The following is a 118,533-nucleotide window of genomic DNA, read 5'->3' as shown; positions in this document are numbered from 1 at the left end:
AGTATTTGTTATATTCGATCTCGAATTATTTCAAAATCATGATACGCTATATATATATATATATATGCAAATATATACTCATCCAATTGAAACACATTCGAGCTAGCCCTTTTTTTTATTTATTTATTTTGTTATGAATCAATATTTATACAATATATGTCTATGTCTATATAAATATACAAACGCTTATATGTACAGTAGAACCTCTATTTAAGAATACTCTATTCAAGAATAACCTCTAATTTGTTATAAAAAAATCAAGTCCCGATTTGGGTCAGTTATAAATAAGAATAACATCTAAATTGTAATTAATTATACATTTTCTTAGTCCCGTATTAACAAAGTATACCTCTATATAAGAATAATTATATCTTAATAAAATATATACATGTATTTTGTAAATTTATTTATGTAAAATTAATAATTTTATTCTAAATTAAAATACATGTATGAAATTATATTTACTCTAAAATATTTCTATTATGATATAGTATTAATGATTATTTATTGTTATTATTGTTACATTAATACTTTTTTGGTTTATTAATTTTTTTTTTCTAGTGTAAATCTATTTGGTTATAACCTCCCAATTAGAATATAATTTACTTAGTCCCAAGTGTATTCTTGGATAGAGGTTGTAATACTAGGTTATTGATGGAAACAAATTAATTTTTTAATTTTTTTTTTTAAAAAAAAATATTTAAAATTTTAAAAATTTGAAGAAAATAAATAGAAAGTTTAAGAATATCAAAATTAAACATACTTCTCAATATTATAAAAATAATAATGTTATAAATAATATATTAATATTTTGAGCAATTTGCGGTTAAACCCCCTTATTTTTAATTTTTATACACTTAACCCCTTTTATCTTTTTTTTGTGGTGAAACCTACTTATGTTTTAATTTTTATACATTTAACCCTCTTATCTTTTTTTTTTGTGCCCAAACCCCCTTATGTTTTAATTTTTATACACTTAACCCCCTTATATATTTTTTTAGTGGCAAAACCCCCTTATATTTATTTTTCTTTGCAAATTTGACACGCCGGTTAAACATTACCGTTAAATATCAACTGGATGACCACTGTATATGTAACAGTAAAACCTCGAAGTTGATACAGTAGTAATCCAATTAGTATTTAACGGTAATATCTAACTAAAACTTTAAAATTACAAAGAAAAGTAAACTTCAGGAGGTTTTATACCAAAATAAAAGATAAAGAGGTTAAGTGTATAAATTAAAACATAAGGGGGTTTTTCCACCGAAAATAAAAAAGATAAGGGGGTTAAGTGTATAAAACCTAAAAATAAGGGGGTTTTGCCACCAAAAAAAAGATAAGGGGGCGAAGTGTATAAACATTAAAACATAAGGGAGTTTCACTACAAATTACTCTAATATTTTATATAATTTAAATTAATTTAAAATTGGTATAAGTTCAATTAATCTAAAATAAATAAAATTAATATTCATATATATTTAAATCAATCTAAAATAAATAATATCAATATTTATATAAATTTATAAAACTAAACCTACTAGCACTGTTAAATTTAACGGAATATTCTTATATTTTTAAAAGATTCTGTTAAACCAACAAAAACCGTTGAATAGTCACATTTTATATATAAAGATATATGTGTGTTGATTTATTTATCAGATTATATATTGTTTAATTTTATTTTCTTATTCTATATTTTAGTATTTTACTTTTTATGTGTTATATTTTTTTATACTTTTATTTTTTTTCTAAAGCTTATATATATGTCTAATAATTTACACTTTATATTAATATAGTTTTCTTCATGGCAAACCTTGCAAAACTCGACTTTGTGGTACTTGATATTTCTGAAAGAAATTATTTATCGTAGATTCTTGATGTTGAAATCTATTTAGATGCTATGGGTCTTGGAGATACCATCAAAGATCAAAATACTGAAACAAAACAAAATAAGGTCAAAGCTATGATTTTCCTTTGCCATCATCTTCATGACCGGGTAAAATCTGAATATTTAATCTTAAAAGATCATCTTGTGTTTCGAAAAAATTTGAAGAAAGATATGACCATCAGAAAACTGTCATATTGCCAAAGACCAAGAATGATTTGTTGCACATGAGGTTGCAAGATATTAAATCAGTAAGTGATTATAACTCTGCAAAAGTTATATCACTTCTAAATATTAGAAAAACAACATACACTACTTTTGTGTATAATATCACTTCTAAATTACTACTGTGTGGAGAAAAAGTTACTGGCTATGAAATATTAGAAAAAAAAAATATACACTACTTTTCATGCCTCTAATGTGCTCCTAAAGCAGCAATATAGAGAACGAAATTTTAAAGAATATTCAAAATTGATTTCATGTCTTCTAGTAGCTGAACAAAATAATAAACTTTTAATAAAAAAATCATGAATCTTGTCCAACTGGGTATGTCCCAGTCCCTGAAGTGAATGCTAAAATTTCTGACAATCATGATCATGGTCGTGGTCATTATCATAATCAAAGTAATAGACGTGGTCGTGACTATAATCAAAGTCGCGATCGTGGTCGCAATCGAAACAATAGTTGGCATCGTAATGGCCAGAATAAAAATTTGTATACTCCAATGAAAAGCACTGTTGGAATTTATTTTACCAGGATCTTAGATCTACTCACAAGTATGTTGATTAACACCCTAAATATGAACTTTCTAAAACGATGAAATAAACACATATAAAGTTTTGAAAACCTTACATTGGGTGCAGCGGAATAATATGACTCCTTCCGTTCAGATATCTAGCCCTTGATTCCTTTCTGTAGCAGAGCATTATCAATATCTGAACCTGGATCTCTTTCTTTGAATCTTTGATGCTGAAACTCCTTCTTGCTGAAAGTCTTTCTTCACGATCTTCCTCACTATGGTTGAGGTATCACTTGTTGTGTGTGGGCACTACTCTTACACTAAGAATTTCAAAATTTAAGGAAGAAGAAAGAGAGAGGGAGCTTTGGCCAAAGATAGGGAGAGAGAAGGCTCAGGTTTTTCTGATTCAGAAAGTGTCAGAAGAAAAGTGTAATTTTCCTGAAGCCTTCTCTATCTATTTATAACATTCCACTAGGGTTAGGTTTGAATTATTTGGCATTAAAATAATGAAAATATCAAAGGGAAAAACCCTACAAAAGTGGCCGGCCCTATACAAGTGGATTTGGGCCTCACTTTTTGCAATTTTGCAGTTTTACCTTTTCTGCATCTGATTTTCTCAAAAACGCCAATTTTCTAATTCAACCATTTAAATGCCAATTCTAACTATTTAATAACTATAAATAATTATTAAATAATATTGTCATTTATCATATTTATTAATTGAACCATACAAAGTATCATAATTAACAAATATGCCCCTAAAACTCTTTCTTTACAATTTCGTCCTTACTTAGTGAAAATTTCACAAATAGACATAGTCTAAATTGAGAATTATAATTGATTAATCAAAACCAATTATATGAGTCTTACAAGCAATATTATCTCAACTAGTGCGGGGACCATGGGTCTATATAACCGAGCTTCCAATAAGTAGATCAAGAATTTATCGCTAAAATTCACTAACTTATTAATTCTTCGTTGAATCCACGCATAGAACTTAGAATTGCACTCTCAGTATATAGAATGCTCTATATGTTCCACCATATAGACACATCATTAGTTATCCATTGTTATAATCCTAATTTGATCAATGATCCTCTATATGAATGATCTACACTGTAAAGGGATTAGATTACCGTAACACCCTACAATGTATTTATTCCTTAAAACACTTGACCCCGTATAAATGATATTTCAGCTTATGTGAAATGAGTACTCCACCATTTATGTTCGTTTGGTCAAGCTCGAAGGAGATCATCCTTTGCTTACTATTCGCCAGATAGAAGCTATAGATTCCATGTTTATGCTAGCGCTCCCACTCAATTGCACTACCGTGTTCCCAAAATGTACGTATCACCCTGACCTAAAAGTATGCTTAACTAACAAATCAAAGAACACGAATAGCCTCTCGAGATTGAGCCTAATCATATCAGGATTAAGATCATTTGATCTAGGATCAACTAGGCGATATTGACTTGAATAGATATTACGGTAAGTTTAATAAATCTAAGTCAAAGTTCAATATCGGTCCCTTCCGATGCATACTCCATGCATCCAACCTGAGCTTTACTTTAACCAATGTTCTGGAAAGAACATAGTATTTCTCCAAATACAAGTAAACTCTTGTTGTAGATTATCATATCAGTAAAACCCTATGTCTGATAAATCTAGGAAACTTTATTCACATAGTCATGTTTACTTTCCAATGTGTTGACGACACAATAAACAGGATCAAGTATGTGAAAAGGGTTTCAGACGAATTCACACATTATGTACATATAATCATGAAATAAATCATGTGAACCATGCAACATTAAATGTTATTTCTGATCTATATTAATAAGTAAATCTGATTATATTGAAATGAGTTTTATTTAGGGCATAAAACCCAACAAGCACAACTACTGAGAACAAGGAAAAAGGTCCTCAAAATAATCATCGTAAAAATTCTGAAAGTTATGTTTCAAATGTCGAATGAAAGGACACTGGTCAAGTACATGTCGTATGGCAAAATACCACGTTGATCTTTATCAAGTATTTGTGAAAGGGAATGAGAAGATAGAAGCAAATTTTACCTATCAAGATGATGGTCTTTTCAAAGAGCCCTTTAATATTATGCACTTGGATGTTACATATTTTTTTAATGAAGATCCCATTAATATCAACATGAATATCGATAATGGAGATAAAATGTCCACAATTAATCACTTTTCTTTGTTATGTTTTTCTTATTTTTATATTATTATTTATTTACTTTAAGGTATTTATTTTATTTGCGATGTTTATGTAATGAAATTGTATTGTTTAAGTATTTATATTTTAAACTTATTATGTTTTTTTTGTTGGTTAATTAAGTAATGGACATTTGTCATCTTATACATGATTCCACAAATAATGGTGAGGATATATGTTTGACGGATAGCACAACTATTCATACAATACTTAGAAGTGATAAATTTTTAAATTTATCAAAAATGAAGGCAAATATTAATACAATATCAGGCACTACAAGTTTAATTGAAGGCTCCGAAAGAGCATTATATTGATGCCTAGAGGAACAAAAATTATTATAGATGATGCCTTATTATTCACCAAATTAAAAAGGAATCTGTTAAGTTTCAAAGATACACGTCGTAATGGATATCATATTGAGAAAATATATGATCAAAATAATATTGAGTATGTTTGCATTACATCTATTGTTTCAAGAAAAAAGTGCATATTAAAAAAATTACTTAGTTTGTCTTCAAGTTTATATGTTACACGTATAAGTACAATAACAACTCATATTATTATGAATGAGAAGTTCATAAACTAAAAAAAATCATTTATTGTTTAACATGAACGATTAGGCTATCTCGGTTCAATCATGATGCGTAGAATAATAGAGAACTCACATGATTATCCATTAAAAAACTAGAAGATTCTATTATCCAATGAGTATGTGTTGCTTGTTCTCAAAGAAAGTTAACCATTAAGCCATCACTAATAAAAATTAGAATTGAATCCCTTAGACTTCTTGAATGAATTTAGGGCGACATATGTGGGCCTATTTACCCACCATGTGAACCGTTCAGATATTTTATAGTATTATTAGATGCATCAACTAGATAGTCATATATTTGCTTATTACCTACTCGTAGTGTAATATTTGCAAGATTTCTTGCTCAAATAATTCGATTATGAGCACAATTTCCAAACTATGCAATCAAGAAAATATGTCTTGATAATGTTGGTAAATCTATATCACGGGCTTTTAATGATTATTGTATGTCAATATGGATAAAAGTAAAATATCTTGTTGCTCATGTACATACACAAAATGGTCTGGCGGAATCATTCATTAAACGCCTCCAATTAATTGCAAGACCATTACTTATGAGAATAAAATGTTGAATTAAAATCCTATTGTGGGCACATATGTATAATGTATATGCTATTATAAAGTGTGATATAAAATTAAATGACCAATTATATTATGGGTATCAAAGTATTAAATTGTCATGGAAAAAATGTGTAGATACCATAAATTAATTTATAATTTGTTGAGGGACCAAATTATAGATACCCAAAACTCATTCTAAGATGAGTCTATAAATAAATAGTGGGTTCCCAAGAAACACTAGGATTTCTGTATTCTCTCCTTTCCTATCAGAGAAAATACTTTAGGAAGATAGTGCATTCTTGGAAGATCATAACCTTTACTGCAATCTCCAACAATGACTTTAGGTTAGTGTTTCCGCTCATCTATTATCATCTTCTTCTTTAATTTAGTAATATTCTAATGATTTATGATTTGGGGTTTTCTATATTAAAGTACTTTTAGGAATATGTTTAGATCTGTGATATATATATATATATATTTTGAGTATTTTATAAATTCTAACGAGTGGTATCAGCACCACATTTTGCTAAATTAATTGATGATCTAATGATTCTGTTAATTATAAAATTTGGAGATTTCGCAATTAGATTTTGATTTATATTGTATATATTTTTTTGCGGCATATATATATGATAATATTGATTGATGTATATTTGAATTTTAATATTTTTGTTTTGGATTGATTTATATTGCTTCAGTCTTGTTTTAATACTTAATCTGTTATGTATATCTTTTTCTAGTTGTATTTGTATATATATCTATATGTTTTGATCACATCGACATGGCTTCAGTAGGTATGTGTTTTATGGCTTCAGAGTGTATATATTCACATATTTTTCATTTGTCTTATTTGTTGATGTGAGCTGGCTTCAGAGTATCTATATTCATATATTTTTCATTTGTCTTATTTGTTGATGTGAGCGTGGATGAAGGATTTTATATATATATATATACAGTATATCATTGGATGAATGGTTTATAAATCATCTGCTTATGATGTCATTCTACTTTCTCTTATGAAATTAAATGACACAGATGACTATATTTCTGATATTTTATCCCGAAATAATATAAATCCACGATCTTAAAATCTCCTACTTGTATATGCTTACTTTAGGCAACTTAGACTTAGAGTTAGATTAGTAGTGGTGGTCCAAGCTAGAATAATTACTAATGTATATTTGGTATAAATTTAAGTCTTTTGACTTTAAGTTTTAGATTCCAAAAAGAAATTTAAATTTCAGTTTCCTAGAATACATTGGAAAATACAGTATGACTTTCACAAGTTTTTAATATCTATTTTCTGTCAATGGATTCAAACTGTATGTTTATGTATGGAATATAAGTTTTGTATTCTGTGACCAGGATCCACTTGGACTATTCTAAGAACTCTTTAGAGTAACTAGACCTAAGTCATCAAAAGACCATAACCACAATCATATATCTATGGCATTTACACCTTGTTCATAGTGGTTTTGACTAGATGATTCTCTGTAAAGAGTAAATATGTCTATATCCATTTGAAAATAATTTCATCTATATTCAAATATGGATGTATATTCAATGGTGGGTATGAGTTATCGTTATATTATTAATACGATCATTCAAGATTTTACCTTATGCAAAGAAATTTGAAATGTTTGAGAAATTTCATGGATTTGTAGCAATGTTGAAAAATATTAAGGTAAGTGGTTAAAGATCTTGCGAACTGATAGGGGTGGAGAAATATTTGGTGGATATGCAGTTTAAAGATCATTAAATTGAATTTTTGAATTGTATCCAAACTTACCACCCTAGTGTTAGCCCAAGATATGTTTTCAAGAGGGGGGGTGAATTGGAAATTTAAACTAATTTCGGAAAATTAAAACTTTTAACACAAAATTATGCAATTAGTCAATTAATCAAGTAAAAGCAAGTAGTATGGCAAGCAATATATTAAGACAAATAATTAAACTTGTAAAGTAAAGAGTTTAAGGATTAGAAAATGCAAACTCTCGATTTATACAAGGTTCGGTAGAACTATGCCACCTACGTCCTTGGTCTTCAAAGCTATGGACCTAGCTTTGAGTTCCAATATCGAGCCAAGTTAGCGGGCTTGACTAACCCTTACAGCCGGGAAATTTTCACCAAGGTATTTCCAAACCTCTTACAATAGTTTCGCACTCCCGAGGACTATTAACCTCTTTCTCGGATTGTTGAAGTGCCAATCTCACTATTACCGGGTTGTTTACAAAATCGGTGCCAACCTCACCTCAATCACAATATGGAAATGTGTTTGATATACAAGCTAAAATCACTCTAGAAATATGATGATACAATGGAAACCTAGAGTGAAAAGCAAGCACACTTAAGATGAATAAAATCAAATTTTGGCTCAAAGTGTGTGAAAAGTGTTGGTTTGGATTTCAAACTTAGAAGCTCCTTAATCTCACTTAGATAGGTTAGATATATGTAATAAATGCTCAACCAACTTGATTTTTTGAGTGAAAAACAAGTTTATATAGTGTAGGAACAAAAACTAGCCGTTTATAGCCGTTAGCACATTTTTCAAAAAGAATCCTGGGAAAAACGGACTACCTATTTTAAAACGGACTACCTTTCTGCGAAAAACGAACTACCGATTTTAAATAGGTAGGCCGAAAATCAGGCAGGTTCAAAACTTGCATTTTTTGGCACTAAAACGTGCATAACTCTTTACTCGATTATCCGATTTCAAAAATTCCAATTTTGTTCTCTTAGTTAAACAAAATGTGATTTAGAAATTCAATCAAAAAAATTTTGGACTATCATGTGAGAAAACTTGTTGCACAAGTTAGTGAATGGGCCAAAATTTAAATTTATAAAACTTTGTGTGCTCGATTATCCGATTTCAAAAATTCCAATTTTGTTCTCTTAGTTAAACAAAATGTGATTTAGAAATTCAATCAAAAAAATTTTGGACTATCATGTGAGAAAACTTGTTGCACAAGTTAGTGAATGGGCCAAAATTTAAATTTATAAAACTTTGTGTGCTATGCAAATCACTTTAACAAGACTAAAGTAAATTTATACCATTTGATTTTGAGTAGTCTTGATGTAGATGAGCCTCCTAGCTTGATTTGCATGTTTTTGATCCCATGTTGACTTTTCCCGAGAGTTGACTCTTGACTTTGACTTTGACTTTGACTTTCGGGTTGACTTTTGACTTTGGCCTTTTGAAGACCTCTTTTGAATAGGGTCTTGAGTTGTTGATCTCTTGATGAATCTTTTGCTCTTGATATGCTTGTTGAATCCATTTAGGGTTGCTTTAAAAAGTTTGGTAAAAATACCAATTTATTTATTTTCTCTTTTAATTTTGCTACAAAATCAACAAATTATTAATAACAAATAATAATCAAATATTTGTTAATCATCAAAACAAGGAGATATAAAAGTTTGAGTTAACAATCTCCCCCTTTTTGATGATATCAAATATTTGATTATTTTGAAAGGGAAAGAAAAATTTAAATAATGTATATTGGATTAGTTCCCCCTTAATGTGTGCAAGAAAAAAAATACCTTTTAATTTTACCTTGCATGTATTTGTAAACTCCCCCTCAATTTTTACTTATGATTAAAAGATTAGATACAAAAAAAAAATTGAGGTTATGCCAAAAAAAATAATCAATAGATATTTTCTCCCCCTTTTGATTCATCAAAAAGGGTGGTAAGGAATTCACAAAATATAGAAAAAAAAATAAAAACAAAGCAACATTACCCATGCATTAAAAACAAAGTCATATCATCCAAAATAACATTCAACACACAAAAAAAAACATAAAAAAAATACCAAATAACACAAAGTCAAGAGGCATGAAGCCTTTGCACACAACCAAAAACAAAATAAAAAAAATATGCAAGAAACTAGTTTGGTGGAGGGCCAAAACGATCCATGTAAGCCCTCCATTGTGCCATCTCATCTTGAACATTTTCAAATCCTTGGACCATGTCACTCCTCATGGTGTTGATATCATTCCTTAAAGTTTGAAATTGAGTGTCAAGAGATGTGTGAAGTTGAGCAAAAGCCTCTTCAATATTGAATTGAGGCATGGGAGGCGCTTGAGGATTGTCTTCTTCTTCATCTTCCTCTTCTTCTTCTTCTTCACTAGCACTAGGAATTGCTTGGCCCCCTCCTTGAGCTTGGGAATCTTGCTTGGTGTAAATCTATCTTTCTTCATCGGTATCGAATTTGTAGGACATACCCTTGATAGTGATTTCCCCTAAAATATCGGAATCCTTAAATTCTAGCACTTCGGTTTCATCATTGGTAGGAATGCCTAGAAGAGGAAATAGGTAACTAAGAAGGGCACCAAAGGGTAAGGCCTTTTTTTGTCTAGGCTTAAACACTTCATTGATGGTTCGAATTATAAGATAGCCTAAGTTTATACTCTTACTTTGGACAATGATATTGAAAAGGAGAATTTGGTCAAGAGCACTAACGCTATCTTTATGGCCCTTCCTAGGTACTATATTGTTGCAAATAAAGGAGTGGATGAGTTTTCCTTGAAGAGTAAGGTTATGGCGTTTTGGTTTGTCAAGGACATCTTCTCCTACACAAACTATACTAGTAAATGAGGCATGGTTATAGTAGGCATCATTCTTAAGTCTAGGCCTAGGATCAAGTAAAAGACCTTCATTAGGGGCATTTAGGAGTTCATTTAAGGAATCAACGGTGATAGTAAATCTAACTCCTTTAAGAGTTCCCTTAATGCAATAAGGATCACTAGCAATTTCAATGCAAGCAAAGAAAGCCCTCACTAGCCTAGGATAGATATAAGTGTTAATTCCTATCAAAGTTTCCCAACCCATTTCTTCAAAAAGAGTGCTAAAATTAATAAATTTAAGGGCATCCAAATCACATTTCTTACCAATGAGTATGTCCCTCTTTGAGAAATCCTCTTGAAATTTTCTTGCCCATTTTCCATGGGAGAAGAGTTCATGCCTAGCCTTGCTCCTTAGCTCTTCTTGTTGCATGGAAGTTCTTGTCCTCTTTCCTTGTCTTGATGATGAAGCCATGGAAGATAATTGATTTTGGAGAGAGGTAGGATTTTGAAAAGAGAAAAGAGGGATTAGGTTTTGGTAAGAGAAATGTTGATAGAAGAGGGTAGGAGGCTGTCAAATAGGGTTAGGAAATCAGAAATGGGGTTAGAAAAAGGTTTGGAATGGTTTTATGGAGAGAAAACTGAGTTTGGAAAGACCAAAAGGGCCATGCCCACGGTTCCTGTAGAAAACGGTAGTCCGTTTTCTCTGGTACTGGGAAATATGGACTGCCGTTTTCTCAGCACAGTGGGCCAAAAAGGGGGCCTAACTTGGGTTTTAAAAATCCGTTTGACCTCAAATATTTTCTAATAGCTCAAATATGATAAAATAAAAATGCTCAAACAAGAAAAACTAAAAAATGATGAAAAATGACGATTTACGGTAAGCTTTTCGAAAATTGCCAAGAAAACTAGAACCTTACCGAAAATGAGTTTTATGCAACGAAATTGAAAAATTCTTTTTCCAGCAGTTTTATGAAGTGAAATGTGAGGTGTACAAACTTACAGAATCGAAAAATGTTGAAAAATGAGAAAGTTTGGCGAAAAACACTCTTTTAGGCCTAAAAATCTATAAATTCAACAAGTGAGGTACCAAAAATTTGTTCCATGCAAATTTCAGTCAAGACAAACCTATAGGCACACTAAATACATTCAATTTCACATATTCAAGCATATAGACACATAAGAAAATCGAATATGCAAAAATTCACATGTTCACTTGTTTAAAGACAAGTCCAAAGTTCACCAAAAATCCACATTATGACCTATAATCTTGAGTTTTCAACAAGTATGGTCCATATAGGTCAAGTATCAATAAATTTTCTCATATATGCATATAAATCTCATTAATATCATATTTGGAACAATTATGCATAAATAAGTAAGTAAAGAGATATAAAATTTTTCATAGCTAACAAACCTTATATTTCATTTAAGTTGGTCATGCCTAGCTCTCTTCTAATGAAACTAAATCTCTCATCACTAAGAGGCTTGGTGAATATATCCGCTAATTGGAATTCAGTGCTTACAAAGTCTAGCAAAATATCACCTCTTTGGATATGATCTCTAAGGAAGTGGTGCCTTATGTCAATATGCTTGGCTCTAGAATGCAATATTGGATTCTTAGAGAGGTTAATGGCACTAGTGTTATCACACTTTATGGGTGTACATTCAAAATCAATATCAAAATCCTTAAGAGTTTGTTTCATCCAAAGTATTTGTGCACAACAACTACCCGCGTTTATATATTCGGCTTCGGTTGTGGATAGAGCTACCGAGTTTTGTTTCTTGCTAAACCATGACACTAAGGAATTTCCTAGAAAGTGACAAGTTCCACTAGTACTTTTTCTATCCGTCTTACAACCGGCAAAGCCGGCATCCGAGTAGCTAACTATTTCAAAGTTTGAGTTCTTGGGGTACCAAAGTCCTAGATTCATTGTGCCTATCAAGTATCTAAATATTCTCTTAACGGCACTTAAGTGGGATTCTTTAGGACAAGATTGGTACCTAGCACAAAGACCAACACTAAACAAAATATCCGGTCTACTAGCGGATAAATATAATAAAGAGCCAATCATACCTCGATACTTGGTGATGTCCACATTCTTACCGCTTTCATCTTTGTCCATCTTTATGGATGTGCTCATGGGTGTATTCATGGACTTTGCATTTGCCAAGTCAAACTTTTGAAGAAGATCCTTGATGTACTTAGTTTGACCTATGAATATGCCATCCTTTTGTTGCTTGATTTGAAGTCCAAGAAAAAAGTTGAGTTCTCCCATCATGCTCATCTCAAACTCACTATGCATACACTTAGAAAATTCTTCACAAAGAGCATCATTAGTAGCACCAAAGATAATATCATCAACATAAATTTGTACGATAATAATGTCTTTCGATTTTCTTTTTATAAAAAGTGTATTATCCGCTTTACCCATTGAAAAACTATTTGAAATAAGAAAAGTGCTTAATCTTTCATACCAAGCTCTAGGAGCTTGCTTTAAACCATATAAAGCCTTTTTCAATTCGTAAACATGGTTAGGGTATTTATGATTTTGAAAACCGGGTGGTTGAGAGACATAAACCTCTTCCATAATGTACCCATTTAAGAATGCGCTTTTTACATCCATTTGGTACAAGATAAAATTCTTGTGGCATGCAAAAGCTAACAACATTCTAATGGACTCAAGTCTTGCTACCGGGGCATAGGTTTCCTCATAATCAATTCCTTCTTCTTGATTGTAACCTTGGGCCACTAATCTAGCCTTGTTACGCACAATGACCCCATGCTCATCTACCTTATTTCTATAGACCCATTTTGTTCCAATCACCGATTGATGTGACGGTCTTGGAACTAACTCCCAAACATTATTTCTTATAAATTGATTTATTTCTTCTTGCATAGCTAGAAGCCAAAATTCATCAACTTCGGCCTCTTTAAAATTCTTTGGTTCAATTTGAGAAATAAAAGCAATGAAATTACACAAGTTTCTAAGGGAGTTTCTAGTAGTGACACCTTGAGAAGGATCACCTAGAATTTGGTCTATAGGATGAGCACTTTTGAATTTCCACTCATGTGGAAGGTTAGAGTTCATACCTTGGCTTTCATTTACCTTTTCCACGGGTGGTTCCTCTTTGGGAGTTTGTGAAGGAGCATTGGAAGTCTCTCCAATTTCGAGATTTTGAACCTCATCTCCCAAACCTACAACATCATCATCTAAACTTTTGCTTGTAGGCGGATTAGTCTCATCAAAAGCAACATGAATAGATTCTTCAACAACATTAGTTCTTTTGTTATAAATTCTATAAGCTTTACTATGTGTTGAATACCCTATAAAAATTCCAACATCGGATTTCGCATCAAATTTTCCAAGGTTGTCCTTGGTGTTTAAAATGTAACATTTGCATCCAAAAACTTTAAAATAGACAATGTTGGGTTTTCTTCCTTTCCAAAGCTCATAAGGGGTTTTATTCATGTTGGGCCTAATGAAAACACGATTCAAAATATAACAAGAGGTATTGACGGCCTCGGCCCAAAAATATTTTGGTAATGAAATTTCATTTAGCATTGACCTAGCCATTTCTTGAATTGTTCTATTCTTCCTTTCGACAACTCCATTTTGTTGTGACGTTCTTGGTGCCGAAAAGTTATGGTTAAAACCATGTTCATCACAAAACAATTCTAAGGCATCATTGTCAAACTCACCACCATGGTCACTCCTAACGGAGGTAATAGAATATCCTTTTTCATTTTGCACACTTTTACAAAATTTGACAAAGTTTTCCAAAACATCACTTTTAAGAGTCAAGAAAATAACCCAAGTAAATCTTGAAAAATCATCAACAATTACAAATGCATAGTATTTACCACCAAGACTAGCAATTCTAGAAGGACCAAATAAATCAATATGAAGCAATTGCAAAGGTCTAGTGGTTGAAATCTCTTTCTTGGAATGAAAAGATGTTTTAATTTATTTTCCAAATTGGCATGCATCACAAAGTTTATCTTTAACAAACGAAATAGATGGCAAACCAATAACAAGATCTTTTCTAACCAATTTTGAAATAGAATCCATACTAGCATGTCCTAATCTTCTATGCCACAACCAAGAATTATCATTCATAACGGTTAAACATTTATTTTTACTATCAAAAGAATCAACATCAATAACATACACATTATCCTTCCTTACTCCAAGGAAAATAACTTCATTGGTTGAAACACTTTCAATGGAGCATTTTGAGGATTCAAAAACAACACGAAAACCTATATCACATAATTGACTAATACTAAGCAAGTTATGTTTAAAATTATCAACAAGAAGCACATTTTTAATACATGGAGAGTATATGTTCTGGAAATATCACCAATGCCCAAGATTTTTCCTTTTGAATTATCTCCAAAAGTGACAAAGCCACTTTCCTTGCTTTTAAAGCTTGAAAATCTTGATGGATCACCGGTCATATGCTTTGAACATCCACTATCCAAGAACCATAAGCTTTGGCTCTTTCTTGTTGATTCCCCATCATCAAGTGTCATCATGCACATGTTTGCCACTTCATTCTTTCCTTCTTCTTCGGAGTCCTCTTCGTCACTATTGAGCCAATCCGCCAACATTGCCCTTCCTTTGTATTTGTTCTTCTTTCTCATTGGACAATCCATCTTCATATGTCCGGGCTTCTTGCACTCAAAGCAAATTGGTGGATCATCTTTGCTTTTTCTTTCTTTTGAGTCACTCCCTCTTTGTGGCTTCTTCCCAAAGTTCTTTTTGAATTTCATGAACTTTTTGTATTTCTTAGAGAAGAGTGCCAAGTCCTCCATGTCACTACATAAGCTTTCCTAATCTTCTTCACTAATGGCATGGGAGGAGGAAGACTTGAATGCAATAGTCTTCTTTTTCTTCTCAACTTCCTCTTCTTCTTGAGCACTCATGAAAATTTCATGGTTCATGAGTGAGCCAATTAGTTCTTCCAAGGGAAGTGTTGAGAGATCCTTGGCTTCTTGAATGGAAACCACCTTTCCTTGATAGGCTTTGGTGAGACTTCTCAAAATCTTGGTCACCATATCCTTTTGAGTAAGTACCTTGCCAAGAGAGTTCAAACCATTAGTAATTGTAGTGAAGCGAGTATACATATTAGCAATGGTTTCATCGGCTTTCATCTTAAAGTTCTCATATTGAGTGGAATAAATTTGAATTTTAGTTTCCTTCATAGCACTAGTTCCTTGATGAGTAACTTCAAGCATTTTCCACATATCATAAGCGGTAGAGGCTTGTTCAATATTTTTAAATTATCTCTATCCAAACCACATATAAGAGCATATTTAGCTTTAGCATTTTTAGAAAGCATTTTCTTATCATTTTCATCATATGCTTCATAAGTCTTAATTACTTCAACACCATTTATGACATGTTTAGCAACATAAGGACCACTAGACACAATATGCCACAAATCATAGTCAATAGATTGAAGGTAAGTTTCCATTCTAATTTTCCAATAAGGAAAATCTACTCCATTGAAGTATGGTGCTCTATTTGTGCTAAAACCTTCTAACATGTTATTTTGTGAATTACTTGGAAACGCCATGCTCTAGATTGTGAAATCTAATCAAATAATTTGAGCCCTTGCTCTGATACCAATTGTTAGCCCAAGATATGTTTTCAAGAGGGGGGGGGGTGAATTGGAAATTTAAACTAATTTCGGAAAATTAAAACTTTTAACACAAAATTATGCAATTAGTCAATTAATCAAGTAAAAGCAAGTAGTATGGCAAGCAATATATTAAGACAAATAATTAAACTTGTAAAGTAAAGAGTTTAAGGATTAGAAAATGCAAACTCTCGATTTTTACAAGGTTCGGTAGAACTATGCCACCTACGTCCTTGGTCTTCAAAGCTATGGACCTAGCTTTGAGTTCCAATATCGAGCCAAGTTAACGGGCTTGACTAACCCTTACAATGAAATTTTCACCAAGGTATTTCCAAACCTCTTACAATAGTTTCGCACCCCCGAGGACTATTAACCTCTTTCTCGGATTGTTGAAGTGCCAATCTCACTATTACCGGGTTGTTTACAAAACCGGTGCCAACCTCACCTCAATCACAATATGGAAATGTGTTTGATATACAAGCTAAAATCACTCTAGAAATATGATGATACAATGGAAACCTAGAGTGAAAAGCAAGCACACTTAAGATGAATAAAATCAAATTTTGGCTCAAAGTGTGTGAAAAGTGTTGGTTTGGATTTCAAACTTAGAAGCTCCTTAATCTCACTTAGATAGGTTAGATATATATAATAAATGCTCAACCAACTTGATTTTTTGAGTGAAAAACAAGTTTATATAGTGTAGGAACAAAAACTAGCCGTTTATAGCCGTTAGCACATTTTTCAAAAAGAATCCTGGGAAAAACGGACTACCTATTTTAAAACGGACTACCTTTCTGCGAAAAACGGACTACCTATTTTAAATAGGTAGGCCGAAAATCAGGCAGGTTCAAAACTTGCATTTTTTGGCACTAAAACGTGCATAACTCTTTACTCGATTATCCGATTTCAAAAATTCCAATTTTGTTCTCTTAGTTAAACAAAATGTGATTTAGAAATTCAATCAAAAAATTTTTGGACTATCATGTGAGAAAACTTGTTGCACAAGTTAGTGAATGGGCCAAAATTTAAATTTATAAAACTTTGTGTGCTATGCAAATCACTTTAACAAGACTAAAGTAAATTTATACCATTTGATTTTGAGTAGTCTTGATGAAGATGAGCCTCCTAGCTTGATTTGCATGTTTTTGATCCCATGTTGACTTTTCCCGAGAGTTGACTCTTGACTTTGACTTTGACTTTGACTTTCGACTTTGGCCTTTTGAAGACCTCTTTTGAATAGGGTCTTGAGTTGTTGATCTCTTGATGAATCTTTTGCTCTTGATATGCTTGTTGAATCCATTTAGGGTTGCTTTAAAAAGTTTGGTAAAAATACCAATTTATTTATTTTCTCTTTTAATTTTGCTACAAAATAAACAAATCATTAATAATAAATAATAATCAAATATTTGTTAATCATCAAAACAAGGAGATATAAAAGTTTGAGTTAACACCTAGAAATTCGGTTTGCATATTGATGAAAGTATAAGGTTTATGATTAGTTACTAGCAGTTGCCTAAGTCCTTCTAGGGATATACCCTAGTGATAGGAAAATTTTAGAATGATGGAATAGTTGTGTACTTAGTACAAACCATTACTAGATTCATGGATGTCCCAATCGTAACCTTAAGAAAAGCTAGAACTGTTAACTAAGGTTTGCATGTTTGATAGGTATTCTAAGTGATTAGGGTGGACCATCCTATGGTCGTTAAGATAAGAAAATGTTTGTTTTAACAAATACTACTTCTTTAAGAAAATGACTAAGTCTGAAAACAAAGTAGCAAAGTAGAGGAGATATTTTTTTGATTCCAAAGTGTTCAATTATCTTATTATATATAAGATGGTCCCACTTCCTCTGTTGTCTTAACACAATCGATGAGGACAATACCATTTAGTATTCTTAGACAGAAAGTCACGGTACCTTGTTGTAGTGGGAGGGTTTTAAGGAACTCACCCTGTTATGACTTGGAAGACACTTGTGATCAAACCCATTGTTAATTTAAATAAGTAATGAAAAGTCTGAATAAGGAACTAAAAAGTAAAGCCAAGAGAACTATGTTTAAAACCATTAATATGGAGTAGCACAAAGTTTTCTATTACAAGGACAAGAAAGGAAATTTTGAAAATAAGTCTATTCAATGGACTTAACAAAACTTCATGGCCCTAGTATTAAAGGTTTGAGTTTATCTAAACCTATGACTTGTGGTATGTCTGGTAATTTTACTTACTCCAGTGCAAGCAACTTACTTTAATAAGATGCTGGAGCATTTTTCTAATGGCAATCTATAGAAGCTTCTTGACTTCTAGACATAGATTTTATTTATCTAAGGAAAAGTTTCAACTATTCCAGAAAAGATAAAGGCCAATGAAAGAATTCCTTAGGATCAACAGTGAGAGGTCTCAGATATGCTTTTGTATGCATTAGACCAGACACCAGCTATTGAGTAGGAGTAATGAGTATGTATCAGATTAATCCAGGAAAGGAACATTGGAAGACAATCAAATAAATCTTAAGATCAAGAAGAGGAACTATACGTTAGTCGATAAGGGTAGTATTTTAATACTCTTAGACTACACCAAATCAGGTATCTAGACTTGTGTTGATGCTAGAAAGTCTACTAATGAGATGGTGATTACTTTGGGGGTGGAGCAGTGATTTTGGAGAAGTGTAAAAACTGATCTAAAGTCTCTAGCTCTACCAGTGAGACTGAATGTTAAAGTTGTAGGAAAGATACTTATTCAGTCTATAGAAAGTTCTATACATTTTTTGGCATTGTACCAACAATTTATTAACTACTAGTGTTACTTCCTGACTAACACAAAAGTAGTTGCCAAAAACTAAAGAATCCAGTATCCCTAGAGAAGTAGACATATAAAGAGAAATTTCACAATATCAAGGATTTTGTGATTAAGGAAATGTAATGGTGGATGAAAGTTTATATTGAATACAACCTGTTAGATCCTATTACGGAGAGAATACTACATACTACACTTGATCTGGATATCAAGGTGATGAGATTATTTGAAATGCACTTTTTATTTTATATTAGTGCAAGTAGGAGTTTGTGCCCTAAATAAAACCTATTTCAATATAATCAGATTTACTAATTAATAAAGATCAGAAATCATTCTTTTATGTTGCATGGTTCACATGATTTATTTCATAATTATACTTAATGTATAAATTCTATTAAGTCTAGAACATATGTAAATATGTATATATTTATTCATGATTATAGTGTCGTCAGCATAGTGGAATATAATCATGATTATATGTTCAAAAGTTTAATTCCCATGATCTGTCAATTCATTGGATTTAGATTGACATGATAATCAGCGATAAGGTATAGTTACACCTTGGATAAGTGTTATGTCATTTCCAGGCAAAGTTTACCAGTATCAGATGTATGGAGTATACATTAGAAGGGATTCATATTGAACTTGGATAGTATGGATCTTAGGTGTATGGATCTTAATCCTGATAGGGTTAGGTTCAATCTTAGTTGTATTATTTATGTTCTTAAATTTGTTCATTAAAGTCGACCAATTAGATCTTCTCGTGACATACAGATTAAGGACATGCTAGTTTAATTGAGTGGCAGCACTGATCATAGATATGAAATTTATAGCTTCTATAAGTATTTAGAAGTGAAACGATGATTTCCTTCGAGCTTGGCTAAATAGAGATAAATGATTGAGGCCTCACTTCAGTAATTATATTAGTTTACTGAAGTATCATTTATAGGTAGCTAAGTGTTTTAATGATAAAATACATTGAAGGGTAGACCGGTAAATTTGTCCCTATTCAGTGTAAATCATCTATAGATGATCTTTGACTATTAGGATTGTAACAATGGATAATCATAACGTATCTACATCGTGGTACATATAGAGCGTTCTATATAGTTGAGAGTGCTATTCAATTCCAAATCTATAATGGCGCAAGGCGGAATTAATAAGTTAGAGAATTTACTTAGTGAATTCTAGACCTACTTATTGAAAGCTCGATTATATAGTCCTGTAGTCCCCTCACTAGTTGAGATAATACTGCTTACAGACTCAGTTAATTGATTTTAATTAATCAATTATAATTCTAAAATTAGACTAAGTCTTATTTAAGAATTTTCACTGAGCAAGGGCTTAATTGTGAAGAAAAGAGATTTTGGGGTCAATTTATTAATTAAGAGACTTTGCATGGTCTAATTAATAAATTACATAAATAATAATTTATTTAGTAATTAATTATAATTATTAAATAAATAGTTTTGACACTTATAGGATTGAATTGGAAAATATGGTATTATTGAAAAGAAGAATAAGTGGTTGAAATAAAGTGGCAAAAATCTAACTAGAGAATGATCTGCGTACGGCCATAAGTGGATTTTTGCTCAATATTTTATTCTTTTTTAATCCATATAATTCAGCCCTAAGCCCCAGTTGAAACACTATAAAAGGAACATGATACCCTCACTCATCCAACTAATGTCAACTTAACTATTCAACCAACCTAGATGAGAGAGTTCCTTCCTCAGTGATTTCACCTCCTTCATTGTTCTTCATATTCGAAACTTTGAGTGAAAGAGTGTCATGCCCACACATAGCAAGTCAAGTACTCAATTATAGTGAATAAGACAGTGGTAACCAAACCCAAAGGAGAGAAAGAGATCCAGGTTCAAATCTTGATAATGCTCTACTACAAAAAGAAATTAAGGGCTACAAATCTTGAACGGAATGAGTCATTATATTCCGCTGCAATCAATGTAAGATTTTCTTAAACCCTTATGTGTTTATTTCATTGTTTTAGAGATATTCATATTTAGAATGTTAATTCAACATGCATACTTATTAGTAAATCTAGATCCTAGTAAAATATTCCCAACCGCCAAACACCCTACAAAATTAAAACATAGTATTCATAGAGATGCACATAAAGAACATATGTTCTATCAAAAAGAAAAACGCAAATGTTATAATATATGCACTTAAAATGGAAATTGAATATTTCTTTTGACTTGTTAAATTAATTTACACTACATTTCTGACAGATTAAACTAAATAAAGCATTTTGTCCAAAAATAAATAAATAAATAAATATAACATTATTAAAATATTCCTCATCATCTTGAATACTATATTTGTCAGAAATAGCGTTACATCTCAACTAAATACAAAAATATCACCTGAAGTAATACTAAAAACCCAGACACATTTATGCCATCCATAAATTAGTATCACAAAATTTTCCTCCAAAAAATAGAGCAGAAAGAAGCAACAGCCAAGTCAGCAAGAAGCAATGAGTACATTCTTTTAGTTAATACAAGCTTAAACCCACCCAATCTTCAACCAGAAGAAAAGCCTGGATAAAAACTATCACTTTCTTCCAAACAAAGCTGCTGTGCAAACAATATTTGATCATAGAAACTCAGAAAACCATTTTGTTGAAGCTTGCAATATTAATCGCATCGGGGTTAAGAAAATAATGTATGATTCTGATGCAATTCCTTCTTATCAAAAATTATACCAGATGATCCTACAAATACAAGGAAGCTGCAAACACTATATCCCTCTTGATCATAGAAACAGCTTCCTCAAACTTTGACTCCAGCTCAGTTTCTCCAATGGATTTAGCTGCTTCTATAAGCTGTTGAAGGACCTCCTCCAATCTCCTAATCGCACGGATCAAGCTACCCTCGAAAACTGGAGTAACTGACATGATCTCATAAAATTTAGATCCTTTAGCCCAAGCATATACAGCCTCCATTATATCAGGCCGAAATGAGGTCACAAAGCTTTCCACATCAATTTGGACCTGGGATAGACAGAAAACAAAATTGAGAAATACGAACATACATGCAATGCAACTTTCATTGGTAACTAGCATAGCTTGCCCAATAATCATTTTTCAAAAGCAATAGTCAAACTCCACTTATCATCACAAAACATTGTATTTGATCTCCATATCAGGGAAAACTTCAGTTGAAAGTCGACTATATAAAGGAAGTTCTGTGAGTACCTTGCATTCAAGCTGAACATTAGCAACTTTTCGAGCTATATCTTGTAATTGTACAAAAAGCATGTCAAGTCCTTCCCTAGGTTTCGTTGCATCTTGAAGTTTTTCCTGCCACACAAAACAAGAGAGAAGAGATACCATCTCTTCCACTTTAATGTCTTTAAACACACCATTAAGCATCAGCTCTGTAAGAGTCAGCTCCTCTGCACTACTAATTTCAGAAGCAACCTTCCCCTTCAACTCCAAAACATCATCACTTGTAACATACCTGCATGAGTCATTCATTCATTCACACACGTTACATTGGCAAACAATAATTGTATTTACATTATTAGTTAAAACACAATACCAAGCATGATACCAAGTGAAATAATTATACCGATTGAAGAGATCAAAAGACTATGAGAAGCATAAATAATATTATCTGTGTTCATTATGAATTAGTGGCATGAATTCATTTTGGCATTGCTGCACTTGACGGAACAATAACTCTATCATAGCTTTTGAAAGAATATAGTATTTAAATATAAGCAATTTCAAGTAAACCAATAAACATGGCATAGGCCTTACAACAAAAAAAAAAACATGGTATAGGACTAGAATAAAGGGATCTTTGGTTCAACTCTTCCTAAGCCAACTTACAAGGCTCAATCGGAACTTCTAATGAGAATCTATGAAATTATATATGCCCCTTGCCTTGGCATGATTTTATTAATGCATATAGATAAATATATACATATATATAAATATTTGTAGGACACGTGCCAAGGGGAGTTTTCAAACAATTTTATTTAAGGGTAAATACTATTTTGGACCCTGTGTTTTGCAAAAGTTACCAATTCGACCATTTGTTTTATTAAATGACAGAATAGACCCTGCATTTTCTAAAATTGTACAAATAGGACATGAACTCAATTTTTAACAATTTTATTTTTTAATATAACTAACTTTAAGACAATTTCTAACACAAACAGATACAGAAAATATCAAAATACAGGATCTAAAATAGTATTTACCCTTTATAATTTAGTACAATGGAAAACTTAAAGAAACAATGGCACAAGGTCAATCGAAAATGTATCATATTTTATATTTTCTTTGTGCATAAGAAAGCAACATCAAAATTTTCATTGAATTATCATTAACACATGCAGCTCAATGAATTTTCTTATTTAAATGGAAGGTATCTGTAAGTATCATCATCCATATCATTAACAAAAATTAAAACACTAAAAATATGTTGATCAACAAATAATAATACTATTAGATGTTTACCATAAGTTACGTGATATCATATCCAAGTTATTTAAAAGTAGTTTATAGCACCATGGTATGTTAATTTGACAAAAACTAAGTAGAGCACCCCACAAGTAGGACATCAAACTAAGCTATAAGTATAGATAAATGGCATTTTAAAGAGATACCTAATTTACTCAAATTTGAGAGATTATGTTTAGCAAACATTGTCTACGACATATAATATATATTGAATATATATATATACCATTTTAGGTTTTAACATAAAAGCTGTCAAAAATTTAAACAAAAATGTATCCTGTAAAGAGCAAGTAAAACTGAAGAGTGGAAGTTATATTTACCCTAGCCTCCGAAGAACTCGTTTTCTTGCCTTTAGTTCATCTTTAAAAGCCAATGCAGTAGAAGAGCGCATTGTTTTTTTAATTGACTTTATTTGTGCTGTTAGTTCTTGCTTCCCATGAAATGCTTTGAGCTTTTGTTCAATGAGAGGAGATTTTGCTACTTCATGCTTGTCAAACAGGCTTTCTAATGCTTCTATCCTTCGAGCTGCCTTTTTGTATGAGCTACTTTTAATCTGCAAAGTAATAAGACCTTAGTAGGATATAAGCCAAGGAGGGAAGGAAAGGAAACAAGAACATAATTACATAAGAAGGAACTGGAATAAAATATATACATTCATTTCATCTTCTGGATCTAGGAGGGGAATCCCTTTCTCACTGAATCTTGAAATAATTTCTGAAATCTTTTTAACTGTGTTTTCTCGAGCTTCTAATGGCAAGAGGTCATTGGGTATGTGCACACGAAGACTACTTAAACTTTGAATCTGTTTCGAAAGTGAATGCATAATTTAGAAATAAGTCAAAGAGAGAGAAATAACTCATATGAAAAACAATTACCATAGAAACAAAGAGAAACATCACAATGAAACTTCCAATAGGGGAGAACGGGCAAGAAGAAAAGTACGATACAAGATACCTGAGAAATGGAAACAGAAACAACAACAGGTTCTCCTGGCTCTTTCAAGGGAATGATCTTAATGGTTTTCTTTCCTACTCCATCTCTATTCACCGCACATCTTGTAAGAATATCCACCATGTAGTTTGAATCTTCTGGTTTTCTACTTGAATCATCTGCTCAATATATGGACTGGACTATTCAACACCATAAAAAAGAAAACCAACAACAACAACTCTAGAGAAGAAGACACTACTGAACCAAAAGAAACTGAGAGTTCTCACCTTCAGAAGCATTCTTCACCTTTTGAAAATTGATTATCACTCCCCATGTGACCTGATTCTTAGTGGAGAATAATGGGTAAATTTCATTACTCCTTGTGCACTGGATAGAAACCAGCCTACCAGATTGCAAAAACGGTAAGCAGTACCTTGGAGAAAGCAAAATATCACGAATATCCTTCTTCAAACTATTGTATTGCTGTAACAAATTGTAATAATTCTTCAAACTATCCTCTTCTTCTATTATAATTGAATCCCTTTCTAGCTCCAAGCCCTTTACTTGTTTCTGGCAAAATAACATTTACAAAGAATGCTTTCATCACCTTTTTCCTCATCAAATATAAACAAATATTATTTAAACAGATTCTAGAAGATTCGTCTTGTCTGAAGCCTAATTTAGAAATTAAAATTGACTGTTAAACCATCGGCCATACTTTCATATGCTGTTTACTTGAGAAAAATAAAAAAAAATCAAATGCAATAAAAAATGCACATTTTTCCTTCGTTAATACCAACCTCGAGATCAGGAAGGGCACGATCTGCTTGAAATTGATAAAAAGAATTTCGAAGCAAATTCTCTGGGTCACCATCTTCACAGCGCAATTGATTCAAAAGCATGTTGTAGCTTAAATGGAAGGCACTGGAATGAGATGGAGAAAGAAGTAAATAACAGGCAATTCCAAATAATGAAAAATAGGAATAATAAGAAAATACAGATCACACACGGGCACATTATAGAAACTAAAAAAGAGGGTAGGTACTGCTTACAAACTGATTTTCTAAGGTATTTAGTGCCCTGACTTATTCTGTCATAATCCCTTAAAAATCATTTTGGGACAAAGAAAAAAGGTCACGGTATAGCTACTTAGAAAGCAACATAGAAGGTCATAAAATTTGTCTACTGCAAGTGCAACTTCATTTAAGAAAAGTGTGGATCTCTGCGATGTATAAAACTTGCCTAATAATGAAATTGCAGCTATAAATTTCCAAGCAAACACAAACTACACGCCTAAGGAGGGGTGGGAGAACCAATTCTATTTAAATATTTGTAAAGAGTAAAAATTTATTTTATTATTAAAATGTATCAAATTTACTGACAAAGTTCACCACAATACAACTACAAGTACCTATTTAAGCAATCAGCACTTCCTTTCAGCATCATCTTAGCAGTAGATGGCTCAAGCTTCTCATCCACCATAAGAATGCATATCCCACGCTTATCAATGCCACGACGACCAGCACGACCACTCATTTGTATATATTCTCCACTGGATAACCATCTGAATTTATCTCCATCAAATTTACGGACATTGGTAAACACAACAGTCTTAGCGGGCATGTTCAAACCAATGCTAAATGTCTCTGTGGCAAACAAACACTGAATATACACATACATAAAACTTAAATGTGAACAAGAAGAGGTTTCATCAAATTCAAATGAAAATGGATGAATTTATCACATTATTAAATTAACAATATAAATAAATGTCTGGTTTATTCTGTTAAAAAAATGGTAAGAAGAGACAATCTGATGGTTGTAGTGGCAAATTAAAATCAGGTATTTTTGCTCAAATCTTCCCACGCACAAGTCCCAATTTTCTATTCTGCTTTCATCCAACTACTGATTCAGTATATAAATTGAAAAGTAGATTGCTAAATAATAGCATTAAACAATTTAACCAGCCTGATAATGATAATCTGATCTGATTTGTAAAACATTGGAAATCAACATTTAGAGGGGAAGCACGCACTAGACATAACCCAAAAAAACTAAACTATAGAAACAAAAACAATACTGCCAGAAATATCAAATCTAGAACCAACCTTAATCAATCCTTCTTGAAATAGTATCTCAATAACTTCTTTTAAAATAGGAAGCAAGCCAGAATGATGCACTCCTATTCCACGTTTCAAGAGAGGTAACATATGTGAAACCTGTATGGAAACAATATATTGACAGGCAAGAAAATGAATAACATAAACCAACAAGAATCAATATATTCAGCATAAATAAAAACTAAACTAAAATCAGTATTTTTTTGTTCCTCTTTTTCATGGAAAAAAATAAGGGAATATACTATTTCAGTACCTCAATGTTTGTCTTGGAACTAACTTAGTGCCCTATTGTTATATTAAATACCATTTATAATAGATGAGTTCAAAATTGTACCCTTGATCAATTTTGCTATACACTTATATATATACATAGTATATAATATATGAAGCTTGTTAGGTGGGGGCATCATTTTTGCTCCTACTATGGGGGCGTTTCCTATTTTTCGTACTTTAAGAAATTATATCCCATTTTTTTTATATGAGATTGTATATTTAGTTATAATAGGCATCCTGTCTATTTTAGTTTTACTTTGGAGTTTAGCTGGAAGCACAGTTTGCAGGGCATTGCTGTTTTTCTTTTTTGGTTATTGTTTATAAAATGGGATATGATTACGGATACTTTAAAATTCCTTCACCATTAAAATCCAAAGTAAAACTAACAATCGTATTTTCTCCCACAAAAATTATATATCCTACTCCTTATCTACAAATAATAATATTTACTTCCAGCAATATAGCCCAAAAATCAACCAACACCACAGTTCCACATTACACCCTCCTTTGCTCAAGCAAAAAGGCTTCAAACACTAACAGCACTCATCAAAATCAAGTAAACCGAACACTCCAACAGTGTGAATGCTAAATGATCAAATGTCATTGAGCCAAAGTTCCATTACACCCTTGCATCAAATTGATTTCAGAAGGTGCACCTCTTATGATTTTTGATTCATAAAGTTATCAAACTATCTACCAAAATATCTAAGACTGCAAAAGCTAAATTGTCACAGTTTCATGTTGCTGTTGTCTTCAATAAAGCAGAAAAATATATTTGGCAATTCTGAGCAAATTCCAGAAAAGAAAAGAAGCTTGCCTGAGGTAACTTCTTATCATCGTCAGACAGCATATCCATGGCACTCCAAAATATGGTTTCTATGTTCACTTTCTCATCATCCCCGTTTAGATCCATTTTTGCCATCTATAACAAACCAAAGTAAAATCACAATAAGGACAAACATATTCATATTTTCAAATGAGAAATCCAGCAATGATATTTATTATAGAAGAGGTAGAGTATTATATCGTACTTGTTTTTTTTTTTTTTCTTTTTTGGGAAATAGAGACAAAGGTCAATTGCCTCACTACATAATTATAACACACTGATAAACAAGCAGCCATTTTTGAAAGGATAAATACACAGGTCTTAATCCTACTTCCTTTTAATGTAGAACTAAGTGGCTCAACCTATGAAATATCCTGGACATGAAAATAGCATGGCCCAGAAGACTACATCGGAATAAATTTTCACCAGTAATATATATAAAAATAAATAAAACTAGACCCAAATATTTATAATTTTTATACTCAATTTTCCTATGTTATTACCAGCCACAGGGGCATATTAACACACAACTTTCTGTCAAATATACATTGTGCACACACACAAAAATATACATATGTTCGTATAAATGCATGTATGTCATCAGAATGTAAAATTAAGCAGGAGACCTACAGTTTATCATGAAATGAATATCCTACCTGCATTGCAAGAGTTTCACATTCCTTTTTGCTAAAACTAAAAAGTATGACAGGATCATATTGACGCTGGATGATCATTTTCACCATCTTAAAGATGTCAGTTTCTTCACCAATCTTGCCCATAACCAAACCTTTCTTCCATTTTCCATTCTCCTTTTTTTTGTCACCCTCACTAACAGGAACAAGCGCATTTAATGACTTCTGAAAGCTATCTTCACGGAATTTTCCCTTTTCATCCACTACCAAGTATAGACCATCGCCTCCAGAAGGGAAAACATAATGCTGAAGAGGTGTTGGCCTATAATCAGTATAAACGATGTGACATGGTTGTTTGTGAATCTGCAGTCCACCACATATGGGAAACCAAGTCATATACAGAAAGCAAAGCTTCAAATTATAATCGGTTCCTTATATGCTTGAAGAAACTCCATGGTATAAAAATGAAATAGAAGCATTAATTTTCATGTAAATACGATGACAGAGTGCTATACTACAGAATTACAGTATTAGTCCCTCTTGCAGATGCTACATCTATCATTCATTTGCAAACACTCGCAGATACAATGTCATGTACAAAATGGTTATTAAGTTAAGCTTAGAAAGATGAATTACCTTAGCAACCCAATCAGCAAATTCCTTTGCGTTAGGCACTGTTGCAGAGAGGAATACAAATCGAGAATTCTTCGGGGCCATAACAATGCTCTCTTCCCATACAACACCCCTTTCTCTATCACGCATATAATGTACCTCATCAAAGATGACCCAAGCCACCTCACGTGTTATTTCTGATCCTTTGTATTGCATACTACGCCAAATTTCTGTTGTCATAACCTAAATTAAATGCACACTAATGATCCATGAGATATAATATAGTGCATATTGAGAAAAACATACTACATTTGGGCATAAAAAACCTACCAAACATGAAGCATTTGGATCAATCGTTACATCCCCAGTCATCAATCCAACATCTGAGAACTCCTCCTTGAACTCCCTATACTTTTGATTGCTCAAGGCCTTGATTGGTGAGGTATATATGACCCTTTGTTTATTTTTCAAAGACATAGCAATAGCATATAGAGCAACAACAGTTTTTCCAGCAGATGTATGGGCAGACACCTAGGAAGTCAAAACAAACACTCAGTGACTATAGAAATAAAAGGAAAAGGACAACACTAGATATGTTCACAGATTCGTCCTTTATTATTACTATGAGACGACACATTAACAAAGACTATAAGTACCCCAGGCAATTCTTAAACATTTTTTCCCAACCACTTGAGTTAGCCTTAAAAGACCAATATCTTCTACACTTGTGATTTATTCAACTCATTCATAAAGCTCAGCAAGCCATTCCTTCTCACAATCAATCACTAACTTGTTCATTGTCATAGTGATACTACTTTCTCAGTTACATATCAAACTTAAAACCACATATTTTTCAACTAAACCTCGACTCCAGTTAATACTGCTGGTAACAATGGCTGTGACTGGACGTTGAGCAGCCAGATATTATACATCGACCATTTGCTTTCGTTTGTAAATAGATAGTGTTACTCAACTCACATTAGAAAGTGGAAGTGTAAACCTAAATAATTACAAAACCATTCCACGACCACTCACAGTCACTCGCATTCCAACAACTCAAAGAAGAGCCTCAAGTAGAAAAATATCAATTTTATTAATTACTCCAAATATATATATATATACATATATATATATCAGGAAAAAGAAAAACTTACCATCACGGACTCACCATCTTCAAGGCACTTGATGGCTTCAGACTGAAAAGGGTCAAGAGTGAAAGGGAATACTTTGGCAGGCTCCAAAGTGATTGGAGTCGAAGAAAGTCGGGCAGAAGGAACATAACCCTCTGGATAGGATACATCATGTAAGCAGGCAATGGGTTCATCATTAAGCTTTTCCTCCAAACCATTATCCCTAGGCTGTTTCTGGGGTGTTTCGCCAGGTGGGTTTTCATCCAACTTCCTCTTTATCGACCCCATGAATGCTCTAACAAAGATAACTACCCGATACTGGTGATACGACAGAGAAAGGAACGAGTAGAAGCAAATTAGGAAGAAAATTATCAGGGAAAATTCTCGGTTCAGGCGGCTATGTTGCTTCCAAGAGAAACAGAGAAATAGGTTTTTTCTCTTTTTGTTTCAACGATTTTTTTTTCTTTTAAATAAATAAAAAGGTTTCACTATCTTTCAAAAAAAAAAAAAGGTTTCACTATAAAAAGTATGGTGGCAATCATCTAAGATATATGAAAGTTCGATGAACATGATTTGGTATATATCAAAATTAGTAAACATCTCACGCTTCGCGGCGGATATATAAAATATTTTAAATTATATATAAAAATAAATTATGTATTTTAATTAATAATAATTACTTAATAAAATTATATTAAAATTTTAATTTTACTATTAAAAAATTTGTGACATAAATACTTAAAATTTTAAATTTGTTACTAATAAATATTGAAATTCGAAAAATAGTAACATAAATCCTCATTTATAGTTTAATTTTTATTCTGATGTGTGTGTTAAGTTCAGGTTCCAATTTATTGTGTGTGTTTTTAATGTTTGAGTTTTAGTGTTTTACTGGGGTTCTAATGTTTGAGTTTGTGTTTATGAGATCTATTTTATTTATTTAATTATTTATTTATTTTTATAGATTTTGAGAACTTAAAATTTGATGTTGTTTCTATTGATTATTGAGATTGAAAGTTTGATTTTTCATACGGTAATTAAAGTTTACATTTTCATTTCATTGATTTAAAAATATTAGTAGAAAGTTTATGGAATGAGAATTTTGAATATATGAAAATAGAATTAAAAAATAGCATTTGAATTGAGAATCAAAATTGTAATAGAAGTTTCTATGTAAAATTCCGTAAAAATAAAAAAAAAATAATAAAAAAAAAACTATTTTGAAGTGTAAAAATAAAATAACCCTATTATTTATTATTTTTTTCATTCTGTCAAATAAAATAGGATATAGAGTTTTAAATTTAAAAAATTAATTTATGCAATCACTCTTAACTAATTTTTTTTATGTGTATATATAAATTATTTTTAAGTGACCATATAATTTTGGTTCACATTTTTATTATATAGATTTTTATTGTAGCTTCTTTCGAGAAAAAGATATAAAAGATATTTTTTATAAGTTAGTTGCAAAATTAGATTTTTTAATTCGTTCTAAATTAAATATAGATTTTTTTAATTAGTTACTTATTTTTAGAAAACTAATATGTATCAATATATATAAGCAATAAAATCGTATAACATTATCATTTAACTAAAAATTTAATTTGAATTATCAAATAGAATTAGTTGACTACATCAATATAGAGATTATAATTAGTTATTATTATAATGTTTTAAATGTTGGTAATTAAAGAAAAAAGAGATAGATAGATAGTGATGTTTTTTCTTTTGAAGACTGTAGTCAATTTGGAACAATTTATGTGAGAAGGTATGATTATTTTAATTTTATGTTTTTTTTTAAAAAATGTACAAATTTACAACACAAACTAAGAAAGACTATACATCATTAAGGCTTTCTTTTGAAAGGTAATAATTGTAGTATGAACAATCTAAATAAAAAATTCAACACAAGGAAATCAAACAACATTTTATCACTAAAAAAACAGAAAAAGAAAAAAAAATCAGCATGTATTGAAAATTATAAAATGTTTCATCACTATATAAATTTTCTATACTAATAAATGATATAAGAAGATTTGGGATTGGCTTTAATGTTTTTATGTTGTCAAAGTTAAACCCATGATTGATGAATATGTTTATCTGATAGCTTTGTTGATTTTCTCTTTCTCAGCAATCATGTTCAGACATATATCATATAATAATAATATAAATGACAACAAATTATTCTAATTATATTGTTTATTTTGACTGAAAATAATAATATGTGAAGAAAGAAGATTTACAACTTGAGTTGATACATAAACATTTGTAACACAAAATTTCTTAAAAATAAATGTAAATTAATCTCTAAATAAAAATAACATAATTACAAAATATTTAAAAACAACACTATTTAAAAGAAAAACTTTAAAGCTACACACAATGTACATAAAATTAACATAGAGAAATAATATAACTAAATAGAAATAACAATTTTTTTTTTTTGAGAAAAAGCATTTATATTATAAATTCCAATAAGTTTAGACCTCATGGTCGTTACAAAATATATTGTCAGGTAAAGAGGACATCGCGATAGTCCCAAACACTTGATGAGCAAACGCCCATCTAGCCACGTTATGAGCGGCAAAATTACAAGTTCTACGAACATAAGAAAAATTACAACTAATAAAAGAGGGAGAAGACTTAGTACAAAATGAAACATAGTTTTCAAGACTCCAACGAGAATCTATCCCATTGAGAGCATTGATAACCACCCTCGAGTCATTCTCCACAATCACAAACTTGGAACCGATATCTAAAGCGACAGAGACAGCTAAGCAACAGGCAGTCGCTTCTCCGCAAAGAACCTCCGAGAAATCTTCCCCAGCCGTCTGAACTCTAATAACTCTGCCAAAATAATTCCTTGCAACAACAGCAATGCACATACTATTGAATCCCACCTTGACATCACAATTAAGCTTAATCCAATCCGGAGGAGGAGGGGACCAAGCTTCCTTTAGATTCAAGTATTATAGTTATATCATTTAAACAAACATCATATTATTGAAATGAAAATATAAGTAATACTTGAAACACACATATATATATATATGGGTATACTCTTAATGGGTATTACCTATGTATGGGTATTTTATTCTTGACCATTGGATCAAATATCTAATGGTTGATATTTATAATCATTAATTAAATATTAAAAAATTAATATTTCCTATTTTGTTATTCTATATTCCTAAAATAGATAAAACTATTAATAGAAATAAAAAATTTATAAATGAAATTGTTATTTAAAAAATAAAACACACTAAAAAAATTAACAAACTATTTTTTTTAATAAAAATCATTTTAAAGATTAAAAAGAAAAAAAAAGTGTATATTTATCTTTTTATAAAATTTCTTCATACTAGAATTCTAAATTGCATTATTGAAAATAAAAAAAAAATAATAATTTTAAGCTTTAAACTGTAATACACATAAAATGTATAAGATTTTTTTTAAACCTAAAATCTTTAATTTTATAATAATTAACAATTATTTATATATTTTTATTTTTTATTTTTTAAAATACTTGAGCTTACCAAATCTATAAGAACAAAACCAATGAAGAAAATTTTAACAAAAAAAAATGAAGGAATAAAAAAGTGTCATAAACATTATTGAATAATGGCAATTGCCAACATAAGAATTTCAGCACAAAAAATTATATTTGACCCCTAGATAAGATTATAATCTTCCAATCCTAAAAATATAAATAATGAACAACACATCATTAGTTATTCTAGGAGAATGATTCATGGTAATATCAAAAAGGGATATTTGCGGCAAAAGTCCCCAAATAGTTCACGTTGATGCAGATTAATCCCCAAGCTCCAATAATAGCGGCAATAGTACCTAAGCTGGACTCTCGTGTTTGTCCGTTCATACCACATCCGTTAGTATGAGTAACGGTACACGTGTACGCATAGGATTTAATGGCTGTATTTTTATTTATTCTTTTCAAAATTGAAAAAATAAAATGTTTTTCCAAATTAAAAATTTTAATAATTTAATTTTTTTAACTAAATTACAAAATAAATTTAAAAACTGAGACTAAAAAATTAAAACGGTAAAAAAGTGAACATTAAAAAACCAAAAACTCCAACCCCAGAAATCTATTGAACACCAGAAATCGTTAATCCCCCCTGAATCGTTAATCCCTAATCTCCAGCCTAATCGAAACCCAAAGATCCAACCCCAGAAATCGAGTCGTTTGTATATCACGTTGTTAAATCGTGACCTAAAACCAGTTGGTTCAAGTCGACTGCAGTGGAGGTCCCCAGAAATCGATAGGACGATGGACGACGACGATGGAGGAGGTAAAATCTCATTTCTACGTTTATTTGATGTTGTAATTGTTTTTTGTTGTCATAAAGCTTTTTTGGTATCCTCACTGTTCATCTGGAATGAAAATGGTATTATTGTTAGATTGTGTTGGTGTGAATGATATTGTGTTAGGTGTACACATTTATTTGATGTGTTCAGATTCTTAGTGAATGGTAGTGGTAGTATTTAAGGCATTGCATTTTGGTAGATGGTATGTGGGTTGAATAAGTCAAGTTGCACTTGGTTTTAGTGTGGGGCTATTTTATGTGGGGTAAAGTGTTTTGACTGGCATTTGGGAATATTTGCACATGGTGGTAAAGCATATGACAGACACTTTTATTGGAAAGCTTCTATTATTTTACTGTTAAATTTTGTTGTTTTGTTCTTTTCTTGTTGGCAGGTATGTACTTTAGTGTAAATATGCACCATGGAGGTAAATGGTTCATTGACAATGGTTTGAGAAAGTATGAGGGTGGCACTGTCACTGAGTTTGACAAGTGTCACAGTGATATGTTTAATATGATGGAACTAGAAGGGATGATGATGCAAATTCAGTGGTGCCATGGTCCTCTGCATTTCTGGTTTAGGCCTAAAGATAAACTGTTGCATGATGGATTTGTGCTTAAGGGTGATAAGGACTTGCTGAATATGTTTGATGACATGAGAAGGAAGAGGTATAGGAAAGTTGAGGTTTATGTGGATCTATCTGGGACTTTTGGAGGGGACTGTCTTGAATTGGCAGTTGTTGGTGGCCCTAGTCAGAAGACAACTACAGAACACTCTACATTAGCTGGGCCTAAGTTGAAGAGATGCATAATAGAAGAACTCCCTGATGATGCAGATGTTGTTGTTGATGTTCGAGTAAGTGCCCAACCTGAAGACTATGTTATGAGCAAGGCAGCACTTAGGAATCTTGAGGAGGAACTAGCAGATGATTTAGAAGCTAGTAGTGGTGATTCTGAGCAACATGGTGATGAGTTCTTCATGTACATGCCAGATATTGAAGAAGACAATGAAGATAATAGTGTGGAGAATTTAGACAGTGACTCAAGTGGAGACAGTGACTCTAGTGTACAGATATTAGAGAATGTAGAAGAAATTGAAGGTATATTTGGAGAAGTTGGATCCACTGCTGAGGATAACCCAACAGAGGCCCACACAGAGAAGGCCCAATCACCAACCAAAAGCCCAATTCAAGCCAGGAAAAGGCCAAGGCAAAGCCCAACCCACAGTCCCCCACAATCCCAAAAAAGGCCAAGGCAAAGCCCAACCAACAGTCCACCCCAAACCAGAAACAGGGCAAGGCAGACCCCAATTAAAAGTCCACCACAAACCAGAAAGAAACAAGCCCCAACAGTTTCTGAAACCCTACCCCAAACACCCATCCAAACCAGAAATAAAACACCCCAAACCAGGTCCCAATTTGCAACCCAACCAACCACCAAAACACCCACCAAAACACCAATCCAAACCAGCAGTAGCACACCCAAAAGCAGTGACCCTATTGCTTCCCTATCACCCACCAAAACCCCCACCCAAACCAGGAAAACCCCACCCAAAACCAGATCCCAATTCACTTCCAGATCACCCACCAAAACACCTGCTAAAACCACACCCCAAACCAGAAAAACTACACCCCAAACCAGGTCCAAAACTGCATCCCAAACACATCACCAAACCACCAGTAGCAGTGACCATGTAGCTTCCCAATCACCCACCCAAACACCCACTCAAACTAGAAAAACCACACCCCAACCCAGTCAGCAATTCACTTCCCAATCACCCACCCAAACACCAACTCAAACCAGAAAAACCACACCCCAACCCAGTCACCAATTCACTTCCCAATCACCCACCAAAACACCCACCCAAACCAGAAAAAGTACACCCCAAACCAGATCCCAAATCAGGCACCAATCACCCACCAAAACACCCACCAGAACCACACCCCAAAGCAGTTCAAGCATACCCCAAACCAGGTCTAGAATTGCATCCCAATCACCTCACCAAACCAGAAGAAGCACACCTAAAACCAGATCACAAGCTGCATCCCAAACACCAATCCAAAACAGGAGAAGAAAACAACAAGTCACAGAAGATCCTGACTTTGAAGAAGAAGAATATGCTCAAGACACAGAAAATGCAGAGCATGATGATGAAGATGGAGGACATGTAGACCCTAGCCAGTGGTGGGGTTCAGTGAACAAATTGTGTAGCAGTCAACCTAACCATGAAGAGGAAGGTGGAGGATATGTAGAGGAAGATGACTTGATAAGTTTGGTAAGTGATGATGAAGATGGAGCAGTACTTGGCAAGAGGCCCATTCAATTTGATCCACAATTTAGGCCTGAAGAAATTGTGTTCAAAGTGGGAATGGAATTCCCTACTGTTGAGCACCTAAGAGAGGCTTTGAAGGAGTATTTCATCCAGCAAGACAGAGAGTATAAGTACATCCACAATGACAAGTTGAGAATTAGAGTGAATTGTAAAGGAGAAGGATGTAAGTGGTTAATGTATGCTCGACGTATGAGAGATGATACTTCTACATTTAGAATTAACAAGTATGAAGATGAACACAACTGTGGAATTATATGGGAGAACAGGCTGCTAGATTCTGATTGGATTGCAAAGGAATTCTTAGAGAAGTTCAGATTGAATCCGAGCATGTCATTTGGTGATTTCAAGAAGGCAAATTCAGATAATAAGTATTCCAAAGTCTCCCCTTGGACTTTTTACAGAGCTAAGAATAAAGCTATGGCTAAGGTACAAGGCACTGTGAGAGATCAGTATGCAATCCTTGATGATTATTGTACACAACTAGTGAGACTTAATCCTGGAAGTACAGCTTTGATCAAATCCAATTTAGTGGATGACAAAAGGGTTTTTGAAAGGGTTTACATCTGCCTTGCAGCTTGTAAAGCTGGCTTCAAATTTTGCAGACCAATTATTGGGCTAGATGGGTGCTTCTTGAAAGGCTATTGCAGAGGTATGTTGCTTGTAGCAATTGGAATTGATGCAAACAACAGCATGTTTCCTATTGCTTTTGCTGTAACTGAAAAGGAAAACACTGACAGTTGGACATGGTTTGCTGAACTACTGAAAGAGGACTTAAACATGGAGAACACTGCAGAACTCACCTTCATTTCAGATAGACAAAAGGGATTGGAAAGGGCTGTGGGGACAGTGTATGAAGGATCTGAGGTTCGATTTTGTGTTAGGCATCTTTATGCCAACTTTAAGAAGGAGTTTCCAGGATTATTGTTGAAGCAACAACTATGGGCATGTGCTAGGGCAACTACTGTTGAGGAATTCAAGAGAAAGTTGGATGTTTTAAAAGGGACTAATGAAAAAGCTTTTGATTGGCTATCCAAAAAATCACCAACAGAGTTGACCAAATCCCACTTCAGGACATCTGTTCAGTGTGACATGTTGTTGAATAATTTGTGTGAGAGTTTCAATTCAGCAATCTTAGATGGTAGAGACAAGCCAATCATCACATTGTTAGAGTATGTTCGATATTGGTTGATGGATAGAATGCAAAAACAAAGAGAAAGTGTGAGTAAGTGGAACAATCCAGTGGGGAAAAGGATCTTTGACATCCTAGAGAAGAACAAGAAATTGGCACTGAGATGCCAATGCACCAAGTCTGTTGGTGGATTATTCCAGGTCACAGCCCCTTCTGGTGAGGTGGTAGCAACTAATTTGGAGAAAAAGACATGCTCTTGCAGATCATTTGACCTCACAGGTATCCCATGTGGTCATGCAATAGCATGCATATGGTATTCAAGGCTTCAGGTTTATGATTTTGTTGCTGCATGTTACAAGAAGGAAGCCTTCATAGGCACTTATGCAGGGGCAATTGTACCTATGCCTAGTCCTGAACACTGGCCTGATAAAGGCAAAAATCCAATCCTTCCACCACCAGAAACTGTTTTACCTGGTAGGCCCAAGAAATCTAGAAAAAGAGAAGTGGATGAACCTCCACCTGGTGCAACTAAAATGAGGAGATTTGGGCAGTCCAACAACTGCTCTAATTGCAAACAGCCTGGACATACAAAGAAAACTTGCCCCAAACCAGTACAAGTTCAGGTATATTCATTTCTTAAGCACTAATAATTTGAATACATTGTCCATGTTTAAGTATGTAATCTGACAGTAGCACTTGTTCATGAATCAGGAACCTCCACAGAAGAAAAAGATGGGTCGTCCACCCAAAAAGAATTTAGACCCTGAAACTGTAAAGAGAAACATTAGGAGAATGAAGCAAAAGGCAAGAGAAACAAGTTCAAGCCAACCAACCTCTGCACCAAATTAGTTGTTGTTGTCAATCTATATTGTATTGTTTTTTGTTGAATTGTCAAGGGTTGTTGTACCCAATTTAGGTGCTGCTGTATATGTTCTTTGTAATCTGTTGAATTGTGAAGGGTTTTTTTTGAATTGGTTGTTTCTGGTTGAAATGTGTAGGGTTCTTGTATTTATGCAGCTGTTAGTAGTGGTTGTATTTTTTTTGAAATGTCAAGGCCACTACTTGGACCTAAACATTAATCTAATATAATTTCATTTAACTATGAGAACAGGCTGCTATTTTTATCTTATGCTATGCAGTACATTTACTTGTCATACTTGTTATTAATGCATAATATGATCAATTGCCTTTGAAGGTAATAACTTTGATTCATAGAAGGCCTATTAATGCTGATATGCAATGGCCTATTACTCCTCCTATGATGCAGACATTTTCCTGATAAAATAAGGACAAATCTGAGAAGGAAATAACTTTGATTCATAAAAGGCAATATCATTACAAACTGTTTGATTCATACAAGGCAATGTCATTACAAACTGTTTCATACCAAAAAAAGACAATGCCATTGCAAACAATTTGATTCAAAGAAGGCAATGTCATTACAAACTGTTTGATACAAAACAAAGACAATGCCATTACAAACTTAGTGATTAACACTTCTAGTTAAGCATAAAAAATACAAAACCAATAACACAAATAGTAATGAGAATGGTTTTCAAGTTCTTCAACAACCATATATGACCACAATCACACTCCTGAACATTGCTACATCCTTTTGGAATGTCCTTGAATTCTTTCAAATCTTCATTTGACTCATACAACATCAACTGATCTTCAAGCTTACTTATCTTCCTCAGAAGTCCTGGTATTAACTCTCTGCACTTCATACAAGAATCAACATCCACCCATTCAAAAAACTTACACCCTCTACCATCCTCCTGTGGATAAATTTCAAAATTTTCACCTTGAATAACTTAACATAAACAATAATATTCAAAAACAAAACTGAAAGGGAAAAAACAATGGCTTACATATGCTAGCCTGCATTTCCTAAAACAACGTCCTGGGTTTGCTTCGGTCCATGATGTTCTAACGATCCACGGAATGCCACAGTAACAATTTTGAGGATCCCTTTGATAACCAGAACTAACCACTCCTTTCGACCTTCGACGACTGGAACTACTGTAAGAACCCTCCCCCTCCATTTTCACCTTCCACGAATGAATCTTTCAAGCTCAGCTCTCTCTCGATTTACACAGACCTCCTTTCGATTTCTGGGTACCTCGCCAGATAGAATCGCGATTAGGGATTTGGGATTCAGGGTGATGGGGTTTTCTTCTTTTAGTTTTTTGGTCTCAGTTTTTAATTTTATTTTGTAATTTAGTTAAAAAAATTAAATTATTAAAATTTTTAATTTGGAAAAATATTTTATTTTTTCAATTTTGAAAAGAAATAAATAAAAATACAGCTATTAAATCCTATGCGTACACGTGTACCGTTAGTCATACTAACGGCTGTGGTATGAACGGACAAACACGAGAGTCCAGCTTAGGTACTATTGCCGCTATTATTGGAGCTTGGGGATTAATCTGCATCAACGTGAACTATTTGGGGACTTTTGCCGCAAATATCCCTATCAAAAAAATCATTGGATGGTAATAATATTTTTCTAACAATGATAGCCTAAGTAAGAACTAAGAAGTATTGTAGCGTTTTATTTTTAAGAATATGAATAATATTAAGACAATTGGATTCCACAATCAAGCTCCTATTCTTCTAATAAAAAAAACACATTAATATACATGTAAATGATTTTTAGTTTTACAATAATAAATTATTAATAAACTCATAATTTCATAAAATAATAAAGTATTAATTTTAATTAATTTTTAAAAATAATTTATATTTTTTTTTTCAAATTATTAGTTGTAATTATTATTTTCAATTTTATAAAAAATAAATATAATTTTTTTTTAAAAAAAATAATTTTTAGAAACTTGTCATAAAAATGTTATTAGATTATTATCTTATTAATTTTTTTTAGTTCCCATCAATGGGTATTACCCATTAAGAAGTGTTCCATATATATATATATATATATATATATATATTATAGGATAATAGTCTAATTTTTTAAAACCTAGCAAGTTTTTTCAATAGGATATCGAGAAGGGGCCGAGATGTTGATATATATATATATATCAATTAATTGAATAAGTCAATTAATAAAATTGATAAATTTATTTGATTTTTTCAAAATTTGATAAAAATATTTTATTTAATGAATTAATTAATTGATATTTATAAACTTAATAAAAAATTAAAAAAATAAGAGAATTAAGGAGAGAATAGAAAAAGCTATTTAGAGTGATTTGAGAGTGCCACGTCACCGCCTCATACTTCTCCTTTATATATATATATATAGACTAGCAAAAAGTACGTGTGAGGCACGTATATTAAATTTTATGTTAGTTTTTTTTTTATATTATTTAAAAGTGATACAATTAAAAATTAAAGAAAAAATATTATTAGTTATTAGGTGAGATTATTATTACGTGTATCTAAATAATATACTTTATAATTTAGATATAGTGCGTGGAATCCGTAGTCCATTGGATGCTTGGGAACATCTTCAGGCTCGATTCTAGCAGTGTTCTGAATTTGCAAAATGAATATTAAGAGTATAAATAAATATACAACTCCTAAAGTCATAACCCCAAGGTGAGAGGTAAAACTGAATATTTTAAATGGAATGCCACCGGTAAGTACCTTTATTATAAAAACTAAGCTAGTTAAAAATGTGACCAGGAGAAAACAAAATATTCTCAATGGAAAAATATTATAATTACCACTAGATGAGAAGGAAAATATGGTGCCTAAGTGTTTCTTCACACCAATAGGACCACCTCCTCCATGTGGAATACAAAATGTTTTATGAATTGAAGATTGAGATGGCAAACATCAACTCCAATCCAAATCACTGAATGAATTTCAAAATCAAAAAATAAATTAGAAATATGATACAATAATGAATGAATGAAAAATAAAGCAAAAAAAAAAACTATTTTAAATGATTCGTCTATCTTTTTTAACTATTTCAAATGAATTTGTTCAATTAATTCAACCATCTAATTATAATTTGGATGATTATCAAGGAGCATTGAAGCTTGTTTCTCATGTTTTGGTATCTTAGAACTCGATATCGATCTACTTGAGCTTGCAACCCCCTTTGATGCAATATCAATAGAAACGAAGATAATGTGCACTAAACATGTAGCAATAAATTATATATACACATAGAGTTTATAGATATTCCATTAAATTAATAAACATATATAGGGTGATATCTCAAATAAAACAAGTGTACCTTAACAAAAAAAAAAAAACAAATGGGTTGTACAAGTTGTATTAATACTTGAAAATCTGATTTGTTTGGGCTCGGTTTTGTTCCAATCAAAAGAGGTAAATGAACCACCTAATTAATTTCTTTCGTTCCGATTAGTTCTCTGTTTTTGTTTCCATTGAGAAGAGATTAGGATTTGACGCCTAAATCTTGATCGGAGATTCGCCATACTCTGAGGAAATCGCTTGATGTGGCTCGGAGACGGGTTTTTGGCACTCCTTGTCTGGAATGAAGATTGTTTGGTCGGAGGGTATGGGTGTTAGAATGAGAGAGGCAGAACGGAGCAGATATCGCCATTGGAGTCGTATGTGTAGATCTCTGAACGTTTTTGCTACTTCAAAAGCTTAGTGAATAAATGATTTAACAAAAAGGAAAAGGAAGAAGAAATAGTTGGGATTTCACCAAGAACCAGGAAAAAATAGCTAAAAATAATTAAATAAAAAAAACAATACAAATAAATACATATTCATACCAAAAATTAAAAAATTTACAGATCAAGAATGCTTTAGAAAAAACGTTATAGATTCGACTAATGTCTAAGAATGAGCAATTCAGAGAAGAGAGTCCTGATCATCATCTTTAAAAAAAATCAGAAAATGTAATTCTACATAAAGCCCTAATCTTTCCACTAAACTAAATTAGATTTGTATGAAGAAAATGGATTAGGGTTTGATTCCGTCTAAATAAAGCCCCATCTTTCTACTAAACTAAACTACATTTGAAAATCAGAAGTAGATATTGGGATTTTAGTTTATTTTTGCTAATAAATTGGGTTTCAGTTTCGATTTCCACGGGAGATCATTTTGATTTCATAGTTTAATTTGTACTTTTATTTTTTATTTATATTTATTTTAAGAAAAAATTAAAAACTTAACAGACGTTACGTTAGCTTAGGCATTCAAAATTGTTAAATAGTAATTGGAATAAAGTCACCCAAAAACTAAGAATTCTGTTATATAGCTACATTTTATATAAAATAGATATATATATATAAAAAAAATTAAATCAGAAACAAATTATAAATATCAGTTCAAATATTAATGAGATTTGTTTTATTTTTATTTTATTATATATAAATAATATTTTATTATTTTATTAAATATAAATAAAAAGTCACCCATGAATTTCTCATAAACCAAGAAATTTAGTTATATAGACACACTTTATATAAAATAGATATATAGATTTGGGAAGCATGGTTTAGTACATAAACAATAACTGAAATAGTAAAATTAAATGAAATTACACAAAAGTCTTAAATCCAACAATCTCAATAATTCAGGAGTATTTTTAACAACCTTAAAAGTTCAGGGGCATGATTTGATACATGTCAAAATTCAGGAGGCAAAAATCATAATTAGCCTAAAAAAATTAAGGCTATATACATAAATATGGTAAAAATAAAATTAATTTATATAAATGTGGTAAAAAATCTTAATAAAAAAAAATTGTGCATATCAATTTCTGTTGACCGAGGTTTTCGGCAACTATTAAAATATAATTATAATAAGGAGCTGTAAGAAAGTGAGATGAAGACTTTTTACGTGGTTGGGGCGTTAATGAGCCTTAGTCCACGAGCCACTGCTATTAATGGATGTATTTAATACAGATTCTACACTTGAGAGAATGTTTTTCTCTTAAATACAGAGAATGTTCTTGGTGAGTTTTTTCTATTCTTGCTCTTTTGCAACCAAGATTCTCGACCCCATTAAATGAGCTTTGAGGGGGTATTTATAGTGTTTTTGGTGGGGTAATCCCTAGAATTGTTCTTACACATGTGTCTGTAAGTATCCATAAAGTTGGGCATTTCCGATGAATATACCATGGGTGATGCATGGTCAAATCCCTAGGTGCTGTAGGGTTTTTATGGAGAATGTCCTTTTTGTCTTGTGATTGACGTGACTCTTCGCAGAGTAGCCGTCGCTAGACTTAAATGATCATTCTTGCTCATGCTTGTGCTATTTATTCGGGGGTTGTGCCGTCAGACTTTATTGCGTGTTACAGTCCCAACACGCTTCCTCCCATGCAGCATTAAATGCGACTTGATTTCTCGGGAGAGACCTGACACATCCCGGAGAGCCTTCATGCTATACTAGCTTCCTGGAGTACCTTGTACTCCGGGTGTCTCCTCCGGGACCCATGCTAATAGCGCTTCCAGGTGGCATAAAAAGACTTAGCAAATCTTTCCAAGTTATCTGATCCACGTGTCCCCTCTCGACTGGTCCACGTATTTTGGACGAATTTACGAGCAACATTTACCCCCCAAGCCTTGTTTACTTAGTAAAAATAAACCAAGGCTTGTTCAAGTGTCTCCGGTTGACCCTTCGTTTCCCTAGCTTGAGTCTCGAGCGCGTGGGGGCAAATTAAATGATGTCATTTAATGCAGCGATATGCTTTTTGCAGGAATGTTTCCAGCCGCCTCCTCGGTCTTTTGATACGACTTGGGGGCGCGTGGAGGTGTGTCTGATAATGGCATTAAATGCAGCGATTCGCTTTTGCAGGGGTCGATTCGTTTCACGCCCCATGATTGATGCGGCGCATTGATGGCGTCAGACGGATACTCAAACGTTTCCACCGCCTTAATGGTAGATTGATCTGGTCCGTTGATCTTTGGAAATTCGAATCGTGCGTTTCCCCCACCGTGCGATTGGTAGGTGAAGACGCCTGTTCCTCATGCACTTTTGCCTATAAAAGCCACCACCTTTCCTTCATTTCGGTTACTTTCCATTCCTTGCCATTTCTGCTCGAATTTCCTAGAGAGAAAATTTCTCGAAGTAGCACGAACTATCTTAATACTCAGACACTTCATTCAATTTTCCAGTGTTTGATTTTGCCAGTGCTTCTCAACTCTCACTCAACCACCTTTCAGTTCCTCCAGTTCAACAATCGACTGTAAGTTTCTTGCATCCTTAGATAATAACATGCTTATATTTACTTCGTTCGTTTTCTGGGTTCGCACTTAGAGGCTTCTGGGTGTGTGAGTGTTTAAGTTCTTCGAGTTCTTTTTTTTTTTTTTATTTTTTTTTTTATATGTTTACTGCATTAGTTGTAGAATCGCCATTTATCATGCCCCTGTTGTAGTTATACAGTTCTGTTTGAAGAGGGCCATGTGTTCTTCGTTTAACAGTTGCTTAGGGCATAGGATGGCTTTTCTCTCCCTTTTTTTTTTCTTTTTGCGAAACCACTTTCTGTGATTTCACTGCACCCGACACTTGTTGAGGGATTCTCTCCAGAGTTTCCCAGATGACACGTGTCCGGAGGGGGCCTCTTTCCAGCGGTTAGGGGACCCCCACTCCCTTTTTCTTGATTTAGGGTTTGGTATGGGACCTAACTGCTGGGTTTTTTCTTTTTCCCTTTTGCTTTTCTCAGAACATAAAATGTACGCACGGCTCGAAATCTTCGAAGAAGAAAGGGAAAAGCATGGCCACCCTGGAGGAGGTTTCTCTGGGACCCGTTGCCCAGGAGGGGTACAAGTCCCGTGCAACTGGTTGGGAAGCGGCCGAGCTTCGATCGACCCTGACTTGTCCTCACCAGCTGGAGAACATTATTAATGTGGCTGGGATCAAACCCTCCACCTCGGGGACCTTCCACCGGCCTCCTCGTGACTCGGAGACGCCTAACCACAACTATGAGGGCTTCGGGGCTTGGAGTCAGACCCATTTGATGATCGGTGCCATGCTCCCGCTCCAAGATTACTTTGTGAATTTTCTTGTATTTGTCGGCCTTGCGCCATACCAACTTATTCCTCAAGCTTACCGCCTGCTCTCAGGCTTATTCATTTTTTACACCGCCCGTGGCTGGGGGTCTCCCAACCCGGCGGAAATTTTATATTTTTATGAACTTGTATCCGTCCCCAAGAAAGGGGACAAACTTAAGGATGGTTTTTATGGGTTCCGGATCCACCCTGCTAACGAGGGGGTGGTTCCATATAATAGGCAGACTCATGTTAAGGAGTACCGCCACCGCTTTTTCTTCTCGTCCGGGTTCAGGGCCGTGGACCACCCGGAGCTTCTCACGGAGTGGGTGCGGATCCCACCTTACCCACGGACGCTTCCCACTCAGACTTTCCTTCGAAGGGCCCAAGCCTTCGCCTCCTACGACCATGCCGATCTTGATGTCGGGGGCCTGGTCACCACGGAGAATTGTAGGAAGGCCAAACTTATCCTTTCTCATCAATCCGTGGATGACTCCAACCTCTCACGGGTCATCTGCCCCAATGTGAGGGCGCCGGTTGCGGAGAAGGCCTTCCGGGATGAGCTCATTGCTACGACAGAGAAGAAGTACCAAGATTATCTCTACCGGAAGGCCCAGGAGAAGGCGTATTCTAAGGCCCAGGCTGCCTCTGGGAGAGGGCTCCGCGTGGGGAGTCCGGTGGTGCGAAGGAGCCAAGCCATTGGCGGGAAGTCCGAGGCTAAATTTTTTGACAAGATACTTTAAAAAGAGATTGGGGGTCCTTCCGCCGGGAGGCCCCTTCGTCTTGAAGGTTCTTCTGAGAATCAGACTTCCCGGCCTCAGCCTTCAGCCCCCGAACCAAACTCGGGTGCTCCCGGTGCTAGCACTTCCGGTGCCGGTGGTAAGTCTCCCTTGATAATTCGCTATGTTCCTTCCGTTGATGAATATACCAGTCATAGGCCCATAGGGTTCGACGAGCGTCTCCGTAGGTTTAAGATGCCGTCGACCCGGTGGGGGGATCATTTGAAGGAATTTTATTTTACGAACTTAGGAGATTACCTAGGTCGGTCCGGATGGGCTCCGGCCCTCCGAACCTATTCCGCTTAGGTCCGTCGGCTTACATAGCGTCCACTGGTTTCGGCCCTCGGACGGTTATCTTGGAGATGATCTTTTTGCCCGGCATTAAAGTTCGGGACTTTGCTAGGGCCAGAGATTAGGAAGTTCGGGTAGGAGTAGCTTCTTTGCTGCATCTTTTATAAGCGGTTCCTCACGAACTTCTAACACTTGCTTATTTTATTGGAACAGGTACCTCCATGGATGCCATCCTGGAACAGCTTGCCGGGGTTCATACTCCCGTGGCTCCTCCGGCTTTCACCCCCTCTCCCCCGGCTCCTTCCTTGAAGGTTCCTTCCGGCGCTCCCCCCGAAACCATTGACTTAGTGGATGACGAGGAGGTGCTTCCGGGAGAAGGCCAAGGGAAAGGGTGGGACTTCTCGGAGGAAGCCGTTGAGGTACGGGAGAGCCTCGAAGCCCTCCAGTGGTAGCGAGAGGAGGACGAGGAGGAGCACGAAGTGGCTCTGATTCGCAAGCGTAAGGGCAAGATGATTGCCCAGGACGAGCCGAAGAGGCCTCGGAGGGCCGACACTCCTGCTCATGGCCTAGACGGCGGGGTTTCCCCGATGGAGGAAAATCCTGCTCCTCCCCACATTGATCTTACCCCGATTCCGGGGGATGAGGTGAGGCAGGAGCTTCGCATAGCCAAACACAACTATGCTATGGACGAGTACTCCCGGGGGTATGCCGAAGTGGAGGCCCTTAGGAGGATTCTGCGAGCTGAGGTTGAGGCGAGCATCAACCACCCGGACTATCATGATCCGTGGAACCTCAATCTGGACCCCTTAACGGACTGGTTCCGTCCCCTCCTAGGGCCCACTTTGGCTCCCTTTGCCGCGGAGATGACCGGTGAGTTCGCTTCTCAGCTTACACGTTGTGCGCCCAAGCGGTTTGCCACTTGTGCTTCCCTGAACTCTATCTTCCAGGTCCAGGACCTCAGCCATTCTCTCACAGTGGTAAGTACTTTGCAATTTTTTGCGTTTCCTTTTTGTTGTTTGTATTTTGTTTTCTTCCTTTGAGAAATTTTTCCTTATACCTCGTTATGGTTCAGCTTGCTGCTGAGGCTGGTCGCCTCTCCAGGAACATCATAAACCATGGCTTCGCTCTGTCCGACTTTGGGGATATGAACGACGTCAGGAAGGTCCTCCAAGACCTCACAGCGGAGAGGCAGATCTACCAGGAGGCTGCTGAGCGCCATGAGGCAGCGGCCAAGGCCAAGGAAGAGGAGGCCCACCGGAGGGAGGCTCGGGCGGAGGCCATGATCCGGACGAGGCCCAGCGGAGAGACAGGATGGAGGCCCATCATCAGGAGGAACTAAGGGCTCAAACCGAGGCTGTCGAGAAGGCCAGGCGAGATCTCCGGGAGGCCAGGGAGGCTTTGGATGAAATGGCCGCCAAGGTGAGGTCTCTAGAGGAGACTCACCAGTCGGATATCGAATCCAAGGCCGCTCTAGCTGCGGAGTTGAAGGAGCTTAGGGATTACAAAGATCAGTCTACCAGGAAGGCCAAGAGGGCCGAGCTCCTTTCTCCTGTTTCCTGCGCCCGGTGCCCGAAGCGCTTTGATGATGGTGTCTACATGGCTTGGGCCACCAATGATCAGAGTATCAAGCTTACTTTTTATCCCAAACCCGAGGAAATTTCGGGAAAAGAAGAAGAAGCTTGATGCTGCGCTTGAGGCACGGATTGGACCTCGTCTTCCTCCGCGGGCTGACTGAGCTGCCGTATTATTGACCCAGATTCTACCCGTTCTTCTTATAACTCTTTTTTTTTGTTTGTACATATTTGCTGCTGCCTTAGAACAATTTACATATAGGCGGCAGCTTTTATTTGAAGGGGAGACAATTATATCTTAAGGCCTGTCCCCGGGCCATTTACATGTGTATGACCTACCCTTCGGGCTAGGATATTTTTTTTCTTATATATATGCGATCTTTATTTGTCACACTTAGGTATTTTAACCTGTCCTTTGGCTCAGGGTTTTTATACTTATGCTCTTTATTTTTGCGCATATTTTTTGACCTGCCCTTTGGGTCAGGATATTTTACTTAGATTGACCTGCCCTTTGGGTCAGGATATTTTACTTAGTTTGTTTTTGTTTGTCCGTGCGGTATACCCTAGTACCCCCCTGAGTGGCATAGAAACTTTGTTTTTAAGGCACTCAGTTTTATTTAATATAGAGGAGGCATACATTTGGACGGTACAAACCCTTTGAACAAAATCTAAGTTTAATTCGCTACTGGTAATATTTTCTGAGGTGATCGGCATTCCAGGCTCTTGGGACAGTAGTTCCGTCCATTCTTTTCAGTTTGTAAGTGCCAGAACCGATTTCGTCCTCGATTTCATATGGTCCTTCCCAATTTGGTCCAAGTACCCCCACTCCGGGTTCTTGGGTGGCTGGGAAAACCCTTCTTAGGACCATATCCCCAATAGCGAATTTTCTATTTTTAACCTTGGAGTTAAAATACTTGGTCACCTTCTTTTGATAAGCAGCCATCCGTATTTGGGACTCATCCCGGAGTTCTTCGACTTGATCCAGAGCCTCTTGGAGCAGGGCCTGATTGGTGGCCGGATCATAAGTCGTCCTCCTATGGGATGGGAATAATGTTTCCACCGGGACCATTGCTTCACAACCGTACGCCATTGAGAACGGCGAGTGACTGGTTGTGGTTCTGGGGGTCGTCCGGTAGGCCCACAATACCCTTGGCAATTCCTCAGGCCAGTTATTTTTACGGACGGCGGCTTCTTTTTCAAGGTGACCTTTAGGATTTTATTGACTGCTTCCGCCTGGCCGTTTGTTTGAGGCCGGGCTACCGCGGAGAAGCTTTTTACCACTCCGTGTTGGTTGCAAAAGTCAGTAAATTCCTCGCAATCAAATTGCTTTCCATTGTCTGAGACTATCTTGTGAGGCAAGCCGTATCGACACACTATGTTTTTGATAACAAAGTCCAACGCCTTCTTAGCAGTTATTGTCTTCATAGGCTCAGCCTCTGTCCACTTGGTGAAGTAGTCCACTGCTACTATTGCATACTTTACCCCTCCTTTTCCCGTAGGTAGAGACCCGATGAGATCTATTCCCCAGACCGCGAAGGGCCAGGGGCTGGTCATCAAAGTGATCTCATTTGGAGGAGCTCTCGGTATGTTCGCGTACCTTTGGCACGAGTCACACTTTTGGACATAGTCTATACAATCTTTTTTCATTGTTGGCCAGAAGTACCCCTGCCTCAATATTTTCTTTGAGAGGCTGGGTCCTCCCGTATGGTCTCCACAGAACCCTTCATGGACCTCCAGCATGATTTGTCTAGCTTCAGGGTCCGATACACACCTTAAATAAGGCATGCTGAGTCCTCTCCGGTAGAGAATTTGATCCATCATTACATAACGATGAGCCTGATACTGAATCTTCCGAGACAGTGCCCTCTCTTGGGGCAACTCACCTGTGGTTATGTACTTTATGATGGGGACCATCCAGCTGGGTTCTTGCCCAACCGTTTGTGTGGTCTCTTTTATTTTGATGCTTGGCTCTGCCAAGCGTTCCACTGGTACTATCCCCAGCTCTTCGATTTCGCTGTCCGAGGCTAACTTAGCCAGACAGTCCGCGTGAGCGTTCTTTTCTCGGGGGATTCTTTCTATTTTATAGTCCGTGACTTCGTGGAGTAGTTCTCAGACTATCGTTACGTATGCGGCCATCCTTTCGCCGCGAGTTTGGTATTCTCCGGAAACTTGGTTTACGACCAGCTGAGAATCGCTGTAGACTTCCACCCTCTTGGCTCCTACAGCTTTAGCCAATTTTAGCCCTGCTATCAGGGCCTCATATTCGGCTTCATTATTCGAAGCTGTGAAGTTGAATCGGAGTGCTGCCTGGAGCCGCAATCCAGTAGGTGATATCATAGCCACTCCGGCTCCTGAACCGTTCTCATTAGAAGCTCCATCCACAAATACTCTCCAGGTGGGGATGGGTGGCTCCAGTGTATTGGCTGTTGCCTCGGCTTCATTACATTCGGTGATGAAGTCCGCCAAGGCTTAGCCTTTTATGGAAATCCGGGGCACGTAATGTAAGTCGAACTGACTCAGCTCCATCGCCCACTTGAGGAGCCTTCCGGATGCTTCAGGCTTCTGGAGAACTTGCCGGAGTGGATGATTGGTCAGGATTCTGATCGGATGGGCTTGGAAGTATGGTCTCAACTTCCTTGATGCCATCAGGAGGCAGAATACTAATTTTTCAATAACCGGGTACCTTGTCTCGGCCCCTACCATGCGCTTACTAACATAGTACACGGGGTGCTGAATTTTTCTTCCTCCGGACCCGGTGCAAAGATCGACCGCATGCTCGGAGACGGCCAAGTAAAGGAACAAGTCTTCTCCGAGGACGGGTTTTGATAGGATAGGAGGTTTGGCCATGTGGTCTTTTAACCTTTTGAATGCCTCCTCGCATTCATCTGTCCATTCGAACTTTTGGCATTTCTTCAGTATGTTGAAGAAGGGTATGCACTTGTCCGTGGACCGTGAGATAAAGCGGCTCAGTGCGGCTACCTTTCCGGTCAAACTCTGCACGTCCTTATGTTTCTTGGGGGATGGCATGTCCAGGAGAGCTTGGATTTTCTCCGGGTTCGCCTCGATCCCCCTTTGGCTGACTATGAAGCCCAGGAATTTTCCCGACTTGACCCCGAAGGTGCATTTTTTCGGGTTGAGCTTCATGCCGTATCTCCGGACGACTTCGAAACATTCCTCTAAGTCGTTTGCATGGCTGTTGCATGCTTTGGATTTGACGAGCATGTCGTCTACATATACCTCCATGTTTCGTCCCAGGAGGCTTTTAAACATCCGGTTAACCATTCTTTGATAGGTTGCTCCGGCGTTTTTCAGTCCGAAAGGCATGACTAGGTAACAGTATACCCCCTTATCGGTCCTGAAGCTAGTGCACTCCTGGTCTGCCGTATGCATTTTTATTTGGTTGTACCCAGCATAGGCATCCATGAAAGACAGCAGCTTAAATCCGGACGTGGCGTCTACCATCTGGTCGATCCTGGGCAGCGGAAAGCAGTCCTTTGGGCAGGCTTTGTTTAGATCTGTGAAATCTATACAAACCCGCCAGGTCCCGTTCGGCTTGGGCACCAGGACCGGATCGGCCAGCCATTCCGGATAGTATACATCGCGGATCATGCCATTGGACAAAAGTTTATCCACCTCTTTCTCTAAGGCCTCGGCTTTCACCGAGTCGAGCGGGCGTCTCTTTTGCTGTACAGGGGGCACGTCCGGGTTGACATTGAGTACATGGGTGATGACATGAGGGCTGATGCCGGTCATGTCTTCTTGGCGCCATGCGAAAATGTCGATGGCGCCCTTCAGTGTTTTTATTATTTTATCTTTTTCCTCCGGATCCAGGCTTCTCCCTATCCGGAGTACTTTGGTGGAGTCGTCGTCGCACACTGGTATTTCTTCGACGTCCTCTATTGGTTCTACGACCCTTTCGGACCCTATGCGAGGATCAAACTCGTCCTCTTCAGCCTTCTCTATCTCAGGGGGCCCTCGGACCATGAGTACTGGCAAGTGGGTGGCAACATTGTAACATTGCCTGGCCTCTCCTTGATTTCCCCTCACCGTTCCGACTCCGGCTTCCTGGGTAGGGAATTTTAGGCATAGATGTCGGATTGAGGTTATTGCACCAAAGTCGACGAGGGCCGGTCGGCCTAAGATTGCGTTGTAGGCTGTTGGACAGTCTACCACCACGAAGGTGCAATACTTGAATGTGCTTTGGGGGGTATCGGGGCACAGGGTAACCGGGAGCCTGACTTTTCCCATCGGGATTAGCGTCGTCCCGTTAAACCCTGTGAGCTGCGATCCACTAGGCGAGAGGTCCCGGTCGGTCAACCCTATCGCAGTGAAGGCTTCTTTGAAGAGCAAGTTCACGGAACTCCCGTTGTCAATCAGGACCCTAGCCACCACCTTATTTGCGATGGGGGTCTCTATGACCAGTGGGTCGTGATGAGGAAAACGTACCGCCTTGGCGTCTTCTTCCGTGAACGTTATGGGTTGGTCCATTAGCCGAGGCCTTTGAGCCGGGAGTTGAGTGACCTCCCACACCTCACTGTGTCTTGCGGCCTCGGCATATCTCTTTCGCTCCTTGCGAGTGTTTCCTCCGATATGGGGACCTCCGGAGATCATGGCTACCCGTCCATTAGGCCGGGGCGGTAGTCCGGGTATATGCTGGGTGTCACCTGCGGGAGCAGCTGGAGGCAATACTCCTGCTGTACCCCCTGGTGTTCCCGGAGGCATACCCCCTGCCACCTGCCCTGGATTAAGGTGGGGCAACCTATTTTTGATCCACTCATAGAGGTGGCCCAAACGGATCAAATTCTCAATCTCGTCTTTGAGATTTTTACACTCATTGGTGCTGTGACCAATGTCGTTGTGGTACTCGCACCTTTTACTCGGATCTCTCCGGGAGCTGTCTTTGTACAATGGTTGTGGTCTCCGGTAGTGCGTATTCTGCCTTGTGGCAAAATATACACGTTCCTGAGAGTCCGTGAGCTCTGTGTACTGGGTGTATTGGGGTGTGTACCCCTTCTTTTGGCGCTTCTCTCCCGTTCGGGTGCTGCCCTTGGAGGACCTTTTGCTCCTCGACCCCTGGGTAGGGCCTGTTAAGCTAGCAGTCGGGGCAGCCTGTGAAGGGGTCCGTCCATTCACCCCGGACGGGTTGCCGTAATGGGAAGATGCCGGGGCCAAAGCTTGGCCCTGGCTGTATCCGGGAGTAGCAGAGAACTGTATGCCACTTACCGGAGGGGTCGCGGTCGGGACGTGCAGGGGCGATACTCCTGGCATGTATCCCGCTATCCCGGTGGGATAATAGCCTCCGTAAGCCACGATCTGGGCTTCTTCGAGGTTAATATATTTTTGGACTCGCTTCTGGAAGTCCTGAAGGCTAGCAGCGCCTTCTTGCTGTAATTCGTTCCAGAAGGGAGTCCCAGTGCGGATTCCTGCTTGGAGAAGCGCAAGCTGTTGTCCGTCGTCGACCTTCTTGGTCTTCGAGGCTTCCTCTCGGAACCTCTTGATGTAATTCTTCAAGGTCTCGGTGGGCAGTTGCTTGATGTTGGTCAAGGCACTAACCTCCAAGTTGACCTTCCTGGCAGCGACAAACTGTCTCCGGAAGTTGGTTTGGAGTTTGTTCCAACAACCCACCGATCCTGGTTCCAATTTCTTGAACCATTCCTCTGCCGATCCGCTCAGAGTGAGGGGGAAGCATAAGCATTTGGCGTCATTGCTGACCCGCATGACTGTCATGACCCGGTTGAACCGTGACAAGTGATCACTGGGGTCGGAGTTCCCAGTATATGCTGCCATTTCAGGCATTTTGAAGTTTTTAGGGAGCTCCGCCTCCAGGATATGTTTGGCACAAGGCTCCCGATCCTCACTGTCCGAGTCGGAGTCATCTCCCTTCTGCCTCCGGGAGACTCGAGCAATATCTTTTCGAAGTATGGCGAGTTCGGCCATAATCCCTTCGTTTACAGTGCCCGAGGAGACTTCGGGCCTGTATCTTTTTTGGTCAAGGTGATCCCGGAGGTCACCTTGATTCCCATTGATTTGATTTCTCAGATCAATGGGTGGACATCTCTGTCCTCTTCTTCCTCTACCCCCTGGTTCCTGGTGCACGGAAATGCTTTTCCGGTCCCCTCGATCCTGAGGGCCAAGACTCCCTCTTTGGGGCTTGCCCCTCTGCGGACCTTTCCCTTTAGGGAAATCCGAGCGGACCTTTCGCGGATCCTGCGCCTTTTTCTTTCGACCAGGGGCAGAAGTAGGGTTTTTTGTTTGGTTTTCCTCAGCAGGGTGCCTTATAGGGCTAGGTTCCCTAGGCCTTTGCTGCTGGGAATTAGGCGAAGACGTTGCTGGCTCCCCGTCGAGTCCAGCGGCCATCGCCTTGGGATGCACGTGAATACCAGCTGCCTCCATGGCTTTCTGCATGGCTAGCATCACTTCCTGCATTTTTTGATTTTGCGCTTTCTGAGCTTCGATCTCAGCTTCATGATCGATAGCTTTTTGTCTAAGGAGCACCAGTTCCGAGTAACTTCCTCCGTCGTAGGCATACTCGTCGAGGTGTTCCTCGTAGTTTTCATCGGGAACTATTTCTTCTTCTTCTTCCTCGGACTCCTCTGCTGCCCTTGAGGCTACATCTTCCTCATTGGGATCTTGAGCGTCTTCTAGAGGGCGAGGATGACGTGTAGCTCTTGTCTCCACCATTGTCGTGAAGTTAAATGCTTGTTGTGAAGCAGCTTTCCTCAGCTCTCAATGAAATAACCAAAATGTTGACCGAGGTTTTCGGCAACTATTAAAATATAATTATAATAAGGAGCTGTAAGAAAGTGAGATGAAGACTTTTTACGTGGTTGGGGCGTTAATGAGCCTTAGTCCACGAGGCACTGCTATTAATGGATGTATTTAATACAGATTCTACACTTGAGAGAATGTTTTTCTCTTAAATACAGAGAATGTTCTTGGTGAGTTTTTTCTCTTCTTGCTCTTTTGCAGCCAAGATTCTCGACCCCATTAAATGAGCTTTGAGGGGGTATTTATAGTGTTTTTGGTGGGGTAATCCCTAGAATTGTTCTTACACATGTGTCTGTAAGTATCCATAAAGTTGGGCATTTCCGATGAATATACCATGGGTGATGCATGGTCAAATCCCTAGGTGCTGTAGGGTTTTTATGGAGAATGTCCTTTTTGTCTTGTGATTGACGTGACTCTTCGCAGAGTAGCCGTCGCTAGACTTAAATGATCATTCTTTGTAAGCGCCCATTTCTATTCGGGGGTTGTGCCGTCAGACTTTATTGCGTGTTACAGTCCCAACACGCTTCCTCCCATGCAGCATTAAATGCGACTTGATTTCTCGGGAGAGACCTGACACATCCCGGAGAGCCTTCATGCTATACTAGCTTCCTGGAGTACCTTGTACTCCGGGTGTCTCCTCCGGGACCCATGCTAATAGCGCTTCCAGGTGGCATAAAAAGACTTAGCAAATCTTTCCAAGTTATCTGATCCACGTGTCCCCTCTCGACTGGTCCAAACTTAGTGATTAACACTTCTAGTTAAGCATAAAAAATACAAAACCAATAACACAAATAGTAATGAGAATGGTTTTCAAGTTCTTCAACAACCATATATGACCACAATCACACTCCTGAACATTGCTACATCCTTTTGGAATGTCCTTGAATTCTTTCAAATCTTCATTTGACTCATACAACATCAACTGATCTTCAAGCTTACTTATCTTCCTCAGAAGTCCTGGTATTAACTCTCTGCACTTCATACAAGAATCAACATCCACCCATTCAAAAAACTTACACCCTCTACCATCCTCCTGTGGATAAATTTCAAAAATTTCACCTTGAATAACTTAACATAAACAATAATATTCAAAAACAAAACTGAAAGGGAAAAAACAATGGCTTACATATGCTAGCCTGCATTTCCTAAAACAACGCCCTGGGTTTGCTTCGGTCCATGATGTTCTAACGATCCACGGAATGCCACAGTAACAATTTTGAGGATCCCTTTGATAACCAGAACTAACCACTCCTTTCGACCTTCGACGAGTGGAACTACTGTAAGAACCCTCCCCCTCCATTTTCACCTTCCACGAATGAATCTTTCAAGCTCAGCTCTCTCTCGATTTACACAGACCTCCTTTCGATTTCTGGGTACCTCGCCAGATAGAATCGCGATTAGGGATTTGGGATTCAGGGTGATGGGGTTTTCTTCTTTTAGTTTTTTGGTCTCAGTTTTTAATTTTATTTTGTAATTTAGTTAAAAAAATTAAATTATTAAAATTTTTAATTTGGAAAAATATTTTATTTTTTCAATTTTGAAAAGAAATAAATAAAAATACAGCCATTAAATCTTATGCGTACACGTGTACCGTTACTCATACTAACGGCTGTGGTATGAACGGACAAACACGAGAGTCCAGCTTAGGTACTATTGCCGCTATTATTGGAGCTTGGGGATTAATCTGCATCAACGTGAACTATTTGGGGACTTTTGCCGCAAATATCCCTATCAAAAAAATCATTGGATGGTAATAATATTTTTCTAACAATGATAGCCTAAGTAAGAACTAAGAAGTATTGTAGCGTTTTATTTTTAAGAATATGAATAATATTAAGACAATTGGATTCCACAATCAAGCTCCTATTCTTCTAATAAAAAAAACACATTAATATACATGTAAATGATTTTTAGTTTTACAATAATAAATTATTAATAAACTCATAATTTCATAAAATAATAAAGTATTAATTTTAATTAATTTTTAAAAATAATTTATATTTTTTTTTTCAAATTATTAGTTGTAATTATTATTTTCAATTTTATAAAAAATAAATATAATTTTTTTTTTAAAAAAATAATTTTTAGAAACTTGTCATAAAAATGTTATTAGATTATTATCTTATTAATTTTTTTTAGTTCCCATCAATGGGTATTACCCATTAAGAAGTGTTCCATATATATATATATACTAGTAGTAGAGGGCACGTGCGTTGCACGTGCTTATAAATAATTAGTGAAAAAAGTGCACAAAATATAAGTGCAATATTATAGATTAAATAGTCTTTTTTTCTAATACAATGTTAATAATTCAAAAGACAAAGCACTCATTAGCAAATTATTGGCACAAAATTTAAAATATCAAAAAATTAAGAGAAGCATCCTTAACTTTGAGTCAGTGATAATATATTACACCCCACTGCTTGCAAAATGACTTGATCCTAAAACTAAAAATAATATCAAAGTAAATGAGATTTTACAAATTGACTTACCAAGCTATATAGTTTAATTTTTACTTATAATATGTATTCCATCTTTTTTGTATTGAATAGATTACTCTAAATTATATATGTAAATATATCTCATACATATATATTTATATGGGTGCACTCTTAATGGGTATTGCCCATCAATAGGTAAAATTGAACATTTTTGAGTTTTTATGCTTAATTTTTTCTATCTAATTAAAAAAATCTCTCATTTTTATATCATATGGGCTGAGATTGTTCCATCGGTAAAAAAAATTAAAAAAAAAAAGTTTTTTAGCAAGAAAAATAAGAAAAGAAAAAGTTGAGTTTCAATTAAATATTTTTGTATGAACATATTTTTGATATATGTAAAAATAGATATTTTTTGATATTTTTTTTTTAATTAAGTAGTTAAATTAAGCATATAAATTCAAATTTGTGATTTCATTATTCGTTATTAGATCAAAATTTGATGGTTTGATATTTTTAAAATTAATATTTATATTTAAATTTGTTTAATAATCATTCATGGAAAGTGTTCCATATTTATATATACATAAATCAGGCTATAAATGTATCCTATAAACATAAAAGTTAAAAATTTTAGTTGTAAAAGAAACAAAGGAAGGCGCATTCTAATATAGAATTAATAATAATAATAAAAAAAACTAATCTAACATAATCAAACAAAGCAAAGGCAAATGAAATGAACACAAATGAGCAAACCTTAGTGTACCATCAGAAGCAAGAGAATAAGTATTTTTTTTGATTTAAGCTTTTATATATTACAATCATGTTTTAAGCAAGAGAACAAGTATACAATAATATAAAAAGTTGCTTTGATGACTTTGTTGTGGAATACAAAGCATTTCTACAAAAACATTGACTACAACAACAAAATAAATATGATAATAATTAAAATCCACAAAATTTACAAAAGGCATTGAGAGAGAACAATAACTTAGCCAATTATGAGAAATTAAATAAATATCTTGATAATTAAAATCCTCAAAGTATATTTATAAGTTTAGGATTTAGGGTTGAATAAAACAGTTAAATTTTAGTAGGTTGGGGTGTATTTATTAAGAATAAATTTTAAAAGAAACTTAATTTTAGAATTGTCTAATTTAGTCATTTTATAAAAGGATAAAAATACATTTAATTTGTGGGAAATTTTAGTGCCGTTTGGTAACACTTTTGTTTTCTAATTTTTAAATCACAAAACGAAAGTAAAATTTTTATTTTTGAAAAATAAAAATACGTTCTGGAACCACTTTTGTTTTTTAATTTTAAAATTAAAAAACAAAAGTGTGTTCTGTAAAATTTATTTTTATTTTTATTTTTTAATTTTATTTAAGTCGGGTTTAGGTCCGGGGTTGAATTCGGGTTCGGGTCAGAGGTCGGGTTTAGCGCCAGGGCCGTGGCGGGGGAGATTTAGGTCTGAGTCTGGTCAAAGTCTAAAATATTGATTAAAAAAACTGTTTAAAAAATATTGAAAGTTATTTTTTTTTTTAAAAAAAAAAAAATTTGATTCGTAATTAAAAAATTGAAAAGTGGAAACAGTTTTACAGAACATGTTTTTGAAAATTTTCTAATTTTAAAAATAAAAAACTGAATAAAAAAGTGTGACCAAACGCCTGTAAAGACACTCTATTTTAATAATATTTATTTTATATAAAATTTATATCTTTAATTATACTAAATTTTCTTAACTTTTTCCTTCCAATTCATATTCTTAAAAAATATACCTATAAAATAAAAATAAATTATATTTTAAATATTATGACAAAAAATTAAAATAAAAAATTATATAAATTTTTCTTAGAAAAAAACAAAAATATATTTCATGATTTGAAGAAAAAAATAATGAAAATAAAATGAAAATAAGTATATAAGGGTAATGAAAAATTAAAAAACTGAGGGTATATAAGAGAATCAAGCAGGACGTGATTAAGAGACTTATAATATATAAGATATATATATATATATATTATAGGATAATAGTCTAATTTTTTAAAACCTAGCAAGTTTTTTCAATAGGATATCGAGAAGGGGCCGAGATGTTGATATATATATATATCAATTAATTGAATAAGTCAATTAATAAAATTGATAAATTTATTTGATTTTTTCAAAATTTGATAAAAATATTTTATTTAATGAATTAATTAATTGATATTTATAAACTTAATAAAAAATTAAAAAAATAAGAGAATTAAGGAGAGAATAGAAAAAGCTATTTAGAGTGATTTGAGAGTGCCATATCAGCGCCTCATACTTCTCCTTTATAGATATATATCTATATATATAGACTAGCAAAAAGTACGTGTGAGGCACGTATATTAAATTTTATGTTAGTTTTTTTTTTATATTATTTAAAAGTGATACAATTAAAAATTAAAGAAAAAATATTATTAGTTATTAGGTGAGATTATTATTACGTGTATCTAAATAATATACTTTATAATTTAGATATAGTGCGTGGAATCCGTAGTCCATTGGATGCTTGTCAACATCTTCAGGCTCGATTCTAGCAGTGTTCTGAATTTGCAAAATGAATATTAAGAGTATAAATAAATATACAACTCCTAAAGTCATAACCCCAAGGTGAGAGGTAAAACTGAATATTTTAAATGGAATGCCACCGGTAAGTACCTTTATTATAAAAACTAAGCTAGTTAAAAATGTGACCAGGAGAAAACAAAATATTCTCAATGGAAAAATATTATAATTACCACTGGATGAGAAGGAAAATATGGTGCCTAAGTGTTTCTTCACACCAATAGGACCACCTCCTCCATGTGGAATACAAAATGTTTTATGAATTGAAGATTGAGATGGCAAACATCAACTCCAATCCAAATCACTGAATGAATTTCAAAATCAAAAAATAAATTAGAAATATGATACAATAATGAATGAATGAAAAATAAAGCAAAAAAAAAAAACTATTTTAAATGATTCGTCTATCTTTTTTAACTATTTCAAATGAATTTGTTCAATTAATTCAACCATCTAATTATAATTTGGATGATTATCAAGGAGCATTGAAGCTTGTTTCTCATGTTTTGGTATCTTAGAACTCGATATCGATCTACTTGAGCTTGCAACCCCCTTTGATGCAATATCAATAGAAACGAAGATAATGTGCACTAAACATGTAGCAATAAATTATATATACACATAGAGTTTATAGATATTCCATTAAATTAATAAACATATATAGGGTGATATCTCAAATAAAACAAGTGTACCTTAACAAAAAAAAAAAACAAATGGGTTGTACAAGTTGTATTGATACTTGAAAATCTGATTTGTTTGGGTTCGGTTTTGTTCCAATCAAAAGAGGTAAATGAACCACATAATTAATTTCTTTCGTTCCGATTAGTTCTCTGTTTTTGTTTCCATTGAGAAGAGATTAGGATTTGACGCCTAAATCTTGATCGGAGATTCGCCATACTCTGAGGAAATCGCTTGATGTGGCTCGGAGACGGGTTTTTGGCACTCCTTGTCTGGAATGAAGATTGTTTGGTCGGAGGGTATGGGTGTTAGAATGAGAGAGGCAGAACGGAGCAGATATCGCCATTGGAGTCGTATGTGTAGATCTCTGAACGTTTTTGCTACTTCAAAAGCTTAGTGAATAAATGATTTAACAAAAAGGAAAAGGAAGAAGAAATAGTTGGGATTTCACCAAGAACCAGGAAAAAATAGCTAAAAATAATTAAATAAAAAAAACAATACAAATAAATACATATTCATACCAAAAATTAAAAAATTTACAGATCAAGAATGCTTTAAAAAAAACGTTATAGATTCGACTAATGTCTAAGAATGAGCAATTCAGAGAAGAGAGTCCTGATCATCATCTTTAAAAAAAATCAGAAAATGTAATTCTACATAAAGCCCTAATCTTTCCACTAAACTAAATTAGATTTGTATGAAGAAAATGGATTAGGGTTTGATTCCGTCTAAATAAAGCCCCATCTTTCTACTAAACTAAACTACATTTGAAAATCAGAAGTAGATATTGGGATTTTAGTTTATTTTTGCTAATAAATTGGGTTTCAGTTTCGATTTCCACGGGAGATCATTTTGATTTCATAGTTTAATTTGTACTTTTATTTTTTATTTATATTTATTTTAAGAAAAAATTAAAAACTTAACAGACGTTACGTTAGCTTAGGCATTCAAAATTGTTAAATAGTAATTGGAATAAAGTCACCCAAAAACTAAGAATTCTGTTATATAGCTACATTTTATATAAAATAGATATATATATATATATAAAAAAAAATTAAATCAGAAACAAATTATAAATATCAGTTCAAATATTAATGAGATTTGTTTTATTTTTATTTTATTATATATAAATAATATTTTATTATTTTATTAAATATAAATAAAAAGTCACCCATGAATTTCTCATAAACCAAGAAATTTAGTTATATAGACACACTTTATATAAAATAGATATATAAATTTGGGAAGCATGGTTTAGTACATAAACAATCACTGAAATAGTAAAATTAAATGAAATTACACAAAAGTCTTAAATCCAACAATCTCAATAATTCAGGAGTATTTTTAACAACCTTAAAAGTTCAGGGGCATGATTTGATACATGTCAAAATTCAGGAGACAAAAATCATAATTAGCCTAAAAAAATTAAGGCTATATACATAAATATGGTAAAAATAAAATTAATTTATATAAATGTGGTAAAAAATCTTAATAAAAAAAAATTGTGCATATCAATTTCAATTATAAATTATTTATGAAATTATCTTAGATTATTTTATTATTTTAAATATCGCTACACACCTACCAAAATTAGAATTAACAACCTTTTTTTATATTTCCTTTTTTTTAATTTTATTTTTTATGTGAATAAACGACACAAATTGTAATTATTCTTTCACTTTCTTAATTTCTTATATCTTTTTTTTTTTCAAAAGGATTTTCAACCACATAATTTATTATTTGGACACAAAAATTGTATTATTATAATCTATATTTTAAGGTAATCTTCTTAACATGTTATAAATATATATTTACCAAAAAAAAAAATTGACTAAAATTAAGAGTTAGACTAAGTTTTTTTAAACAACAAAATAACACACTATAACTTAAAATCAAATATATATATATATATATATATACTAGGTGAATGTTACGTGCCAAAGTCACGTAAATGTTAGTGTTATTTGAGATTCTGTTTTTTTTTTTTTTTTCAATTTTAGTAACTAAGTGGTATAATTATTTAAACCATTATTAGTTTTATAAAAGTACATTGTATTTAAAAGACAAACATGATTGACCCATCATCATCAAATAAAATTACTTATTAGAACCAAATAATTACATGGTTACCTTACGCACTTGCTGCTCCACGGAACACCCATAAATTGCAGCTCTTCCACCCATATAAGCAAGATATCGCATAAACATCTTTGTACTCTCTGTTTTACCCATCAAGGACACCAAAAAATAAGCCACTCTAATAAGTAAAATGAAACAGACAACAACATATAAATACACATATGCATTAATCTGTAATGGCAAAAGGATGTGGGCTTAGCTCACCAAAAGCAGCCCTTTTATATTGTTATACATCATGTGATTATCATATAAATGAGGTAGTCTTCTGAAAGGGTTAGCCGCTATCAATATATTCCCTGTGTAGGTCTGCAAATACCATTACATAGTTTCAGATAGTAAACGACATGCAATTTTAGATAAGAAAGTAAATCATATCACCTACATAAAATAATAATATAATGAACATAAATTCACACACAATTAAGGCGGTAAAAGGAGACAAAAATCACAGTACTCGCATATATTTCATTCATGTCATATGCTACCCTAAACCTTTAAAAGAAGAATATGCCCACCATATTTTGAAGCCCCAATTCCCAACATCCTAAAAAGAGCACATCTACACATATACAACCTTTAATACATATAAAGTAGAGTAATGAATACTTAAAAACATAGAATAAAATTTGTTGATGGAGAAAATTATCACCCATCACCTATCAAATTTTTTCCTTAAATATAGTTCCAATCTGTGAGCATCATAGTTCTCCTTCCTTTATACAATTTGGGAGTTATGCCTGTGCGAGATCAGGTGCTTGAATGACGTCTGTGAGCGTCATAGTGCTTTCCTTCATTTATAATTTTCATTTATATAGTTCTAGACTATATAAAGCAGGTTAATAAATATAATTATATAAACAAAATGGAAAGAAGGCTGAGGAAGTGTACTGAGGGAGCAGCGATGGAAGAAGAATTTATATTCTCCAAATTAGTTGAGTTCATCGTGGAATTGCGATTAGGATATTAGGGATTTTACTTCAGAGAGTCAAGATCGGGAGGTTTGTTATTTACTAATATTTTTATATAATTAAATTAATTTTTTTTATATATAGGGATTTTACTTTAGAGAGAGTCAAGATCGGGAGATTTGTTATTTATTAATATTTTTATATAATTAAATTAATTTTTTATATATAAAATAATTAAATAAATTTTATTTTTAAATACATATAATAATATTATAAAAAGAATATTTATCCTCCTCTAAACCAAGAAATCAAAAACCAAGAATATTTATCCTTTTACTTTTTTTTTCCTTATTGTTTACCTTTTGTTTTGTTTTTTTTTTTTGACATTATTATCTTTTTCATTTATTATGATTTTTTTATCTTTTTCTCTTAATCTTCTATTTCTCTTAATTTTTTTCCTCTAACATTTAAATATCTCTCTTACTTTAATTGTCTTTGAAAAAGGATTATCAATATTAAAAGTAATTTTTTTGTTTCCTTTTTATATTTTATAACAAAAAGTAATAGAATTTTAAATTTAATAAACTTTAACATATCAAATATCAAATAACATCATAGATTACCATAAAATCTTCTGTTATTTTGTATTTAAAAGTTACGATATAGTATATTTATAACAAATTTATTTAATAAAAAAAATTTGATATGTTAATACAAAAACTTATAAAATTATCAAATAGTATCTTATAAAAATTAGTTACATTAGTTAAACATAATAACATTAGTTACATTATAAAAATTATTGTATATATATTAATTTTAAAGTTGATGGATCAAAATAAGCAACCAAATGTGTATGAGAAAAAATTATCTTGAATCAATTTTTTTTTTAATAAAAAGTAATTAATTGATATATTTTTTATATCAAAGCAACTAAAAGGTTGTTTTTTTTAAAAAAAAAAACTTGCAAAACATTAAAATTTCTGGAAGTGAGATTTTTCAATCTTTTTCCATTTCTAGTAATTATTTTAGATTTCGGTATTTATGCTGACATGACATATCGGTATTTGTACAAATAATTTTTTTTTAGTATTTTTGTAAATAAAATCAATTTTAAGTATAATATTGAAAAGACCATTAATTATGGCATTTAAAATAAAAAAAACTTAGTATATATGGGATATGCCACTTTGTATTACCATAAAAAATATTAAAATTTCTTTTATATATATTTTTTAAAACAATAGAAACAAATGAAAGAACAATGATCATCGGAGTTGTCAGCGGCGACTAGAAGTCACCAGAGTTGTCACCTGTCTCAAAAAAATCATCAGAGTTGTTGTTGGTGCCAAAAAAAAAAATCACTGAAGTTGTTGTCAGTGCCAGAAAAGTTGCCAAAATTTGCATTTTCGATGGAAAAAATTACCGAAAAAGTTGTCAGAATTATTGCTATCACTGGAGTTTGACGCTGGAGTCATCACCAGAGTTAGACGTTGAAAATTAACTTACAGAAATCGGTTACATTTATCAGTTAGTAAAACAACCAAGAAACCAAATTAAAAATTAACACATCAAAACTAGTTTTTTAAAATAACCAAATAAAAAAATTAAAACTTATGCTACAAAAAAAAAAATCAAACCAAACATAAGAAACTGGTAACTTAAAATAAATAGAATTTATTGTTTAATAACATAACAAACAACAATAAAACATATATATAATAAAAAAACCACAAAAAGAAAACATATATAATAAAAAAATTAAAAACTTACAGAATCAGAAAAGAACTTCTCACAAAAATTGAGAGTATAAAATCACATTTTGATATACTACCCATGGGTCTCTTTCGGATAACAATATCCTTAAGAAATTGAATAGCCCATGGGTTCCCAAGTCCATGGAAATTTCAGTTGAAAAAATTCATAATGATAGGTGGGCCTGACAACCAGGACCCACCCTTAATTCATTTTTGACCCATCAACACCTTCCACATGAGTATTAGTTTGTCCATTAATTGAGTTCAAAGCTTGATCCACAGAGCATCCATTCATAGCATGTGGCCCAACATCTTGGCCCATCTTAGTCCTTCTTCTTTTCAAGTCAATAACCAACAATGACTCAGCCTCCAGATCAATATTTTGAAAATTAGTATCAATTTTGTCTTCCTAATTTATAGGAGGATCACCCACGTTTTTATCTTTGCAAGCAGTTGTCAATCCTACATCATGAATAACTTGTTGGGTTTTATGCCCTAAATAAAACTATATTTCAATGTAATCCAGATTATTCAATATCAATAAAGTAACAAAAGTATTTTTCATTCATTTGTGTATGTTTTGGCTCACTTTATCAATTGTTTTGTCTATTTGATTTATAAATTTATCCAAACCCCTTTCACATACTTGATCATGTTTATTGTGTTGTCAACACAGTGGAAAGTAAACATGACTATGTGAATAAATGATTCCTAGATTTATCAGAACACTGGGTTTTACTGATATGACAACTACAACAGAGTTTACTTGCATTTGGAGAAATGCTATATTCTTTCCAGAACATTGGTTAAAGTAAAGCTCAGGTTGGATGCATGGAGTATGCATTGGAATGGACTGATATTGAACTTTGAAATAGATTTATAAAACTTACCGTAATATCTATTCAATTCAATTTCACTAAGTTGATCCTAGATCACATGATCTAAATCCTGATATGGTTAGGCTCAATCTCAAGAGTGTTATTCATGTTCTTTGATTTGTTAGTTAAGCCTACTTTTGGGTCAGGGTGATACGTACATTTTGGGAACACGGTAGTGCAATTGAGTGGGAGCGCTAACATAAATATGGAATCTATAGCTTCTATCTAGCGAATAGTAAGCAAAGGATGATTTCCTTCGAGCTTAACCAAACGAAATAAATGGTGGAGTACTCATTTCACTTAGATGAAATATCATTTATACAGGGTTAAGTGTTTTAAGGATAAAATACATTGTAGGGTGTTACGGTAATTTGAGTCCCTTTACAATGTAAATCATCCATATAAAGGATCATTGATCAAATTAGGGTTATAACAATGGATAACTAATGACGTGTCTATATGGTGGAACATATAGAGCATTCTATATACTGAGAATGCAATTCTAAGTTCTATGCATGGATTCAACGAAGAATTAATAAGTCAGTGAATTTAAGTAGTAAATTCTTGATCTGCTTATTGGAAGCTCGGATATATAGACCCATGGTCCCCCCACTAATTGAGACGATATTACTTGTAAGACTCATTTAATTGATTTTAATTAATCAATTATAATTCTCAAGTTAAATTGTGTCTATTTGAGAATTTATCACTTATTAAGGGAAAAACAGTAAATAGAGATTTTGAAGGGCATATTTATTAATTAGGAAACTTTAATTAGTTTTATTATTAATAAATAAATGACAATATATTATTTGATAATTAATTTTAATTATTAAATAATTAGATTTGACATTTATGTGGTTGAACAAAGGAATTGGCAGTTTTTGACAAAACAGGAAACTAGCAATGTAGGAAAAGGAAAGTTGGAAAAGTGGCAAGCCTTGTTTCCACAATGCCTAGGCCGGCCACTATGCTTCCCTTTTCACATTGATTTTTCAATTTTTAAATGTCAATTAATTCAACCATAGCCCTAGGTGGTCTTCTATAAATAGAAGGTAAAGGCTTCAGTTTTTGCATATACAACATTCTGACAGAATTTTTGTTGGGTTTTATGCCCTAAATAAAACTCATTTCAATATAATCAAATTTACTTATTAATATAGATCAGAGATAACATTTAATGTTGCATGGTTCACATGATTTATTTCATGATTATATGTACTTAATGTATGAATTCATCTAAAACCCTTTTCACATACTTGATCCTGTTTATTGTGCTGTCAACACATTGGAAAGTAAACATGACTATGTGAATAAAGTTTCCTAGATTTATCAGACATAGGGTTTTACTGATATGATAATCTACAACAGAGTTTACTTGCATTTGGAGAAGCGCTATGTTCTTTCCAGAGCATTGGTTAAAGTAAAGCTCAGGTTGGATGCATGGAGTATGCATCGGAAGGGACCGATATTGAACTTTGACTTAGATTTATTAAACTTACCGTAATATCTATTCAAGTCAATATCGCATAGTTGATCGTAGATCAAATGATCTTAATCCTGTTATGATTAGGCTCAATCTCAAGAGGCTATTCGTGTTCTTTGATTTGTTAGTTAAGCCTACTTTTAGGTCAGGGTGATACGTACATTTTGGGAACACGTTAGTGCAATTGAGTGGGAGCGCTAACATAAATATGGAATCTATAGCTTCTATCTGGCGAATAGTAAGTAAAGGATGATCTCCTTCGAGCTTGACCAAACGAAAATAAATGGTGGAGATCTCATTTCACATAAGCTGAAATATCATTTATACGGGGTTATGTGTTTTAAGGACTAAATACATTGTAGGGTGTAACGGTAATCTAATCCCTTTACACTGTAGATCATTCATATAGAGGATCATTGATCAAATTAGGATTATAACAATGGATAACTAATGATGTGTCTATATGGTGGAACATATAGAGCATTCTATATAACTGAGAGTGCAATTCTAAGTTCTATGCGTGGATTCAACGAAGAATTAATAAGTTAGTGAATTTTAGTAATAAATTCTTGATCTGCTTATTGGAAGCTCGGTTATATAGACCCATGGTCCCCGCACAAGTTGAGATTATATTGCTTGTAAGACTCATATAATTGGTTTTGATTAATCAATTATAATTCTCAAATTAGACTATGTCTATTTGTGAATTTTTCACTAAGTAAGGGCGAAATTGTAAAGAAAGAGTTTTTAGGGGCATATTTGTTAATTTTGATACTTTGTATGGTTCAATTAATAAATATGATAAATGATAATATTATTTAATAATTATTTATAGTTATTAAATAGTTAGAATTGATATTTAAATGGTTGAATTTGAAAATTGGCGTTTTTGAGAAAATCAGATGCAAAATTGAGAAAACTGCAAAATTCAAGTAAGGCCCATTACTCTACATGGCCGGCCACTTGGTTTGAATTTTTAAACTGATATTTTCATTATTTTGATGCCAAATAATTCAAACCTAACCCTAGTGGAATGCTATAAATAGATAGTGAAGGCTACAGGAAAAATTACACTTAAATTTTCTATTTTTCCTTTAGAGAAAAACCTGAGCCTCTCTCTCTCCCTATCTTTAGCCGCCACCTTGCTCTCTTTCTTTCCTCTTGAATTTCGAAATTCTTAGTGTGAGAATAGTGCCTACACAGAACAAGTGATACCTCAACCATAGTGAGGAAGATCGTGAAGAAAGACTTTCAGCAAGAAGGAGTTTTAGCACCAAAGAATCAGAGAAAGAGATTCAGGTTCAGATATTAATAATACTCTGCTACAAAAAGGAATCAAGGGCTAGATATCTGAACGGAAGGAGTCATTATATTATGCTGCACCCAATGTAAGGTTTCCTAAACTTTATGTGTTTATTTCATCGTTTTAGAAAATTCATATTTAGGGTGTTAATCAACATACTTGTGAGTAGATCTAAGATCCTGGTAAAATAATTTCCAACAACTGGCCTCAGAGCCATGGTAATTGATTTGCTTGCAAGAAATTTGGACTTTAAAACGATTGTTTAATGTTTTGGATGGTATCATGTTGTATTGAGTGTTATTTGATGATTGATTGATGTTTGTGAATTTTCGTGAAATTTTTTTGAATATTTTATTCTGGAATTATTTTTATTGGATAGTATGGAAAAAATTAAGCAAGTTACTTTTTTACAGAACTCAATTTCGATTTAATTTGAATTAGTTATGATTTTTTGAAGTTTCGAAAAAATCGGGGTTGAGCATCAAGAATTCCGCGCGCGGAAATCATGCGATTTCCCCCTGCGCCTAGATTTCACGCCCAAACACCTCATGCGCGCGCGCGGACGAGTATGCACAGCATACCGTCCGTACAACTCGCATTTTTTTCGTTTTTCTTCGATTTTTCATGCTTTTTCATGGAATTAACTTCCGATTTTTTGTGTAGTTCTGTATTTATACTATTACTATTCCTAATTCAACTCTAATTATCATAATGAATTAATTTAATATTTTTTAAATTTAATTCATGATATTAGTGTAATTTGAATTTAAAAATAGTTAGTATCTATCTTTTTTGCTTAATAATCTATCTTATTTTTAAATTTGATTATATCTTATCTTATTTTTTAAATTTAAGGTCAGATTTTAAAATTTTAATTTTATTTTTTTTAAATAATTTGACCTTATTTAAATTCAAAATAAGATAACTATAATCATGTAATTTTAAATAGATGTAAGATATTTTGCTAACTTTTAAATTTTGTTATTTTATTTATTTAAATTACATTTAAAATCTGAAAAAGATATTTATTTATCTTTTTTAATTTTTTATTTAATTTTTATTTATAATATAACATTAATTTTTTTTTTTAAAAAAAGTAGTTAGTAAATTTTGAAATGATATTTAGGTTGGTTGAAACCTAATTTTTCAAAATTGTAGGTTTAATTTTAAATACTAAAATATTAATTTCGAAATTTATTAAATTTTATTTTATTAAATTAATTTTCAAAAATAATTTTTTTTTATTTAATTATTTTTTTTCGAAATTATTTATTTAAAATTAAATAAATCTTACATCCAACTATCCAGCTAACCTTGTTGCAGGAGTATGTGTTTTAGCTTGTTTGTAAGTTTCTAAAACCTATTATTGCTTGATTGCAAATAGCCATGGTTAACTTGTTGACAGATCCAATGATCTGATTTTAACTCATGACTCCCTTGGTCAAGTAAATAATTTGTAACAGGTATATTTACAATCTTCTTTCATCTGTGTATGACCTAGCAACATGATAGGACCCATCCAAAGTGTGCCTGTGTGAGCCTATGTGTTTAATTTCATTATAGATGCATATAGGTTGTTGTTGCTAAATAAAATGTCATAGTTCTTGATAGATTTTATTTTGGCCCATTTAGTTTTTGGGCCTATTCAATTAATAACAGTTGTTCATATTAAGGTTAAATTCCTCTCTTTTGGGCCTTGTGTGAGAGTTGGGAGCCATAGTAGTGGGTACGACATACTGAACCCAGCACCCCCTCACATGAACCACCCCAATTGTGAAGGCCCATTTGCCTGAGTTGAATAAATGTACTAGGTTAATTAAACTAGTTTAACCTAATAAAATTGATTAGCAACATAATTAATTTCATTTATTTTGAAATTAATTTAAGAAATTATAGTTTAAAGATTTTTTTTTTCTAAGCTAAACTATATGTATTTTCTTGTATTTAATTAAATATAGAATTATAACCATCTAGATTCTTTCTGAAGCTTAATTTAAATTTTTCATTAAATATTCATATTTAAGTTGATATTTAGTTATCTATAACTAATTAACTTAAATCTGAATATCTTTGAATTTCAAATTTCAAAATTAAGTTGAGGAATTTTAAGAATTAGTTATTAAGATTCTTTAGATATTTTTTAAGTTAATATCTTTTCGAATATTAACTTAAAATGGAATATTTTCAAATTAAGTGGTTACAACTTAATTTTTGATATTTAATTAAATTTAAATTTGAAAATATTTAAGTTCTAGATTTTTTCTAATACAACTTAAATTAGATATTTTTTCAAATTTTTTGGAAAAGATACTTAGTCAAATAAGATATTTTCTAGATAGTTATTTCTAGACTACTTATTATTTCTAATATTAAATAGAAAAATATTATACATTGTGAAATTAATTATTTAATAATTAATTTTGGTACAATTTATTTTAAGTATATTTTTCCTAGTATTAAACTAGAGATTAATAATTAAGCCTTCTCTACACTTAATTATTTATTTCTTGAATTTAATACATTTAATTAATTTGAAAATTAAATATCTAAGTTGATTTTCATCATGATACTTAAATATTTCTTTTTCATGACACTTAATTAAATAGAAAATAATTTTTAGTTGAAATTTATTTATTCAACTAAATTTAAATAATTTTCAAAATATAATTTCTTTATTTTATTAATCAAATTTTAAAATTGCATTTCTTAAATGCTGGAATTTCGAATTTTATTTGAAAAATAGATTAAGTTGTAAATTAATTATTTATTTTAATTAATTCTTGGACCAACTTAAATCAATGATTTTTTCATTTATTGATTAATTTAAAATAAATGAAGTAAAATATATTTTATTAGAAATTTAATTAATTAGTCAAAGGAAAATCTAGATAGGTGATATTTTTGCTTGAAGTATTTTTCTAGTGTATTTAATTAAATAGAAAATTAATATTTAAGTTGATTTTCATTATCATACTTAAATATTTGAAAATTTTCTTATATATTTAATTAAATAGGAAAATTATATTTTTTGTTGTAAATTAATTTTATTAATTAATTTTGGGCCAACATTAAATTAGAATAATTTTTTCCAGGATTTATTTTTTATTTTAACTTGCATTTTCGAAAATTGTATCCTTGAATACTTTAATTTTTTCGAAATGCAATATATATTTATAGAAAATTAAATTTGAGTTGTAAATTAATTTAAATTAATTTTGTAACAACTTAAATTGAATATTTTTCTAAATATTTATTGGAAATTATTACTAAGATGGAAATAATTCATGTTATTCTCATATCCATCTAAGTAAAATTTATAAATATTAAATTAAAATTTATATTTAGAATTTTTCATTCTAAATTGGAAATTTTAATTAAATAAATATATATTTAAAATAAAAGATTAAATAAAGAGAATCAAAGAAAATACAACACTCGTTAAATAATGAGCTTTATTATTATTAGGATATTCGATCTTCATTGTTGGTCTTACAATAGTTAAATGTTTTCAATATAACCTCGAGACGCTAGACTTCGTCCCCCTATGGATGGTTATTCGTTGAACGCATTTAACACCATAAGATCTCATTTGATAAGTGTTTTGTAAGTTTTCGTCTCTATTAGACTCTCCCCTACGGTGACTACTTAGAGATAAACTTATGAAACATGAAACAATGGTGGAAGCTCATAAAATAAGAATAACCTTGACTCTCGCCTACCGGGACAACGTTGGATTCTTATTTTGATCGAATAAAAGGTTGCTAGAATGGTTTGCATTTTAGATGAGCTGACAACTCTATTCAATGAATGATACTTTGACTCTCGCCTACTAGGACACTGTATCAGTTTGTTGAAGACCTTGGAAATTATTTAGGATTGTATGTTTTAGTATTTTCACTTGTCATTCCTACTTGCTATATGTTTAATAATTTCTGAATTGTGTATGAATTTATATTGAACCATGTTATTTTCTGTTATTAAGTTGTAGTTTAATTTCGAATCTTCATTGTTAGTCTAACTTGTTTTGTTTATCTAATGAGATAATCCATAATGGATTTTCACCATTAGACATACATAATAGTGTTAGATCTCGAAATGATAAATATTGTATATGCAACATCTAGCTGTTCATCAATTGATGACACCTTAGACTAGTATTTTTACAATATGAAACAAGAAGATTATATATAAATAAGATTACTTTGACTCTCGCTAATCAAAGCATCGTTGGATTCTTATTTATAAACGAAATTATCCTAATTCCTCTTAGCTTATTCATTTCGAATTAGCTCAATAATATATCATTGGATGAATGGTCTATAAATCATTTCATGTCATTCTATATTTTTTCTTAAGAAATTAAATGACGCATATGATTATAATCCCGAAATTCTATTCCCAATTGATATAAATCCTCAATCTTAGACATCTCCTACTTTTATGGGCAAATTAGACTTAGAGTTAAATTAGTAGTGGTGGTCCAAGAAAGAATTAATCATTATATTTGGTTGAATTTAAGTTTTTGACTTTAATTTTAGAATCCAAACAGAAATTTTCTTATATTTCTATTTCCAGGAAGCAATACAGTTACACTTTCCAAGTGTTCAATATCCATCTTCTATTAATGGATTCAAACTGTATGGAATATGAGTTTGGTATTCTGTGACCAGGATCCACTTGCACTATTCTAAGAACTCTTTGATGTAACTAAACCTAAGTCATCAAAAGACACTACCACATTTTTTCTATTAATCTATGGCATTTGTATCTTGTTCATAGTGGATTAGACAAGATCAATCTCTGCAAAGAGTTAATATGCCTATATCCACTGAAAGTAGTTCATCTCATTCGTAGATGGATGTACATTCAGGGGTGGATATGAGTTTTTCGTTGTATTCTTAAAACGATCACTCTAGATTATACCTTATGCAAAGAAATTTGAAATGTTTGAAAAATTTCATTAATTTCTAGCAATGGTTAAAACCATTAAGGTAAGTGGTTAAAGATCTTGCGAACTGATAGGGGTGGAGAAATAGTTAGTAGATATGCAGTTCAAAGATCATTAAATTGATTTTTGAATTATATCCAAACTTACCTCCCCAGAAATTTCGATTTGCATATTGATGATTAGTTACTAGTCGTTGCCTAAATCCTTCTATGGTAATACAATTTCAGAATGATGTAATGGTTGGGTACTTAATGTAAATCATTACTAGATTCATGGACGACCTAATCAAAATCTTAAGAAAAGCTAGAACTGTTAACCATGGTTTGTTAGCTATTCTAAGTGATTAGGGGTGGACCATCCCATAGTCAATAGATAAGAAAGTGTTTGTTCAAACAAATACTACTTTTCTAAGATAATGACTAAGTCTGAAAATAAAGTAGCAAATAAAGGAGATATTTATTTCTTGATTCCAAAAGTGTTCTATCATCTTATTTGACACATGATGATCCCACTGCCTCTGTTGTCTTGTCACAACCAAAGAGGTTAATACCATTTAGTTTTCTTAGACATAATTCACGGTACCTTGTCGTAGTGGGAGAGTTCCCAGGAACTTCACTTCTTATGACTTGGAAGACACTAGTGATTAAAATCCATTGTGAGTTTAAACAAGTAATGGATTGTCAAGATAAGAAACTAAGAAGAAAAGCCAATAGAACTATGGTTTAATCCATTCACATGGAGTAACCTAAAGTTTTCTATTACAAGGACATAAAAGGAAATTTTTGTTAATAAGTCTATTCTATGGACTTAACAAAACTTCCTGTTCCTAGTATTATAGGTTTGAGTTTATCTAAACCTATGGCTTGTGGTATACCTGGTAATTACTTACTCTAATGTAAGCAACTTACTTTAGTAAGATGCTGAAGCATTTTCTTTCTAATGGCAATCTATAGAAGCTTCACAACTTCTTAGGCATAGATTTTATTTATCTAAGGAAAAGTCTCAACTATTTCAGAAAAGATAAAGCCATGAAAGAATTTCTTATATCAACAGTGAGAGGTCTCTGATATGCTTTTGTATGCCTTAGACCAGACACCTGCTGTTGAGTGGGAGTAATGAGTAGGTATCAGATTAATCCAGGAGAAGAACATTGGAAGACAATCAAGTAAATCTTAAGATTAAGAAGAGGAACTATATGTTATTCTATAAGGGTGTGTTTAAAACTCTTAGACTACACCATATCAGATTTCAAAATTTGCCTTTGTGCTAGAAAATCTTTCTGATAAGATGGTGATTACTCTGGGGGTGGAATAGTGATTTTGGAGAAGTGTTAAAACCTATCTGAAGTCTCTAGGTCTACCAGGAAGGGACTGAATGTTAAAGTTGCAGGAAAGGTACTTATTCAGTCTAAGGAAAGTTCTATACATTTTTGGCACCATTCCAAATTGCCTAAACTACTAGTGTTAATTTCTTGATTAACCAAGAAGTAGTTGCCAAAGGTATAGAATCCAGTATCCCAAGAGAGTAGACATATAAAGAGGAATTTCACATTATCAATGATTTTGTGATTAAGGAAGAGTAATGGTGGAGAAAAGGTTGTGATTAATTCAACCTTTCAGATCCTACTACGAGGAGTTTACTACTACTACACTTGATTTGTATATCAAGGTGTTGATTATTTGAAATGCACATTTTGTTTTATATTAGTGCAAGTGGGAGTTTGTTGTGTTTCATGCCCTAAATAAAACTCATTTCAATATAATCAAATTTACTTATTAATATAGATCAGAAATAACATTTAATGTTGCATGGTTCACATGATTTATTTCATGATTATATGTACTTAATGTATGAATTCATCTGAAACCCTTTTCACATACTTGATCCTGTTTATTGTACTGTCAACACATTGGAAAGTGAACATGACTATGTGAATAAAGTTTCCTAGATTTATCAGACATAGGGTTCTACTAATATGATAATCTACAACAGAGTTTACTTGCATTTGGAGAAGTGCTATGTTCTTTCCAGAGCATTGGTTAAAGTAAAGCTCAGGTTGGATGCATGGAGTATGCATCAGAAGGGACCGATATTGAACTTTGACTTAGATTTATTAAACTTACTGTAATATCTATTCAAGTCAATATCGCCTAGTTGATCCTAGATCAAATGATCTTAATCCTGTTATGATTAGGCTCAATCTCAAGAGGCTATTCGTGTTCTTTAATTTGTTAGTTAAGCTTACTTTTAGGTCAGGGTGATACATACATTTTGGGAACACGGTAGTGCAATTGAGTGGGAGCGGTAACATAAATATGGAATTTATAGCTTCTATCTGGCGAATAGTAAGTAAAGGATGATCTCCTTCGAGCTTGACCAAACGAAAATAAATGGTGGAGATCTCATTTCACATAAGCTGAAATATCATTTATACGGGGTTAAGTGTTTTAAGGACTAAATACATTGTAGGGTGTAACGGTAATCTAATCCCTTTACAGTGTAGATCATTCATATAGAGGATCATTGATCAAATTAGGATTATAACAATGGATAACTAATGATGTGTCTATATGGTGGAACATATAGAGCATTCTATATAACTGAGAGTGCAATTCTAAGTTCTATGCGTGGATTCAACGAAGAATTAATAAGTTAGTGAATTTTAGTAATAAATTCTTGATCTGCTTATTGGAAGCTCGGTTATATAGACCCATGGTCCCCGCACAAGTTGAGATTATATTGCTTGTAAGACTCATATAATTGGTTTTGATTAATCAATTATAATTCTCAAATTAGACTATGTCTATTTGTGAATTTTTCACTAAGTAAGAGCAAAATTGTAAAGAAAGAGTTTTTAGGGGCATATTTGTTAATTATGATACTTTGTATGGTTCAATTAATAAATATGATAAATGATAATATTATTTAATAATTATTTATAGTTATTAAATAGTTAGTGTTGACCGAGGTTTTCGGCAACTATTAAAATATGATTATAATAAAGAGCTGTAAGAAAGTGAGACGAAGATTTTTACGTGGTTGGGGCGTTAATGAGCCTTAGTCCACGAGTCTCTGTTATTAATGGATGTAATTAATACAGATTCTACACTTGAGAGAAGGTCTTTCTCATAAATACAGAGAATGTTCTTGGTGAGTATTTTCTCTTCTTGCTCTTTTGCAAACCAAGATTCTCGACCCCATTAAATGAGCTTTGAGGGGGTATTTATAGTGTTTTGGTGGGGTAATGCCTAGAATTGTTCTTACACATGTATCTGTAAGTATCCATAAATTTGGGCATTTCCAATGAATATACCATGGGTGATGCATGGTCAAATCCCTAGGTGCTGTAGGGTTTTTATGAAGAATGTCCTTTTTGCCTTGTGATTGACGTGACTCTTCGCAGAGTAGCCGTCGCTAGACTTAAATGATCATTACTGTAGCGCTGCTGTTTGGGGGTTGTGCCGTCAGACTTTATTGCGTGTTACAGTCCCAACACGCTTCCTCCCATGCAGCATTAAATGCGACTTGATTGCTCGGGAGAGACCTGACACATCCCGGAGAGCCTTCACGCTATGCAAGCTTCCTGGAGTACCTTGTACTCCTGGTGCCTCCTCCGGGACCCATGCTAACAGCGCTTCCTTGTGGTGCACAAAGACTTAACAAATATTTACAAGTTATCTGATCCACGTGTCCCCTCTCGACTGATCCACGTATTTTGGGCGAATTCAGGAGCAACATTTACCCCCCAAGCCTTGTTTACTTAGTAAAAATAAACCAAGGCTTGTTCAAGTGTCTCCGGTCGACTCCTCGTTTCCCTGGCTCAAGCCTCGAGCGCGTGGGGGCAAATTTAATGATGTCATTTAATGCGGCGATTCGCTTTTTGCAGGAATGTCTCCGGCCGCCTCCTCGGTCTTCTGACACGAACTTGGGGCGCGTGGAGGTGCGTCTAATAATGGCATTAAATGCAGCGATTCGCTTTTGCAGAGGTCGATTCGTTTCACGCCCTATGATTGATGCGGCGCATTAATGGTGTCAGACGGATACTCAGACGCTTCCACCGCCTTTATGGCAGATTGATCTGATCCGTTGATTTTTGGGAATTCGAATCGTGCGTCTCCCCCACCGTGCGATTGGTAGGTGATGACGCCTGTTCCTCATGCGTTTTTGCCTATAAAAGCCACCACTTTCCCTTCATTTCGGTTACTTTCCATCCCTTGCCATTTCTGCTCGAATTTCCTAGAGAGAAAATTCCCCAAAGTAGCACGAACTGTCTTAGCACTTAGACACTTCTTTCAGTTTTCCAGTGTTTGCCTTCGCCAGTTCTTCTCAACTTTCACTTGTCCACATTCAGTACCCCCAGTTCAGCGATCTACTGTAAGTTTCTTGCATCTTTAGATTAACATGCTTTCATCTACTTCGTTCGCTTTCTGGGTTCGTATTTTGAGTTCTGAGTGTGTGAGTGTTTTAGGTTCTTTAAGTGTTCTGCTTTATGTTTACTACTTTAGTTGTAGAATCGCCATTATCACGCCTTTGTTATAATCGTACAGCTTTGTTGAAGAGAACCATGTGTTCTTCGTTCAACAGTTGCTTAGGGCATAGAATGGTTTTTCTTCCTCTCTTTTTTTTTTCTTGTTGCAAAACCACTTTCTGCGGTTACACTGCACCCGACACTTGTTCAGGGAATCTCTCTAGGGTTTTCCATGTGACACGTGTCCGGAGGGGGCCTCTTTCCAGCGGTTAGGGGACCCCCACTCCCTTTTTCTTGACTTAGGGTTTGGTATGGGACCTAACTGCTGGAATTTTCTTTTCCCTTTTTGTTTTTCTCAGAACACAAAATGTCTGCTTCTGGCTCAAAATCTTCGAAGAAGAAAGGAAAAGATATGGCCACGCTGGAGGAGGTTTCTCTGGGACCCGTTGCCCAGGAGGGGTATAAATCCCGTGCGACTGGTTGGGAAGCGGCCGAGCTTCGATCCACCCTGACTTGTCCTCACCAGCTGGAGAACATTATTGACGTTGCTGGGATCAAACCCTCCACCTCAGGGACCTATCACCGGCCTCCTCGTGACTCGGAGACGCCTAATCATAACTATGACGGCTTCGGGGCTTGGAGTCAGACCCATTTGATGGCCGGTGCCATGCTCCCGCTCCAAGATTACTTTGTTAATTTCCTTGTATTTGTCGGCCTTGCGCCATACCAACTCATTCCTCAAGCTTACCGCCTGCTCTCAGGCTTATTTATTTTTTACACCGCCCGTGGCTGGGGGTCTCCTAGCCCGGCGGAAATTTTATATTTTTATGAACTTGTATCCGTCCCCAAGAAAGGGGACAAACTTAAGGACGGTTTTTATGGGTTCCGGATCCACCCTGCTAACGAGGGAGTGGTTCCGTATAATAGGCAGACTCACGTTAAGGAGTACCGCCACCGCTTTTTCTTCTCTTCCGGGTTCAGGGCCGTGGACCACCCGGAGCTGCTCACGGAGTGGGTGCGGATCCCACCTTACCAGCGGACGCTTCCCACTCAGGCTTTCCATCGAAGGGCCCAAGCCTTTGCCTCCTATGATCGCGCCGACCTCGATGTCGGGGGCCTAGTCACCATGGAGAATTGTAGGAAGGCCAAGCTTATCCTTTCTCACCAATCCGTGGATGACTCCAACCTCTCACGGGTCATCTGCCCCAATGTGAGGGCGCCGGTTGCGGAGAAGGCCTTCCGGGATGAGCTTATTGCCACGGCAGAGAAGAAGTACCAAGAATATCTCTACCGGAAGGCCCAGGAGAAAGCATACTCTAAGGCCCAGGCTGCCTCTGGGAGAGGACTTCGCGTGGGGAGTCCGGTGGTGCGCAGGAGCCAAGCCATTGCCGGGAAGTCCGAGGCTAAATTTTTTGACAAGATTCTTCAAGAAGAGATTGGGGATCGTCCTGCCAGGAGGCCCCTTCGTATTGAAGATTCTTCCGAGAAGCAAACTTCCCGGCCACAGCCTTCGGCCCCCGAACCTAACTCGGGTGCTCCCGGTGCTAGCACCTCCGGTGCCGGCGGTAAGTCTCCCTTGATAATTCGCTATGTTCCTTCCGTTGATGAATACACCAGTCATAGGCCCGTAGGGTTCGACGAGCGTCTTCGTAGATTTAAGATGCCGTTGACCCGGTGGGGGGATCGTTTGAAGGAATTTTATTTTTCGAACTTAGGAGATTACCTAGGTCGGTCCCGGATGGGCTCCGGCCCTCCGGAACCTATTCCCTTAGGTCCATCAGCTTACATAACGTCCAGCTGGTTTCGGCCCTCGGACAGTTATCTCGGAGATGACGCCGCCAGCATTAAAGTACAGGGCTTTGCTAGGGCCGAATTAGGAAGTTCGGGTAGGAGTAGCTTATTTGTTATGTCTTGTATAAGCAGTTCCTCACGGTCTTCTAACACTTGCTTATTTTGTGAATCAGGTATCTCTATGGATGCCATCCTGGACCAGCTTGCTGGAGTTCATACTCCCGTGGCTCCTCCGGCCTTTACCTCCTCTCCCCCGGCACCTTCACTGAAGGTTTCTTCCAGCGCTCCCCCCGACACTATTGACTTAGTGGATGACGAGGAGGTGCTTCCGGGAGAAGGCCAAGGGAAAGGGTGGGACTTCTCGGAGGAAGCCGCTGAGGGTGCAGGAGAGCCTCAAGCCCTTCCGGAGGAAGCAGAGGAGGACGAGGAGGAGCACCGAGTGGCTCTGATTCGTAAGCGCAAGGGCAAGATGATTGCCCAGGATGAGCCGAAGAGGCCTCGGAGAGCCGACACTCCTGCCCATGGTCTGGACGGCGGGGTCTCCCCGATGGAGGAAAATCCTGCTCCTCCTCACATCGAGCTTACCCCGATTCCGGGGGACGAGGTGAGGCAGGAGCTTCGCATAGCCAAACACAACTATGCTATGGACGAGTACTCCCGGGGGTATGCCGAAGTGGAGGCCCTTAGGAGGATTCTGCGAGCCGAGGTTGAGGCGAGCATCAACCACCCGGAATACCAGGATCCGTGGGACCTTAATCTGGACCCCTTATCGGACTGGTTCCGTCGCTTCCTAGGGCCTACCTTGGCTCCTTTTGCCGCGGAGATGACCGGCGAGTTTGTTAGGTTTTATGCCCTAAATAAAACTCCATTTCAATGTAATCTATTTTATTCAACATCAATAAAGAAACAGAAGTATTTTTCATTCATTTGTGTATGTTTTGGCTCACTTTATCAATTGCTTGTCTAATTGATTTATAAATTCATCTTAAACCCTTTTCACATACTTGATCATGTTTATTGTGCTGTCATCACATTGGAAAGTAAACATGACTATGTGAATAAAGTTTCCTAGATTTATCAGACACAGGGTTTTTACTGATATGATAATCTACAACAAGAGTTTACTTGTATTTGGAGAAATACTATGTTCTTTCCAGAACATTGGTTAAAGTAAAGCTCAGGTTGGATGCATGGAGTATGCATCGGAAGGGACCGATATTGAACTTTGAATTAGATTTAATTAAAGTTACCGTAAAATCTATTCAAGTCAACATCGCCAAGTTGATCCTAGATCAAATGATCTTAATCCTGTTATGATTAGGCTCAATCTTGAAAGGCTATTCGTGTTCTTTGATTTGTTAGTTAAGCCTACTTTTAGGTCAGGGTGATACGTACATTTTGGGAACACGGTAGTGCAATTGAGTGGGAGCGCTAGCATAAACATGAAATCTATAGCTTCTATCTGGCAAATAGTAAGCAAAGGATGATTTCCTTCGAGCTTGGCCAAACGAAAATAAATGGTGGAGATCTCATTTCACATAAGCTGAAATATCATTTATACGGGGTCAAGTGTTTTAAGGATAAAATACATGGTAGGGTGTTACGGTAATTTAATCCCTTTACTATGTAGATCATTCATATAGAGGATCATTGATCAAATTAGGATTATAACAATGGATAACTAATGATGTGTCTATATGGTGGAACATATAGAGCATTCTATATACTGAGAGTGCAATTCTAAGTTCTATGCGTGGATTCAACGAAGAATTAATAAGTTAGTGAATTTTAGTGCTAAATTCTTAATCTACTTATTGGAAGCTCAGTTATATAGACCCATGGTCCCCCCACTAGTTGAGATAATATTGTTTGTAAGACTCATGTAATTGGTTTTGATTAATCAATTATAATTCACGAATTAGACTATGTCTATTTGTGAAATTTTCACTAAGTAAGGGCGAAATTGTAAAGAAAGAGTTAACAGGGGCATATTTGTTAATTATGATACTTTGTATGGTTCAATTAATAAATATGATAAATGACAATATTATTTAATAATTATTTATAGTTATTAAATAGTTAGAATTGGCATTTAAATGATTGAATTAGGAAATTGGCATTTTTGAGAAAATCAGATACAAAAGTGGTAAAATTGCAAAATTGCAAAAATCAAGGCCCAGTCCACCTAGCCTAGGGCCGGCCACTTATGTTATCTTTTTTAAATGATTTTTTCATTATTTTAATGCCATATAATTCAAATCAAACCCTAGAGGAATGGTATAAATAGATAGTGAAGGCTTCAGGAAAATTACACTTTCTGAATCAGAAAAACCTGAGCCTCCACTCTCTTCTCTAGCCGCCACTCTCTCTCTCTATTCTTCCTTCATATTTCGAACCTCTCTTAGTGATTAGAGTAGTGCCCACACACATCAAGCAATACCTCAATCATAGTGAGGAAGATCGTGAAGAAAGATCATCAGCAAAGGAGATTCTGCATCAAGGATTCAGAGAAGAAGATCCAGGTTCAGATCTTGATAATACTCTGCTACAGAAAGGAATTAAGGGTTAGAGATCTGAACGGAAGGAGTCATTTAATTCCGCTGCACCCAATGTAAGGTTTCTTAAACTTTATATGTGTTTAATTTATCGTTTTAGAAAGTTCATATTTATGATGTTAATAAACATACTTGTGAGTAGATCTAAGATCCTGGTAAAATAATATCCAACAACTGGCCTCAGAGCCATGGTAATTGATTTACTTACATGAAATTTGGACTTTAAAACGATTGTTTGTATGTTCTTTGGATGGTATCATGTTGTATTGAGTGTTATTTGATGAATGATTGATGTTTGTGAAATTTTCGTGATAAATAATTGTGATTTCGATTCTGTAATTATTTTTATTGGATAGTATGGAAAAAATTAAGCAAGTTAGCCTTTTACAGAACTTAATTTGGATTTTATTTGAATTAGTTATGATTTTTTGAAGATTTGACAAAATCGGGGCTGTGCTGATATTTTCTGCGATCGCAGAACTGTCCGTACAGTTTCGGTTTTTTTCCCTTTTCTTCAATTTTTCATACCTTTTCATGGAATTAACTTCCAAATTTTTGTATGGTTTTGTATATATACTAATACTATTCCTAATTCAATTCTAATTATCATTTTGAATTAATTTAATTTTTTTTTTAAATTAATTCAAGATATTAGTGTAATTTGAATTCGAATAGAATTAGTAATTATCTTTTTGCTTAAAAACCTATCTTATTTTTAAATTTGATTATATTTTTTTTAAATTTAAGGTCAGATTTTTTAGATATTTATAATATCTTTTGAGATATTTATAATATCTTTTAAGATATTTTTAAAAATATCTTTTAAGATATTTATAAAATCTTTTAAGATATTTTAAAATATCTTATCTTTTAAGATATTTAAAAATATCTTATCTTTTAAGATTTTTTTTTAAATCTTTTTAGATATTTTGACCTTATTTAAAATAAGATATTTATAATCATGTAATTTTAAATAGATATAAGATAAAAAGTAGGTTTAATTTTGAATTTTTTTTTTAAATTTTCAAAATTTATTTTTTTTTAATTCCGAAATTATTTTTTATTTAATTATTTATTTATTCGAAATTTATTTAAATAAAAAAAAAATTAAATAAATCCTACTTCCAACTATCCAGCTAACCCTGTTGCAGGAGTATGTGTTTTAACTTATGTGTAAGTTTTCAAAACCTATTATTACTTGATTGCAAATAGCCATGGTTACCTTTTGCCAGATCTAATGATCTGATGGCTCCCTTGGTCAAGATAATAATTTGTAACAGGTATAATTTACAATCTTCTTTCATCTGTGTATGACCTAGCAACATGATAGGACCCATCCAAAGTGTGCCTGTGTGAGCCTATGTGTTTAATTTTATTATAGATGCATATAGGTTAATGTTGCTAAAATAAATTATCATAATTCTTGATAGGATTTATTTAGGCCCATTTAGTTTTTGGGCCTATTCAATTAATAACGGTTGTTCTTATTAAGGTTAAATTCCTCTCTTTTGGGCCTTGTGTGAGAGTTGGGAGCCATAGAAGTGGGTACGACATACTGAACCCAGCACCCCCTCACACAAACTACCCCAATTGTGAAGGCCCATTTGCCTGATTTGAATGACTGTACTAGGTTAATTACACTAGTTTAACCTAATTAAAATTGAATTAGCAACATAATTAATTTCATTTATTTTGAAATTAATTTAGAAAATCATAGTTTAAAGAATTTAATATTCTAAGCTAAACTATATGTATTTTCTTGTATTTAATTAAATATGAATTATAACCATCTAGATTCTTTCTGGAACTTATTTTAAATTTTTCATTAAATATTCCTATTTAAGTTGATATTTAGTTATCCATAACTAACCAACTTAAATTTGAATATCTTTTGAATTCAAAATTTTAAAATTAAGTTGAGGAATTTTAGGAATTGGTTATTAAGATTCTTTAGATATTTTTTAAGTTGATATTTTTAAATATTAACTTAAAATGGAATATCTTAGATATTTTTAGGTTAATATCTTTTTTGAATATTAACTTAAAATATCTACAAAATTAAGTGGTTACAACTTAATTTTGAATTTAATTAAATCTGATTTGAAAGATATTTAAGTTGATTTTTTAGATTCTTTCTAAAACAACTTAAACAAGATATTTTCAAATTTGTTCCATTTAAAATTCAAATTTTTTTTGAATTTAATTAATAATTGAAAATTAATTAAAGTTGATTTTTTATTTAAATCAATTTTGATTTTTAATTTTTCATTACTATATTATGGAACTTATTCGATATTTATTTGAATTTATTTTTTCAAATTTAAATAATAATTGAAAATTAATTAAAGTTGATTTTATTTAAACCAACTTTAGTTTGTAATTTTTCATTATTATAATATCGAATTTAAATGATTATACAAAATACATATATTATTTTTTTAAAATAATGAGCTTTTAATCAAGAGACATTCGATCTCCATTGTGGGTTTTACACCGCGTTTGTTTTAGTGAGTAATCCTCCCTAATGGAGGAACGTTCATTAGCAATTTCGCACCGTTTAACCTCGCATGATAAGTAGTTTGTAAGTGTTTTGTATGGTATAGATCACCCTAATGGTGGCGACCATACTTGACTTGCAAGTTATGAAACAATGGTGGAAGCTCATAAGATAGAATTGCCTTGACTCTCGCCTAAACGGGACAACGCTGAATTCAAATCTTGATCGAATAAAAGGTTGCTAGAATGTTTATCATTTTAGATGAGCTGACAACTCTATTCAATGAATGATGCTTTGACTCTCGCCTAAACGGGACACTGTATCAGTTTGTTGAAATACCTTGGAAAATAAACTATGTTAGATTTAGTATTTCTATAACATATGTAATTACTTGTTATTTTCTAAATTGTGTATGAATTTATGAGCCAAAACCTTACTTCTGTTTTATTGATGTGTTGTAGTGTCATTATGAATAACCCACCCCCCGATCCTCTCTTAGTTACTATCTTAGCAAAAGAACTCTATAGTGTGAAAATGCATCCTGGTAGTTGCATTAACTCGCACCTGTTGATGATGAATCTGAAGTTCCAAAAGGCAAATCTACTGGGAATTGATTTATCAAGAGAACAATGGGTCCAACTTATCCTTAATAGTCTTCCTCCGGAGTATAATGAATTTGTTATCTCTTATATGATCAACAATTCTAACTCCTCCGACATGGACAAGCTCGAAACAGAATTACGAGCCCATGAACGGAACTTGATTGCAATGGGTCCCCCTGGGTTTGCAATCAATAATCGAAGGAAAAGGACTAGGTATGAAGGATCTAGCAAAACTGCTTCTTCAAGTACAATTATCAGACATAATCTTCTATGTTCGAATTGTAATGGAAAGGGTCATCATGAAGAACGATGTCCCAGGCTTCTAAACAATTCAAACGAAGGTAATGCTTTTGTCTTTGAATCATGTGTTTTAGAGAACGACAAATCCATCTGGATTGTTGATTCTGGGTCTACTAACCATGTATGTTCTTCACTGCAGTTGCTTGAAACCTGGGAAAATCTACTTCCAGGAGAGTTACAGCTTAAAGTTGGCAATGGCCAATTAGTATCGGTCAAAGCTAGAGGAAAAGCCCGCATCAAGTTTCAACAAAGATTTTTAATTTTAGAAAATGTTTTATTTATTCCAAACTTTAGTAGAAACTTGATTAGTGTCTCATGTTTGCAAACACAATCTTATATATTGAATTTTTCGAGTACAAATTGTTCAATTTCTCGTAATGGATTTCAAATATGTGTTGCTATAATGGAACAAGGGCTTTATGTTTTAAGACCGAGTACTCAAATCTCACTAAATAGTGAACTTTTCAGTGTAGCTAGACCTAGAAACCTAAAAAGAAAAGAGATTGATAATGATGATCAAACTTATCTATGGCATTTACGTTTAGGTCATATAGGCTTTGATAGACTCAATAGGCTCACCAAAGACGGTCCATTGAAAAATGTCGTCCTAGGTGAACTGCCAGTATGCGAGTCCTGCCTAGAAGGAAAAATGACTAAACGTTCTTTCTCTGCAAAGGGAGAGCGTGCCAAAATCCCTCTAGGGTTAGTGCATTCCGATGTCTGCGGACCTTTGAATGTCAAAGCCCGAGGTGGTTATGAGTATTTTGTCACTTTCATTGACGATTTCTCTAGATATAGTTTTCTTTACCTAATGCAAAAGAAATCTGAAACGTTTGAAAAGTTTCAAGAATTTCATGCTTTGGCCCAAAACCAATTAGGTAAATCATTAAAGATCTTGCGAACTGATAGGGGTGGAGAATATATGGATATGCAGTTCAAAGATCATTTAATTGAACTTGGAATTGAATCCCAATACACTGCCCCAGCTACTCCACAACAAAATGGAGTTGCAGAAAGAAGAAATCGCACTCTTTTGGAAATGGTTAGGTCTATGCTGAGTTATTCAACTCTGTCTACGTCCTTCTGGGGATATGCTATACAGATGGCAAATGACATTTTAAATGTTGTTCCATCTAAAGCAGTCCCTAAGACACCCGTCGAACTTTGGAATGGTCGAACACCTAGTTTGCGCCATTACAGAATTTGGGGGTGCCCTGCTCATGTCTTAAGAAAGAAAGAAGGCAAACTTGAATCACGTACCGAAGTATGCATGTTTGTTGGAAATTCTAAAGAGACTAGGGGTGGACTATTTTATAGTCACAAGGATAATAAAGTGTTTGTTTCTACAAATGCTACTTTCCTTGAAGAGAACTATATTAAAGACTACAAACCGAAAAGTAAAGTTGTTCTAGAGGAATTGCTATCAGATATAAGTCCTTCCAATGTTCCGTCCTCTTCCACTCGTGAAGAAGACGATCCCACTCCCTCAGTTGAACAAACTGAGAAATCTACTACTAAAGTTTCTGTTCAGAAGACAACCATACCTCGTCGTAGTGGGAGAGTTTCAACAAAACCTGCTCGTTATGGCTTGGATGGTGAAATCAATATGGTCGTAGGTGACGGTATTGATGACGATCCATTAACCTATAAACAGGCAAGGGCTAGTCCGCAACGGAAACGATGGTCAGCCGGAATGGATTCAGAAATGGATTCCATGAAAAAGAACAAAGTCTGGGAATATGTAGACGCACCTGACGACTATCATCCGATAGGATGCAAGTGGGTTTACAAGAAGAAAAGAGGAGCTGGAGGCGAAGTCGAAACTTTCAAAGCTAGACTTGTAGCCAAGGGTTATACCCAAAGAGAAGGCGTGGACTATGAGGAAACTTTTAGTCCGTGTGCCATGCTCAAATCCATCCGAATTCTTCTCTCCATAGCTGCTGCTTTCGATTATGAAATCTGGCAAATGGATGTCAAGACTGCCTTCCTTAATGGGGTACTTGAAGAAACCATCTATATGGAGCAACCAGAAGGTTATGTTCTTCCTGGGCAAGAAAAGAAAGTTTGCAAGTTAAACAGGTCTATCTATGGACTTAAGCAAGCTTCTCGCTCATGGAACAAGAGGTTTGATGAAATCATCAAAACCTACGGCTTTCTTCAGAATGAAGATGAACCTTGTGTTTACCAACTCAAGGAAGACCAAATAGTAGTATTCCTGGTCCTTTATGTTGATGACATTTTGATCATTGGAAACAATGTCAAGAAAATGACTCACATTAAGGAATGGCTCAACACTCAATTCGATATGAAAGATTTGGGTGAAGCAGCCTATGTTCTTGGTATTCAGATTATAAGAAACCGGAAGAACAAATCTCTTGCTCTCTCTCAAACGACCTACATAGACAAAGTCTTAGAGAGATTCTCCATGAGCAACACCAATGGGGCAAACATGCCTTCTAGATATGGTATTCGTCTATCTAAGGAACAGTCACCGACTGATCCTCGCAGATAGAGGACATGGCGAAAATTCCATATGCCTCTGCAGTTGGAAGTCTAATGTATGCAATGTTATGCACTAGACCTGACATCTGTTATGCCGTTGGAATCGTGAGCAGTATCGGTCTAATCCAGACAAGAACATTGGAATGCGATTAAGTATATTCTCGAAATACTTAAAGAGTACAAGGAATCTTGTGTTAGTCTACAAGGGTGGTGCTTTAAATCCCATAGGCTACACTGATTCAGATTTCCAGGCAAGTCTTGAAGACAGGAAATCAACATCTGGGATGGTGTTTACTCTTGGGGGTGGAGCAGTGGTTTGGAGAAGTGCTAAACAAACCGCAATATCGGACTCAACTATGGAAGCTGAATACATAGCAGCAGCCGAAGCTGCAAAAGAACTTGTCTGGCTAAGAAAGTTCTTCACCAGCATAGGAGTTGTTCCTGGAATGGAAAAGCCTCTGGTACTACTCTGTGATAACAATGGAGCAATAGCAAACAGTAAAGAACCTCGAAGCCACAAGAGAAGCAAACACATTGAAAGGAAGTATCACATTATCAGAGAATACGTGGCAAGAGGGGACGTACTAGTTGAGAAAGTTGACACAGAGGACAACCTAGCTGATCCATTTACCAAAGTCTTGGCCGTGACAGCCTTTGAAAAGCACCGTCAGAATTTAGGATTAATTGATATGTACTAATTAGTTTTATATTAGTGCAAGTGGGAATTTGTTAGGTTTTATGCCCTAAATAAAACTCCATTTCAATGTAATCTATTTTATTCAACATCAATAAAGAAACAGAAGTATTTTTCATTCATTTGTGTATGTTTTGGCTCACTTTATCAATTGCTTGTCTAATTGATTTATAAATTCATCTTAAACCCTTTTCACATACTTGATCATGTTTATTGTGCTGTCATCACATTGGAAAGTAAACATGACTATGTGAATAAAGTTTCCTAGATTTATCAGACACAGGGTTTTTACTGATATGATAATCTACAACAAGAGTTTACTTGTATTTGGAGAAATACTATGTTCTTTCCAGAACATTGGTTAAAGTAAAGCTCAGGTTGGATGCATGGAGTATGCATCGGAAGGGACCGATATTGAACTTTGAATTAGATTTAATTAAAGTTACCGTAAAATCTATTCAAGTCAACATCGCCAAGTTGATCCTAGATCAAATGATCTTAATCCTGTTATGATTAGGCTCAATCTTGAAAGGCTATTCGTGTTCTTTGATTTGTTAGTTAAGCCTACTTTTAGGTCAGGGTGATACGTACATTTTGGGAACACGGTAGTGCAATTGAGTGGGAGCGCTAGCATAAACATGGAATCTATAGCTTCTATCTGGCAAATAGTAAGCAAAGGATGATTTCCTTCGAGCTTGGCCAAACGAAAATAAATGGTGGAGATCTCATTTCACATAAGCTGAAATATCATTTATACGGGGTCAAGTGTTTTAAGGATAAAATACATGGTAGGGTGTTACGGTAATTTAATCCCTTTACTATGTAGATCATTCATATAGAGGATCATTGATCAAATTAGGATTATAACAATGGATAACTAATGATGTGTCTATATGGTGGAACATATAGAGCATTCTATATACTGAGAGTGCAATTCTAAGTTCTATGCGTGGATTCAACGAAGAATTAATAAGTTAGTGAATTTTAGTGCTAAATTCTTGATCTACTTATTGGAAGCTCAGTTATATAGACCCATGGTCCCCCCACTAGTTGAGATAATATTGTTTGTAAGACTCATGTAATTGGTTTTGATTAATCAATTATAATTCACGAATTAGACTATGTCTATTTGTGAAATTTTCACTAAGTAAGGGCGAAATTGTAAAGAAAGAGTTAACAGGGGCATATTTGTTAATTATGATACTTTGTATGGTTCAATTAATAAATATGATAAATGACAATATTATTTAATAATTATTTATAGTTATTAAATAGTTAGAATTGGCATTTAAATGATTGAATTAGGAAATTGGCATTTTTGAGAAAATCAGATACAAAAGTGGTAAAATTGCAAAATTGCAAAAATCAAGGCCCAGTCCACCTAGCCTAGGGCCGGCCACTTATGTTATCTTTTTTAAATGATTTTTTCATTATTTTAATGCCATATAATTGAAATCAAACCCTAAAGGAATGCTATAAATAGATAGTGAAGGCTTCAGGAAAATTACACTTTCTGAATCAGAAAAACCTGAGCCTCCACTCTCTTCTCTAGCCGCCACTCTCTCTCTCTATTCTTCCTTCATATTTCGAACCTCTCTTAGTGATTAGAGTAGTTCCCACACACATCAAGCAATACCTCAATCATAGTGAGGAAGATCGTGAAGAAAGATCATCAGCAAAGAAGATTCTGCATCAAGGATTCAGAGAAGAAGATCCAGGTTCAGATCTTGATAATACTCTGCTACAGAAAGGAATTAAGGGTTAGAGATCTGAACGGAAGGAGTCATTTAATTCCGCTGCACCCAATGTAAGGTTTCTTAAACTTTATATGTGTTTAATTTATCGTTTTAGAAAGTTCATATTTAGGATGTTAATAAACATACTTGTGAGTAGATCTAAGATCCTGGTAAAATAATATCCAACAGAGTTCGCTTCTCAGCTTACCCGTTGTGCGTCTAAGCGGTTTGCCACTTGCGCTTCCCTGAACTCCATCTTCCAGGTCCAGGACCTTAGCCATTCTCTCACGGTGGTAAGTACTTTGCAATTTTTGCGTTTCCTTCTATTGTTTGTATTTTGCTTTCTCCTTTGAGAAATTCCTCCTTATACTTCGTTATGGTTCAGCTCGCTGCTGAGGCTGGCCGCCTCTCCAAGAACATCATAAACCATGGCTTCACTCTGTCCGACTTTGGGGACATGAATGATGTCAGGAAGGTCCTCCAGGACCTCACAGCGGAGAGGCAGATCTACCAGGAGGCTGCCGAGCGCCAGGAGGCCGCGGCCAAGGCCAAGGAAGAGGAGGCCAAACGGAGGGAGGCTCAGGCGGAGGCCATGATCCGGGAGGAGGCTCAGCGGAGGGACAAGATGGAGGCCCATCACCAGGAGGAACTAAGGGCTCAAACCGAGGCTACTGAGAAGGCCAGGCGAGACCTCCGGGAGGCCAGGGAGGCTTTGGACGAAATGGTCGTCAAGGTGAGATCTTTAGAGGAAACTCACCATTCGGACATTGAGTCCAAGGCCGCTCTAGCTGCGGAGTTGAAGGAGCTTAGGGATTTCAAAGAACAATCCACCAGGAAGGCCAAGAGGGCCGAGCTCCTTTCTCCCGTTTCCTGCGCCCGGTGCCCGAAGCGCTTCGATGATGGTGTCTATATGGCTTGGGCCACCAATGATCAAAGTATCAAGCTTACTTTTTATCCCAAACCCGAGGAGATGATTGCCAAATTTCGGGAAAAGAAGAAGAAGCTTGATGCCGCGCTTGAGGCACGGATTGGACCTCGTCTTCCTCCGCGGACCGACTGAGCTGTCGTATTATTGACCCAGATTCTACCCATTTCTTTTATAACTCTCTTTTTTTTTTGTTTGTACATATTTGCTGCTGCCTTAGAACAATTTACATATAGGTAGCAGCTTTCATTTGAAGGGGAGACAATTATATTTTAAGGCCTGTCCCCGGGCCGTTTATATGTATATGACCTGCCCTTTGGGCTAGGATATTTTTCTTTTATGCGATCTTTATTTGTCACACTTATATCTTTTAACCTGTCCTTTGGCTCAGGGTTTTTATACTTATGCTTCTTATTTTTGTGCATACTTTTTGACCTGCCCTTTGGGTCAGGATATTTTACTTAGTTTGTTTGTTTTTTTTGTTTGTTTTTTTTTTTTTGTCCGTGCGGTATACCCTAGTACCCCCCTGAGTGGCATAGAAACTTTGTTTTTAAGGCACTCAGTTTTATTTAATATAGAGGAGGTATACATTTGGACGGTACAAACCCTTTGAACAAAATCTAAGTTTAATTCGCTACTGGTAATATTTTCTGAGGTGATCGGCATTCCAGGCTCTTGGGACGGTGGTTCCGTCCATTCTTTTTAGTTTGTAAGTGCCAGAACCGATCTCGTCCTCGATCTCATATGGTCCTTCCCAATTTGGTCCAAGTACCCCCACTCCGGGTTCTTGGGTGGCTGGAAAAACCCTTCTTAGGACCATATCCCTAATAGCGAATTTTCTGTTTTTAACCTTGGAGTTAAAATACTTGGTCACTTTCCTTTGATAAGCAGCCATCCGTATTTGAGACTCATCCCGGAGTTCTTCGACTTGATCCAAAGCCTCTTGGAGCAAAGGCTCGATTGGTGGCCGGATCATAAGTCGTCCTCCTGTGGGATGGGAATAATGTTTCCACCGGGACCATTTCTTCACAACCGTACGCCATTGAGAACGGCGAGTGACCGGTTGTGGTTCTGGGGGTCATCCGGTAGGCCCACAATACCCTTGGCAATTCTTCAGGCCAGTTATTTTTACAGGCCAGTAGCTTCTTTTTTAAAGTGACCTTTAGGATTTTATTGACTGCTTCCGCCTGGCCGTTTGTTTGAGGTCGGGCTACCGCGGAGAAGCTTTTTACCACTCCGTGTTGGTTGCAAAAGTCAGTAAATTCCTCGCAATCGAATTGCTTTCCATTGTCTGAGACTATCTTGTGAGGCAAGCCGTATCGACACACTATGTTTTTGATAACAAAGTCCAATGCCTTCTTAGCAGTTATTGTCTTCATAGGCTCAGCCTCTGTCCACTTGGTGAAGTAGTCCACTGCTACTATTGCATACTTTACCCCTCCTTTTCCCGTAGGTAGAGACCCGATGAGATCTATGCCCCAGACCGCGAAGGGCCAGGGGCTGGTCATCAAAGTGATCTCATTTGGAGGAGCTCTCGGTATGTTCGCGTACCTTTGGCACGAGTCACACTTTTGGACATAGTCTATACAATCTTTTTTCATTGTTGGCCAGAAGTACCCTTGCCTCAATATTTTCTTTGAGAGGCTGGGTCCTCCCGTATGATCTCCACAGAACCCTTCATGGACCTCCAGCATGATTTGTCTAGCTTCAGGGGCCGATACACACCTTAAATAAGGCATGCTGAGTCCTCTCCGGTAGAGAATTTGGTCCATCATTACATAACGATGAGCCTGATACTGAATCTTTCGAGACAAAGGCTCCCTCTCTCGGGGGCAACTCACCTGTGGTTATGTATTTTATGATGGGGACCATCCAGCTGGGTTCTTGCCCAACCGCTAGTGTGGCCTCTTTTATTTTGATGCTTGGTTCCGCCAAGCGTTCCACTGGCACTACCCCCAGCTCTTCGATTTCACTGTCCGAGGCTAACTTAGCCAGACAGTCCGCATGAGCGTTCTTCTCTCGGGGGATTCTTTCTATTTTATAGTCCGTGAACTCGTGGAGCAGTTCTCGGACTATTGCTACGTACGCGGCCATCCGTTCGCCGCGAGTTTGGTATTCTCCGGAGACCTGGTTTACGACCAGCTGAGAGTCACTGTAGACTTCCACTCTCTTGGCTCCTACAGCTTTAGCCAATTTTAGCCCTGCTATCAGGGCCTCATATTCGGCTTCATTGTTTGAAGCTGTGAAGTTGAATCGGAGTGCTGCCTGGAGCCGCAATCCAGTAGGTGATATCATAGCCACTCCGGCTCCCGAACCGTTCTCATTAGAAGCTCCGTCTACAAATACCCTCCAAGTGGGGATTGGTGGTGCCGGTGTGTTGGCTGTTGCCTCGGCTTCATTACATTCGGTGATGAAGTCTGCCAAGGCTTGGCCTTTTATGGAAATCCGGGGCACGTAATGTAAGTCGAATTGACTCAACTCCATTGCCCACTTGAGGAGTCTTCCGGATGCTTCAGGCTTCTGGAGAACTTGCCGGAGCGGATGATTGGTCAAGATTCTGATCGGATGGGCTTGGAAGTATGGCCTCAGCTTTCTTGATGCCATCAGGAGGCAGAATACTAATTTTTCAATGACCGGGTACCTTGTCTCGGCCCCTATCATGCGCTTATCGACATAGTACACGGGGTGCCGAGTTTTTTCTTCCTCCCGACTGTGGCGGCGACCGCGTGCTCGGAGACAGCCAAATAGAGGAACAAGTCTTCTCCAAGGACGGGTTTCGATAGGATAGGAGGTTTGGCCATGTGGTCTTTCAACCTCTTGAATGCCTCCTCGCATTCATCCGACCATTCGAACTTTCGGCATTTCTTCAGTATGTTGAAGAAGGGTATGCACTTGTCCGTGGAGCGTGAGATAAAGCGGCTCAGTGCTGCTACCTTTCCGGTCAAGCTCTGCACGTCCTTATGTTTCTTGGGGGAAGGCATGTCTAGGAGAGCTTGGATTTTCTCCGGGTTTGCTTTGATTCCCCTTTGGCTGACTATGAAGCCCAGGAATTTTCCCGACTTGACCCCAAAAGTGCATTTTTTCGGGTTGAGCTTCATACCGTATCTCCGGACGACTTTGAAACATTCTTCTAAGTCGCTTGCATGGCTGTTGCAAGCTTTGGATTTGACGAGCATGTCGTCTACATATACCTCCATGTTTCGTCCCAGGAGGCTTTTAAACATCCGGTTAACCATTCTTTGATAGGTTGCTCCGGCGTTTTTCGGCCCGAAAGGCATGACTAGGTAGCAAGATACCCCCTTATCTGGTCCCGAAGCTAGTGCACTCCCGTCTGCCGTATGCATTTTTATTTGGTTGTACCCAGCATAGGCGTCCATGAAAGACAGCAGCTTAAATCCGGACGTGGCGTCTACCATCTGGTCGATCCTTGGTAGCGGGAAGCAGTCCTTTGGGCAGGCTTTGTTTAGATCTGTGAAATCTATACAAACTCGCCAAGTCCTGTTCGGCTTGGGTACCAGGACCGGATTGGCCAGCCATTCCGGATAGTATACTTCGCGGATCATGCCATTGGACAAAAGTTTGTCCACCTCTTTCTCTAAGGCCTCGGCTTTCACCGAGTCGAGCGGGCGTCTCTTTTGCCGTACAGGGGGCATGTCCGGTTGACATTGAGTACATGGGTGATGACATGAGGGCTTATGCCAGTCATGTCTTCTTGGCGCCATGCAAAGATGTCGATGGCGCCCTTCAGTGTTTTTACTATTCTTTCTTTTTCCTCCGGGTCCAGGCTCTTCCCTATCCGGAGTACTTTAGTGGAGTCGTCGTCGCACACTGGTATTTCTTCGACGTCCTCCATTGGTTCCACGACCTTTTCGGACCCTATACGAGGATCCAGCTCATCCTCTTCAGCCTTCTCTATTTCGGGGGATTCCCGGACCATGAGTACAGGTAGGTGGGTGGCAACATTGTAACACTGCCTGGCCTCCCCCTGATTTCCCCTCACCGTTCCGACTCCGGCTTCCTGGGTAGGGAACTTTAGGCATAGATGTCGGATTGAAGTAATCGCACCAAAGTCGACTAGGGCCGGTCGGCCTAGGATCGCGTTGTAGGCTGTTGGACAGTCTACCACCACGAAGGTGCAATACTTAAATGTGCTCTGGGGGGTATCCGGGCACAGGGTAACTGGGAGCCTGACTTTTCCCATCGGGATTAGCGTCGTCCCGTTAAACCCTGTGAGCTGTGACCCACTAGGCGAGAGGTCTCGGTCGGTTAACCCTATCGCAGTGAAGGCTTCTTTGAAGAGCAAGTTCACGGAACTCCCATTGTCAATCAAGACCCTAGCCACCACTTTATTTGCGATGGGGGTCTCTATGACCAGCGGGTCGTGGTGAGGAAAACGCACCGTCCTGGCGTCTTCTTCCGTGAACGTTATGGGTTGGTCCATTAGCCGAGGCCTTTGAGCTGGGAGTTGAGTAACCTCCCACACCTCACTGTGTTTCGCGGCCTCGGCATACCTTTTCCGCTCCTTGCGAGTGTTTCCTCCGATATGGGGACCTCCGGAGATCATGGCTACCCGTCCATTAGGCCGAGGCGGTAGCCCGGGAATATGCTGGGTATCACCTGCGGGGGCAGCTGGAGGCAAGGCTCCTGCTGTACCCCCTGGCGTTCCCGGAGGCATACCCCCGGCCACCTGTCCTGGGTTAAGGTGGGGCAACCTATTTTTGATCCACTCATAGAGGTGGCCCAAGCGGATCAGATTCTCAATCTCGTCTTTGAGATTCTTACACTCATTGGTGCTATGACCAATGTCGTTGTGATACTCGCATCTTTTATTCGGATCTCTCCGGGAGCTATCTTTGTACAATGGCTGGGGTCTCCGGTAGTGCGTATTTTGCCTTGTGGCGAAGTACACACGTTCCTGAGAGTCTGTGAGCTCTGTGTACTGAGTGTATTGGGGTGTGTACCCCTTTTTCTGGCGCTTCTCTCCCGTTCGGGTGCTGCCCTTGGAGGACCTTTTGCTCCTCGACCCCTGGGTAGGGCCTGTCAAGCTAACAGTCGGGGCCGCCTGTGAAGGAGCTCGTCCATTTACCCCGGACGGGTTGCCGTAATGGGAAGATGCCGGTGCCAGAGCTTGGCCTTGGCTGTACCCGGGAGTAGCAGAGAATTGTATGCCGCTTATTTGTGGAGTCGTGGTCGAGACAGTGCCCGAGGACGGCACTCCGGGCATGTACCCTGCTATCCAGGTGGGATAGTAGCCTCCGTAAGCCACGATCTGGGCCTCTTCGAGGTTAATATATTTTTGGACTCTCTTCTGGAAGTCTTGAAGGCTAGCAGCGCCTTCTTGCTGCAACTCGTTCCAGAATGGAGTCCCAGTGCGGATTCCTGCTTGGAGAAGCGCAAGCTGTTGTCCGTCATCGACCTTCTTGGTCTTTGAGGCTTCCTCTCGGAACCTCTTGATGTAATTCTTCAAGGTCTCGGCGGGCAGTTGCTTGATGTTGGTCAGGGCACTAACCTCCAAGTTAACTTTCCTGGCAGCGACAAACTGTCTCCGGAAGTTGGTTTGGAGTTTGTTCCAACAACCCACGGATCCTGGTTCCAGCTTTTTGAACCATTCCTCCGCTGACCCGCTTAGAGTGAGGGGGAAACACAAGCATTTGGCGTCATTGCTGACCCGCATGACTGTCATAACACGGTTGAACCGTGACAAGTGATCACTGGGGTCGGAGTTCCCAGTATATGCCGCCATTTCGGGCATCTTAAAGTTTTTAGGGAGCTCCGCCTCCAGGATATGCTTGGCGCATGGCTCCCGATCCTCACTGTCCGAGTCGGAGTCGTCTCCCTTCTGCCTCCGAGAGACTCGAGCAATATCTTTTCGAAGTATGGCAAGTTCCGCCATAATCCCTTCGTTTACAGTACCCGAAGAGACCACGGGCCTATATCTTTTTTGGTCAAGATGATCCCGGAGGTCACCTTGGTTCCCATTGATTTGATTTCTCAGATCAATGGGAGGACATCTCTGTCCTCTTCTTCCTCTACCCCTGGTTCCTGGTGCACAGAAACGCTTTTCCGGTCCCCTCGATCCTGAGGGCCAAGACTCCCTTTTTGGAGCTTGCCCCTCTGCGGACCTTTCCCTTTAGGGAAATCTGAGCGGACCCTTCGCGGATCCTGCACCTTTTTCTTTCGCCCAGGGGTAGAAGTAGGGTTTTTTGTTTGATTTTCCTCAGCAGGGTGCCTTATAGGGCTAGGTTCCCTAGGTCTTTGCTGCTGGGAATTAGGCGAGGACGTCGCTGGTTCCCCGTCGAGCCCAGCGGCCATTGCCTTGGGATGCACGTGAATACCAGCAGCCTCCATGGCTTTCTGCATGGCTAACATCACTTCCTGCATTTTTTGATTTTGCGCTTTCTGAGCTTCGATCTCAACTTCATGATCGATAGCTTTTTGTCTAAGGAGCACCAACTCTGAGTAACTTCCTCCGTCGTAGGCATACTCGTCGAGGTTTTCCTCGTAGTTCTCGTCGAGAACTACTTCTTCTTCTTCTTCCCCGGACTCCTCTGCTGCTCTTGAGGCTACATCTTCCTCATTTGGATCTTGAGCATCTTCCAGAGGGCGAGGGTGACGTGTACTTCTTGTCTCCACCATTGTTGTGGAGTCAAATGCTTGTTATGTAGTAGCTTTCCTCAGCTCTCAATGAAAGCACCAAAATGTTGACCGAGGTTTTCGGCAACTATTAAAATATGATTATAATAAAGAGCTGTAAGAAAGTGAGACGAAGATTTTTACGTGGTTGGGGCGTTAATGAGCCTTAGTCCACGAGTCTCTGTTATTAATGGATGTAATTAATACAGATTCCACACTTGAGAGAAGGTCTTTCTCATAAATACAGAGAATGTTCTTGGTGAGTATTTTCTCTTCTTGCTCTTTTGCAAACCAAGATTCTCGACCCCATTAAATGAGCTTTGAGGGGGTATTTATAGTGTTTTGGTGGGGTAATCCCTAGAATTGTTCTTACACATGTATCTGTAAGTATCCATAAATTTGGGCATTTCCAATGAATATACCATGGGTGATGCATGGTCAAATCCCTAGGTGCTGTAGGGTTTTTATGAAGAATGTCCTTTTTGCCTTGTGATTGACGTGACTCTTCGCAGAGTAGCCGTCGCTAGACTTAAATGATCATTACTGTAGCGCTGCTGTTTGGGGGTTGTGCCGTCAGACTTTATTGCGTGTTACAGTCCCAACACGCTTCCTCCCATGCAGCATTAAATGCGACTTGATTGCTCGGGAGAGACCTGACACATCCCGGAGAGCCTTCACGCTATGCAAGCTTCCTGGAGTACCTTGTACTCCGGGTGCCTCCTCCGGGACCCATGCTAACAGCGCTTCCTTGTGGTGCACAAAGACTTAACAAATATTTACAAGTTATCTGATCCACGTGTCCCCTCTCGACTGATCCACGTATTTTGGGCGAATTCAGGAGCAACAGTTAGAATTGGCATTTAAATGGTTGAATTTGAAAATTGGCGTTTTTGAGAAAATCAGATGCAGAATTGAGAAAACTGCAAAATCCAAGTAAGGCCCATTACTCTACATGGCCAGCCACTTGGTTTGAATTTTTAAACTGATATTTGTATTATTTTAATGCCAAATAATTCAAACCTAACCCTAGTGGAATGCTATAAATAGATAGTGAAGGCTTCAGAAAAAATTACACTTAAATTTTCTATTTTTCCTTTAGAGAAAAACCTGAGCCTCTCTCTCTCTCTCCCTATCTTTAGCCGCCACCTTGCTCTCTTTCTTCCCTCTTGAATTTCGAAATTCTTAGTGTGAGAATAGTGCCCAGACACAGCAAGTGATACCTCAACCATAGTGAAGAAGATCGTGAAGAAAGACTTTCAACAAGAAGGAGTTTCAGCACCAAAGAATCAGAGAAAGAGATACAGGTTCAGATATTGATAATGCTCTGCTACAGAAAGGAATCAAGGGCTAGATATCTGAACGGAAGGAGTCATTATATTCCGCTGCACCCAATGTAAGGTTTCCTAAACTTTATATGTGTTTATTTCATCGTTTTAGAAAGTTCATAATTAGGGTGTTAATCAACATACTTGTGAGTAGATCTAAGATCATGGTAAAATAATTTCCAACAATTTTATCACACAAAAACTCTCTCTGAGCCGCCACCCTCTCTCTCTCTACCTTCTCTGTTTCGAAATCTATGAGTGATAGAGTAGTGCCCACACACATCAAGTAATACCTCAATCATAGTGAGGAAGCCTGTGTAGAATTCAGAAACAACAAAGAAGGACTATCGGGCTGAGATCTTGATTATACTCTGTGACAGAAAGGAATCAAGGGTTAGAGATTTGAGTGGGAGGAGACATATATTCCGCTGCACCCAATGTAAGATTTCTGATACTTTAATGTGTTTAACTTTCCATCGTTTTAGAAGTTCATATTTAGGTTGTTAAATCAACATACTTGTGAGTAGATCTAAGGTCCTGGTAAAATAACTTCCAACAACTGGCACCAGAGCCACGATAATTGATTTGCTTGCAAGAAATTTGGACTTAAAACGATTTGTTTGTGTGTTGGATGGTATCATGTTGCTTTGTGTGTCATATTGATGTTTGATTGTTGTTTGTGAATTCTGGGAAAAATAGTTATTTTTCTGTCTCTGTAATTATTTTTGTTGGATAGTTTGAAAAATTCTAAGCAATTTACCTTTTTACAGAACTCGATTTCGATTTAATTTGAATTAGTTATGAATTTTTGAAAATTGGAAAAATTGGGGTGATGAACACCTTCCCACGCGCGCGGAATGGCTGCAAGCAGCCTCCCTGCGCCGTGAGATCTCGGCATGCATCCCTTGGGCGCGCGCGGATGGGTATGTTTTGCATACCATCCGTACTGTTCATCAAATTTTTCATTTTTTTTTTTATTTTTCATGCTATTTCATGGAATTAACTTCCGATTTTTTGTGTAGTTTTGTATATTGATTTTTATTTTTTAAATTTCAAATCTAATTATCAGAAATAAATTAATTTGATTTTTCAAAATTAATTTTAGATATTTGTGTAATTTTATTTTGAAAATAGAAAAAAATCAAGTTTTGCTTACCTCTTTTCTTATTTCCTTTAAAATTTGATTATTTTTTTTTTAAGGTCAGATATTAATTTTTTTTTTGGTAACTTGACCTTATTGAGAATAAGATCAAATAATCATGATAATTTTAAAAGAGGAAATAAGATATTTTTGTTAACTTTTAAATTTTGTTATTCTTACTTAAATTAAATTGTAAAATAAGAAAAGGGTATGTATTTACCATTTTCTATTTTATTATTTAATTTATTAAATAACATGAAATTTAAAAGGAAAGTTAGCAATTTATTTTGAAATGATATTTAGGTTACTTAAAACCTAATTTTTTAAAATTGTAGGTTTATTTTTTTTTAATTTTTTTTTAAACCGAATTTTTTTAAAAAATATATATATAAAAATTGAATAAATCCTACATCCAACTATCCAAATCTAACTTGTTGTTGGAGTATGTGTTTTAGATTGTTTGTAAGTATTCTAAAACCTATTATTGCTTGATCTAAATTGCCATGGTTAACTTGTTGACAGATCCAATGATCTGATTTTAACCAATGGTTCAATTGATGATAGATCAAGTAAATAATTTGTAACAGGTAATTTTTACAATCTTCTTTTATCTGTGTATGACCTAGTAACATGATAGGATCCATCCAAATATGTGTGCTTGTGTGAGCCTATATGTTTAATTTCTGTTATAGATACATATAGGTTGTTGTTGCTAAATAAAATGTCATAACTTGATAGATTTTATTTAGGCTCATTTAGTAGTGAGCCTATTCAATTAATAACAGTTGTTCATTTTAAGGTTAAATTCCTCTCTTTTGGGCCTTGTGTGAGAGTTGGGAGCCATAGAAGTGGGTACGACATACTGGACCCAGCCCCCCCTCACATGAACAACCCCAATTGTGAAGGCCCATTTGCCTGATTTGGATAACTGTGCTAGGTTAATTATACTAGTTTGACCTAATAAAATTGATTAGCAACATAATTAATTTCATTCTTCCTTGAAATTAATTTAAGAAAAACATAGTTTGAAGAATATTATTCTAGAAAAACTATATGTATTTTTCTTGTGTTTAATTAAATATTGAATTATAACCATGTAAGTTCTTTTTGAATCTTAATTTTATAATTTCATTAAATACTCCTATTTAAGTTGAGATTTAGTTAAATCTAACAAATCAACTTAAATTTGAATATCTTTTGAATTTCCTATTATAAATTAAGTTGAGGAATTTTAGGAATTGGTTATTAAGATTTTTTGGATTTTTTTAAGTTGATATTTTATAAATATGGGAACTTAAAATGGAATATCTTCTAAATTAAGTGGTTACTACTTAATTGTTAATATTTAATTAAGTCATTGATTGAAGAATATTTAAGTTGGATATTTAGATTTTTCTAAACAACTTAAATAAGATATTTTTCAATTTCATTCCATTTTTGAAATTTAATTAAAGTCTTACTTTAATTTGTAATGTTTCATTATTGAGATATGGAATATAAATGATTAAACAAAATACATATTTTAAATAATGAGCTTTAATCAAGAGAAATTCGATCTCCATTGTTGGTTTTACATAGCTATTGTTTTAGTGAGTAATCCTCCCTAATGGAGGAACGTTCATTAGCAAGTTAGCACCGTTTAATCTCGAAATATAAGTATTCTTATAAGTTTTTTATATTGTTTATGACCACCCTAATGGTGGCGACTGTATAAGACTTACAAGAGTATGAAACAATGGTAGAAGCTCATAAGATAGAAATGCCTTGACTCTCGCCTAAACGGGACAACGCTGAATTCCAATCTTGATCAAATAAAAGGTTGCTAGAATGTTTGACATTTTAGATGAATTGACAACTCTATTCAATGGATGATGCTTTGACTCTCGCCTAAACGGGACACTGTATCAGTTCGTTAGAAATCTTGGAAAATAAACTATGTTAGATTTAGTATTTTTTATAACATATGTGATTATTTGTTATTTTCTAAACTTGTGTATGAATTTATAGAACCAAAACCTTACTTCTGTTTATTGATATGTTGTAGTGCCAATATGAATAACCCTCACCCCGATCCACTCCTAGTTAGTATCTTTGCAAAAGAACTCAATAGTGTGAAAATGCATCCTGGTAGTTCTATTAACTCCCACCTATTGTTGATGAATCTGAAATTCCAAAAGGCAGGAATTGATTTATCAAAGGAACAATGGGTACGACTCATCCTTAATAGTCTTCCTCAGGAGTATGATAGTTTTGTTCTATATTATTTATTGAACAATCCTCACTCCTCCGACATGGAAAAACTCGAGACTTAGTTGAGGGCCCATGAGCGAAATTTGATTGCAATGGGACCTCCTGGTATTGCAAACTTTAATCAGAGGAAGAAGATTAAGCATGAGGGCTCTAACAAAGCTGCTTCTTCAAGTACAATTATCAGACATCATGTTCTATGTGCGAATTGTAATGGAAAGGGACATAAAGAAGAACAATGTCCCAGGCTTCTAGACAATTCAAACGAAGGTGATGCTTTTGTCTTTGAATCATGTGTTTTAGTGAATGACAAATCCACCTGGATTGTTGATTCTGGATCTACTAACCATGTATATTCTTCATTGCAGCTGCTTGAAACTTGGGAGAATCTTCACCCAGATGAGTTAAAGCTTAAAGTTGGAAATGGCGAGTTGGTATCAGTTAAAGCTAGAGGAACAGCCCGAATCAAGTTTCATACAAAGAAGTTTTTACTTTTAGAGAATGTTTTATATATTCCCAACTTTAGTAGAAACTTGATTACTGTTTCATGTTTACAAACTCAATTTTATATATTGAATTTTTCGAGTTCAAATTGTTCAATTTCTCGTAATGGATTTCATATATGTGTTGCTAACATGGAACAATGGCTTTATGTTTTAAGACCTGATACTCAAATCTCACTAAATATTGAACTTTTCAATGTAGCTAAACCTAGAAGCCTTAAGAGAAAAGAGATTGATAATGATGATCAAACTTATCTATGGCATTTACGTTTGGGTCATATAGGTTTTGATAGACTCAATAGGCTAACCAAAGATGGTCCATTGAAAAATGTCGTCTTAGGAGAACTGCCAGTATGCGAGTCCTGCCTAGAAGGAAAAATGACCAAACGTTCTTACTCTGCAAAGGGAGAGCATGCCAAACAACCCCTAGGGTTAGTACATTCAGATGTTTGCGGACCTCTGAATGTAAAAGCTCGAGGTGGTTATGAGTATTTCGTCACTTTCATTGACGACTTCTCTAGATACAGTTTTCTTTACCTAATGCAAAAGAAATCTGAAACGTTTGAAAAGTTTCAGGAATTTCATGCTTTGGCTCAAAACCAATTAGGTAAAACATTAAAGATCTTGCTAACTGATAGGCGTGGAGAATATATGGATATGCAGTTCAAAGATCATTTAACTGAACTTGGAATTGAATCCCAATATACTGCCCCAAGCACTCCACAACAAAATGGAGTTGCAGAAAGAAGAAATCGCACTCTCTTGGAAATGGTTAGGTCCATGCTGAGTTATTCAACTCTGTCTACGTCCTTCTAGGGATATGCTATTCAAATGGCAAACGAAATTTTAAATGTTGTACCATCTAAAGCAGTCCCTAAGACACCCATCAAACTATGGAATGGTCGTACACCTAGTTTACGCCATTATAGGATTTGGGGGTGCCCTGCTCACGTCTTGAGAAAGAAAGAAGGCAAACTGGAATCGCGAACTGAAGTTTGCATGTTTGTCGGAAATTTCTAAAGAGACTAGGGGTGGACTATTTTATAGTCACAAGGATAACAAAGTATTTGTTTCTACAAATGCTACTTTCCTTGAAGATAACTATATGAAAGACAACAAACCGAAAAGTGAAATTGTATTAGAGGAAATGCTTACAGATACAGTTCCTTCAAATGTTCCATCCTCTTCTACTCAAGAAGAGGATCATCCCACTCGCTCAGCTGTAGCAACTGAGAAAACTACTACCAAAGCTCCTGTTCAGAAGGTCACCGCACCTCGTCGTAGTGGGAGGGTTTCTACAAAACCATCTCGTTATGGCTTGGATGGTGAAATCAATATGGTCGTTGGTGACGGTATTGATGACGACCCATTAACCTATAAACAGGCAATGGCAAGTCCGCAACGGAAGCGATGGTCAGCCGGCATGGATTCAGAAATGGATTCCATGAAAAAGAACAAAGTCTGGGAATATACAGATCCACCTGATGATTATCGTCCAATTGGATGTAAATGGGTCTACAAGAAGAAAAGAGGCGCTGGAGGCGAAGTCGAAACTTTCAAAGCTAGACTGGTCGCCAAGGGTTATACCCAAAGAGAAGGTGTGGACTATGAGGAAACTTTTAGTCCTGTTGCCATGCTCAAATCCATCCGAATTCTTCTCTCCATTGCTGCCGCTTTCGATTATGAAATTTGGCAAATGGATGTCAAGACAACCTTTCTTAATGAGCTTCTTGAAGAAACCATCTATATGGAGCAACCAGAAGGTTACGTTCTTCCTGGGCAGGAAAATAAAGTTTGCAAATTAAATAGGTCCATTTATGGACTTAAGCAAGCTTCTCGCTCATGGAATAAAAGGTTTGATGAGATCATTAAAACCTACAATTTTCATCAGAATGAAGATAAACCTTGTGTTTACCAACTCAAGGAAGACCAAGTAGTAGTATTCCTGGTCCTTTATGTTGATGACATTTTGATCATTGGCAACAATGTCAAGAAAATGACTCACATCAAGGAATGGCTTGACACTCAATTCGACATGAAAGACTTATGTGAGGCAGCCTATGTTCTCGGTATTCAGATTATCAGAAACCCGAAGAACAAATCCCTTGCTCTCTCTCAAACAACTTACATTGACAAAGTTCTAGAGAGATTCTCCATGACTAATACCAATGGGGCAAATATGCCTTCTAGATATGGTATCAGTCTATCTAAGGAACAGTGTCCTACTGATCCTCAAGAGATAGAAGACACGGCAAAAGTTCCTTATGCTTCTGCTGTTGGAAGTTTAATGTATGCAATGCTATGCACTAGACCTGACATCTGCTATGCAGTTGGAATCGTGAGCAGGTATCAGTCAAATCCAGGACAGGAACATTGGAATGTTGTTAAGTATATTTTGAAATACTTAAATAGTACAAGAGATTATGTATTAGTCTACAAGGGTGGTGCTTTAAATCCCATAGGCTATACAGACTCAGATTTCCAGGCATGTCTTGAGGACAGGAAATCTACATCTGGGATGGTGTTTACTCTTGGGGGTGGAGCAGTGGTTTAGAGAAGTGCGAAACAAACCGCGATTTCGGATTCTACCATGGAGGCAGAATACATAGCTGCGGCCGAAGCAGCTAAAGAGGTTGTCTGGCTTAGAAAGTTCTTCACCAGTCTTGGTGTAGTACTTGGAATGGAAAAGCCTCTAGTCCTGCTTTGTGATAACAATGGAGCTATAGCCAACAGTAAGGAACCTCAGAGCCACAAGAGAAGTAAGCATATAGAAAGAAAATATCATATTATCAGAGAATATGTGGCAAGAGGGGATGTACTGGTGGAAAAAGTGGACACACAGGACAACTTAGCTGATCCATTCACCAAAGTCTTCGCAAAGATTGCATTCGAAAAGCACCGTCAGAATTTAAGGTTAATTGAAATGTACTTATTAGTTTTATATTAGTGCAAGTGGGAGTTTGTTGGGTTTTATGCCCTAAATAAAACTCTATTTCAATCTAATCCAGATTATTCAATATTAATAAAGTAACAGAAGTTTTTTTCATTCATTTGTGTATGTTTTGGTTCAACTTATCAATTGTTTGTCTATTTGATTTATAAATTCATCCAAACCCCTTTCACATACTTGATCATGTTTATTGTGTTGTCAACACAGTGGAAAGTAAACATGACTATGTGAATAAAGGATTCCTAGATTTATCAGAACACTGGGTTTTACTGATATGACAATCTACAACAGAGTTTACTTGCATTTGGAGAAATGCTATGTTCTTTCCAGAACATTGGTTAAAGTAAAGCTCAGGTTGGATGCATGGAGTATGCATTGGAATGGACCGATATTGAACTTTGAAATAGATTTATAAAACTTACCGTAATATCTATTCAATTCAATATCACTAAGTTGATCCTAGATTACATGATCTAAATCCTGATATGGTTAGGCTCAATCTCAAGAGTGTTATTCGTGTTCTTTGATTTGTTAGTTAAGCCTACTTTTGGGTCAGGGTGATACGTACATTTTGGGAACACGGTAGTGCAATTGAGTGGGAGCGCTAACATAAATATGGAATCTATAGCTTCTATCTGGCGAATAGTAAGCAAAGGATGATTTCCTTCGAGCTTAACCAAACGAGATAAATGGTGGAGTACTCATTTCACTTAGCTGAAATATCATTTATACAGGGTTAAGTGTTTTAAGGATAAAATACATTGTAGGGTGTTACGGTAATTTGAGTCCCTTTACAATGTAAATCATCCATATAGAGGATCATTGATCAAATTAGGGTTATAACAATGGATAACTAATGATTTGTCTATATGGTGGAACATATAGAGCATTCTATATACTGAGAGTGCAATTCTAAGTTCTATGCGTGGATTCAACGAAAAATTAATAAGTCAGTGAATTTAAGTAGTAAATTCTTGATCTGCTTATTGGAAGCTCGGATATATAGACCCATGGTCCCCCCACTAATTGAGACGATATTACTTGTAAGACTCATTTAATTGATTTTAATTAATCAATTATAATTCTCAAGTTAGACTGTGTCTATTTGAGAATTTATCACTTATTAAGGGCAAAACAGTAAATAGAGATTTTGAAGGGCATATTTATTAATTAGGAAACTTTAATTAGTTTTATTATTAATAAATAAATGACAATATATTATTTGATAATTAATTTTAATTATTAAATAATTATATTTGACATTTATGTGGTTGAATAAAGAAATTGGCAGTTTTTGACAAAACAGGAAACTAGCAATGTAGGAAAAGGAAAGTTGGAAAAGTGGCAAGCCTTGTTTCCACAATGCCTAGGCCGGCCACTATGCTTCCCTTTTCACATTGATTTTTCAATTTTTAAATGTCAATTAATTCAACTATAGCCCTAGGTGGTCTTCTATAAATAGAAGGTAAAGGCTTCAGTTTTTGCATATACAACATTCTGACAGAATTTTCTCACACAAAAACTCTCTCTGAGCCGCCACCCTCTCTCTCTCTACCTTCTCTGTTTCGAAATCTATGAGTGATAGAGTAGTTCCCACACACATCAAGTAATACCTCAATCATAGTGAGGAAGGCTGTGTAGAATTCAGAAACAACAAAGAAGGACTATCGGGCTCACATCTTGATTATACTCTGCGACAGAAAGGAATCAAGGGTTAGAGATCTAAGTGGGAGGAGACATATATTCCGCTGCACCCAATGTAAGATTTCTGATACTTTTATGTGTTTAATTTTCCATCGTTTTAGAAGTTCATATTTAGGTTGTTAAATCAACATACTTGTGAGTAGATCTAAGTTCCTGGTAAAATAACTTGCAACATAACTGTACCTCCCCCAACTATTGAATTGGACACGTCAGTCTCTGTAATCATAAGAACACTTGTAACTTGTCTTGTAACCACCTTGCCTGAACGAGCAAGAGCACCACCTTGAGTAGTGGCAGAATTGAAATCTACACCAGAAAAATCATGAACTGTTTTAGGCCATTCATCCCCAATAGTATGATTACGATGATGAGGATTGACTCTCATCCATGCACCATACGGATTCTCAACAAGTTCCACAGGATTATCAAAAAACTTTTTGCAATACCTCTCGCCATGTCCCAAGATACCACCTATGAAACAAAATAATGGCACATGTCATATTTAAAATTAGCATAAAACTCTTCAGTATCATCCTTACTTACCTTCCCTCTACGTTTTAGAGGCTTACTGACATCAATTCTAACCCCTTACACGCAGATAATCTATCCACAAACTAAGAATTTTTTTTGGGTTTGACTCAACAAAAGTGCCTATATAATCAGTCATGTCCTTAGCAACCCTAACAGACATGAAACCAGGTCTAAGGTCATGTATCTGAACCCACATATCCACTTAGTTCATTTGAACTACACGAGGATCCTCACCTTGTTTCAACCTTGTGAACACTAGTAGGTTATTATTAGAGGTCTAAGGACTTATTTCCATCACATTTTGGATATCTAATTCATGGTAGAATTGAAATAGATATTTATTAGTATCCAACTTTTTAACAAACATTCCTTTAACTGATTACCATAAGGAAGCCATCAAGTGCTGCATCGCATCGAAGTCAATAGATCGATCTGTGAGGAATCAACCAACTAGATACAATAGGGCTTTCAGTAGTAATCTCCCTTCCATACACCAATATCTCACTATCTTCCTCCTTTAATGAATACTTGCACACTGCTCCTCTAAGGTCGGCATTCCTCGACCAGTAGAAGCCATACCAACACCACTAAAAAGAGCCAAAAGAGACAATCCAACGAGATCAAGACTGAGGAAAAACACTAGATTGAAACACACCAATCACCACGAAAAAACCATAACCATGTCACAAGACAAGACTCGAGAAAAGTCTACTCCTAGCACAATCATATTATTCACTATTAATAGAGTAATAGAAGCTTATTATTATTTCATTCTTAATCATTATTTACTTTGAATTCTCTAATAAAAGCATATAACCAAAAAGTATAATAATTAGTGAAATAATAATCAATCCTTGTGGGTTCGATAACTTTTTTGAGTTAAAACTTTTCTACAACAACATTGTACACCTGCAGTAAAAATTGTGTATCACCACCTTGTTGGATTTATTCTCGGGTTAGGGTTCGAAGTGCATTACCATTCGTTGAAAAGACAAACCCTAAGACTAAACCCTAGGGGTGCGACTACTAACACCCCTTTTAAGGCAGTAATCGCATATAAGGGTGTTCATCCAATCCAATCCGTAATAATTTACTCATAGTGCATCCGATCTGCACTAAATGCAGATTTCATATTTTGGATCCAATCCAATCTGTACAATAGCTCAAATGCAATTCGCCAAAGTACGAATTAGATTGATTATTTTGGATTGGTTACTTTTCAATATTAAATTATTTAATATTTATCAAAAAAATATTTTATTTTCTCTTAACTAACAACAAAATAAAATAAATTATTGTTGTTTTATGTCTCCAACAATAAATTAAAATAAATAAAATAACAAATAAAAAATTTAAAAAAGAAAAAATAATTGTATGTAAAAAGTTTAATTTTGTTTAAATTGTATGTAAATCTTTATATATAAAATGTGGCTATCTAACGGTTCTTGTTGGTTTAACATAATATTTTAAGAATATAAGAATATTCCGTTAAACTTAACGGTATTTGTAGGGTTAGTTTCATAGATATATATAAATATTAATATTATACTATTATTTGTTTTAAGTGAATTTAACTTATACAAATTTTAAAATAATTTAAATATATATAAATATTAATATATTATTTCTAACATTATAATTTTTGATTGTTATTTTAATATTAGGAGTATGTTCAATTTTAATATTCTTAAACTTTTTATTTATTTCCTCAAATTTTTATCTTTAAATATTTTTTTAAAAAATCAAAAAATTAATAAGTGATTTCTTTTAATTTATAAAACTTTAAAAATACACGTAACAATAATCTAGTATATATATACTCTTAATGGGTATTACCCATGAATGGGTAAAATTAGAAATTTTTGAGTTTTAATGCTTAATTTTTTTTATCTAATTAAAAATATATCTCATTTTTATATCATATGGGCTAACATTGTTCTATCGTTAAAACAAAAATTTTTTTAACAAGAAAAATAAGAAAAGAAAAAGTAGAGTTTGAGTTAAATATTTTTGTATGAACATATTTTTGATATAGTGTAAAAAGAAATATTTTTTATTTTTTTTTTAATTAAGTAGTTTTTTTTTTTTTGAATGGAAAATGCATCTTTACTAACCATTAAAATCCGCTACCAAAGAAGGTAGCAAGTCGATTGGAACAGACTCCAAATCGAAGATACAACCAGGAAAAAATATGGAAGCTCTAGCACAGTTATGAGCTACCACATTTGCTGATCGTTTAACAAATAACACATAAATCGTTTTTAATTCAAGCAACAGTTTTTTACACTCTTGGATAATTTGACCAAACATTGAAATCATATTCACCTCACTTCTTATCGCTTGGACTACCGTTAAGCAATCCGTTTCGAGTGTAACTTGCTGCCAATTATGTCTCTTGATCCAACTTAAAGCTTCACGAATGCCAATTGCTTCAGCTACCTCGGGTGTAACCGAACCAGAAAAGAGCGCCATCTTCCCCTCAACTAGCATACCAAAATGATCTCTTGCCACTAAGCCACAGCCATAACTGTTACCACCGTCAAAGAGAGCTGCGTCAACATTTACCTTGATAGAATTTACACTGGGTACAGTCCAATGCTCAGCACCGTCGTCCGCTCTAAGGCCTGACCACGTCTCAATTCGAGAATTTTGAGCATTCTTCCATTGTTCAAGGTAACCCGTTGCTTGCACTACAATGCTAGCTGCAGTAACACTTTTCTGTTGCCATACAACATCATTTCGAGCGTTTTTAAATGGCCCAACAAAGGACCGGGAGAAGCAGCTTTTTTTCTGCATCAACAGCAGCAAAAACAGCAGTAAACCAGTCCAGAAAATTTTCTGGTGCGGCTGCTGCAACATATGTGCCGATACCAACTCTGTCCCACACTTGTTTCACTCTTGTACAAGTAATGAGTGCATGGACAATGGTTTCGTCTTCACCGTGGCAGATAGGACAGAGTGTTTGAACATCGACTCGTTTAATCTTCAATTGTTGCAGAGTCGGCAGGCATTCTCTAGCAGCTCTCCAAACCAGATTCTTCACCTTTGGGGGAATTTTCAGCTTCCAAAACTTAGTCCAAAACTTGGTGAGATCATCTTCATTCGCACTCCATCTTCCATAAAGTTTTTGAAGTAGATTATAACCACTTTTAACTGAGTAAATGCCTGACGTTTCATAGCTCCAAGTAAGCTTGTCACTGTCGTGGCCTATACTCAAGGGGATATCCAAAATGAGCTGCTTTTCACGCTCATTAAACAAATCATTCAGGATCTCGACATCCCAACTCCCACCCTCCATGGCCATTAAATTACACACTTTAGCTTCACTCAAACTAGGATGACTTGAGTGAACAAAAGGGTCATCTTCACTAGGCAGCCACGGTTCCTGAAGGACATTTATCTCCTCCCCATTGAAGATACACCAGCGAGTACCTTTTCTAATTAGATCTTGGGCTTCCAACACACTCCGTCACACATAACTTGGATTAGACCTCAGCTTTGCCGTGAAAAAGGAGCCATTAGAGTAGTATCTCGCCTTGAACACTTTAGCAACAAGAGAATTAGGACGAGATAGTAACCTCCACCCTTGTTTAGCGAGCATGGCTACATTAAAGTCTCGTAAATGTCTAAACCCCATGCCTCCTTTAGACTTATGAGAGCAAAGCCTATCCCATGAGAACCAATGAATACCATTTTTAGCATTATTTGCACCTTGCCACCAGAACTTGTTCATGGCTTTCTCCATATCACGAGTAATATCCAAAGGCAACAGAAAGACGCTCATCGCATAGCTTGGAAGAGATTGAGCAACCGTTTTGATCAGAATTTCTTTACCAGCTTGTGATAGAAATTTCATCTCCCAACCTTCAATCCTTTTCCAAACCCGCTCCTTGAGATAACCCAACACCGCTGACTTATTTCTGCTTAGAGTACTTGGAAGACCCAAGTACAGGCTTCCTTCATCCGCAATAGCCATGCCTAAAGTGTTACATATGCTATCACAAATTCCTTGGGTAGTGTTAATGCTATAGAAAATGGAGGATTTCGAAAAATTCACCTTTTGGCCTGAAGCTGCTTCAAACTTATGGAGGATGTTTTTTATTCTATTAGCTTCTTGGGTGGTAGCCTTGCAATACAAATAGCTATCGTCCGCAAAAAGCATATGTGAAATACGAGGTGCTCCAGCCACTTTACACCCATGAATGAGACCAGCCCTTTCATACTTGGTTAGCAAAGCCGAGAGACCCTCAGCGCAAAGAATAAACAAGTATGGAGATAAGGATCTCCTTGTCGGATTCCTCGGGAAGGTATAATCGGCCCCATCTCCCTGTTCTCATGGACCACCAGATATTCAGCTGAGGTTACACACTTCATTAACAAAGAAATCCACCATTGATCAAACCCCAATTTCCGTAGCGTTGCTTCTAAAAAAGGCCATTCGATCCTATCGTAAGCTTTACTCATGTCTAACTTTAAAGCCATAAAGCCTTATTTTCCTTTTCTCTTTCGCTTTAGGTAGTGAAGCACCTCAAACGAAATTAGAATGTTGTCCGAAATAAGGCGTCCCGGGATAAAAGCGCTTTGAGTGTCAGCTACAATAGTATCCATGAAATGCTTCATACGATTCACCATTACCTTTGTGAGTGTCTTGTACACCACATTACACAAAGCAATAGGCCTAAGTTGAGTCATATCTTCTGGATTTTTCTTCTTAGGGATCAACACAATATTAGCTTTGCTACAACCCGGATCGAACTCCCCCGTCGAAAAAAATCTCTGAACAGTCTTTACAACATCACGGCCTACAATACTCCAACATTTCTGATAAAACGCAGGTGTCATACCATCAGGACCAGGACTTTTATCTGGATGCATCTGAAAAATTGCCTTTTTAACCTCCTCTTCAGAAACAGTCGTTCTCAACTCCTCATGAACAAAGCTAGGTACCGAGCTATTAAGACTATCAATCACTTCTTGGCAAGTCGAATTAGAAGCTTGAAATAGAGTTGAGAAATAGTCAATCATCACCTGAGCGAGCCCATTATCCCAACCTACACGGACTCCATTATCATTCTTCAAAGTAACAATTTTGTTGTGTCTCTTCCTAGTTGTGGCAGCCTTATGAAAATAGCTACTATTATGATCACCTTCTTTCAACCATAGCTGTTTAGAACGCTGCTTCCAAAAGGATTCTCTCTGATCAAGAACATGAAACAACTCCTCCTTTACTTCTTTGTGTCGCTGAATAGAGGCAGTGTCCCTTTTATTGGTCAGTCTTTGAATTTCTTTCTTACATCAAGAGATACGAACCTTGAAATTTCCAGTCACCTCCTTCCCCCAAATACTCAACTTATCTGCACACCGAGTCAACTTATTTGGCAAACTATCATCACCCCCACTCTCCCAACAATCCCGTACAATTTCAAAGCACATTGGCTCCTTGAGCCAAGCGTTTTCAAACTTGAAATTACGATTTGGAGTGTAACAGTGATTGAGTTCAGGTTCTAAAAAGATAGGACAATGATTAGAAGATGAGATTTCAAGGTTAAGAAGAGAAGCACCTTGGAAAAGTTGAGACCAAGCATTGTTGACAAGGGCACGGTCCAAGCGCACCTCTATCCAATTTCGAGAGCCCCTGCTTTTCTCCCAAGTGAACGGATGACCCGTAAGTTCCATATCAGTTAAATTGCAATCACTCAAAGCTTGTTGGAACCCGTCGATCAGACTTTGGGGATATGGTCTTCCCCCCCGTTTATCTTCATGCCTCACAATGCTGTTCAAGTCTCCTATTACACACCAAGGAAGAGAAGAATCAGTAGCCAAAGTTCGAAGTAAAGTCCACGAACGGTGCCTGTTAACTCTCTCTGGTTCACCATAGAAACCGGTTAGCCTCCACACACCTCTCTCAGACGACTCCACCAAGAACTCTATATGATTGTTGGAATAACCCATCACCCGCCCATCATCTTGGTTTTTCCAGAATAAAGCTAACCCACCCGAACTCCCCTGGGCCTCAACCCCAAAAGCACCATCAAACTTTAACATCCGGCCCATACTTTCTATTTTCTTTTTATTGCATTTTGTTTCACATAAAAAAATAAAATTGGGATTCTTTTGAGATACAATCTCTGTTGGAAATTATTTTACCAGGATCTTAGATCTACTCACAAGTATGTTTATTAACATCCTAAATATGAACTTTCTAAAACGATGAAATAAACACATATAAAGTTTAAGAAACCTTACATTGGGTGCAGCGGAATATAATGACTCCTTCCGTTCAGATATCTAGCCCTTGATTCCTTTCTGTAGCAGAGCATTATCAATATCTGAACCTGGATCTCTTTCTCTGAATCTTTGATGCTGAAACTCCTTTGCTGATGATCTTTCTTCACGATCTTCCTCACTATGATTGAGGTATCACTTGATGTGTGTGGGCACTACTCATACACTAAGGATTTCGAAATTATCAAGGAAGAAGAGAGAGAGTGGTCAGCTAAAGATAGGGAGAGAGAAGGCTCAGTTTTTTCTGAATAGAAAAAGTCAGAAGAAAAGTGTAATTTTCCTGAAGCCTTCACTATCTATTTATAGCATTCCTACTAGGGTTAGATTTGAATTATATGGCATTAAAATAATGAAAAAATCAGTTTAAATTTCCTACAAAAGTGGCTGGCCCTAAACTTAGTGGATTGGGCCTTGCTTTTTGCAATTTTGCAATTTTAACACCTTTTGTATCTGATTTTCTCAAAAATGCCAATTTCCTAATTCAACCATTTAAATGCCAATTCTAACTATTTAATAACTATAAATAATTATTAAATAATATTGTCATTTATCATATTTATTAATTGAACCATACAAAGTATCATAATTAACAAATATGCCCCTATAAACTCTTTCTTTACAATTTCGCCCTTACTTAGTGAAAAATTCACAAATAGACATAGTCTAATTTGAGAATTATAATTGATTAATCAAAACCAATTACATGAGTCTTACAAGCAATATTATCTCAACTAGTGGGGGGACCATGGGTCTATATAACCGAGCTTCCAATAAGTAGATCAAGAATTTAGCACTAAAATTCACTAACTTATTAATTCTTCGTTGAATCCACGCATAGAACTTAGAATTGCACTCTCAGCATATAGAATGCTCTATATGTTCCACCATATAGACACATCATTAGTTATCCATTGTTATAATCCTAATGTGATCAATGATCCTCTATATGAATGATCTACACTGTAAAGGGATTAAATTACCGTTACACCCTACAATGTATTTATTCCTTAAAACACTTGACCCCGTATAAATGATATTTCAGCTAATGTGAAATGAGTACTCCACCATTTATGTTCGTTTGGTCAAGCTCGAAGGAGATCATCCTTTGCTTACTATTCGCCAGATAGAAGCTATAGATTCCATGTTTATGATAGCGCTCCCACTCAATTGCACTACCGTGTTCCCAAAATGTACGTATCACCCTGACCTAAAAGTAGGCTTAACTAACAAATCAAAGAACACGAATAGCCTTTCAAGATTGAGCCTAATCATAACAGGATTAAGATCATTTGATCTAGGATCAACTAGGCGATATTGACTTGAATAGATATTACGGTAAGTTTAATAAAATCTAAGTCAAAGTTCAATATCGGTCCCTTCCGATGCATACTCCATGCATCCAACCTGAGCTTTACTTTAACCAATGTTCTGGAAAGAACATAGTATTTCTCCAAATACAAGTAAACTCTTGTTGTAGATTATCATATCAGTAAAACCCTGTGTCTGATAAATCTAGGAAACTTTATTCACATAGTCATGTTTACTTTCCAATGTGTTGACGGCACAATAAACATGATCAAGTATGTGAAAAGGGTTTCGAATGAATTTATACATTATGTACATATAATCATGAAATAAATCATGTGAACCATGCAACATTAAATGTTATTTCTGATCTATATTAATAAGTAAATCTGATTATATTGAAATGAGTTTTATTTAGGGCATAAAACCCAACAAACTCCCACTTGCACTAATATAAAACAAAAAGTGCGTTTCAAATAATCTCAACACCTTGATATACAAATCAAGTGTAGTAGTAGTAAACTCCTCGTAATAGGATCTGAAAGGTTGAATTAACCACAACCTTTTCTCCACCATTACTCTTCCTTTAATCACAAAATCATTGATAATGTGAAATTCCTCTCTATATGTCTACTCTCTTGGGATACTGGATTATATACCTTTGGCAACTACTTTTGGTTAATCGGAAATTAACACTAGTAGTTTAAGGCAATTTGGAATGGTGCCAAAGATGTCTAGAACTTTCCTTAGACTGAATAAGTAACTTTCCTGCAGCTTTAACATTCGGTCTATCTGCGGTAGACCTAGAGACTTCGTATAGGTTTTTACACTTCTCCAAAATCACTATTCCACCCCCGTAGTAATCACCATCTTATCAGAAATATTTACTAGCACATAGGCAAATTTCGAAATCGGATATGGTGTAGTCTAAGAGTTTTAAACACACCCTTATAGACTAACATATAGTTCCTCTTCTTTATCTTAGGATTTACTTGATTGTCTTCCAATGTTCTTCTCTGGATTAATCGATACCTACTCATTACTCCCACTCAACACAGTGTCCGGTCTAAGGCATACAAAAGCATATCTAAGACCTCTCACTGTTGATATAAGAAATTCTTTCATGGCTTTATCTTTTCTGGAATAGTTAAGACTTTTCCTTAGATAAATAAAATCTATACCTAAGAAGTTGTGAAGCTTCTATAGATTGCCATTAGAAAGAAAATGCTTCAGCATTTTACTAAAGTAAGTTGCTTGCATTAGAGTAAGTAATTACCAGGTATACCACAAGCCATAGGTTTAGATAAACTCAAACCTGTAATACTAGGAACAGGAAGTTTTGTTAAGTCCATTGAATAGACTTATAAACGAAAATTTCCTTTTATGTCCTTGTAATAGAAAACTTTAGGTTATTCCATGTGAATGGATTAAACCATAGTTCTATAGGCTTTCTTCTTAGTTTCTTATCTTGACAATCCATTACTTGTTTAAACTCACAATGGATTTTAATCACTTGTGTCTCCCAAGTCATAAGAAGGTGAGTTCCTAGAAACTCTCC

At 35.6% G+C, this 118,533-nt stretch overlaps 3 protein-coding genes and 1 long non-coding RNA gene across 5 annotated transcripts; all 4 read right to left on the bottom strand.

Annotated features, from left to right (window-relative positions):
- Positions 1–21,291: 21,291 nt before the first annotated feature.
- LOC115713019 (DExH-box ATP-dependent RNA helicase DExH9) lies at positions 21,292–30,519 on the bottom strand. Of its 2 annotated transcripts, XM_030641487.2 has the most exons (14): positions 30,047–30,519; positions 29,223–29,423; positions 28,917–29,135; positions 28,305–28,643; positions 27,640–27,744; positions 26,538–26,648; positions 25,841–26,091; positions 25,230–25,353; positions 24,717–24,999; positions 24,454–24,608; positions 24,152–24,301; positions 23,820–24,052; positions 22,225–22,489; positions 21,292–22,020 (listed from the first exon to the last, which is right to left on the bottom strand). In XM_030641487.2, the coding sequence occupies exons 1-14, from the start codon at positions 30,308–30,310 to the stop codon at positions 21,742–21,744; spliced, it is 2,979 nt and encodes a 992-aa protein (XP_030497347.2). In that variant the 5' UTR covers positions 30,311–30,519; the 3' UTR covers positions 21,292–21,741. The 2 variants fall into 2 exon arrangements, with proteins under 2 accessions (XP_030497347.2, XP_030497349.2); XM_030641489.2 differs by lacking the exon at positions 30,047–30,519 and having other exon boundaries at positions 28,917–29,122; positions 29,223–29,362.
- Positions 30,520–39,143: 8,624 nt separating this feature from the next.
- Positions 39,144–39,853, bottom strand: LOC133036993 (uncharacterized protein At4g04775-like). The gene is made up of 3 exons (XM_061113784.1): positions 39,680–39,853; positions 39,334–39,586; positions 39,144–39,184 (listed from the first exon to the last, which is right to left on the bottom strand). The coding sequence occupies exons 1-3, from the start codon at positions 39,851–39,853 to the stop codon at positions 39,144–39,146; spliced, it is 468 nt and encodes a 155-aa protein (XP_060969767.1).
- Positions 39,854–55,908: 16,055 nt separating this feature from the next.
- LOC133036992 (uncharacterized protein At4g04775-like) lies at positions 55,909–56,454 on the bottom strand. Its single transcript, XM_061113783.1, has 2 exons — positions 56,281–56,454; positions 55,909–56,187 (listed from the first exon to the last, which is right to left on the bottom strand). Exons 1-2 carry the CDS (start codon positions 56,452–56,454, stop codon positions 55,909–55,911), a joined length of 453 nt encoding a protein of 150 aa, XP_060969766.1.
- Positions 56,455–60,811: 4,357 nt separating this feature from the next.
- LOC133037260 (uncharacterized) lies at positions 60,812–64,143 on the bottom strand. Its single transcript, XR_009687381.1, has 4 exons — positions 63,658–64,143; positions 63,206–63,307; positions 62,993–63,081; positions 60,812–61,254 (listed from the first exon to the last, which is right to left on the bottom strand). It is a non-coding gene; the product is annotated as an uncharacterized LOC133037260 (long non-coding RNA).
- Between the last annotated feature and the right edge of the window lie 54,390 nt (positions 64,144–118,533).

The sequence above is a fragment of the Cannabis sativa genome, chromosome 4 (assembly GCF_029168945.1).
Source record: "Cannabis sativa cultivar Pink pepper isolate KNU-18-1 chromosome 4, ASM2916894v1, whole genome shotgun sequence".
Lineage (NCBI taxonomy): Eukaryota > Viridiplantae > Streptophyta > Magnoliopsida > Rosales > Cannabaceae > Cannabis > Cannabis sativa.
The sequence above is the reverse complement of the archived record's forward strand: the minus strand, read 5'-3'. Positions and strand labels throughout refer to the sequence as shown.

Coding starts and splice junctions, on each gene's coding strand:
- LOC133036993 (XM_061113784.1), bottom strand. CDS start 39,853: ATGGAGGGGGAGGGTTCTTACAGTAGTTCCAGTCGTCGAAGGTCGAAA. Junction 39,587..39,679: donor GGAAATGCAGGCTAGCATAT/GTAAGCCATTGT, acceptor ATTTATCCACAG/GAGGATGGTAGAGGGTGTAA. Junction 39,185..39,333: donor CATTACTATTTGTGTTATTG/GTTTTGTATTTT, acceptor GGTATGAAACAG/TTTGTAATGACATTGCCTTG.
- LOC133036992 (XM_061113783.1), bottom strand. CDS start 56,454: ATGGAGGGGGAGGGTTCTTACAGTAGTTCCACTCGTCGAAGGTCGAAA. Junction 56,188..56,280: donor GGAAATGCAGGCTAGCATAT/GTAAGCCATTGT, acceptor ATTTATCCACAG/GAGGATGGTAGAGGGTGTAA.
- LOC115713019 (XM_030641487.2), bottom strand. CDS start 30,310: ATGGGGTCGATAAAGAGGAAGTTGGATGAAAACCCACCTGGCGAAACA. Junction 26,649..27,639: donor ATGATAAGAAGTTACCTCAG/GCAAGCTTCTTT, acceptor GTTTCCATACAG/GTTTCACATATGTTACCTCT. Junction 25,000..25,229: donor GTGCCCTTCCTGATCTCGAG/GTTGGTATTAAC, acceptor TTATTTTGCCAG/AAACAAGTAAAGGGCTTGGA.